This window comes from Anopheles moucheti, chromosome 3 (genome assembly GCF_943734755.1).
Source record: "Anopheles moucheti chromosome 3, idAnoMoucSN_F20_07, whole genome shotgun sequence".
Classification (NCBI taxonomy): Eukaryota; Metazoa; Arthropoda; class Insecta; order Diptera; family Culicidae; genus Anopheles; species Anopheles moucheti.
The window spans coordinates 90,205,577-90,319,441 of record NC_069141.1 but is presented as its reverse complement, the minus strand read 5'-3'; the positions used below and the strand labels follow the sequence as shown (position 1 = coordinate 90,319,441).

Sequence of the window (113,865 nt, the reverse complement as noted above, 5' to 3'; positions counted from 1 at the left end):
TGGTGACACTGATTGGAGGTACCGGTACGGACCGAAAATGGACGGACGGACAACCGATGGAGTCGTCACCGAACCGATTTTGGCTATCGGAATGACACCTAACCCTACCTGCGCGTTACCGGTGGTTCCCTTGGCACCAACCAACCACCGGGCAATGGGGGTCACTCACTTTCAATTGTGTTCAATCAAAATTCCACCAGAACTCATGGACCGAATGGGAAGCAAACAAAACCGCCCGAGATTCGGTTGTGATTGCGGTAGTGATCTCGGTCTAAAATGCTAACCAAACCTCGGCCCGATCGAGAGATGAGACCCAGGGGAAACGAAGTCGCCGCTTCAATCGCGTAACCCCACCCAAGGGTGGCTGTGGATTACGGGAATGCGTGCGCGTTTGGAACATTGATCGGACAGCAGAAAAAAACAGGCAGACGTGCTCGCTAATGTAACTAACAACAAGCAGCGCAGTAATTTGAGCGTTGGGTAGTTATTGTCCTAAATTCCAACAAGCGCGTTGATGCGGTTGTAAACAAAATGAAGATTTTTGGAGTTTTATTTCGCCTAGCTACAACCTCAAATTCAAGCCTGCACAAACCTCAACCCTATGGGGGAGTGGGGCGGAATAAATAGAATGGCATTAAACAGTGGTGAACAGTGAAAATCAACTCAACCACCCCTTCGTCGGGTTTCATTTCTCAGCTTACGACTCTGTGCTACAAACATTCACAATTATTCAGGGTCATCCGAACAGGGCAGGCCGTAGTAAACGTTAGAAGCAAACAGAACACAAACACAAAGCCACGCGAGAATCGAATGGAACTTGCCAATACATAGTGTGACATAGTATCCATTCCATCCAGTGTCTAGAATGTCTCACGTAGTAATCGTCCACCGGGAAACCTCATCAACCGTAAACGAACGACGAAGACGTTTCCGAGCTTGAGGTTGCTGGTTTGTTTGGACTTTGCATCCAACGTCGTCCACCGCAAGTCCATACTAATAGGGCAGCAACGCTAACGCTACGGAACGGAGTCCACGAGATCTGCAGCACGCGTACCTCGCAAGGCCAACTGCTGGTTCTAATCGCGTCCACCGAAGCAGTTGTATGTCTTCCGAAAGGATGCCATCGCCTTTGTATGCCACGTGTCGTAAAGTGGTAGGTGATATTTTGACTAACTTCTGGACGAGAAGCAGTTGCGGCCAAAAATAGTTCACCAAACAAGGCCACGGTCAATCAACCGTAAGGTTTCCCGATTGACGTCTAGAGGAATTCAACAACAGTTTATCATTTTACTCAGAAACAGTGTCCGTTCGGCCGTTCGCTGTTTCGTAGATCAACTTTATCTTCGAAAATCCTTGATTGAAGTTACTTCTACGAATCAGATCATCCAGCAAATGTCGGGGGCTTGTTACATGGAACTCTTCTTAGAACATCGACAACTTCAAGTAAACTTTACGCTAAGTTTTGTCCAATCAGAAAAGATTAGATAAAATAAGAGCCCGCTAGCTCTTAGTGGCACTAGAGTACATTAGCAAAAATAAAGTTAAACTATTTTTTTTAAATGAAAATCCTCCAAATTCATGCAAGAGAAGACTGCAGTGAAATGGACATAAAACATCCCGAATGGAAAAATGCTACACTTGCTGCCTAATGCTGCCCAACACCATGCAAATGTCCACTGCACTGCTCCACGAGTGGCCGTGAGGTTAAAAATCGATAAATGTCGCCGTCTCGACCGCAACCGGTAGCAATCGCACCTTCCTCCGAGACGAGACCTTCGCGTTGCAAGTTGAAATGTACCCACCCCATTTGCCTCCGTAGAGTTCCCTCCAATGCGGTAAGGTTTTGCCAAACTGCTCTACTTGTACGCCCAAAGCTCACTTACTCTATGCACAGCCTTGCCCGGGGACAGCTCCACGACCCAGGTCGGTGGTTGACTCGAACTCGACAGTAATTGCAACGGCAGGCCGCTGGTACTCCATGCCATTAGTGCATTGGGCGCTTACATGTTGAGCGTGTATGCATGTCAGTTTGTGACCTGCCCCAAACAATTCAACTGCAGTATCGCTGTGTCTGTCGTGTGGCCAGTGTGGCTAGTCGCGAATTTTTACACCCAATTCCACAGAGATTAATGAAGCTGAATTAAGGGACCTAAAGCACCACCTCGAAAAGCTACCTTTTAAATCAATCGCAAACACTTGGTCCGTAAACAGCGCCAATATTCGACGGTAAGTTTTAGCGCCTCGTCTAAGCTAAGCTGCTACGCTGCTAGCTGCCTCCATGGTGGGCTAATCCCTACACTCGCGTGGAAACCCTCTCAACGTTTAATCCCACTTAAGCCTCCCGCGTACTTCGAGCATGATTTCAAACCAGATTAGGGATCAAGCTTCGCAACCACATTCCGTGGCGTTTATCCAATGAAGGATGTATTGCAAAACAGTAGTGTTATACGAGGTAAGACTCAAAACTTGCAGCTGGCCACAACGATACAATCCATACGGACACACCGCATCGGTTGGGCCACAATTGCAGGGCTATTGGAAGATCAAGTTACGGTTTGTTAAGAAACGACGCGTAGTGGGGATCGAGGATCGCGATCGCAATAAAAATAATACTAAATAATAATTTGAACAACGAAGCGCCTAGAACCTTCACAAAATTCCTACCAAGCTGATCACGAAACCAAAATGGCTTGTCCGAAACTGTAAACAATTTTTCACAATCTTTTGTAACGGCTGCCACGGTTCGATGGTCATGCTGACATATCGCTCTGTAGCTCTTTCGATAAGACATTGAGGAATTGTCACAAGAAAAGGGTCGCTCTGGCGTTTACGATGCCAGCAATCAGTCAGACATCTAATAAACGATTCCGGAAAAAGCGTTGCTTTTCAAAACATAAATCACAACTCAAACCTTGACTCTTGGTCTATTCTCGATAGAATAACGCGTCTATCGCCGAATGCGGCTTATCAGCACCCGACTGACCGAGAGGCCAAGAACGGAATCCGACCCATAACATGAAATCCACCCTCCCGAGGAACTATTCTGCTCGGACAGCTAGCTAGATCAATGACCGCTTGGTACCGCGCACACCACAGCGAATTCCGATTGCATCGTAAGCGCTTTGGAAAAGTGGGTAAATAAATAAATTACCCAGCGACACAACGCTTAAGCGTGCGCTTCAAAGTGACCCATTTTGTGTTGCTGCACCCTTAGGCTGGCCATAAAATAGAGTACATGGCATACATGGTTCGGTTTTGTTGGAACCGTGACAAGTACGCCCCGAGAGCGTCACTAACTGGGCCAGCCCTTGGGGACTTTATCAGGGGGTAAATAAAAGCGGCACTTCTTCTCATCCGTTTGTTGTTCGAGGGTGTCCAGCGGTGACGGTTTGGGGATGGAGGCGAAAATTCCACAGTCACACAACACAAGCAAATCACACCTGCAATGCAAATCTGGTGTGATAAGAACCATAATCAAATGCGTTCGCGAATTAACGTGCTAAAGTTGTGTCGTTAAGCAAACGTAAGCTCGGAACGCCCTCGAAATGACTTTAGCTTCCTTTCCTGTGCAGACCCTCGGACAACGAGTTTTCCAAAAACCCTGGAACAAGGGAAAGAGAGAGCCCCTTTTAATTTTCTTCGAGTTTATTTATTGAAGGTTATCACCGCTAGAGTCGAGACCGAGACCGAGCACTCCACGGCGCTGGAAGCTGAAACCGGAGGCTGTAAAAGTTGTTTTCCTTTTGCCAAACATAATCAATAATTCAACACCATCATCGAGAGAGGATTTTTTGCTGAAGGGGAATTTTATCCGAGATGGATGAGGGACTCGAATGGATTTAAACGGCTAAACGGTAGCTATTACTTAGCGCAAGCTCGATTCCATTACTCACATCGCTTTTGGGGAGAAACTTAACTGAAAATGCTGCATGTAAATCGCAAAAAACACACGCGTTACACGGATATAGCGTATGAGCGGTCTTCGCTCTTCCTTCTGCCAAATAAAAACGCGTTCCACGAGGAAAACCTACTGAATTTTCCCTTCCAACACGCGACAAACAGCCGTGTGTACTTTACGCGGTACACGGACCACAATCTACCTACATCTGGCACCACACTTAAATTGGTCCACAAATGGCCTACCCAACCCACCATCAGCCCCCAGTTCGCAATTTAAACGAACAAAGCGAAAATCATTGGGTGTGCGTGGATGAAAATTTCGAAAATACTACATTCCCACTACACACTGGTATGGCGAGAGATGGTTGGAAAATAAGGGTGAAGCGATAAGTACGGAAAATACCTTTTATATTCCTTGGGACAGGCATGAATGGTTTTCTAGGCTGATTTTTGAATGGTTTTTCGATCATTAGGATGATGATGATAGTGGTGTTGTGGCAACTTGAACAAGGCAGATGCAACTTTATCTGGAACATATTTGGAGATGCTTTTTCTGATAAGTTCCATCAAATTAGCTAAAAGTGATAAGTTTTGCAATAATAAAAACAATTAGGCTCGTCGTTTTAGTATGGCTAGACACCCCAAGTCCTTCGAAAGTGATTGATTAGCCTTCCGGGATATTAACAGGCCAAATTCGCACTACTAGAACACGTACCGAGCAAATACAAATCCACCAAAGTTTCCCATTTCCCATGAAAATCTCAGATAAAAGCTCCTATTGAAGGGACTAATTTCGCGTAAAAGTTTGAGACGTGTAACAAAATCCACCCCTAACTGAACTTTCCAAAAATTTCAGTAAACCACACCACAGAATTGGAACTTTGTTTTGGGCTTAATATCGTGTTGGAAGATGGATCCAACACACTCACCCAAGCACGTGCATGCAACACGTGAATGGAAATCATGGACGGCTTCTTTTTCCCTGTCAGAAGCCGGATGAAAGGATTACCTTTCGGTACACCCAGGCTGATGATAGTCAGCCATGCCATTCCCGCAAATAACTTCCAAAACAAGGCTCTCGGGGAAGTTACTACTCAGCAGAAAGCGCACAAAAGATCTTCCAAAACAATCACTCAAATCCAGACACGTGCGTTAAATGATTGATTCTACTCCTTCTTTCGCGTAGTCAGAGATAAAACTTCCATGTTAGTCGCTTATCAAAACTTGTTCGAGTAAAGTACAGAGCCCTGGAAGGAAGAGGGGCATCCGGAAAATGTGTTTCGTTTAAAAGAAATCCTGTATAACTGGATAACGATATGTTCTCCCCACTAGCGCTACTCAACTAGGTTCCTTTTAAGAAAACAAGGATTTCCTCGCTTATTCTACACTCTTTTCCGTTTCGCCATGGCAGACACGACAGTCGCTTATTCATAGTGGAGAAATCGATTGTCGTAGGCTTACTTCATGCAAGCGAAGGCGACATGAGTGACAGCTAGTTCCGTCACATTTTTCCGCTTTTCCCGCCTGGTGACGCAAGGTGACGTGTTTTCTGCTACTGCTACTCGTTGTCCTTCGACTTGTCCGCATTTCTCCCAAGTACGAAGTCAAGCCGAAGTACGACAAAAAAGGAAGCAAAAACAGTCAGACGGACTAGGAAAACGGAAGACAACTTTCTACAACTCCGTGGTGGAACAGCCGCAGAAAAATGCCGAGACCGGGTCGATTCATTCATTGCGCGAGGACAAACTGTTATTCACTCGGTTGGAAGCAAAAGCAGACCTACGCTTGTGTTGGTGAAAACGGTTTATCCAACCGAGCCGCACCATAACCTACGTTTGACTCTGCTGCTGCTGCAAAAAAAAAGATGGAATAATTATATCATCCACCAGTTTACATTCAATAAGCTTTGCTGCGTTGGATCCACCGTTTTTGCCTCCGATATGGATGGTATGGTTCCGTCTGGTCGCGCCCTTCTGCTGAGGGTGGCCTACAAACACCACCATCATCAAAGCTCCCCATGAACGGAGGGACAAATACACATTTAATCAGCGTCAATAAGCAGCTCCAACAGGACGAAGGACGACGTACGAGTCCATTCCAACAGCGAAATGCTGGAGTCGCCCAGTCTGAGGTGTTTATTCTCGCTCGGTGGCTCGACACTCGGAGTGTGAATGTGTGTGAGCAAACCTTCTCCTCGCTCTAGACCCCCCCCCCAAAACATAAACACACACACAAACACGAAGGTCATACCGAGAGGTGGAGGGAGGGAGGTAAAAACCCGAATGACTCCGAACGAAAAGCTCGTCCTGCGTCCAAGGCAAAAGGATACGATTTTTGTTCCGTTTCTATCATCAACGTCATTTAAGTCTCTCTTTCTCGCTCTTTATCTCTCTCGCTTTATGCTCTAGTACATTCCAGCAAGGATGTGGAACAACACCCACGCGCTTCGGGCGTAGAAAAGCCGTGCACAGAGCACCACTACATGTAGCATTCAAAATGCCGTAGTCTGCATTCAGGCGCTTCATACAGAAGCTGCGGCACACGTCTGGCACAATTTCGATCTCAAGGATCTCATCGCCATCGCTTCGATCCTTAGTAGGCGAGCGATGTGAAAAGTACACACCGCGATTTTGCACACAGTTGATGAAGCACAGTATGCACAGTGAAGGCTGTTGAGCTTGAAGAAGTTGTGTGAGAAATTCGCTTCCAAATATCGGCACGCGTGCATGAATCCGGTGCAATTAACACGTTAGGAAAATAGAGATTCCCACCGACGATGTCGAATATTCGGAGAAGATTCGCTTCAGAGGGTTTACTTTTTCAAGATGCAACCAAACCATAATTGTTTTGTTAAAGTGGCAAATAAAACTCGCATCGCAACCAAACAAACGGAAAGAAAATTGATTTACGACCAGCGAAAACGAACGTAAATATGGTTTGTTGAGAAAAAAAAGCCACAAAATTTACGTCCAAACCAAAATGCGCTTGGGATATATCGTTTTCCCCCGCTTTGCCTGTTTTTATGGCTAGAAGGGCGAGAAAGGACGGAAAAAAGGGGCAGAATCCAATTGTCGGAAATTGGAAAATATGATATTTGTTTCCAACCATTCATTTCCAAAGGCGTACTCGCGGAGGGTTTTGCGTTTAGGGATTTTGCGTAACGAAAATGCTCGTGGTCGGGCGAAGACTTAACCGGGAGGGTTATGTATGTTACGCCCTTTGTCCACTTCTCCCCGCTCTTTCTTGGCTTTTGCCACCCAAAATGAGTGTTGCAATCCGCAATAAAATACCACCGAGAAGGTACGACGGAACGCGGAATCTTTATTTCCCTGTTCCCATATGGTGCCAAGCCGTGTCGGCACTTCCCATTGGAGCTATTTTTGGGATGGAAGAATTGATCACGGAAGTGCTATGAGTAAGAATTTCACATTGAAAGTTGGACACCAGGAGACAGATTTCTCTAAGCAATTGTTATTGTTTATGCAGATTAGAATTCAGCCACTAAAGTGATAACGTTAGCTCAAATGCCTGGGTTAAAAACTCGACAGAACGATGCGGATTTTTAAGTCAAGCATAACTTATAATAATAGTTTCAGATCCTAGTGTCTGCTTCTTTGGGCGTAATACATAAAAATAAATTTGGGAAAGCCAAGATAAAAATGTCTTTATTGCAATAACTTACCTTTATATTCCATTTAATCCAGCATATATCCTTTTTTGTAGCTTGTTTCACACAATCTCAATGGCTCAATGCTGATCACTCCCTTAGAAAATTGCACTCTCTAACGATTTTTGTCTAACAACTGCATCTAATCTCTACGCAGCCGAAAGGAAAAATGACACTACTGAGCACCAACCAAGCACTGAACCGAAATTCTTTTCACTTCGTGTGAACAGACGGAAACGACATGTACCGTAACTACATGGGAAAACAATTACACGCACTCACGCACTATCAATCGGCAACAGCAAATTTCCGGCGGCAACAATCTTCACTGCAAAAGATCAACCATTATGAAATGCACACTAAAACTGCTGGATGAAAACAAGAAAGCAACCGATAGCAAAGTAGGCATTTGTTTATCACTCGAATACCACCCCGAACGGAGGAACGCAGCAATGTACAGCGACACCAACACACGCACACAAGCATGCGCAAGCACCCACACTCTTGCACTAACACACAAGGCAACCAGGAGAATATGTTTAGGGCGTTGTTTTGGTTTGATTTAATGCTTACTTTTTTACTTTGCTTCTGTGCACATCCCATCAAACTTTCTACCCAGTTGTTGTAATCATGACACAAAATTATTGATTTCACTGTTTTGTTTTAAAACACAGTTTCACAGTGTATAGAGACAAACAACTTAGGCCCAGTTGACACGATTGCAATGAGGTGCCACGCAAACACACCAAAAAGAAGCGTGACACAAGAAGTTTGCGCGAGAGAGAGAGAGAGCAATGCACACAAAACACTGACCGTCGAAACGGAAACATAAAATGTTTTTTTTTTTTTCGAATTGACCTCGCAGAGTGACGAAATTAAAGGCATTCACTTCCGACGTTGGCACAGAGGACAAAAGCACCACCTTATTCACATACTTATTCAGCTTCTTGTGGTCCGTTGTTCGCACACACTGACACTCTCCCTTTCGTATCGTACGCACATTTTATGCACCATACTGTTTGAAGTGGTTTATTTGTCTTATATTCTAAATTAACAACATTAGCAACGAACAAATTCTCGTACAGCTCACACATTTTCACACTCAAGCAAACATTTTAGAAATCCACACACAACAGCCCGACGCGATATGGACAGGAGCTGCTGCTGCAATTTCACACATACTTGTTTGCATTCGACCCGTCGCATGCTTCTGACGCATTGGCTCTGCGTGTGTATTGCTGGCAACAAGCATCCCAAGGCAACCGGGCATTCGCACGTACCAATCCGCACACTATCGCATCGTTTCCGTCCCACAGGAACTGCTCGTTTCTAGATGGTTCAAATCCATAACCAGAAGCACAAACTGTACACACGAAAACCTCCATGCAGGAGTGGTAGTGAACCCTGCTGAACGGGATTTACATGCGGCTACGGCTAGCTTCACTTCAGCAGGCGGTAAATTCATTGCTTTCTTCAAAGTACTAACCTACACTGATTTGTTGCTACACCTTCACTGTTTCGTTCATTGGTTGCAATTTGTCCATGCAAACAACTTTGCGTAAAGTACAATTTTTAACACAAAACACTCGGAACGCGGACGCGACAGACGCGCATCCGTACGCTTTGACTTACAGAGTGAGAAAAAAAATGGCTGACACAACAAACACCGACACCAAATCCGGACTTTCCATCGAGCGAGAGGCAAACTGCAGTTGCACATGTGCAGATGGAAAGAGATGCCGCGAGCACCGTTTACCGCAAGTGGCCCGAACTCTGCCGAAGCGATCGAGCCCATAGTGCGTACTAGTGTTTTGTCCACCAGTGCCCAAGTTACAAAATATGCCAACGGGAATAAGAAAAGGGAATTACCATTTTAAACTATGTTTTTTTCCAATGGCCTGTGGGCCTTTTCCACGATTCCATGTTCGGAGTGAACACAACAATATCAGAAATAAGCATTTGCCTCTAATTTCTTAGCAGTTCTTTTACACCAATACAAACTACTCGAAACTGCAACATTTGCCCATGGTCCTGTGGAAACAGAAGTCCAATGTGCGACCAAAGGGTCTCTTTCGCCCTTTGGCTCACCATTTGTCTTTCGCTCTCTCGCGATGGGTGAAGGAGACAGGACCTTAAAGAGCGAGCAAAGTAGATGTATCAATGAATGTGCGTGAATAGAATTCGCTGGCAGATAATTTTTTTCAAGCAAATGATTATAAATTTTAAAATTAAAATAAATATCAACGTTGCTGGCACCAACTCAATGTGTTTTGTGTGCATTCATGACGGTGTATTAAATAAGCTGCGCGCGATTCAATTGAGGATCTATCAGGAAAACTTGTACTTTACTTTACTTTTGTAAATTTATTCTCGCCGCTCATCTGTTGTCAGCATAAATCAAAGTCCAATTAAGAGAACCTCCAGACTGCCCTTGTCGAGAAATGTTATTCCTTACCAATTATCATCCTTCGAACAATTTAAACATATTGTGTCGGCTTCTTTTACGATGCCACTATCTTTAGAACCTAGAAGACCACAGGGAAACAGCTGCTACCAGTAGTAATGGCAACATTTTCTTTCCGAAATCGAATCAGTTTGATTATTCGATTGGTGCGCAACAATGGATACAACTTTTATTTACGACCATAAGGGCCAAGCAACGCTTTCGATTGGTAATGATTGAATTAGTCACTTCATACCCATGATTCCACCAACCTTCCATCACAGAACTAGGTGCATTCCCCTTCGCGTTATTATTTTGAAACACCCGTATGCTGTTAGTCGCATGCTACCGTAATAGAATTCCGCTGAAAACTGATCCCCTTCAAACGTTTTGAATCTGCCCTGTTCGCTAATGGATGTTATTTCTTATTGGCACCCTATTTTTTCCCGCAGGGTACAATCATCCTGCATGGCGCGTGGCGGTTTTGTCTCACATCAGTTCACAGTGAGTGGCCGCCTTTTAAAACTATACAAATGGTACGAAAAATGGGAAGATTGAACAGAGGGTCGCACAAAAAGTCCTTCGACCCGTGTATGAATCGACGACACATAATGGTAACACCTAAAAAGAACTGGATTTGATCCAGACGTCTGACAAAGGTCTTGGACGCCGAAATGGTGATTATAATGCGGTTTGGTCTGATTCAAGGCTAACACGCAATAAAGTTCCAGTGCAAGGATTACAAGGAGTGGTCGATGAACGTTTGGCCTTGATCCTTATACTTCTATTTCCTTTGTGGAACATCGGGACTGGTTGATGGGAAACGATACGGTAGTTCAAATCTAGGCCAAGTCAAACTAGGTATACTTTTGTTAGAAAAAGAGCGAACAGTGAAGGCAATTAACACACCAATTCGGGTCCTGGAGACAACAAGAACTTATGTTCATTTTTCGTTCTGCTTATCAAAAAATGCAGATTGAGAAGGAAACGAATTGGACAATTAACCGAAAATGACTATTCCTCCATGTCCCCATGACTCCTTCTTTTGTGCTTCTACCAGATAATGAAGACATCGAAATAAACTTCCGCTGTTGTCTTCCGTTAAAACTCGAAACATTCATTTCATTCCCCACAAACAACGATACCAAATTTAGGATATCGAAGACGGATGAGTCCCCGTATTGAAAAAGAGGAAAGTAATAAAAAAACCCAAAACGATAACCCGCGATAACGGTTGTCGTGTGGCCGTAAACGTTTCCTTCCGGTCTGTTGCGGATATCACACTGTTCGTCGAACCCTCGTCTCATTTAGCTGATCCAGCCGTGCCCTTTTCATTTGGTCCTTTTTTATTTTGTTTACAATTCCCGTGGCTAATGTTTTACGCAGACGAAAGATTGGGATATTGGGCCAGGTATGGTCTCCGCTACCTTTTGTTCGGAATATGACGAACGCAGGAAATGTTTGAAACATTTGCTTTGCTACGAATTGTTTGTGTGTGTCGAATTATATGGAAATGAATTCGATAACATAATTTAGCATAAGAAAAGCTATTAACTTTCTAACCTATGATGCAATAGACACTCACAATGCTGACGAAAGGTTAATACCCTTATCAAGGCTTTATTTTAATGTGGCCTTTTCAATATTTCGAAAATCTTTCAAAATGGACAAACTCGACTGCATTGAAATTGAAACTGTTGTACGTTTTAGCTAAGTTTATAGAATTTTTCTCACCTTCTTGATTCTGCAGTAAATCAGTAGATAGTCTTGCTCTATCATATGGATGTTTACTAACATGTTTTAGTAACATACCCATTGCTTCATATATTCTTACAAGCGTTCAGCATTCAAAGGACCCGACAATTACTTACCCTTGGCACTTTTCCGTTTTGCCAACGCGCGCTTTTTACGTTGAATGTTTTTCAATCGTGCGGCCTTCTCCTTAGCCATCTTCGTTTCCTTCTCCATCCGTTTCTTCACAATCTGCTCGGGCGTTTTCAGATCCAGATCGCGCAACTTACGCAGATCGGCCTTCGCATTGTGTCGCCCCCAGTGCGTAGTCGGGTAGTGGCGCTGTACGATCGGTACTGCCGAAGCCGCACCGGCCCCATCACCTGCATCATCGTCCGATTGTTGTGCCTGTTCGGCCAGTAACTTTTCATCCAATTTCGTTCGCTCCTTCCACTTGTCGTAGCGGCCCGTCTTGTACGAAGCCGCAATCCAAACACCATGCTCGGTGCGAATCTTTCCAGCCTTGGGGTTTTCTACATTTACCATCTTCTTCTTTTTACGGTCCCACTTTTGCAGCTGACGGTGCATCCGCTGTCCCTCGGCCGTGTCGCCCACGACACTCAGTTCGGCCGAGTTAGCTTGGCGAGTGAAATTGTCGATCGCATAACCATCCTCCTCGACAGCATCCTTCGCTTGGTAGGCGATGAAATGCTCCTCATCGCGGGTTGGTCCTTTGCGACGTTTGGAAACCTCGTCTTTTTCTGATACCGATTTAATATTCTGTTTCTCTTGCTCTTCCGCTTCCAGTTCGGCCAACTTACGCTTATTCTTCTCGATCTTTGCCTCATCCGATTTACGCTTCTGGGTCATCGCCATCAACTCTCGGGCGTTTGCTTTCGGGTTCAGCTCAAAAATTGTCGCTTGTGGACGATAGTTTTTCATGCGTGCAAGAAAATCGTTCCTAAATGCGTCCGGATCGACTCCCGAGTCGGCGGAACCCGATTTCACCTCTAGCTTTTGGGTGTCTTCTTTAGCATGTTTCTTGTCTTTCTTCAGCACGATCGACTTTCCTTTCTTCCATTTTCTTCCCTTTGTTGAACCGTCCGGTTCGGCGTTTTCGCGTTGAAAGTCTTCAAGCACACCCAGTTCACCGATTTTAAATTGTTTTGCTCGCTTGTTCGATGCCGCCGATGCCGCTGGTCGGGTTACGATGTACTGTTTGTACGCATTATTGCTCACTCGATATGCCGTCGCCAGGTCAATGTGGCGAACGTACTCCTGCACTAGCAGATGTTCTGTTTCCTGTGTATCCGGTGGAACGATTCCAATTGTGTTTCTATCGGCCAGATCGAGCGTTCGATTTAGAAACATGTGTAGATCGATCACATGCGCGATATCATCGTTTGAAAAGATCGAGTAAGCTGTTCCACTTCGTCCAGCACGGGCGCATCGTCCCACACGGTGGATGAACAGTTTCGGTTTGCCTGGGAAGTGTAGATTTATAGCGTAATCCAGCGTTGGAATATCGAGACCGCGTGCGGCGATGTCTGTCACGACGAGTACGTTCACTTTGTGATGCGTAAACTTGGCCGTATTAATCTTACGCGCAGACGCATCAAGTCCAGAGTAAACATGGCTGTTGGGGATTCCAGCTTTGGTCAACATCTGCAATAAAGGAGACCGCACATTAATAGGAAAGAAAGGCAACAAAACATGCAAGTCCATACATACCAATGAAATCAATTCCACGTGATGCTGTGTACCGGCGAAAATGACCGTCTGTGCTGTGCTAGGGATCACATCGCGCAAAAGCACCAAGAGCGTCGCGTAACGTTCCGCTGGCCGACAGTAAATGTACTTCAAATCGAGCGTATCAGGTATCTTTGATTCTACGTCCAATCGTATCAGTACCGGTTGGCACAAACCGGCCGATGCAAAGTCAACCATCAGTTTCGGCAAGGTCGCACTAAACAGAACCATTTGGCGGGATTCGGGCAGCCGCTTGATCGTTTCGGTCAGCTGCTCACCAAAACCCATCTCAAACAATCGATCGGCTTCATCAAATACGCAGTACTGTACTGAGCTTAGTTTCAGATCCATCTCCACGCAGAGATGCAAGAAACGACCCGGTGTGGCCACGATCACATCCGGTAGCGTGTGCACTGCGGCGAATTGTGAATCCATCGAATCTCCACCGAGTACCAGAATCGTTTTCAGATCCATGAATCGGCCCAACTGTTTGATGAACTTAAACGTCTGTATGGCCAGTTCACGGGTCGGCGAAAGAATCAGTGCTCGAGCGCCTCCACCTGCCTTCGCTTCACGTTGCTTCAGCTTCTCAAACATCGGGATCAAAAAGCAACCCGTCTTACCAGATCCGGTCTTTGCCATCGCCACAACATCCCGCCCGTCCAGGATAAGGGGAATAGTTTTCCGTTGAATCGGTGTCGGTATTTTGTAGCCCATCTTAAGGATTCCCTTCAGTATCGGTGCACCGAGACCCATCGCCTGGAATCCTCCGGATTTCTTCTTGCCCTTCTTGCCTCCGTCCTCTTCATCGTCGTAATCTACTTCGGCCTTGTGAAGCGTAAAGCCTGGAACCTCATCCAGTGCTTTCACACTCATTGCGTACTCCGGAAAGTATGGCCAGTTTCACTTTCAAAAACGGGAAATTTGTTGAGCCGGTGCAGCGCCGAATGGAACACGAGGTTTTGTGCCTTTGTTTACATCCACGAACCATTTGAAGTTTGGCATCATGGACAAATTGTACTAAAAACGCGGATGACGTTCGCTTGACATTTTTTTTGACAGCTTCTCAAACCAAAACGCCCAGCAAATAGCCCAACCGGGAGGAGTTTTGTTTGCCCATTGCAGCAGAGCACAATCTTGGCACGGTGAAATGGAAACGGAAATGTTAAAGGCGGTTTTATAGAAGAATAAACATAATCTGTCCAAAAGACCAAGTGATAGCTTTAGAACCGTCCGCAAAGCCGATCGAGCAACCGTCAACAACGCCTGGCAATTCACTTTTTGGTAAGGTTTCCATCAACGATTCAGATCGGTAAACAATTGTAGCGGAATAGCTGCTAGCCAGTGTAGTAAATCAACAGAACCGTAACATTTTCACTCGCTTTTTTGTCGATTTTCTAGATATAACCGCAAATGAATGCAATGGAAAGTGTTACTGATGTTGTAGATCAAACAAACGGAGGTATTGAGAAAGCAGAGAAATCTCCCAATCCTGAAGAAAACAACACGCACAAAACGGAGCTAACACAACCCGAAACCAACACAGATGGCCCAGAAGAGGGACAAAGCTCCACGGTACACGAAACTACTTCTAATAAAAATCCGGACGAGGAGGATGAAGCAAATCTGCAGGAAAAACTCCAAACTCTGAAGGGCGATCGAATTGGTGAGACAATGTACTCGGAACGCTTCGTCCTGTCGACCATCCTGAAGCTTTCGAAACAAGGCAACCGGTTGCTCGAGGACGACGAAGAATTCGAACATGATCTTTGCAATCTGTGGGACATGACGATTGAACCGGACGTGGTACGATTTCTGCTGGAGCAGGATGTAATCGAGCTGTTTCTTGCTTTAGCTGCCGATTCTGAGGATTATCGTCTAATCGAGATCCTGTTTGGCATTATCGGTAACATGTGCTGTGTGGAAGAAATGCACGACCTGTTCTATCGGCAGAGTAATCTGCTGGTGGCATTGTGTGACTTCCTTTCCATCACTGATGCACCGGTCTTGGTTCAACTGATGCGCACACTGACGACCCTTTTCGATCGATCGGATGATGAACGATACCATTGGTTTGGTATAATTAAGAGGGTTGACAATCTGGCGGAGAAACTAGCACTACTCCTTGCTACCAGCACTAACAGAGCACTTTTAGAGCACACGACCGAGACAGTAAATGCAATGATCAATCGCTTTACCGAGGCAGAAGTAGATTATGCCCAACTAAACGAGTTCTATCGCCTGTTTGCAAAGAGCTGTCTGCTCGAAGGGCTTTTTGAGGCGTTTAAACAATTGTATCCATTCCCGGCACGTGACGCAGCTAGCGATGGTTTCGACGAGGAAACACTCACACAAAAGGACATTAAAACGATGCGCCGTTTTCTGGAGATCCATGAGCACTTTATCGTGAACGCGAACGAGCTGTACGAGGCGTACGTGAGCGAGGTAGACCAATGCGTTCATCGTGTGCTTGCTTCATTTGTTAACGAAAGCATACTGTTTCCGGTGTCTAAAAACCATGTGTGCATCTTCGTATTGATCAGCAATATTTACAGCGGTATTCTGTATCATTTCCGGGCGGAATCATTTGTGTATATGGTAAAGATTTATGATCAATTAGCAGAAGCTCTGAAAAATCCACTACCGGAAGCGCTCTCGAGGACAACCGAGGATGGGTCGGCGATGGAGGAAGGAGACGCAGCAGACGACGGTGGAGAGTTTGATGTGGAGACAGCCTGTGCGGAGGTGCGAGAAGCCATTTTTTTCCTCGTTGGACCGATTGATGAACAAATAATCAGAGCGGCCATTCGGATGGGACAGCTGAAGGAGTCCACCTTTGAGCAGATGTGTCGCGAGTTGCGAGAGACGATGGATGGGGAACCATTGCTGTATCAAACCTGTGCCAAGCTGATGAATGCTGTCAAGCCGAACGGTGAAGAAATCGACGTTCCAATGGCTAACCATGTAGCATAGTAGAAAGGACACGGTTACAGTATTTTTAACGTATATCATGAAATACTCATATGTCTCATTTGCTTACTACTTAAAGCAGTTTAGACGTTTTGCTATATCTTATCCGAAATTGCTTGCCGATAGAAAATTGATAGCCTTCCAAGTATTTTCCTTTCGGTGCTGAGTTTTTAAGGTTTCGTCCACTTTAACTGAAGAAGTTCTTTTACTTTAAGTCTGGAGCTAGTTTGAATTGTTATGCCATCACAGGAATAGGAATTTTCGAGAGACTACGGTACGAATATCCAATCGTGTTCGAATATCCTGCCTAAACCGATTACTACCGGGTTCGAACTCAATATGATAATGATGATAGTACCATTGTTCTCATACATGAACGTTAAGGTCATTGCAAATTTCCTCTTTTTATAAATTATATATCAAAATCTGTATTCGTTACGCATAACCTCCGCCGCTCAACAAACATCGGAATCTGTGAAACATTTAAGAAGCAGGTCCCAGGATGAGGCAGGTATCGACTCACCTTCACCTTTGCTGATCTTACGCAATTCCAGCAACACACGATGCGACTCGAGCAGTGATGCGCTCTTTTCCGGCAGTATGCGACTTATCACACGTACCCAGTTCCCTCGAACGGCATCATAAAGTGGCAGCAGAACGCTTGCCATCAGCACTACATCTTCTTTCACTGCAAAGCGCAACAGATGCGCTAGCGATAAACACAATTGCTCCTGTAGCGAATCCCTTCGCTTGTACTCGTTGTAGTCAACCAAATTATCCGACTGTTCGAGAGCTTGCAGAAGAGCGAGCCAAATCTGCTGGTAAAACTCGCCATAGTGCTCCCGCCTGCCAAGGATCGACAAAGCCTGGGCCGCATTAATGCGTACCTTAAAGTTGGGCGAATTAACAACAGTTTCGCATAGGGCAGGAAAGACTCGACGCTCCCAGGTTCCAGCCACCGCACCAGATACGAAGAATGTTTCATTTTTCATCATATTCCCCAGCGCGTAACATGCGTTCCATTTCACCTTCACGTTGACAGTGCTCGAAGCGGTAACGTTCTGTATTAGCCGTTCAATGGCGTCTTGGTAAAGAGGGCTCCACGCAGGATGCTCAAGTTGTGCCGGGCGTAGAAGGTGCAGGACATTACCGATCGTACGTACCGCATTGCTGCGCACCTTATCATTGTCCTTAGCCGAATCGAGCGCCACCAGAAGGGTGCGTCGTAGCAGTTCGTCACTTATCATCAAATATCCCTGCTCAAGCGCTGATTCCTGTTGTGGTGGCGGTTGGTGATTCAGCTGCAGATGATGCTGTTGATTTAGGATGAGCGCATCGGTAGCATTACCAAGCGACCAGCTAGTTTTAATTCGAGCCGTAAGATTGGGATCTAACATTATCCTTAAAATCGATTCGATCGTATTTTCCACGTAGCATACGTCATCGCGCAATGACGGAAATAGGATGTACACCGAAAGGGTTCGAGCTGCCGCCGATGAAACAGCACTATCGTCATCGAAGGTACAGCCAGTTAGCAGAGAAATCAGTGCCAGCTGACGATCTCTCTAAATGTTAACATCATTATATCATTGTTAAAAACTAGTGCGGACTTTCAAAAAACTTACCGGGAACTTTTCGTACACGTGCACACCAATATTGCCCAGGGCATCGCAGCACACAGAGCGTAATGTAGCAACCAAACGCACATCTTGTATCTGCTCCGTGACAGTTGGGATGATGCTGCTCCAGAAGTGAAGTGCCACGTTAAGCTGCTCAGGATCAATTTTATCTATTTAAAGAAACTCATATGAGCTCGGAGAACGACGCGCTACAATTGAACGATTGCTTACCTTGTAAGAGCAGCTGCGTGTGTATGGCATGTCCGAGCAGATCCAACAAACGGCCGGCATACAGCTTTATCTCTGACAGTGTATCACCGAAAGCGTTAATCAAAGCCTGCGCTACCAGCGGGAGATGGTCGGCAAGCAGCGAATAGTGGCACGTCATAGCACACAATACCTGCAGACATTCCATACGAACCGGCATTACCGTGCTAGCAACGCCGTTTACTCCTAGATTTTCTAACGTAACCTGAACTAACCAAGACATGCTGTTTTCTCCGGCATTATCGTAATCATTAGACGAATCGAGCGATATGCCGTCCTGTCTATTTTCACGTTTGGAGTTCCCATCTTCTTCCGGTTCCGAATCTACCGCTTCCTCTTCCTCATTTTCCTCCTGGTTTAGTTCAAGATCAAATCTAGAGGCGAACAAAATTTCATTATCAAACTGCGTTTTATCAACAGAATAGAAAAAGAGAAGACTTACGCCTTTGAAACTGGTTTGCTGCGTACTACATTACCGGTAGGCGTCTGTGCTAGCTTCTTTATCCCGACCAGCCCGGCTATTTCTTCCGTCAGGTCTGGCACGGAAATTAAAAAGCCCAGCACCATCAACGCTGCCACCTTTATAGTTGCGTCCCGGTGCCGTACTAAAGGACGCACGATTCTTACGAATCGGCTCGCAATTCCTGCCCGAAGTCGATGAAACGCTGTAGCCTGTATGAACACCGTTAATCCTTTAAGCAACTGCGTCAACACAGTAAGGTCACTTTCGAGAGTGAGAGCTTGCGTGAGCATGGCGTACATTTCGATGACCATGTTGCCCAGCGTGACAGAAAACGGCGTGAACGATACGAGCGTTTTCTTGCTACTTTCGGCCTGTATAAGGAATGGTTTAGATTTGTAGAGCAGAAACGATGTGGCCTGGATGGCTGCTATGCGACATTTAGGAGAAGGATCGCGAAGCACACAGTTCAACAAGGATATCGTGGCTGGGGTGCGAGTTTCATCGGGAAAGAGAGCATGCCAGTAGCCAAACATGATGCGTTTCTCGACGTGCTGTGCTAGCGTTCCTATCAGCACCAACGCGGTTTGCCGTAGTTTGGCCGTGCGGTGCCGTTCGATTTGTGCTCGGGACGAGGACGCTTCACTTTCAGAATAATCCGAATCGCTCGTTTGATAACAACCGGCCATTGGTGGTTGACTCTTGGAGGACCCTGTAGCAAAAGAAGGAAATTTTCTCATCATATCAGCTCCCGCATCGATCTGCACAATTTTACTCACATTCCAAAACAATGCTTGCCTCTGAGTACGGCTGACGGTTAATATCTCCATCACTAGCTTTTTTCTGCTCTCGATTTCCAATTCCACTGTTTCTCGACGTCCCTTTCTTGCTTTTAGGATGGGTCCGGGTTTTACGCGTTTTTGCTGTCTTCCCACCTTTGCTAATGGGTATGTGCTGAGGTTCCGGTATACCCTGCTGTGAGACGGGAACACGCTGCGGTAGTATTTTGCCCACGTCCGGAATGCCGTACATAATAAAAGCCTTGGCCGTACCTACTAGACGACCAAGCTGACTGTGCGTCCACTCGTTTGGCTCCTCTATCGTGACAATAATCCGAAGACAATTTATTGCGGATGTTGCCAGGCTGTAGTAGGCAAGCTCGGTGAATGTTTCGGGGCGCGTTTTGAACATTAAATCTAGCACTGCATTGCCCACTGTTGTTAGGTACGGCTCGAGTACTTCTACACCAAGCGGTTCGCAGCAAACCAAGATCGACTCGAGGCACAGTACGGCTGCTAAGTAAAGCTCACTAGAACTACATTGATCAAGGAGAGCAGAGGAAACGGCTCTTGATTCCACTCTCCGATAGTCCGGATCAGCAAGCACATTGATTAGAATTCCATTGGTTGATATGAAAACATCAAGAAGCTGAAATCGATATACAACTTTACTATGGAATTGTATTATTTTTTTTGCGAAACTGCTTACCGGTGTAATGTCGCTGCACCGACAAAAGAGGAGTTGCAATGTGCCCAGCACATCACAGGCCAACTGATAGAACCGTCGTTCAAGGCACTTTCTGAGCCACACAATCAATGCGAGAGATACCGGTTCCGGTAGTACAATCTTCTGCCGACCGACGAGTGATTTTATGAGATAGCATGCCTTCACTACTAGCGTGTCCTCGTGTGCTGGAATATTGACGAACGATTCAATCAGCCGAATCGGGGATCGTACGTCACTAATCCTTGCGCCGCGATAATTTAACCCGTTCAGTTCGTTTAGCAATGTGTTGATTTCATTCCGATAATCTGCAATCTGACTGCCACAGTTCAAGAAAAGGAACTTGGTCGAAAGCTGAAGAAATTCCTGTTCCAGATCCATATGGTGAAAGTGTTTGGTGGCAGCGCTTTTTGTGATTTGTTTTGATGTGCGCTTTCTTGGCCTACGATGATTCATTAACCCTTGTGTTTGGGGGCTGAAGATCACAGTTTAGTACAGCATGTGTGTTTTAGTACTTTTTTATTACAAGAAGGACAAGATGGCAAATTCAAACCCGTTGTTATACCAAACAATACAATTTTATTATTGTTAATCTACAAAAAACTGCTACCTCTTTAATCGATTCATCTTCTCTTCGATGGACCACCCATTTCATCTAATTGCTGCTTGAGTTCCTTCAGGTCCCGATCTGGAACGTACCGTGATTCCTCCTGCTCCCCCGTATGCTCTGATACCTTCAACGTGACACCTTCCGGAAGGGCAGCCTGCAGTGTGCGCAACAGCAGTGGATATAATGGAGCCTGGACATTTTCCACCTGCACCGTACGCTCGTACATGGTCAGTTTGTACTCGCTGTCAATAACGCTAGAGTTGGGTTTAAACTTTTGCACGTTCAGCTTTTGTGGAGGCTGTGCGTAACCGTCGGCTATCTCCAGATCCATCGAATCAGCCACATTGTGGATGAATTTTTGGTAGCTTTCGAGCAAAGGATAATCGTAGCCTTTGATGGACAGGTTCAGCGTCTCGTAAAGTGGATATTTCGGTTTGAGCAACTGAAAGAAATCGAATGGATATTAATTCATTTGGTTGCTGTACTAAACGGTACTTTAGAACAAGGATTTGTTTGACGTTTCTTGATGTGTCATCCATGTTCCGCGTAGCGTTGCGTCCAATGAGTTTGAATGCAAACAAAATAAACTGTCGAAAACCCGAATCCGTGCCAAGGCTTGGCGTTTGTGTTTCGTCTGAAATCTGTAGGATTCCACAGCAATGACGCGCCGCAAAGGAGTACCGAAGGCACTGTCAACCACACATAGTAAAAACGAAACCAGAAATACACGCAGTCGATCCGGGATAGAACAACTAGACTCAGAACCGTCGTCCTCTTCAGATCGAAGCCGTCGCAGCAGAAGTACGGAGTCCACGGACGGAAGTGCTCGTGGATCATACCGTAGATCGCTATCGGCTGAAACACCGCGTTCAGCCACTCAAACCGGCACAAGAACGACAAGAGGTCCACGCATAGCCCCGTATCTTAAAGAAATGCTTTATCTGCAACAAACGTACAACTTGCTCATCCCAAAGGCAGCTTTCGGTAGAGTGGTAAGGGAAGTGTTTAACAACAAGTATCGGATCTCACTATTGGCTCTTACCGCATTGCACGAAGCAACCGAAATGTACCTAGTAGCACTGTTTACTGATGCCTACTTGTGCTGTATGCATCGAAATAAGGTCACTTTAAAAAAAGAAGACATGCAGCTGGTTCTCTCTATAAGGAAAGGATTAAACTGATTACCTCAAGATAGTCGGGCTCATATATGCGGTTCATGCTTCCTGCAGAATGGGTAAATGGACGTCCGAAGCGGAAAGCTACCATTCCTCGGGTGAAGATCTCGGGCTAAAAGTGGACAAACGAATGAAATAAATAGAAACCCACATTTTGTCGAACTACACTACACTTACCAGTCGGCTAGCCATGGCAATCGATTGAAGTAAGAAATATATTATTGAACTTTTAATAAAGGGTTGTTTTTAAAGAGTTTTTTCTGCTCTTGAACAAGAACAAGCAATGTTTTCTGTATGATTCTCTGTTGTTATTTTACGAACTGTCAAACGATTGCTTGCAACATGCGCCGTTATGTAATAAATAAACCAAAACAAACGAGTTATCCAAAGAACATGCAAAACAACAGCTTCGAGTGTACGTACAAAATAGGTGAATAAAAGCGGCCGCGAACATGCGATCCACTCTGCATCGGTGCCGTTCGTGCCTTTCAGGGTTAGGCTTAATGCACAACCGTTACTATGCATCCAATAGTAGACAAAGTGTTCTTCGGCAGGATGTGTCCCGTTTGCCGGTTCACCAGTTTCCTGTAGCTAAAGCGAATGACAACCGTGTCTATGTGTGGGGTTTCGCTGCAACGGGCGCTCTTGGGATGCAGACCTCCGTGAAGAAACAGGCACAAGTATTCACCGACTTCGTGCAGCATCCAAGCAGGCTAAGCTTCGCCGAAGGACATACAGTGTCGGACGTTGCGACTGGGTACGGATTCACGGTGTATGTGGTCAATACGATAAAGGCAACGGAACTGTGGGGTACTGGTATAAACACCGATGGACAGTTAGGGTTTCAGAAAGCACCCGGCCCGCATAAGAAACCACTGGAGTTACTCATCTATCCGGCACCAATTGATTTAAGCACAGCGCAAATCCAACAAGGCCAGCGGATAATACAGGTGGCCGCTGGACGAGCACACGTGCTTGGTCTTACTGAGGATGGTGCAGTTTTTGCATTTGGGAATAACGCTTACGGGCAGTGTGGTCGAAAAATCGTTCCCGACGAGGATTACTTTCGCAATCCTGTGGTTACTACTATTCAGCTCGAAGAACCAGTGCGAGCAATCGAATGTGGACAAGATCACAGTTTACTGCTCACGGAATCGGGTCGTGTGTTTTCTTGCGGTTGGAGCGATGATGGACAGGCTGGACAGGGCCGCTATGGATTGATCGATACACTCGGTCCCGCGGAAGGAGACGTGAAAGGAGAACAGATTGTGAAGGTTTCCAGCAGCTGTGATACGATACTGGCCATCAATGGTAAGCATATCGACCTCGAACTGCAGGGCAGTCAACGCATCATGGTTTCACTCATTGTCCTACAGAGAAAGGAGAGTTATTCGGGTGGGGCAACTCAGAATACGGCCAACTTGGGGATGTAGCTCAGGATAATCCACAAATCAACATTCCACGACAACTCTCCTTCACAAAAGAATATGGCAAGATTATTGACATCGCAGCTGGTGGCTCATATTGCCTTATTTTAAATGGTAATTACATAACAAAAGCTTTCAGGCCAGGCCACACCGGTAACAACATTGTGCTTTTTGCTTTCAGAACACGGAGATGTATTTTCGTGGGGGTACGGTATTCTTGGCTTCGGTCCGGAAGTGCAGCATCGACCAACTCCTACCCGAATTCCACCAGCACTGTTTGGCAGGAACGAATTCAACCCCAATGCAAAGGTGATTTCGATCGCGTCTGGCATAACACACTGTGCGGCAATCAATGATCTGCATGATCTGTATATGTGGGGCCACAATCGATACGCCTGCCTAGGTCTAGGGCATAAGAACGATCAATTCTTCCCACTGAAGGTAGCACTTAATGCGCGCGTACAGAAAGTGACTTGTGGTGTGGATCATACCGTAACACTTTGTAAGGCGTTTGTTTGAACAAATAGCTAACTAATTTCGAATTATTGTTTCTGTCAATATATATACGAGACTTATAAATGTGAACAGCTCGGTTTTATTACATTTTTAGCTTTAAAGTGCCACCAAATGTTAGTCTATGAATGGTCTAAGTCTGTTGAGCGACCTATTATTAGTATTTGGGCTTCTTTCCAAACTTCTTGCCATGTGTCAAACGCATCACTAGATCGAGTGCCCATTTCGGCCGATCCTTCGGTACCATGTGACCCGCGTTTCGTACCAACACTTCCACCAGATTGCCCGCTTCCTTCGCGTACCCGGCAATCTCACCATCCACACGCCAGATGTGTCGTGGCGCCTTCTTGTAATCATCTGATCCGGGAAAGCTAAGCTTAGTCACGTAGTTCATCGTCAGCGGGTACGCCACAATAATGTCGAGCTGACCATTGTAAATGACCACACGGTACGCGTGCAGCAGCTCGTTCAGGTACGGCACAACCGACTGCATTACATCGAGCATCAGATGATCCTCGACCTTGTTCTCACCGTCCAGGTCGTGGAACGAGTTGTTACCCACATGTATGGCGCGACGTGTTTCCGGCAGTTGCAAAAACTTTCCCATATACTCATCCGCAGGGTCTGGTACCGTTTGCAGGTAGTTGAAGTACGTGGTGAAGCCGGACGCATTTTTGAACAGTGATCCGCTCGGATACTGATCCCCATTGATCAACTCATCGAAAACGTCAAAGGCGCACTTGAAGTCCTTCTTTGTGATGCAATCACGGCCCTTTGCTTCGTACTGGTGGAATTGATCACGCGTAGTGCCATCAATCAACCCCAGCTGGTAAAGGTAGTCCCCGTAGACGAGCTGATGGTACGGATCGCACAATCCATTTCCGATTGCGATTCCCTGCAGGTTAAGCTTTACCTTTGCAGCGCCATTGTTCCGGTGGATTGTGTGCGCCACGGCCGGGACGTACTTTCCGCCGTAAGACTCACCGGTCACAAAGAAGGGCTGTTCTTGCAAGTCGGGAAACAGGGTGAAAAACTGCTGCAGGGCGTTGTACAGATTTGCACCGACGTGTGTCTCGTTCGTCGAGTAGCCTTCTTCCTTATCGGTAAAGCTGAACCCCGTTCCGACAGGGTTATCGATGTAGATGAGATGGTGGTTCAGGTGCCAGCTGTATTTGCGCGGTGCCAGCTTCAAGTCGTTGCGCACAGCGAATGGTCCATTTTCTGTGAACAATCCATAAAGGGACGATGCACCAGGACCGCCCTGAAGCCACAGAACCACCGGTGATTCGTGGCTTAGCTTGGCCGCAAAGTACCAGAAGAAGAGATTCGAGTTGGTTGTTTCATCCACCGTGAAATATCCCGAGTAGCTTTCGATGTCTGCTGGAATGGCGGAATGATTGACACGAGCCGCGTTCCGGCCTGCTTCGATCGATTTGTTCGCAATGAACGGCGTTAAGAAGAGCGGTTCTCCTACATCGTCGTTCGGTGCGAGTGGCACAGCCTGGAATCTTGGGTATGGATTGATGAACGATCGCTTCGCTTCGATCAAAGTAGTGTCCCATAACCCCAGCAGCAACAGGGCACACGAAACAAACAACATGGCGCTGGCTGTAATGAACGCGTCGTAACAATTTAATTCGTCGACAAATAGCAAGCCACTGCTGCTACTCCTTCAACGCACAAAGAACACTGATCCGCACTGACCAATATGCTTACACCGCAACCAAGCAATCAATCTATGGCGGCTGCTATGGAACTACGTATATAACGAGGAAGAAGAGAATTGATGATGATGATGATGATGATGATGATTGAGGGTTGTTGAAGTACAATGCATGCGTACGATGTGTCAATGATCGTAGAAAGAGAACAGTGATGACAATGCTTGTTGTAAAGCGTGAAAGGGAATTGCAATAAACGATATTATTATTTATTACAGGGAATCCGTCTAAAAACATACTATTATACCACCTTTAAGTACGTACCTTTGCCTAACTAACGTTACTCTGAATATGAGTAATATTAAAAAACTATAACTAAAATTGTATGAGCTGTTGCTGAATATTTTTAAATAATGAGCAGTTTCCTCCATGTACATAACCCCTTGTAAATACCTATTCGAAGTTCCGTGTGACTATTTGTTCAATATGCACATGAAAGCAAAAATAGCCGGCGAGCAAGCAGTACAATTCAACGGCGATATCTTGCGGTTGTAAACAAAACGTGCTGCAAAATAAAGCCATCCGGCAACACCACTACTCACACACACACCACGTGGAGAGATGGGTGTAATAAACCCCCTCCTCCCACTATCGACCCTACATAACTCAACCAAATACTTATTTGCAAAAAAACGTATGTGTGTGTGTTTTTGTTCTATTACATCTCATACGTGTGTGTCAGTGTACGTGAAGAGTAGGGGATGATGTCTAATAAACTCACCCCAAACAAACTCAACAAAAAACATGCGCGCGCCCGCGAAACAGCAGAAAGGGCGTGAGTGTGTGTGTCGAGGGTAGTACATTTTTTGACAGTGTAATCCACCACTTCGCAACCTGACGAAATGATTCACCCGGTGTTAGATCCATCTATCCAGTTCGATATTTCGAACGGGGCACATCGTTCAGTGTGGAAGAGAAGTGTTGCTGCCGTACCGTCGATTGACGCAATCATGGAACGGTGGTGGTAGCGTGTGATTCTGCCGTTTCCTTTCCCACCCAACATCGTGCGTTAAGGGTGGATTCTTTTACTGCGGTGGACCGGTTTGTGTACTTCAGAGACAATTGTGTACTTGCGCCCCATAATTAGCTGCGAGTAGCGAGAGTGAGAGAAAGAACAAAAAATGCTTCCGAAGTAACGCAAACGGAAGGAATTTCCCCGCAGTAACAGAGCATTACAGCAATCCATCATTAGTGTGCCTTAAATCAAACCAACGCTTACTATAGTCAATCAGTGTACATACCTGAATCGAACACAGTTGGAGTTTTGGAGCGGGGAATCGACCGGAGTTGGAAGTTCTGGAACGGTTCTTCACACGTTAGTCACATCCGGGCTTCAACATGACTACCTCAAGCTGGGACAAGTTTGTGCTGCTGCTATGGAAGAATTGGATCATACAGAAGCGCCACTATGCGCAGACGGTTTTCGAAGTGACCATTCCGGTGTTAGCCTGTTCGCTGCTCATACTCGTCCGGGGTCTCGTAACGCCAACCGTGTATACCGAACCGACGACCTTCGGCAGCTTAAATGTTCAAAGTTTGGCCATGATACGGTACGCGAAAAAACAGTGAGAGTCTCAGGTCGTTTGATTTTGATGTTCTCTTTTTCTTTTTCTAGCGAGATGGTAACGAACCACCCGATCAATTTGAAAATTGCTTACTCACCTCGCAATGATGTGCTCGAACGCATCGTTGGCCGAGCGGCAAGAATGCTCGGCACCGATGTCCTTCATCAGGGCTACAACGATAGCGAAAGCATGTACAAGGATCTCGTCACGCATAACTACTTAGCGGGATTAGAATTTCCCGAGGAGTTCAAGGTAACGATCGTGGGCCTAGTTCCGGACGAGGTGTGCCTCTGGCGTGTAGTAACCAAAACTCTCCCATGTTCCAGAACGTTACAATCATTCCGGACAGAGTTGATGTAGCCGTTCGGTTTCCGAGCGAGATGCGCACGACAACCCTGCCTGGGGCACAGTTTTGGGCGAACTGGCGCACGTTCCTGATATTTCCACAGTTTCAAGTGTACGGTGCGCGGAACATCAACGTCAGCGATGGTGGCTATCCAGCGAATTACTACGCGGAAGGATTTGCCTCCGTCCAAAATGCGATCAGCCGTGCGGTGCTGGAGATGCGTAGCGATCGTAACAATTCACTGCCCCATGTGCTCCTTAGGGTATTGATCGTTTATCCCCACACGATTGTCTTGGCAGAATGCACTGAATTTCTTCTCTCTCGTCTCACCCACAGCGTTTCCCTTATCCGGCCTTTTATGATGATCCGCTGCTGCGTGGTTTAGAAAACCTGTTCCCCTCCATCATCATGGTTGCCTTCTTCTACTCTTGCATCAACACGGTGAAGTTCATCACGCTGGAGAAGGAAAAACAGTTGAAGGAATCGATGAAAGTGATGGGACTGGATGGATGGATACACTGGGTGGCCTGGTTTGTGCGTACCCTGACGCTGCTAACCGTGTCCATCACGCTCGTCACCGTGTTGCTGAGCTGTAGTCTTACCACCAACACGAAGGTGGCTATATTCCAGTTCTCCAATCGCTTCCTGATCTGGCTGTTTCTGTTCGTCTACAGCATCACGACAATCATGCTGTGCTTTATGATCAGCACCTTCTTCTCCAAAGGTGAGTCCCAGGTCCGGCCAGACATCGGAAAACTTTGCACAATTAAAGTTCTGTTATTTTCATCCATAGCGAACATTGCCTCCGGTATTGCTGGAATTGTGTGGTTCTATTCACTCACGCCGTTTCAGCTAACGTTTGGTAACTACGATCGGATGACTCTCGGGGCCAAGCTTGGGTCGAGTTTGTGGAGCAACACGGCTATGGGATATGGTGTGATGCTTTTCATGAAACACGAAGGCACATCGATCGGTTTGCAATGGGACAACCTCTTGACGCCCGTGACCGTTGATGACAGCCTCACGATGGCACATATATTCGCCATGCTGTTAGTTGACGCCGCACTCTATCTCGCCGTAGCATTGTACGTAGAACAGATCGCTCCAGGACAGTTTGGTGTGCCTCGAAGGTGGAATTTTATCCTCACCACCAGCTTCTGGATGCAAGAAGTATTTCCACGAAAGCATACTCGCGACAGTTCAGGTACGACATCTGTGGAAAACGGTTTAGAAAGCGAAAGATTAAAATCAACCGGCAGATATCAAGCGAATGCAGAGGAAGAACCGACCGATAAACAGATCGGCATAAGTATGGTAGGATTGACGAAGATATACGATGGGAAATCAACTTCCCGTGCCGCTGTTAGTGGACTTACGGTAAACTTTTATCGCGATCAAATCACCGTTCTGCTGGGTCACAACGGTGCAGGCAAAACGACCACCATGGGTATGCTGACGGGGATGTACCCTCCAACATCGGGATACGCTACGATCGAGGGACACAGGATCGGCGGTACCGCTGTGAATCGATTCCGCAACACGCTCGGTTTCTGTCCACAGCACAACGTGCTTTTCAACGAGCTTACCGTCGCAGAACACATTCGATTCTTCGCCAGACTCAAAGGCATCCGGCAGGAGGAATACATCGAGACGGAAATCGATAAATATGTACGAGCGCTAGGGCTCGAATCCAAGCGTAACGAGCAATCCCACACCCTTTCCGGTGGTATGAAGCGGAAACTGTCGCTCGCTGTCGCACTGTGCGGTGGTTCGCGTGTTGTATTCTGTGACGAACCAACGTCCGGAATGGATCCGGGCGCGCGCCGCACGGTGTGGGACTTACTGCAGCAGGAGAAGCGCGATCGTACGATCGTCCTGTCGACACACTTCATGGACGAAGCGGATGTGCTCGGGGACCGGATCGCTGTGATGTGCGATGGAGAACTTCGAGCGGTTGGCACACCGTTTTTCTTGAAGAAACGCTTCGGTGCCGGATATCGATTGGTTTGTGTAAAGCGCGCCGACTGTCAGCCAGAAGTGCTTACGAAGCTACTGCGTCGGTACGTACCGGATGCGGCGATAGAGTCTGATATAGGGACGGAGTTGAGCTTACGACTTCACGAACAGTATCGTGCGATGTTTCAACCCGCGCTGGAAGAACTGGAACAAAACACCGAACGATGCGGCATCTCCAGCTACGGCATTGCGTTGTCCACACTGGAGGAAGTTTTCATGAGGTTGGGCAGTGATGAAGGTAACACTGGTGACCTTCAGCACACCGGTAATGGAACGGATAAGAATTATCTAACAAACGGCGGCACTCATCATCCTGTGCCACCGCCAATAACCATCACGGAAACTTTCGAGCTACAAACAGCCACAGAGCTTCTTTGCAGTCAGATCCGTGCCATGTTCTGCAAGAAGTATCTCAGCTTTATCCGCTCGTGGAAGATATCCTCACTTCAGATACTACTGCCAATGATGTTTGTCCTGCTAGTTATTGCAATTGTTCGATTCTTTCCCAACAATGTTGTTCTGCCACCGTTGGAAATTACACTCGCGAGCTACGATCGTACGAGCACCGTCCTGTCGACAAGCGATCGAAATGTCTCGATCGTAACCGCGTATGCCGAAACGATCAAGCAGTCTTCGGGTACTGGACTGAGACATTCACTCACTGTGACGGAGCAGAATTTCACTGAATTTATACTGCAAAAGTCAAGGGAAAACATACGAGCGGTGGATAATATGTACATGATAGGAGCGTCCCTAGATGTGGTACACCGTAACTTCACTGCCTGGTTCAACAACAAAGCGTACCATACGGCACCACTTTCGCTTAGCGTACTCTACAATGCACTTGCACGGACCATCTGCACCAACTGTAGCATCACCGTGACGAACAAACCGCTCCCGTACAGCAGTCACGTTCGGTTCCTGCGTACACAGTCCGGAAGTAATCTAGGCTTCCAGCTTGCCTTCAACACCGGCTTCGCAATGGCCTTCGTTGGTGCCCTCTACATCCTGTACTATGTCCGTGAACGATCGTCCGGTTCGAAACTTTTGCAGTTCGTGAGCGGAGTGAACGCGATCACGTTTTGGGGAGTTTCCTTTCTCTGGGATTTTGCCGTGTACTGTGTAGCGATGGCTTTGTACATCGGCACATTAGCTGTCTTCGGCGAGGAAGGTTGGTCCACACCGGAGGAACTTGGCCGCGTGGTGATTGTGTTCATTTGTTTCGGACTGGCGGTCATTCCGTTCACGTATCTTGGTGCATACTGTTTCGATGTACCATCGACCGGATTTATTAAGATGCTGATCTTCAACATCTTCACCGGGACGGTCATGTTTACGGCGGTTTTCCTGCTCAAGGTGAAGGACTTTGATCTGCGCCACGTGGCAGAAACGATGGAGTGGATTTACATGGTGTTCCCACTGTTTGCGCTCAGCCACAGCTTGAACAATATCAACGTGATGGAAACGACGAGACAAATCTGCGATGCTTACTGCGATGCGATGCCTTTTTGCACCGCCCAGTTGGCCTGCAAATTTAACGAGCTGTGCTGCGGTAAGTGGAGAAGTCAACGCATCAGTTGGATGTTATCAGTTTTAACTTGATTGCGATCTGTTTTTTGCCATCCCGTTACAGATGTGGAAATATTTTCATTCAATCCACGAGGAATCAATCGAAATCTGACTTACCTGATTGGTGTTTCAGTACTTTCGTTTGTGGTTCTGCTACTTAAAGAGTATCGCGTTCTCGCCGAGCTGCATATCAGCGCATGTATACCGGATCGGTTGCGTTCCAACAGATATCGTCAGGCGGCGGTCAAAACCGAAGAAATGGAATCCATTGCGATCAGTGAGGATACGGACGTTGCTGACGAACGCACCAGAGTCGATCGATTCTACGAAGAGCGGGAACATCAATCACTTACGGGGCAGGCGTTGTTAATGTTGCGCGATCTAACCAAACGTTACGGCAGCGTTCAACCACCGGCAGTCGATCGAATTACATTTGCTGCCGGAGGACGTGAATGTTTCGGGCTGCTGGGCGTTAACGGTGCCGGTAAAACGTCCACCTTCCGGATGCTAACCGGCGATCGACGCATTACCGCCGGTGACGCATGGGTCGTTGGATACAGTCTACGCACGCAACTTCCTGCCGTTTATCGGAAGATCGGATACTGTCCCCAGTTTGATGCTCTGCTCGAAGATCTGACCGGTCGGGAAACGTTGCGTATCTTTGCCCGATTGCGTGGCATTCCGGATCCATCGATCGATTCGATCGCAGAAAGGCTGGCAGTGGAACTACACTTTGCTGCTCATCTGGACAAACGCGTCGAAGCGTACAGTGGTGGAACGCGAAGGAAACTAAGCACCGCTCTGGCTCTGCTCGGCGATCCGGTTGTGGCGTATCTGGACGAACCAACCACGGGCATGGATCCGGGTGCGAAGCGTCACTTCTGGAACGTGATGTGTCGGATACGGTCAGAGGGCAGAACCGCGCTAGTGCTCACATCGCACAGTATGGAGGAGTGCGAAGCACTCTGCACCCGCCTTGCCATCATGGTGAATGGAGAATTCCGGTGTATAGGGTCGGCTCAGCATCTGAAAAATAAATTCTCCCACGGCTACTTTCTTACCATGAAGCTGAAACGCACCGGAGATGGATCGCGCACGGAAGCCGAACGACACAAGCAAGCGATCAAGTCGTTTATGCAGCAAACCTTTTCAGTCAGCACTACTACTGGTGGTGGTGGTACTGGAGCCATCCTCAAGGAAGAGTATCACAATTACCTCACCTACCATATCCGGGACACTGGACATCGTTGGTCGGAGATGTTTGGTTTACTGGAAGCGGCACGTGAACAGCTGCAACTCGAAGATTACGCCCTTGGGCAAACATCCCTCGAGCAAGTGTTCCTCTCACTTACCGCTACTCAGCGCACCTGCAACGAAGCATAGTTCAATTTCCACAACACCCCTAGTCCTTTGCTGCTTTCTCAATTACTTCTATTACTCTGACAAAGCTCCGGGTGTGGCAAATAGATTAGTATACGTAGCGGAATCTCTACCAAATGACAATATGTAGCAACGGAACGAATTAGAATGCCTTCTCAACACCACGCTAGTCTAATTTTCTTTTCTTTCCGCAACCCCCGCACGTGATTGAGCTCGAATCGATAGATTTGTAAGGTGGGTGGTAGACCGAATGTGATCACGACTTAATTACCGAGTAGTATTTTCGCTTCAGGAAGCAGATACAAATAAAGTTGGTTGTTTGATGAAAAATTAAACTGCTGTGTTCATATTCTTGTATTTAATGATGCTGTTCGAGTGCTGTCCACTGGTGGGCATCGTGTACGGCATCTTTCTAGGATTCACAATACTCTGTACATGTCTCATTGCACACCTTATGACGAGTAATAATTAAATTCCCTTTTCGAGAAGTAGTGTTTAAGCAAAAATACAACTTACAGCATAGCGCGCAGCTTACGATGAACTCACCCTATTCAAGTGAGTGCATTGTCTCACAAATTAGCAGTTCGCTACAGTAAACCGCCGATCGACGCGCTGTTGCTATGGATGGTAAAGATCTGTTTAGAATTCTAAAGGTAGTGCAATGCATAATATCGCATAATGCACTGTTGGGTGTGCTGTATCACTTAAGAACGTTACTCTAAAATTGGCCTTCCATTATACAAACACGGAAATGAGCGTTTAAAATACTATCAGCTGATTCAACCGTGTTTTATACCCTTTTCAAGAAATCACTGTTACTTCACTATGTATAGCTTAAGTTTTTAAATTCACACTCTCACGTCTTAATAGCATTACAAGTCAACAACTCGGTAAGGATATAGCCAATCGGATAAGTATAAAAAAATCATTCACTAATTCAATGCACAGTATAGAAAAATCCTATCAACACTAAAACAACAAATAAAAGTAAAATCGTGTAAGAAAATTGCTTCTAAAATAAATCTAAAATAAAATTTTACCAGCGTGTAGAAACCCCGGCTATCGAAACTTTCTAAAGGTTCATGTGCACATTTGAGACATGGACCATAGCGCATTGTACATTCTCTCCAGAAGCACAATCCATTCTCCCTTCTTACTGCTAATAATTGTGCTGCTGTTCTGCTGTGAAAGTCGGAACAAACGGGTTAATGCAAACGAAGGGAGAAATTAAAACAAATAAAAAAAGAAAACAAAAACGAAAGAAACTATCAGCACCGTCTGCTTATTAGTTGTTGCCGGCGCTGGCACTGTTCAGTTTGGCTTGCTTCTTGTTTTCTCGCTCTCGGCGGCGTAGCTTCTTGCGTCTCCGATCGATACTCGCCAACTCGGCCTTGATCGCGTTGTACGTTTTGCGCAACTCTTGTATCTTTTTCCTTATAATCCCTATCCGGTGGTTACTGTTTAGGGATGGATCTGCGGAAAAGAACGTGAAATAGACGAGAATTGTAATCGCATACTCAAGATGAGAACATCCGTCTGCAGTTGTACCTAAATTGACCAGGAAATTGTACTGACAGGGACGGCCGGTTTTACTTCCAACAAAGATTAACGAGGACGATCGGTGGAATGCCGCTAAATTATCTGAGTTGTCCTCACTGTCTGTTGCTGTTGACGAAAGAGGAGAAAAATATGATAAAGAACAGTTTTCTTTTACAATCGCTGCGTTCGACATACCATTGCTTGTATTAAGACCTCGTTGATTACGGCCATAGCTAGTATTAGAACCATTATTTCCAAAGCCATAGCCACCCAGGCTGGTATTACCCGTGCGGCGACGTTTGAGCGTTGGCTCTTCGCTCGGCTTACGTTGACGACGCTTTTTCATCGGCGATAACGATTCTTGATCATGTGCTAAAGAAAAAAGACGTTTGTCAGTACAATCAAGCGAGTTTAATTGTGGCAAAAACAAAGACTTACTTTCGTCCTGACTAACCGAATCCCTTGGAGAGCTATTCGGAGTATCGGCGGTGGATTCTCCTCCACCGGAAGTTACTTTGCTTCTTAATGACTGCTGCTGCTGTTGAAGATTAGAAGCGTACGATCCCACTCCACCGGTCTGTCCACTTTGACTGGTACTACTGATCGTCGTATTACCACCGATCGTTATCGTTACCACCGGCGGTTCTAGATCCATCGGTACGGGTTTCAGATCGGTCGCGGTTTGAATGTTTTGTGGTGGTAGGAAAGAAGAAGATGACGATGATGAAGGCGGCGCCAGCGGTGTCTCAGCATACACCTTACGTCCGACTGTGGATGGCTGCAGTCGATCCTGATCTTTCGGTGCTGGAGACCCTGGAATCGTTTCCTCGCAGAGCAGTAACGACAGGGATTCATTGTTCGGCGCCTGAGCTTGTGGTGCCTGTGATTGAAGATAGTGCAGGGATTGTGAAGGCGAATCCTCTGCGTTGAGCGATACCGTGGAAGATCCTAACGATTCGTTCGACCCCGTCGAAGTTATGACGGATGCTGTCGCAGTAACAACACTAGTGTCATATTGTTTCTGCGCTGGGAAGGACACGTCTTTACGACCTTCACCATCAACGCTGACGCGTTGTTGTAGCGGTGGCTGTTGTTCATGGACCTTGTGCATCAAATACTCTTCAGAACTCATACCGCGGCTGGCCGTGTTCATCTGTATGATTGCCTCGAGAAGACTTTGCTTTGCGCCACCTATTGGTTTCTTTTCCGACGATGCTGGTGATGCGCCGGAGAATGATTTCGTAGTATCTTCTTTCACATGCGACGAAGCTAGCGTATTGTCCGTTGGTCCAGTCTGGTCCTGCTTTAGGATGAGTTTTTCTTTGCCTGCTACCGCTGCAACAGCTGCGGCCGACGCAGCTGAAGCCATCTCGAGCGTAATGGAAGATGTAGCAGATCGTGGTTTTTCTTCAAACAGCTCTTTCTTGGCCGAGATCACTGAAGCGACCGGTTTGCTCTCATAATGGACGATCACTGCAGCCGTACTACTGGGCACTGCAGAGGAGCTCGTTAAAACCGTTTGCGAATGTACCATCGCATTACCTGTGACAGGTTCACCACTGCCTTGCGATTCCGCATCCTCAATGATCAGACGATGTTCCGAATCGTTACTGTCCGTAGATTCGTCGTCGTGAATAAACCGTGGATCGGGATCCAGCTTTCGTAGCGATTCTGTTAGATCGTTACTTCGGGACGTGGGAATTTGCTCAAAGGCCTGAATCTTCTGAGCCCCACCAGTGTTGGAAGATGATAACCCCTGCGATTGATTGGTCGCAGCTTTCGATTCACTACTGATCGGAGATGGCTTTGTCGCGGAGTTGTGAGAATCTTCCGGTTCCATCTTCATGCCTTCGTGCGCCTTTCCTGACTGTGGTGTTTCATTTCCACCCAATGATCCCGGTTTTGGTAGATGATTTACAGCCATCATGGGTGATGCGTAGGACGAAACCACGGTTGCGACAGTATTACCACCGCTGCTAATGGATTCCGATTTTATCGTTGGATGCACTGTGGAACCGAATGACATTGGTGTACCACTTTCCATTGCCGGTGAGGATAACAAACCACTGTTTATAATCGATTTCGGCGTGTTAGGTAGCGAGTGGTGATGCATCGAACTTGGCATGTACTTTGGGAAGTCCGGTTTTTCTGTTTTTATCGTTTGCAGTTGTTGCTGTTGCTGCTGCTGCTGCTGTTCACTTAAAGCCTTCAGCACCTTGTCCGCAATCGACGGTGGTTTTTTCACAGTCGGAGCGTCAAATTCAAAGTTCATATCGTTAAAATATTTTTTGCAATTCTCCAACGTTGGTTCCTCTTTCTGGCACTCGTCACCTGCCTTTGCTAGCAGCACGGAAGTAGATGGGCCTTTACCGTGTGGATAAAGCACCGAAGAGATTGATCGTTCGCTTACACCACCACTGCCAATCGAGGAAGCTGAAATAACAGGCGTGAATATTCCAGGTGTTGTCGTTGCTGGCAATGGTGGAGGAGTAGGTTTTGTTTCGATATCTTCCTGTGATTTAAACATTTCTTCCTTACTGCCCAGGGGACCAGGAGTAACCAAATTGAAGCTCGGAGATTTCCGTAGCACATCAAACGTTGAGTCACTCTTTTCAGGTGTTTGTACAAAAGCGGTCGTTAATGCTACTTGAGAAGAGGTAGTAACTACAGCTGATGTCGTCTTAGGGATAGACTTTTCTTTTGGGGCATCCGCAGAAGAAACTGTCGAGCGAAGTGTCTCCGTAGCCACTGTTCCCGATTCAGTCTCCGTCTGCTGCTTTTGTTCCTTCTCTTCTTTCTCTTTAGGCTCACGGCGTAAAATACCCGATCCTTTTGGAGATTTATTTTCCACTACCATCGGTTCAGCTTTAACCGGCGAGGGCTTTTTCGCGCGCTTCAAAGCCCCACTATAGTTGCCCGTTCCGAAATTGGAAGTGTCCAAAGGATCCACTGGAACGGCCGTTGACTTCCGTTGTAATGGCTTTTTCCTTTTCTCATCCCCAAACTGACCTCCCAAAGAGGATGATCCTGTGGAGGAGGTGAGCGAAAGTGAGCTAACTACCTCGGCAGGTGGAACATCGGATACGAGCTTACGAGGACCTGTTCCGCTTCCGGTTGTACCACTAGCAGCGCCCATTGCTCCCAATGGTCCAGCCCCTGTATCTGCCGGGTCGTCATACTCATCCTCAAATTCGTACACGTCCGAAATCTTTTCTTCCATCCGGTTAGCGGTCGATTCAAACAGTGACTTTATGGACAGGGCTTCCTTGCTGAGAAGCTTATTTTGTGCCGGTGTTAGCGTCGACGAGGAGAAGTGTTTTTTCTCCCCTAGCAAACCGGAATTGCCATGTTTTAAAGAAGTTGCCGGAGTTGCTGCGGAAAGAGCGGATTGAGCTGATAAAGAGCTTGCCGGCGATGAAAATGCGGAGGTTCCTTCTCGTCCAAGGGTAAACTTCCTTTCCATTACGCTCGCTCCCGTTCCCGGTCCCAAATGTTGTACAGTCGATTGCTTTTTTTCCGCACGTAGCGAATTGAAACCACCTCCATGTGGAGAGGAGCTGGTCGTTTGGGACAGATTGTTCGCTGGACCGACGGGAGAGATCGTCGATGGATTTCCCTTACCATCATCCGGCGAGGCTGTGCCAGATGATGTTATCGACTGTATTGCGGAAGGCGAAGATTTCGGGGATTTTATTGCTCGAGCATTAGATCCGGCAGCGATGATTACTCCCAGTGATGGCGCAGGGGAGTCTTCTTTAGAATTTCCAGCTGTAGCCGATGGAGACGACCCAAAGCTAGCTTTTACAGGTGTCGTTAAAGAACTGGTATTTGTGCGGCCACTAGTTGCAGATGGCGACGTCATGCTAGAAGCAACAATAGTGGATTTATCCTCCGTTACTCCTGTTTTCGAGCGTGCCGAAAGCGAAGGAGATACTACTGCTGCCTGAGCCGCAATCGGGGGATTATTTTTCGAAGGCAATTCCAGCACAGAATCTTTCGATGCTGGTACAGCAAGTTGCGGTTTCAACTCGTTTTCTGTGCTCGCATCACGTACCGTACAGAAAGCCATCTTTTCCGAGTTGGCAATGATAGTTGCTGCCGTACCGTATGTTTTAATCGGAGGTTTTCCTGTCGATGCTGGTGCTGTGGCTGTCTTCTCAACACCTGACCCTCCATCGATCACGTCTTTCTTAATGCTTGCCGCTGTACCCTTTTCAAGGGATGCCTTTGCATCTGCTGCTTTGTTAGCTACCGTTATTAAAGGTTCGGTGGATGATGAATCCTCGCACTCCACACTCGGTGGAGGCGAGGCCAAAATCTTGGGACTCATAACTAATCCCGCTGCCAGTGGTGTTTCGGCCGTGTCTGAATCGACCATCGTTGTAATGGGTGAGCTGGAGAATGCCTTATTGGAGGACTGCGACGAATCTTCTTCGCTAAGGGTTTCCGATTCAGATGACTTTTCCGGTTCGTCGTCCTCCTCGGTCACGGTAGATTCTTCCTCTTTCACTGCCGCCGAGGCAGTCAGCTCCTTCTTGATCGTGGCCAGTGGTGTGTTGGAACTCGAAAGTGATTCCTTCACCTCGGTGGAACTACTTCTTGTGTGCACATTTGGTTCTTGCTTCGGTATAAGATGTTTCGGCACATCCGTCGCAGAGGACGCGGATGCGGGTCCTTCTCCTGCACCGGCAGTCGTGGTTGTAGTCGTTGTTGTGTCCGATGCTGGCGATCCAGATGATTTCAGTTCCTTGAAGCCCTTCAATTCGGAACGTATCTAAAATGAATGATCGACAGGGTGGATGTGGAGGATCATATGGAACGATTAATAAACGGGTTGAACATATAAGAAAAGAAGTTGAAAACGAAAGCAGTACCCAAAATGTGATGATGATGCGACGTGAAGCGCAAACCCGAACCCGAAAACGACATAAAAGAGAGGGAATAGGATATAGAAAAAAGAAAGAGAAAGAGAGGATTGACCCCCGGTTAGTAAAGATCTGGATCGAGCTGTTAAATGCAGCGCAGTATGGTAGGAAATTACTTGATTGAGATCATAGTCACGACCACCACCAACACCACCACCACCCTTGGATGCTCCGTTGGAAAACTCGTCCGATATGGCCGCAGCGTCGGACGACGAACCGGCCTCGGCTGTTGTACTTACTTTCGTGCTCGTTGATGAGATGGAAATCGACGAGTTGGAAGAGGTGGTCGACGAGGTGCTGTTGGTGGTGCACTTTTTCAGCATCGGTTCATCCGAATCGGTGTCGCTGGTATTATCTGGATCGGTCGGCACAGACAGTGAAGACGAAATGTCCGTATTGTTGGACGTTCGTCTACCAGCCGCGGCGGCCGAAGCCGAAAGGGATGATCCCGTAGCCGCAGACGATCCACCGCGGGTGAGCGGTCTCCGGTTGGATGGAGTGGCCGGTGATTTATTCCGCCCAACGTTGGGAGTCGTCGAACGAGGTGTAGAATTTCCTCCCGGACCGCTGCTCTGTTCACCTTTAGAATTACCACGGTTGCGTTTAGCAACTTTTGGCGTTTTATCTCCCGCTGTGACGGTAGATCCGGCAGGGCCCTTACTTGTCGATCCTCCACTCCCCGTGGGGGTGTTAGAGGAAGATTTTCCCTTCTTGGTTTTACTGTTGGTTAAATTCTCCGCAATACGTTCCTTGCGAACCCATTCATCGTACCTGGGAATGAAAAATGTTTGTATTACAACGGCCGATTCTGCAGTCCGAATATGATTGTCCTACCTCGTGTTCCAACCGGTATAATGTACCAGATAGATGGGATTTCCTTCCTGTTTTGCTATCTCGATCACCTTCGCTTCATATGTCACCTTCTGCTCGTCATAGTACACTTTGAGCTTATCACCCACCTCGATTGGGAAGTCGGGAACGGTAGATCCAACTGAAACTGCACTTGCCGGGCTAATGGTTCTTCCACTGCCACCATGACCACCTGCTGTTCCCGGTCCAGACCCATTTCCTCCAGCACCCCCACCTCCACTTCCCGGTGGACCACCACCACCACCACCACCACCACCTCCACCACCACCACCACCACCACCAGCGCCACCGCCACCGCCACTGCCTTCTTCCTTTCTACTGATGGTGGATTGTTTCTCCTGCTTAATGCTTCGCTCTGTTCCACTCGCACTGCTAACACCGCTTCCGGTTGTGTTTTCACGGTCATCCTTTTTCGAGTCTACCGAATCGGCATCCTTCCTCTTACGTCCCCGCTTCTCGACCACTGGTTCAACGGATTTTGCTTTCGCAGCGAGCTTTTCTTTCTTCACTGCTGAGGCCGGTCCACTATCTTCCTTTTTGCCACCACCCGACGATCCGCTGCTTTCACCGCCACCCTTTCCAGCTATTTTCTCCTTCTCCCGTTCTTTCTCCTTTTCCTCGAACTTATCTACCAACGCCTTCACCTTCCCCCCACCAACTTTCCGCTTGGTACTGCTCGGTCTCAATACGGCACTTTCCGCAGCGCTCGATTCGCTCGTATTGCCCGATTCTTCTACTGCTGAGTTAGACGCTTCCGTGATTGTAGCCGTGGAACTATTTGCCTTTGCTGACGCGTCTGCTGCAGCGACCGATGCTGCCTTCTCTTTTGCCGTTAGGAGCTTTTCCTTTTCGGCCAACTTGGGCGACTGAACCGAGCTGGCACGTACAAGACTCCGACCCTTTGAACGACTCGTCTTCGGATGCGGTACCATCGTACATCCGAGTTTGCGGTTGAACTCTTCAAACGAGAACAGAAACTTTTTGTACGCCTGCTTCACCAGGTTGGTGATACTGGCTGTAGCAGGGGAGAAGCCCAACCGTAGCGCGATCTGCTTCCACTGGTTCTGGGTCGTAACTCGATTGTAACCATGTAGCTTTTGAACGGCGCGAAACAAACGGTACAGGTCCACGTCCCGATTCGTGATCGATGGCGCTTTGTTCAGTGGTGTTCCTCGATCGTCCATAAACTTGTACAGCTGCGCCACAAAATGATCTTTTTCCTCGGTAGGTTCATCGTCGGAACTATCCGTCTCGAGCTCCTGGTCCGAATCGCTGCAGCTACCTGACGTGCCGAACAGTGCTTCCCTGTCCCAGTGCGGTGGAAGTACATCATTATCCATGTACTCGATTGCTGCCGAAACGGCGGCTGCTTCGGACCTGTTCACACTGTCACGCGTAAACTCGGTCGCTTCCTTTTTCGGCACGGTGTAGTACCGACCGTCCTTGAACGAGCGCACCAAGTACTCGTCCTTCACACGGATGCGCACCGTGTCCTGAGCGGTCGGAGCAACCACAAGCCCAGGGAACCAGTTTTCTTTCGGATTTTTCTTCTTATTATCGCTCGTTTCCACGCAGACCACTTTGCCGATGTTTTCCTCCTTATCGCTGGCGTTCGAACGGGAATGTGTGGTCGGTTCGTCTTCCTCGTCGGAGCTTTCATCCGGCAAGAGGTGCCGTGATCTAGAGAGAAAAAAAGAAACGCATTATTGCTTGGTTATTTAAATAAAAACCTACTGTCTACCACAAACCTCAATGCCCAAACCATATTTTATACTAGAGAACAGAGACACTCTATAACTGAATCCTAGTGATAACTCGACAACGGTGTACAGAAGACTGAAGCCAAGATATGTGATCGACACGATCGTGATGAAAGAAAATAGTGCGTAAGCAAAAATGGGCACAACGGCATTTTGTTCCGGAAGACGGTTTCATATACCAAAAGCAGAAAAAACAATCACTTCCACTCCAACCCACCGAGACAGACATACACATCCGAGAGGGTTATCGGAGATTTGTGTTCATTTCTCTACCAATCGTACACCACTCCCTCTAGTTTATGCAAGGCGCTATTCGTAAACGTAAACACAGCTTTTGTGCACGATAGCTTCTTTTCTGGCCCGATTCTCAATTAAGCGTTTTTTAACGATAGTGCTTACCTGCGACCCCTGCGTCCTCCTATAACAGGATTCCCAAAGTGCTCCGGATGTGTCAGCGGAAGCTGATCAAGTGTTTCGCTCTCGTTGAAGTGCCGACCACTCTTCAGGCACAGCGCGCTACGTCGAAGCGTCGTTATGTCGCCGTCATCGAACACCACCGTGTACTGTGAACAGTCCTGGATTTTGGTGAGCGTCGCCTCGACGTACTCCTTGCGCTCCGGATGCTTGACCTCGACCGTCGCACCCACCCGAAGTGCCCCCTTGATCTGATCATCGGAGACGACACCAGACCCGAGGCCCTGCTGTTTGTACGCGACCTTGCATTTGATGTTGCGCACGACCTTGCGTACCTTGGCCTCGCAGAATGCCCCCTTGTATTTGGCGCTAACCTCCGTTCCTACAGTCAAATAAGGGGGATCGTCTACTTGCTGTGTTTGGAGAACAAACAAACGAAAACAATGTATGCCCGAACGGATGCAAATAGCTTTCCATTCCTTCCACTTTCCACCCAGCTCCCTTACCTGCATTTTCTGGAGGAAATAGCGCTCAAAACTCAAATTATCGCTGACAATCGCCACTTTTACGCGTTCACTGATAAGCTGGGTAGGTGCATATTATTGTTCCTCTCCTCTTCCTGTGCTATTGATTCCTTAAGAACCACAGCAATAATGATGTTGTCGAGCTGTTGGCGTGCCCTTTTCCCCGGACAGTGTCTACCTTGTAGGTAGTGTTGTGGACGCGCAATTTGTTTTCCTTTTGCCGAATTCTTTTGCGAGGTTTTGGGAGTTTTATCACTTACACCCTCCTACCGATCTCTCTCATTTTGCTTACCATGATGAATGGTATGCGGCTGGGTACGCGCGTAAATGGGTTTCGGATTGACCACAACACCTCACCGCGGTTGCGTAGCATCAAAACAGGATCAACTTTCCCAGCAATTTCTGCCTCGCAAAGATGGACGGTCTTGACACTAGCTTCGTTAAAAAAGTTGCTACTTTGACATGGAGGGTTTACGTTGATTCCCAGCGGTCAAAATCTTCGTTAAGCGGGCTTCACAGAGGCTTCACTCGTTCAAAGTGAAGCCTCTGTGAAGCCCGTTTAACGAAGAGTTTTTTTGTGCATGTATTGGTGTGCAGCGCGGTAACCGCTTAGGTATGGGTGCGTTATTTGCTTGCATATTGGGATTATGTCATCATTTCATAGGACAAAAAGTATTTTTTTAATAATTTATTATTGCTTTTATTAACATATTTTTCACTTGCACTTTTCTTGGTTATAGATATGGTGTTATGCGTAGGTCTGGAAATGGAACAAAGTTTCAATTAATGAATAAATCATTATATTTTGTATAAAACACACCAAAGTGCACACTTACCATGCTTCATTTTCTGTCCTTTTCGCTTCATTCTTCGTGAGCAGTGTTCATGGTCTTGTCCTTCGTGCCAACCACTTTTCAATAACAAAAAATTAACCTACACCGATAAAAGGAAGATGTAAATTAGAGGAATTATACAAAATTTATTGAATTCAGTTACTTACCAAAATCCCGCAGTAGCCTTCATGTGTTTTCAGCGTCAACTTGTCTCGACGATGCGTTGGTCAACTTTCCACCACTTTTCTCTATGTTGCCTTTCCGATTTCAGTGGCCTAACTTTCCAGTCACTTGGAGGTAGTTGGCTCTTTCGATTGGATGCCATTTTTAATCGTTTTTAATGGTTTTATACACCATTTTTCTTCTATTCTGACAAGACACCTTTCCACGTCGAAGCAAAACAAACTATGGCTACTACGGAAAGTCGGTCCTGTCAAAATGATTTTTACACACACATGGATAATTCCATAAGCTCAACGTGTACATACACATCGCGGACGGTGCGAAACTTTCGTAAAGTTCGGAAAGAGCGAGAGAAGAACATGCTTGACGAACAAAAAAACGGAGATAGCATGTGTCGATGCGTAAAAGTATAGGCCAACGAGGGTTGGAAGTGGGTGAAACGCAGAGAAACGAGTAAAAGCTTGACCGCTGGGTTGGTGCTGCTTTTTGGTATGTTACTGTACGTTGTTTTGGTTTTTGAAAATAATTTTTCTTACTGTAGAGAAGAATTCTTGCTGAATTCATACATTTTATGATATTTTTCTCAAGTTAAAAGTTTTCCAACAAATAGAGTAAAATCGCATTGGTTGTGAGCGTAAACAAGCTGGCACAATGTTGAGCGTAGGTTGTCCCACTGTGCGACGCTGCGAAATGTGTCAAATTTAAAAAGCCAGAACCAAACCGCCATCGTATAGATGGGTACACGGTCGCCATAGGACAGGTTGAGGCTGCATCTCTTGTCGTACTGTTGTGGACTGTTTGTATAATCAGCACAATTGCGGATTGTAGTGGAAAGTGTAAGTGTAGTGTACGACTCACTCATTTATTGTTTATAACATTGTGTCAACAATATCAACGTCTCGACAATGGACGCCAGTAATGGGCAAAGTGATCGTAATCAATCCAACAACAAGCCATCAAAATCGAACCAAAATGTGCAGGTTTACGTCCGCGTTCGGTAAGTGCTTGTTGGGAGCCATGTTCCACAAGGGCTAAAGCAGTACTTCCTACATTTGTATCCTATTGTAGACCGACCAATAGCCGAGAGAAGCTGATACGGTCACAGGAGGTTGTGGACGTGGTATCAAACCGGGAGCTGCAGTTAAAGTCGAAAAAGTTCACCTTCGATCGGACATTTTCACCGAATTGCAAGCAACATGAAGTCTACCAGGCAGTGGTGGCACCGTACATCGAGGAGGTGCTGTCTGGGTACAATTGTACGGTTTTTGCTTACGGCCAGACCGGAACAGGCAAAACATTCACTATGGTTGGGGAGGAAGAGCCGGAACTGAGTGCGGCCTGGGAAGATGACACGCAGACCGGAATAATCCCGCGGGCAGTGAGCCATTTGTTCGACGAGCTACGAATGACGGAGCTAGAGTTCTCCATGCGTATATCGTACCTTGAGCTATACAACGAAGAACTTTGCGACCTTCTGTCGACGGATGATTCGGTGAAGATTCGAATCTTTGACGATGTACAAAAGAAAGGATCGGTGATTGTGCAGGGCCTGGAAGAAATACCGGTACACAGCAAAGATGATGTTTATAAGCTGCTAGCGAAGGGTCAGGAACGGCGTAAGACAGCCTCAACGCTGATGAACGCCCAATCGTCCCGATCGCATACAATCTTTTCGATCATAGTCCACATCAAGGAGAATGGCAACGACGGCGAAGAGATGTTAAAAATAGGGAAGCTAAACCTTGTCGACCTGGCTGGAAGTGAAAACATCTCGAAAGCAGGTAATGAAAAGGGTATAAGGACCCGCGAAGCGGTTAACATTAACCAATCCTTGCTGACGCTCGGTCGGGTAATTACGGCACTGGTAGAGAAAACGCCACATATTCCGTACCGCGAATCGAAGCTAACGCGCTTACTGCAGGAATCGCTCGGAGGGCGTACGAAAACGTCCATCATTGCGACCGTATCGCCCGGAAACAAAGATTTCGAAGAAACGCTCAGCACGCTAGAGTATGCACACCGCGCGAAAAACATTCAAAACAGACCGGAAGCGAACCAGAAGCTGTCGAAGAAAACTGTTATCAAGGAGTACACAGAGGAGATCGATCGCTTAAAGCGCGATTTAATGGCAGCACGCGACAAGAATGGCATCTACCTGGCGGAAGAAACGTATAACGAAATGGTGTATAAATCGGAGGCGGCCACTAAGGAGCTAAACGATAAATCGGCTCTTATTAAAGCGCTAAAGGAGGATCTAGTGAAGAAGGAGTCTATCTTCAATGAGGTGGCTTGCAGTTTGGCTGAACGGGAAGAGGAACTGCGACGTACGGCGGATGATTTGGGGCAAACGCGTGTAGAGCTTTCGAATACTAAGCGCAACCTTTCGCAAACCAAGCGAAGATACGTAGAGAAGAAGGTTATACTCAAGCATCATTTGCAAACGGAGCAAATGCTCACGGGACAGGCGAATGAGTTAATCAACGTGGTGGAAACTGTGACGGAAGATGCGAATGGTTTGCATGTAAGTGTATGCTTTAATAATTATGATTACAACAAGTACACATAACTATCTGTAATTATGTTATGGCCGATAGGATACGGTTGATCGTCGCAAAGAACTGGATGACAGAAACAAGACTGCCTCGGAGCAGTTTGTCGATCGTGTACGCCATCGTATACGTACGATTCAGGACGATGTGGGAAAAATGGCGGAAGAATGTAATCGGCTTACTGTGGACATGAACGTGGGATGGGGTAAGCATTACTTCATTTCACGCTTATCAACAACTCTACAAAAAGTACTGCATATCATGTATTCGAACGTTTTTTCTACTTCACAGACAGTTATAACCACCAACAAGAACAAATGCAGAATGAAACCAAGAAACATCTTTCGACCCTAGAAACCGTGAGCCATAGCCTACTACAGCAGAACGCGACAATCGTGAAAGCTTTCAAAGAGATGATGGAAGGAAGGATGGATGAACGGCGTGATGAAATGGTTTGCTTTTTGGCTCAAGTGGAACAATCTCGCGAAACGTTGATGCAATCAGTCACCGGTACAATGGAAAAATTAAAGAACGGTATCCAAAGCACGATGGACACCCAGTTCGAGCAGACGCGAAAACAATACGAGCGAATGATAGAGCATGGCCGAACGCATGATACAAAATGTGCAGAGTTTTGTCAAACATTCACGGCCCAGTTGGGCGATCTCGACGCAATAACTTCGACCTTTGAACAACATCACGACCAGCTGCAAGACTACGTTCGACAGTCCAACCAGGAGCAACAGAGAGAACTGGAAGCAGCAAAGGAATTCGAACAAAACTTAAAGTCGTTGTTGGAGCTGCAAGTGAACAGCTTCATGGAACGAATGAAAGCTTCGAAACAGCAGCAAATGCAGCTTTCGCAGATCGTTACGGGAGTTTCCGATAAGATTGCCAGTCAGGGTAAAAAAGCTTCCGAGCAGTTGCACACCATTCGTCAAAAGATTGTCGATAAGACGAAAACGGTACAGGAGTGTTCCACGGAACGAGACCGCAACGTAAAGGAGTGTGGTGCGCTGGTACAGCAGCATCAATCCGAAATAAAAGAAACATTGGCAGGTGTGGATCTGTCGATCGCTGGAACTATTAGTCAGGAAATTAAAGAAACTATCGAGCAACAGCGTGATCGATTATCCACCAGCCAGGAACAAACTCGTGCACAGTTGTCAGAATTTACACACAGCTTTGAAGCACAGAATGGGCAGTTTGGAAAGGCGCATGGAGAAGGTATTGGACGTGTGGTTGGTAGTTTGCAAGCGCAACAAACCTCCAGACAACAGTTTGGCAGTGCGCACTGTGGCCATACGCAGCGTATCGGACAAGCTATCGAAACCTACGAGCACAAAGCGAAAGATAAACAGCTAGTCGAGTTGCAGAACGATTTCGAACGGTTCCACGAGAAGGATCTAACCTTCTATCAATCGACCGGAAAAACGCCAATTCGTAAGAAGGTTCAGTATCCCCGGGATATTGCACAGACTTCACCAGATGAGCGTATAATTAGGCGATTTTGGCGCGATCGCGGTATGGCCGAAGTGGACCTTTCTGCAACGATTTGTGAAGTGAGGAATATAATGTGTTGCCAATGAGTGTGTACATTTCAAAGAAAATATTTGCCATTTTAGGACATGGAAGAGACGAATCCAATATCCGTGCCGGAAATACGAAATTCGACACCATTAATGCAGCGATCCAGTATGCTGAACCTGGATGAGGAACGGCAACACTTCAAAGAGCTTCAAATTTCCAACATTGGTTCAAAGGTAATACCATGTTTCCATTGTTGCTATGACTTGTTCTTACCCGTTCACCTGATTTCCCCCTGATTCTAGATCCATTCCGTGCAAATGCTCGAAGAAAGTGTGGAGGAAAACAAAGAAAACATCTAACTTACAACTGTAAGCAAAGTGAACAGCTATCACTAAATGGTAGTGGAACCGAATAGCATCGTCGTTATGTCGTTATCCTCGTTTGCAATTGTCTTGACGATCAGAGGCATCACTTCTCAGAACCTTAAGCAACGTTAACTTGTACACAATAATATTTACAGTCAAAAGCAGGTAATAGCATAATTTGATTTTAACTAACGGTCGCCTTTTCACACAGTTTTTACACCGTACAATCCAAATTTTAACCATTTATATGCAAACAAGGTTTAATGCTGGTTATGTAAGTGTGTATAACAGATACTTTTTATATAAATAGCCCCTCTAGGAACTAGTGTTTCCCTTACGCACAGCAGTGGATATTTAACTGTTACGGAGATTTTAAATAAAATTATAACTTGAAACATTTTTTTTGTACAGATATTGTTAACATCAAGACACATGTTTCCGCTTTTCGCTTTTTAGCATTTCTCCTTTTATTCTCTTGTTTGTGTTCTCCTGTTTTTCTCTCGCCAGTCACATTTATGTATGGTACGGTATTTGTATTGAACTTATATACCTTTCTTCTTTGCTGAGGGTTATCTCATTTGACACTACGGAAGAGATGCAATGTGATTGTTTGCCGTTGATACGATGATTTAAAATGATTAGTTTGCCGTCTCGTGTATAGTACACCCCTTAGGAGCTCAAGAAAATCGCTACCAGGTGTTTCTAATCCGTTAGCTATCGTAATTATACTGCTCATTATCAGCTAAACATATGGCGCTCAACTAGGGAGTTATCGAACCGCACTAAGCGCACTTGGTAGCACTTTATTTGAGCTCGAAAGTCAGTGTAAGTTACCGTATTGCAAACCGATTACTGGTGTCTTAAAACATATGTTTCGTTTCCTCGTTATAACTACGTGTAGGTGCATTTGTTTATCTTACTGGTAGTGAATGGTATAGATTGAGGTGAAGACTCTCTAAAAGATCTTCCCCACAAGTTCAGTTCCTTATGCTCAACTAGACGCGTGTTGTATGAATAATTGATGTGCCGTGTGCCCTTGCCATGTGACAATTTTCACTTTATATAACTTTAGCAGTGTGCACGGCAGCGTGTTTTGTTTAGAAAATTCCCTCCTGTGAGCATTCGGGGATTCGAATCGTTTCGAGTAAGAAATTCATAACACAAAAGTTCCATTATAGTATTAAAAAGATGTTTTATCAATCCATATACACATACACAAAAGGATAAACCCTTTTTTCTTAAGTCGATACTGGCACTCATCCTCCTGCTTGAACATAAACAGGTTGATCATACCTTGGTTTATTAATCGATAAAGTAACAAAAAACATCCGCAAATTGGAGTAAATCATAAAACTGTGTGTAGAGAATTGTTTCTTTGTTTTTTTTTATTGTGATCACATTTGAAAAGAAAAGCAGAGACAGTACCGCATTTTCGTTTTACCCTCCACAACCGTCTTCTTCACTATTCTCAACAGTTCGTCTACATGCGGCAGAACAGAACAGAGGCTGACCGTGAATCCTCACCCGATTAAATGAAACGTAACTGAAACGCGATAATAATGGTAATTTCGTTTTCTAACCCATCTTGAGGAACGTACGATCGAGTAGTTTGCCCTAAAGAAAAATGTTCTACCCTCCTTCTGGTGAAAGGATGTCAAGAGTAAGTAGTTCGGAGTTACATTATCCCTTCGAGTGCATTTGTCGCGTTTAATGGTTCGTTGTTGTTTTGTGTGTTTGTCCTGCGGTTTGTTTTCCGAAAGGGAAACCCCGTCCAATCGGCAGCTTATGATCGTAATGTACGTGCGATTGTGTTCTTAACTCCAGAATGAAACCATACCGTACGTTTCCATAACCTCTTCCGTCTACTATTTCGTACCGCTTGTGTTGGTTTGTTCGGAGGACTAAAAGCGCATTACGATGCGCTGTTGTTGATTGCAAAAATTCCTTACACGATACATTCCATTTTGTTCTATCTTCCCGGGTGCATTTGCGTGTCTCTGTGTACTTTGGGTACCGGTTTAGTTGCATTGCTGGTTGCATGAAGAATTTGTCCATTTCTCTCTTTCTCTCTCTCTCTCTCTCCTTCATACGGTCCATAGGGAACTGAGATCAGTAGCCGGACAGGATACACGGTAGCCACCCTATTCCTGTTTTAGTCCATTGGCAGTGGGCTGTGTGGCAGCTGCTAGGGCCGCTTCCCGTCTGCTTGCCTGTGTTTGCGTGAAGCGAGAGTATTAGTTAAGTTAAGTTCAGATATGCTACGTAGCTTCTTATGTACCTGATACCATATCACTAGCCGACCGATCAGCATGAAGGTGAAGACGAGCGCTGGTCCGGACCGTTCGAACGGATCGCTCACCATGTAGTGCGAGTAGACAGCCAGGAACATCAGCAGCAGGAGCGTTATGTTAGCCGCATTTTTTATTTTATCTTATCGTTGCGATGAAAGACGAAATAGAAAATAGTAAGTAACTTCGATAAGGAGGACTCTATTTTTAATTCAAGACTAGAACATTTCGAGCGATCTTGAATCATTAAACTCTGGTTGGATGCTTTTGAGTAATATTTTATTCTTGTTTTATGACTCAAGCACATCACACAAGAGCCATATGGTCAAAAACACGAACAAAAACTTGGATTAGGATTTGAATGAAAAAAAAACAACTCCAATCTGTGTCTTTTCCACTGGTAGTCCATGAATTTTCCACCCCAGGGCATCATGCTTGCTCTGTTTCGATATCTTCAGCAAACAACCATCGGCCGCAGTTTTGATACTTACGGCTAGGAATGAGCACCATGGCCAACCCGCACAGGACCTCCAGTCCGCCGACCGATCGTCGGTACCATTTCGAGGGTATTTTGAACTCCAGCAGTGTCGAGAGGGGAAACACTTTCGCATACTTGACGTAGTTCTTGCGCTGTAACGAAAATCATAAATATTGGTTAGTGTGGGGTAGAATACGGGAAACCGGAGAGACCGGGGTGTTCCACAGACAATTGAAAGTTATTTTGGGTAGTTTTATTCGTGTCGATGGAATTACAATTTCAATTCATATTGTGGGGGCAATTGGGGCAGCTCTTGTAAAAACACATGTGGAGGGAAATGAAGTGGCTTTAGCAAAAATAAATTTGAGGTTAAGTTGGATTCTATTAGTGATTAGACTCAGCAGAGATCAATATTAATTCAACTCGGAAGCTACATTTAACCGTAGAGTTGTCAACCAAATTTACACACGTAAGTTGGCAACCGGCACACCCGGGTATTCCGTACGTTCTGACCATTGAGCTAAACAATGCTTTCTATCTATTTATATTCTTGCAAATCTTTGTGAATCGGAATGTTAAATGAATATAGAACTATAATGCAACATTATATACTCTGAGTTAGATGAGTGAAAATGGAATTTAATGTACTCTTCACATGGTTTTGAGGAATGTTGGACGGTCATACAATCATACAATCATACAAGAGGTCATACAATCTGAAACTTGCAATGTTCATAGGTCACAAACGGTTTACAGTACCTCACAATGAGCGATCAATTACCAGACGTTTATTCACTGTACTAAAAAGCGCCAGGCGTCCATAAACACGTGGTCGTGGTCGCTAATTGGTACTAACAACCCACCTTAACGTACAGTCATAACTCTTCATCTCCCATCCGTCCCCCTCGCGTAAGGTCTTCACCTGCTTTAAAAGGGCGCTTCTAATTTTGCTCTCCTAGAGTCTAGCGGTCTCTCTTCCATTTTCCCAAAGCGATCGTAAATGTGTCTTGTAAATGGTGGTTTGAAGTTAGTAATGTTTACACTCGTTGCCTCCAACCTCCCACTTCGAGAGAAGGGGAGCTTACCCATCACCTACGGCCGGCCGGTTTGGTTAGCCGACCTTGTGCATCCTGCTTCGAGTTCGCATTGCTCAGACATGGAGAAATGCACCGTCGATGAGGTAATTTCAACGAACGACATGTCCCAGTAGGAAGTGCAACCTCGACGATGGTGTGTTGATGGGTTTATAAAAAGACATTTTTCGAACTTGGAATAGGCGGGTGATGGTGGTACTCCGTGATCTACCTTAAGGTCGTTCCCTTTCGGTCCCCGGTGGGTAATGGTGAGTGTGGAAGGTCATCAACGGAAAAGACGCCACCGTTTGTCGTGTTGCTGTATAAATAGTGGTAGCGTTTCGGGACCGACAGTCATAGTTACCTCGAACTTAGTCGTGAGACCGCTCGCAGGGAGTATTTTAATGAGTGTTTTTGGGGTTAGTTAAATGTTTCTTTACGCAACGACTTCCTCCACCACATGGTGATTGGCTGACGAATGGGATTGAACCACCGTCATAGATAGTAGAGCAATCATCAACATATCACTCACTAAGCTAAAGAAAAATCATTCTCTGTTAAACTTCCTTCGGGCAGTGAGATAAAACCATCAAGCCTAGGAGCGATACAGGCGAGTGTAAATAATATCGAGATGATTTAAAGCCGCTGTAAAGCTGCCACGTTTGACGTGTGTATGTAAATAAATATCGGCACATCCCTTACATAAAACGCACGTGCGCATCGTAATGGAGACGCCCGGTGTTTGATGAGTGTTTCCCACAGAAACAGCGAGCGGTTGTCAAGGAAACGGAAGGAAACGGTTCGGAGTGATCTGTTCTATCTCATAGCGATCGGCAACGTTATGGTAACCGACGGATGGTGATCTATATCCATCTTCATGCTTCTGCGTGGAACAATTGACGCAAGTATGTGCTGCTTAAGACATCAGACGCGTCAAGCTTATTGGAAGGTCGGTTAAAACATTCCAACAACGGCGAGGAGCGGTTTGAACAATCCCGCATACATTATCGGCTTTTTGCATCCACTTTCGTGAGTGCCGTTCTCTGACGTAGATCCCAACAACTTGACAATGACTGAGGCACTTTCCACATTGCTACACCGTCGCGCGTAAGATAGAAAAGCATCGTGCCCCGAGTAATGCGTCACCTGACACATCTTAATCCATCTGAATGGGATTAAATTTAGTACTTTTAAATGGTGCTAAAAATTCGCACCTGTAGAATAATAATACACATCTAAACGCTGCTCCACCCAAGCTCATGCAGCCGGCTTCCTTCATTATAAACGGAAGATATAAATATCATGAAATGTATAATGGGAAGGTGCAACATAATTGCGCCGTTGCGTGACAAACAGCCAAGTCATGTTAGTACCGCTAATCAGACGGCATTCATTAACGTTTGATGCCGTGTTTATGTTCTGAAGGTACATACAGTACCTTCAGGCCTCCCCGCGGTCCCGACCATCGCCGAACGGTGGGTGACAACCATTGACCTAACAGCAACACCAATACACGAAGCTGCACGAAAAATCCAGGGAAACTGTCGCGTTTATTTTTAATAGAATATTGCTCCTTTCCTACCATCCGCTATTTACTACTACCGGGCGGTTTCCTTTCCGTTTGGCCACGGTGAAACCAACGCGCATCATCGCGCCACGTTTCTCGCTTTGCCGGTCATAGGTTGGGTTTCGCTCGGGGTAGCTTTCTTGTTCAAACTCTCGCACCCTGTCCCTCTCTTGCCTTTACACTCGCAGTCAGATCGGGTGTCTGCATTCGATTTGAGTGTTTGAGTAGATTGAGGAGTAGATGAGGAAGGATTGCACTTACACTTATAGATGGCGTGCGAATCAATGTATTAGGATGGTCGGTCATCGTGTAAGGAATTTGTACATCATAGCGGAATGCAATCTGGTCAGGGTCAATGGGGTTATGTGAAAGAGATTTAGAGTAAATCTCATTTTCGATAAGGATCACTTAAGCGAATACTTACTGGCATCTGTCAACTGTCAAACACTATCGAGATCAATTTTTGGTTGTACAATAATCTTTTTAGTACAAACTCGAGTGTAGTGTTGTAAAACAACTTCATTTTTTTACGTAAAGCGGTTTGGTTCCCCCCAAAACTCGAATAAAATCCTCCCATGAGCTGATATCAATCAATGCATTGGAAAACTGATGGGATATCACAGACAACAGGCGCATCCGTAAAAAAAGGGGAAAGAAAAACGAAATCACCGAAAAAGAGACGTACAAAACAGAATCAACAACCACACACTCTGTCGTACCTATTTATACATCGACCCAGGATCGACCCGCCGATGGTGGTTCTTCAAGTTCAAGCGATTCTCTCTCTCTCTCTATCTCTCATGGCCACACGCCATTACGGTTTGGCAATGGCCGCACGTCGCCGTCTTTGAGCTGCCGGGGCTCTCTCGTGCTCCCGCAATCACTGCTCAGTGTTTACTTTGATTGATCGATGGATATATCCCGCCGATAACTCACCGGATCGGCGCTTGATGCGATCGTGTGTACGAATCGCAAACCCCTTCGAAGATCCTCATTACTACTGCCACTCTTTTCCTCTTGCTCCCCCCCCTTGCTCCCCCCCCCTCCCCTCAGGCAGCTTCTCGGAATTGTTTATCCTACCGGTCGATTTATGATGGTGGTACCGATCGATGCGGTAATGAACTTTTGTTTATAGATATCAGGTACTTGTAGATCTTGTGGGAGATTATCTCCCACATTCATTATCTTACCAAAAACAGCTCAACTTTCTATCGGGATAGATCGAGATGTGACACAGTTTTGCTGTGCGAAGGTTGAGTTATTCGTTGCATAATATCCTGTAGTGCCGTAAGTGCAACGCGAGACTGGTGTATTACCTGCAGGACAAGTGTACCAAACATGCGGACCACAAGTGCACGGTTGATCGAAATAAATGTTGGTGAAGTCAATCACGATGAGTGCGTCAATTTGAATTTGCAATGAGACCGTTCCAAGCGTGGCACGATCACGTTTCGAAAGCAGCAAACGTCATTGCCCTTCAGAATATTGATTTCACCCAAAAGGAAAACCAAAATCTCGAATATCGGAACGAAAAACAATAATGATCACAGTGCAAGAGAAAGCGATTGCAATGGTAATAAATCATCATCTGGGTGCATGCATCGTGGGCTGTGGGGCACGATGTAAGTCTGTAAAGGAACGGCAAACCGTGTGGCATCGTGTGTTTTGGCTTTGGTTCATGTTTCCTTTCCATTTTTCCTCATGGATACCCGCTCGATTAAGGTGGCAATATTTATACACCAAATTTATCGGCTATTGGATCGATTTTGGCAGCGGCGAAATACCCCAACCCCCAGGTTTTGTCGTTGTTTCCCTGGTTGGTTAAAGGCGGAACGTAATATGAGGTGTAATCGTTGATGTGCGCTCTACGAGCAGCTGCATAATTGAGCGGCGGCCTAATGAATAATCGAATGATGCAAGCACCGGTTAGGGTAGCTAGCAGAGAAGAAATGGTTGTTTATGCCCTTACACGTGTCCTTAATGTGTTTTCCATCTAACGAGCCATTGATTAGGGTGGAGATAATTTTCCGCGGGAAAATGACATTTTAATTGCACCGTCGTAGGTACCTGCTGCTAGAATTTAGTACAGTTGTACTAAAATTGAGCTACGTTTCATTGAAATCCTTTAATGATAAAGCGTTATAGTGTTAGCATTTAGTATTTAGTACGCGCCATTACACTGCTACAACATTGAAGACAGATCGTACCGTGATGTACGCAACCCACTTCCTTTTCATCATGGCCACGAGCATGTTCAAAAAGTGATGCAAAATAGGTAACGGTGTGGAAATAGCCCATCGGCACAAACAAACATCTAAAAACGACAAGTTCATAGTGCACGGTGCCAACAAATAGGTAACGGTTACGAAATGGTAATGTGCACCGTTTTACCGCTTTAATAACTTGTTAAAGTCCGCTTACACAGATGAAAGGTGGAGGGGACACCGTTTTTGTTCCTAAATTCCCCAAATGTTTATGTTTGAAAGTTTGAAAATACCACCACCGAATGGAGAGATCACTGACACGCACATCACGCCGCGGTGATGGCATGGGCCAACGGCCAACGCGGGAAAACCAAAACAAAATAACACAAAATTAAAGCAAAATCCCGTTTTTGTCATTCAAAATAACAAAAATCATGGATTGAAACGGGAGGGCGTCGGCAAAAGAGTAGTGTGTCATGTGGGCATCTACCTCTAGCTCGCCTCTTTGCGCCGCTTCCCTCCCTCGGAGGAGTAGTAGATGTTCTACTTTCCGAATGGGTTTCGCTACCTTGCTTCGCTCGTCGCTTTCGATTGATAGTCTACCGCTTCTGCCGCGCGCCATCTTTGAGCGTTGGTTCAGATGCCACCATCGAGGCATGGTGAAGGATCACGGTGAACGGCAGCACAACAAAATGTAGCAAAATTTGCTCCGATTGCTATTTTAATAAGTGTTCCACCCCGACAAGCAATGGGACACGTACAGTGAGTGTCAAGGGATGTGGGACCCGAGCGACGAGTGTAGCGTTATTATTTGTCTGTGAGCATCGTTCTAATCAGTAACGAGATAATTTATACTTTAATGAATAGAGGTATGTTTGATGCTGTTTATTCTCAAAATGAATTATGGAAATATATTTGCGATCGTTCTGAAGGATTGTAGAAGACCGCCCTCGTAAGAAGAAACAAACAATCCTTTCACTGTGGGACGTACTGTGTTAAGCGGGTTGAATAAAAGCGTCCTCAATGTGCAACCGCACACGCTTGAGACCCGAGTGTCGCCTCTCTACACTTCGTGCAAATGCATATCATTAATTTCGAGGGCAACAATACACTTGCGAAGCGTGTCGGTCTATTCTAGGGGTGTTTTGTTGTTGTTGTAGTTGTTGGAAAAACTCGCCTCCACTCGTGTCTTTTTATCTCGAAAAAACATTGAATGAACGCGAGAGGAAAGTGTGTGAGGAAAATGACCCAAGTGTCTGTTATGGAGGCGATCAACGGGGATCTCGATTTGGCAGATACAAATGAAGGTAGCAAGTGACTAAAATTACACCGATAAATGGTGGATTTATGCATGTTCGTGTCTTTGATGAAGACTTTAAGCTGAGACATTGCGAATAAAGGATTTTATCCAAGATTCTTGTCGGGTACTGTACAGAGAGTTCGTGATGAATGTACTAACACAAGATCAACTCCCTTTACAACCCCACTGCAGAAGAATGCATTATTAATTCTGGACAACTCTACTGATAATCCACCACCTAACACACACATCGACAGGTCAACCTACCAAATCTCGATGCAGGTCCTTGCTGAGGTGTGGCGAAATCTTCATGATGCCGATAAATATGAAGAACAGCCCGAGCAGTATCGAGAGGCTCCTCAACACCAGCGAGGACATTTTCTGCGTGTTCTGCGTAATTTTGACGCCTTTTCTGGGTTCGCGGGTGTCACGGGGGAAACTGCTATAGAGACGAACACACGCTGTCACGCGGTTTGTCGGATGTTGGCTGGTGGTTTCTACTGAAGACTCGGGATCAGAATTCTACGTTTTTTCGTTCGCACTCGTTGCGTATTGCAACTTCACTTATTCAATGCTCTTTTTCCTGATTTTCGTATTGCCAAATTTTCACACCAATTTTCACTTCCACACCACACTTGGGATTGCTTTTTAGAGATATGCCAAGAAATGCCTTCGTTAAACACTATACACTCACACTCGACATACACCGGAGCACAGAACAGTGCTTGTTTCGGGGGAAAAGATGCTGCAGGTGTGCAGTAAGCGTTACCTGTGTTATCTCGAAGCACTTTTCGATTACTACCTCTTTGCGTTGACAGCAAAAAAGATATGGCCAACGGAGAAAAAGAACGCCGACGGGATTCTTTAACACCTCAGGCAAACGAGAAGCCTTGCTCACGGACACTAATCAATAACCGACGACGAGAAAAAGCGCGATGGCCGATGATGCTGGCTGGCTGGTTTGTTGGCCGCTAGATGTTGACGGCCCTTATTGAGAGGGGGTTGAAAAATTCTACCAGGTCAGAGCGAGATAGTGCGAGCGGGTGTCGACGGGGTGCGCACGCGTTCAAAATGTGTGTCCGCTGACCTCACGGGAAGCGTGAGCACCGGGTGAGGGGTGGTGGTGGTGAGGTGTGCGTGTGTAAGGAGCGTGCGAGAAAGGACTCCACTGCCCGAGGACGAACCAACTGTCATCGACCGATGGCACTGCGTATGCCACACATACACACACACGCGAACCCAGTCCAATGCCAACTGTCAAATTAAAATGACAGTTAGTACAAATTTCAAACCCGTGTGTGTAAATCACGTTCGCGGGGCTACTACTTGGATCGGCTTGGAGTGCTTTCTCACTGTTCCGTTTCAGGCACCTGTTGATGTGTGCGAGGCGCGTTTCGCTTTCATTCGAATGCTAATCGATGCGAAAAGGGTTCTATTCTGGTAAATTAATTTCCCCCCTTTATTGCTTCATTGTTGTTTGTCCTGCACAACTGTATCGAACGTACGCACGCGCCACACACATACACACACGCACACACTTACACGCACGCACGCCCCGCACACATTGATTCGCAATCGCGCTATTTTCTGCTCGCTTTTCGACTTTTGTCGTCGTCGTCGGTTTATTTCTTTGATGCGGCCACGCGGGCTGATGCTTTTCGTCTGGGAGCTCCGACTTTCTGCGCTCGGTGGCTAACCCACCGTGTTGCTGTTATTTGATTGCGATTTGCCGGACATTTTCCCAATGCCAAACTCTCGCTCTCTTTCGCTTCTCCGAAGCCGAGGGGTTGTGATGTGCTGCTTCTCTCATTTGCATTTATTTTTGAACAACCAAACGAATGTTTCTCGCGATGCGCTTCTTTGGCACGTCGTTTGTTACTGTTTTGCATGAGATTCAATGTACTAACGGCGTCATGGTGTTGGCGGAAAGCTTGGCGAGAAGTATACACAAGGCACAGGAACAGGAAATACAAGCATTCTGTAAAGACATTGCCTAAAAGGAACCCAAAATTAATATTTTTAGAACAAAAATTAGTGCGGCTAAAAATGTCATACAAATTTTCCAACTTTGGGCGTTTGTGTGGATATAAACTACAACTGCTCAACTAAAAAAGGCATGAATAAAATGAAGAAACGGCTCGTTTTTCAGTGGGATTTGTTGCAACCGGTAATCTGAATGCTCATTGTACAGAAAGCGACATCTTGTGTTCGCGCTCCAAACCATGGTAGGAAACGTTTCAAAGGTTTGTGTCTTCGCTTTACGATAGAAAACAATAGAACGCTTCTAACGGCAACAACATTTACATTCTTTCTTCATCCAACAACACATTCTTCAGACAGTTATTTTATTATTACAATCTAACTTAAAACGCTTTTATTTGTTTCCTTCGTTTATCGTTTGCTTTCCGCGCATTACATTCATTGCATTGCATTTTTTCACGCTGGCGCGATCTCTTTTCGCTCCCTTCAACTATTCTGGATGGGATCTACCACACGTGCTTCTGCCCGCTAACCGCGAAGATATACCTTCGAAGATACTACAAAAGGAAAACACAAAATCATACTAAAAATGCCGCTACGAAATACTTCATTAGAACACGCGGAACAAGCGGAACTAAATCGATTGCTTAAGCGTTTGTCTTTTAGCGCTTTGCGCACTCTTTTACGCGCAATGTTTCAGGGGTCTGTCCCTCCCGCTACTCGATGCTTCTGATTGCTGCTTACTTACGAAAACCACGCTAGAAAAATGTATGGTATAGCACGATCGTTTTTTAGCTAATAAAGGAAGAAGCAGCCCACACTGTATTTGTTTGCTGTGTTTGCAGTAGAAAAAATGGTTTCGATGGAAATTTCAAGATGTACACGAGATTAAAAGCTATGTCCCTCTATCTCTCTCTCTTCCTTGTTTGCCTCTTTTCGAATTGTTGAATGCATCCGGATGCATTCGCGTTAAAACGATTCACTTTCGCCGCTTGGAGCTCAGATTATCCCGATTTCGAATAAAACAAAACTTCGCCTCCCTCTTACCACTAAACTCGGAACAAACTCATTCGTTTGATGCCTTTTCGTTTATCGCACAAAGTATCCCGGGAAAAGCTGATCAATTCCCTTCCTACCTACAAGAGCTATCATATTCACAGATACCTTCTGGAGGGAATCAATTATGATGTGTGTTATATTACTGTATATATATATTTAGTTTTCTCGCTGCGAATTAGTACATGCTCGAAAGCACAAACACTGCTCCATTCATCGGCAAATGCAAACGTGTGTTTGCCAACTAAAGCTTGCCATTAAACAAGAACCCATCAGGATTTCATCCTGTTTTCCCAAAGAAAATCAGGACACGGGGGAGAAAAGAAGCTTATCATACTCCTGCTATTCATTCTTCTGTATATGTTCCGGCCGATATGTGTGTGGTTCCGAAAGTGGTTTTATGTTTGTTTGTTACGCTTGTATGAGAGGAGCTGTCCCAGAATTACAAAGATTGTTCAAAAATGATTACAATTAGGCACTATTTTAGGTAGCAGTTGGTGTTCATTGTAAAAAATCCTAAAATTCACTTTTCTCCAAGCCACCTATCTATTGTTCTCACTTTTATCCAGCGCTTCGGGTTGGTTTGTTGCTGTATTGTGTTGTGTATGTTGTGTACTTATTAATGATTGTGCCCGTTTTCTCTGCTAATGTAACACCCACGGAGTTGACAGTTTGTCTGGATTTGGTTCCAACCGATCAGTCTCGAAAGTGATCGTCCTGAGTCCTATCTATCAAATGTTGCAATCGAAGACATATTCCTGATTGTGATGTAGGTTCGCGGTCACGGCCGTCTCCGACTGTGTCTCGGTTTGGTTCAACTTCGGCGTTCCGGAATGTGTGTGTGTGTATGTGGCCTGTGTCCTTACGCACGCTTCGCGTACTGTGCAATCGCCACCATCGTCAGTATGGTGGCCACCGCCATCAGCACGCTCGAGACGGAAATCACACTGGAACCTCCACCATAGTGCGCCTGCCCGCATGCCGGCGGACACACGGGAATAACGGACTCGGTAAACTCAACGCGACCCTCCGCCTCGCCCAGCTTATTCGTCGCCTGACAGATGTACTCGCCGTACTGACGCTTCTCGGCGGTAATAACACGCAGCGTCGAATCGGTAAACTCGTCCGCGGTCGCAAACTGAGACAGCTGGTAGTGCTGATTGCTGGACAACTGCACACTATCCTTCAACCAACGGATGGCCGGCGGTGGGTACGCTTCGATGTGACACTCCAGATCCATATCGTACTGGAGGGCTTGCTCCACGCGCGGTCTCGGCACGGTAACTACCGGTGCAAACTCTACCTCCAGATTGACGTTACGTCGATCGCCCCGACTGACACCATTGTCGGCTACACAGTAGTACGTGCCACGATCTCCCTTATGTACCGCGTGGATGTTCAGCACGTTGCCCGAATAGGTAGCACCACCTGTGAGGGAGAGCGAAACCAAACACACAATTTATAATTATACAGGCTCGAATTTCGGGGGACAAATAAAAAACATTAATAGTTTAATTAGTTTACTGCAACAGTTTAATACTGCCACCAATGAGGGCGCTCACTCCAGTTCATACCCTAGGGTCTAAGGGACTTTGGCTCGCGAAGAAAAATGGCTTCCGGTTGATGATGGTGGAAGATGCAAGCACCGGCGCGCGTATTGTTAGCACGATCACACACGTCCCAAACAATCTGTTGTGCGTTTATCCCTTCGCGCTTTACTGATCACCCTCCTACTACTACTGACCAGCGGGAAACCTGTATACAACCTCTATCCTCCGCTCTGAAGTCAATCGTGCTGTCGAGATGTTTGTCGCGAGCCAGTGAACACGCAACCACACATGGGTACAACTCCGATAATTTGCTGCTGTCCACATGTCCACAATACCTTCCGGACGCGCTTATGAATAGAAAATTAGTGTAAAGCAAATGATATCTACCCGGTTGGGTTGGGGGTCGCATTTCGTATGACCCACGGTAACGCAACAGAAACTTTCCTAGCTGAGGGAAATGCGTTCTTGCTACTTCCTTCGCTCGGTACCAATCCCACCCAACTCAAGGTACGTTTTTATTCTACGGGTTCACCGCTAATGCATTAACGGTTCTGCAATTCCACACCCCAAAAACAAAAAAAAGAGGTGGGATACATATTAACATTATTTGTCACTGTCACCTTGGCTCCACTGCATGGTATCGAATATCCCCGCCAGGACCTTCATTTCCTGTTTGCTTTTACTTCTTCTTGTGGATCGTTGTTTACGCGCCAGTGAAGATGTCACCCAGAACTTAACAGGCCGAAACGAATGCCGAATGTTGCCGGGAAAAACGGGAAAGACATTTTGTGTACTGTGAGATGTGCTACGATTAGATTTCAATACCAAATAACCACAATAATACTTTCATGCATATGCATAAAATACTTCATATTATGTTGCAGTTCATGAGTTCACGAGTGTGACCCATGTACAGCCACAATCCAACGTCACGGTACTTGATGCATAAATCCCGCTTTTGCCGGTTCAAAAATGCTCTTGTCTCTCCTGCAAGCTGATGCAACAAATCGTATGGAGTTATGGTGTCTCGTCTTGATAATTAAACTATGTTAACCGGGCTTTTAATTAGTGCCCGGCATTTCGGGGCATTTCTTTCCACGCGATATAAAATATCCATAATTAGTTATGCACAAGTATCAAGTGGAGCGACGCACTTGAACTGCCCAACTTGTTGGTGAGATATTAAACAGAACTCTCTATCAGCAATGTCTTGTTTTGTTTGCTTGTGGAACAAATTCATGGTTCCATCAAGAATGATTAGAACTGTGTGTAGATATGAACTAAAATGTGGAAATTGTTAGGTAAATGTTTGCCCAGCGATTGATGGCATGTGGGCAATACATGCAAACCACTCTCCCTCTTTTCACCAGATGAAGCGGATGGAATTCAAACGAAAAACCAATAGAAGAAATTAGCATTTCTTGCTCGTTATTCAGGGTTTTCAGTTGGGTATTGATTTTTGACGTGCGACATAAAATGTGCCTGCTATGATCTAATGAAACTCCATCATTCGTATGTCCTCCGTCCCGATCTTCGTTTCGTTCGTACATGGGCGGTTTTATGTTTTGTCACAGCGCCATTCTGGAACAACAGCTGACAAACGCGGCGTTTGTTTGTCCATGCGTGCCACTCTGAGGAATAGCCAACCGTTAGGTTCATGTTCTGTGATCAAGTATGCGTACGGAGCAATCGAACTGATGGCCCCCGATCTGCTCAACGATAGAGGAAGGCTAAACCCGGAGCTTCAAGAACACTTCACCGGAGACAGTTCCTGCATTTCAATGAGCTGTTCAGGGCACTATATTGCACAAAAGCTGGGACGCGTCGGATTAGGCGCGGAAACAGGACCCAGGAGAAAGGCACGTTCCTGACACCCGAGGTACCATCATATTACGCAGAGAAATTAATCCTCGTTCGGTGCGTTTTCAAGTGCTGCGTTTGCCTTTGTTCTTGTCACCTTCTCTTGGTTTCGTCGAGTGTTTTCCGAATGTTACAATTAGGTGTTCTGGTTGGGTATTTGAAGTTGTCACCCATAAAACCGAACGGCATAACACCCCTGGGGGTGAAACGTCCGTTCGCTCTGTGTGTGTCTGTATATAAAGAGAAGGTACATTTTATTATCCCGCTTCATCAAAATCGTTGAACACGACGCCCTTCATACTTATCTGCCAATGCAGTAGCCTGCAGTACACGGGTGCTTTTTTGTTTTACTACTGCACCGTGATTATGATGTGTCCGAAGGGCAGAAAAACGATAAACTTCAATGACCGATCCGACACCGAACACCTTTGATGCGAAGAAGCGCATCGTTTGCCAATACAATGCGGTTCAAACCTACAGCGCTGCCACACAATACAAATGGTTCTCCGAATGCCCAGCTTATGTCCCCTTGTTCGATACCGGAAATGCACTTTCCTGGGAAAAGCGAAACTCGGAGAGAATTGCTAGGGAACGCGAACTACAACTGCCCGGGTGATATAATCCACTTATCTCAAGGACTAACAAACTCCGGGTGTTTCATCTCGTATTAATCACTCATGGTTGGGAAACTGAAATCGAAATTAAATCGCCTAGTAGGCGATCATTTCTTCCTCACAATTCAACTGTCATTTGCATGACACATTTACCGCGAACGAAACGGACACACTTTAACCTTATTTTATTGAGTATCGTGCATGAAAGGTCCGTAATTAGACGCGTGTTAAGAAGACAAACAAATCAAATCACCAGATTGGAGTAAAGCGTCGTCTGCAGTTCAACAATCGACTCTTCGACTCAATCTTCAATCGACATCGCTGAAGTCCTATCGCTCAGTCCACTCAATAAAGAAGATTTTAAACCAGAAGGATGGAGTGAAAGTATAGAAGATATTTGTTGAAATTGCGAAGCATTCCAGAAACCGATAAAAGCCATAGAAGGAATGAAACCAAAAGTTTTAGGAAGCCTTCTGGCAGGTAAGAAACATTCTATCTTTAATAATATCGCCATAACCTCATTATTATCTCCGAAAATGCAAGATCACAGCCGGTGCGTAGGATTCGGAGTTGAGGCGGACCTATCTTGCCTCTACCATAGACACGCCAAGTGTAGCAATAGCGTAACCGTCGTCCAAATCCGATGCATTGTGTTTGATATCCGATGCGGAAGTTGTGTGACAGCTGGAACTCGGTGATGCGTTGCTTTTCCCCATTGTTTTGCCAACATCCGCAAACGGTTCGTGTGAGAGTAAGAGAGCGTAATGGACGGTAAGCGGATTGTGCGAACTACCGCCGTGCACTAATACGGTTCGTGACGGATGAGCATCAACACCGGTTGCAGTGCGATGTGAATTGTCTAATGCAAAAGGATGCGATCCTTTTTTGCCCCGTTCGGGTCGTCGTATCGGGCTCAGTTGCCAGAAACAAGCTTTGGTTCCATCTACGGATAGTGTCTAGGATTTAATCCACTTATAACGCTATCATTTTGCCACCAAACCGACACACACATAGTCGAATAGTTTTTGTTGGTGAGCGATGCACAAGTACAGCAGGACGTGTGACTATCATGAAGTAAGTTTTCCATTTCCTATCCTTTCTATTTCATTCTTTGTTCCCTTTTTTTAGGGTCCAAAGGAGGTATTCCGACTCGGGTCAAATTCTTGTGATTATACACACTGCAATGGCAGGGACGGTACTAGAAAAGTCCAAACACCCGGACCCTGGAGAGTTTTTTGCCAACTCTTATTAGGGAGGAGTTCTTGCATTCATCCTGTTTTTGCGTCACACGGTCGATCCGCTCGGGGTATTACATGTGGGCTGTCATAATATGCGCCAACCATACAGCACAGGCAGAGTGGCCGTAATGATAGGTTTCGATGTTGAAATTAACGAACTCGATTAGAGAATTGGCAACAGCAGAAGTAGCAGCCAGCTGCAGGCGTTTTATTCTATGTTTCGCTTTCGCGCAGAAAATAATAGTTAATTGATGGCCGATGGTGGGTGTGCCAGCGCTAACGGAGTGTGTTGAGCTTGTTTTCAATTTTGATATTTAGTAAAACTTCCACAGTCGCCCATATGGCCGACTGGAAGTTAGTTAAAGAGGTTCAATTCCGCACTCAAATCCGACAGCAATCTCGTTAAACCTAAATAGAGCCCAGGGCTCAATTTGTCCCTTCATTGTCTGCTGTCAGCTGGTGTGGAGTGTCGCTCGACCGTGGACTGAGGTGGCCAAATGCATTTCTCATTAGCAGCAATTGTGCGTGAAGTCCAAATGCCACTGCTAGGATGGTTCCACGGCCGGAAAAAAGCGTCAGCTAATTATTTAAAGATTACTTTGTCACCAACTGTTTCCATTCAACGGTGAAGTGCATTTCGGATGCGCATGGATGCACACGCAATGCTTCACTCTCCGCCAGCAGTCGGAGGAAGTGGAAACCTAGATACGGTTTCGTCTACAAAGCACCGCTCTATCTGGTGTACGATTTTTAGTTCACCGACAAAGCTCGACCGTGTCGAAGCGGAAAAGGGCTCGCATATAGTACTAACGGCGACAACGAATGGAAAGTTTCGCAAGTATAATGAAAAACTGATTTTGCCATTTGCATACAAAAAGAGGTGGGGTTAGTTGCGAACCAGTTTTCAACTGCATTCCGTGCGGTACAGCTACAACTGTAACAGTGCATATTCATATGCATGCGCGAGAGGGTTCGGCTGTTTTTTCGCGCACAAGTCCTCAAAGCTGACGAAACGAAACCCCTTTACAGTAAAAATCCTATCACCTAACACATATCCGGCAGAAGTGAAAGGACACCGGTTCCATTTCCAAAAAACCTTTGAAAAATCGACAAGCGCTTGCCCTTTCCTGATTGATAAGCTAATGGCAACATGCACGCCGGAAGCCACACCCTTTTCATCCACATCCACAAGCGGCGGATCGGATGCCCTAATCGGAAGGGCGGAGAAAAGGACACATTACCTCCGAAAGGTAGTAACACACGTTTAGACCCTCTCGTCCCTTTATTCCCTTTCCCTTTCAGCGCAAAGGATTGCCCTCGAATTGACTCTCGAATCCATCTGCAACCCTCACACATGCATGTCCTTGCACCGGATATTCGACGATCGTGTCACTTTTCCTTTTTCGAAAGGTTCGATGTTTGTCCCACACGATGGAACATAACCTCAACCGGCCACATAAGACTATACAAGCACAAGGACAATGATAAACACAGCAGCAGTTTGACACTTTTAACGACTTTTAACCGTCCAGGCCTGTGTAACAACACATCGGGCGACAAGGATAAAGCATAAACTGCGCTTCGTGTCATTGAAATCTCATTTCTATGCCGTGCGGAGTCTCTCGATATCCTCGTAACTCTTGATTTTAAGCGTGTGTACGGTCATAAATTAACTTTACTGACAAGCAACTCTGTGTTGCCACTGTTGGCAGTAGTAGGAAGACACATCTACCCCCTGGAGATCGCTTTTCCCGGACACTTTCACAGCACTCCATCCGGATGATGCTAACAGATTTGTTTCTACTTCCCTCGGTAGGTTCATGTTTACCTTCCGAAGCGACACAAACACGCCAGACACGCTCAGGCGGGAGTTTTTCGCGCCCTCCGCCATTGATACCAACGGTTTTTGGATGGTTTAAATACGAAAAAAAGGTAAAAGCCCCCATACAAAACCACCAGCATATGTTGCAAAAGGTTACCGAACGCGAACAATCCAGAGCTACCCGAAGAAAAATGGATGGAAAATGTACAGTGTCAACATTGTCACTTAGAATCGAATGGTGGACCATAGCCGGTTCGGTTTATACAACATACCGAGTTACCTTCCACCTTCTGGTTGAATACGGGTCGGGGACGCGTAGAAATAGAACGTTTTGATGAAAATCCGACTGGAAACAAATGATTATATGTGTGTTCGATGTGTTTAATGTGGCCACACAAACAGTTATAACGATTCGATTAAATTTCCATTCCAATGCCTACTGCGGTAATGGGATTTTAGTTCAATACTGGTTTATTTAAAATGTCCTGTAGGGTATTTTACAATACGATAGAAACGTTTTCAAAACTGTTAATACGATTTATTGGAACCTTAATTTTGATTCCATTTATTTAATATTGTTTCCAATATGCACCGCTCATGGGATCCTTTTGAATGGTAAATATATTAATGTATGGATGCAGTTCTCCGACCATGTGTGATATAAAAATAAAAATGACTACCAATCGTTTGAATATTTATGGTTCATTTCTTCTTTCCCAGTTTTTATATTGCCAGCGTAATGATAATAATGGAGCTGCATTCGCGTGTAGCGAAATCATGCACCGGAAATGAAATCAAGAACGGATACCTCCAAAACACCGAAGGGATTCAGTGAATGAAGACAAAAAAGGGACAATACACAATGCGGCTCGTGAATTACTCGCTGCAAACGAGAGGGTTTTTTTTGTTGCTGGGTAGCATAAAAAGCAAGGAACACAAATAAAAGGACACTGCTACGCTGGCGACGATATCAGCGCTTTGTATTTGCAGTAACAGTAGCAGGTGCAGTTTTGTCATGTTATAGCCCCCGGCCAACCGCTCCACCACTGCCATGGTTTTGGCGGGCCAAACATAATGGGGGAAGGTAAACATATTTCCATCCCACCGTTACGTGCTTCATTCACCAGCTGGCGCCGTTTCTGCGGGTGGGATTATGTTTGCCGGCGCATAATGTTCTGTGTCCGCCCCATACCTAAATCTTCCCGCATCTAACCCCACCACGCGCGTTTGGGGGAGCAACGGCAGTTGTTGTTGCAAGTGCAATTTTCAAACTGACCCCATCACAACGTTGACCTGCCCAGTGCTTCTTCTCCTGCGGTGCCTTGTGCCTTCCTTTCCTCGGTCTCGGTCGGTCTTTTGAAGCGGAGCAATGAAATTTTAATTAATTACAATTATCATAGATGGAAGGGAGCGACGTGACCGCCGGCGATGGAGTGGCCAATTCTGCACTTTATCATTCTGGCCGGAATTCAATTAAAGAATGACGGCGAGCGAAGAAATGTGAAATGTCCAACACGCATCCCGCTATGATGTAACAAAGACAAAAAATATGTCTCATTACACCCAAGCGGGTTTTATTCCTTTTAGGCTGGTAAATATTGATTTTTCTTTACACACTTCCATGCAACGGTTATGCGAAGATGACGCCACAATGACGCTTCCAAAAACTGTGTTCTCTTCCGGTCGAGAAGGAAGTGTTCTGCTCCTCCCATTCGGGAAAACTGGAAAAGCGCATAAGCGGCGTTGGGGAAATTGAGACATTCCGGATCACACTTTAATGTCCCGCGGTTCACGCGAGCACGGAACATTGCAGACGTTCGATACCGAACTGTTAATTACAATGATAGTGCAGAATACAAAACAACCCACTATTCCTGGAACTCCGACAGCAAAACAAAAAAACACTGCTGAACCGCTGGCGTTTGGCCATTATCCACAAGGATAATGCATAAAATATTCATCGGAGTCTTCTCGAGAGTTTTTACCGTAATAACTACCTTGAAGTCCTCCCTCACCCTTACGGACGAATGATTTATTCATTTTCATGTAATGTCCCCTCACGGGCAAATGATTCATAACTTCTTTTTTTGCAACCTTTCCAGGAAAAGATTTAATCGATAGTGTAGAACACGAACGCGTGTTTGCGTCATGGACAAGGTTTTAGTACACCCAGAAGACACCACCCGATCGTGGTCATCATTTTTATGCGATTTTTTTGTCACAAAATTATCACCCAGCAAAAGGGACAGCAGGACATGAAAGTCAAAGTTGCACAACTAGATTGTCTACAATAATTCAGTTTTGTCATAATTCGTGTTTTACTAATCCCGGTAGAGTTCGGTTTGTGCCAAACGTTTCTACTATTTGGCACGTGTTTGCATTAGCAAAATGAATCAAAGCGATGTCACTAATTCACTTATCGTTTTTACGACCGATTAGCCAACGAAAGTGAATCTCGCCCGACAACGAAGAAGGGCCTCACCGTGGCCGGAAATTTTCTTCATTTCCCCCGGGGAGTGGCCGGGAGAATAAATCGTTCGCCACTTTTCATGGTCATGGTGCGGCCCTTAGGGTACGTCCAAAAATAACTCCTCGCTGTGCATCCGGAGCAAAAGACAATGTGTCACTGGTCTGTTAATTGATTTATTTCGTTGCGTTTTGTTCTGCTGGAAAATGGGAAAATGAAGCACGATCTCAAGTGTGGGTAATGTTTTGTGTCTGAAAGTTTTGTTTGTTCATTAACTAATAAGGCGAAGGATATGCCTTTCGTCCTATTTAATCAAACTGAGCCTCATCATAATGCAGCAGGGGGGCATGTTTTCATTCCATACTGGCCTCACCTGGCTACGATCATGCATCAAACCTCCGCTCGTTATCAATTCTAAGCAACACTTTCCAGGACGAAACAACATTACACGCTTCGTTCACCGCTAATTAGAAAGTATCTAAATTGTTTTCGGTCCTGCAGGAAATAGGGTTTTGACACCAACGGTACATTAAAGTCACGTTTCAACCACCGGCTGTGTTTACTTCGGGAGGGTATGTTCCTAAACAAAAAAAAATACCGAACAGGGTGTGTAGGCTCTGCAGAACAGGTTGGCTAAACTTTTGATAGTGAAGCTCCCTCCGATTCCTTTAACCCCTGCTGGAAGGATTCATCCCCAAACGTCAAATTTGTCGATGGAAATTATCATTTGCCCCGGCAACGCAGCGGTGATAAGCTTGAGAGGGGGTCCGAAAGGGCAGAACAATGTTGCGTGTCTAGCGCTCACTTGAGCATGAAATGTTTTCTTCCACGCGTCAAATTCTCTCCCGGAGCCCATCCGTCATGGCCGTTCCTTACCCGTGGCTGTTTGGTGGATGTTAATTTGAGGTCGGGGATAAAAACCAACCAACAAACCCTAAAGTAACTAACAAACCGCACATGGTTACGCGTCTGCGTGTAAATCGTTAAGTAAAAGCGTGTCTAGTCCGGATGTCGCCATTCCTTTCGCCGGCTTACCGACCTTCGTACGGTGACGACGATGATGTGTGCCCCGTCAGTCATTTGCCATCATTATTTCTTTCTCGAGAAATGGACAGGTAGTTCTTGGTCCATCGTCCAGCAACAGAGTTGGTACGGACAGTATGGTCTTTCAATCAAGTTTTTGTTTGCTTATCCTTATGCCCCAATATGTCTGGCCAAAAAAAAACCCCAACTTTACACACTCCATGCAAATTCGGTCTGGATATTTGTGGCAAGAGTTCTCGAGTCCTTATATTTAAGAACCTTCTGTCACCGTGACCGTGTGGTTGTCATAAAACGGCAAAATGCGCCCAAAAAATGATAATAAACGTATGGAACTCCCTCCACTAAGGGCCAGAAGGAAACCAAAATTTATGCACACACTTTCATCCTTCCAGCAAGCGTCCAAAAAACGCTCATAAACTTTCGTACTCGACAACGGTCACGGTCACCGATTGTTATTACAAGCAGCAGGGAAGGCGAGAGGTTGGAGATCCTTTATTTTTTATTCTCCCGCTGTCTGTCAGTGACCATAAAACGATTACACACAACATAAAGCAAGCGCATTTAAATGGGTGTATTTGATTGGTTCTATATGTATTTCTGCTTTCTGCAGCGAGGGATATTTTTTCGAATGTCCTTTGCAACATTTTATGCAGTAAAACACAGCCACACAAACAACGAGTAAATGCAGGGATTTTGATCGAAATATGTTTTCCGATACAAGCACACACACAGACAGACACACGCATTTCGTTGTTTTTGACCCTCAAATTTTGCCCAAGGGCCTTGACGATGTTTATGACAGCAATATTGACGCAGCGCAGTGACGCCAGGACGACGACTGCGGTTTTGCATCGCTTAATTCACCTGGGTTCCGGGGCGTGAGAGTGAGTGTGAGTGCAAGTGAAGGCAGAACCGTTAAAGTGGGATGAAAAATGGATGTTAATTTATCGGTCGTCGGCTTGTGGGGTGCATGACGAGTCCTCCAAAGTGTAACTTCCAATTAACTATCTATTGTGCGTGGCGGTTTCTGATCCTTGCCATTTCCTGTGACGCCGTCGATCTGATGCATCTTTTTCGACTAGTTCCGTTTGAATTCTCTTTCTGTTTTCTTTTTTCAACTCTACAAGTCACGATACCTTGGCATGTGACGCTTTTGAACTAATGATCCTTTTCTACATGGTGCTTGAAACACACATTTTTGGACGTTTTGAAAAATTGGGTATTTGAACATTTTTTTTCCGAGGGTAAACGTCCGGGGCCTAACGTCAATAACGCAAGAAAGAACGTAAAAACCGAACCGTTGCGAGCAAAATAAACATTCCGCAATCGGGGAATAATAATTCGTACGTACGCAGGGGGCAACAGCAGAAAAAACCGACCGAACCTTCAATCCGGAAAACGGAAAGGACGCAAGATAGATAACGGACATTGAAAAAACACACCACGAGCAAATAAAAATAACGTTCTGCATTTTATTTTCTCCCAAACGGAATGGAACAGTATTTCAATACCGAATGGAATGGGTTGTTGAAAAAGCGGCAGTTCTTTTTTTAAAAAATCTCCCAACAAATCGATCCTCCCAATCGCAACTCGACCCTCGACGAAACGTGTCCCGGGTTAGCGATGGGTATCGATCCTAAAATAATATTTATACAATTCTCAACAAAAAGCGAAAACATAAAGGCCCGATCGAACCTTGTCGGGTTTTAAAGATCAGTCAGGGAAGCTTTGATGGAAATCCTAGGAACATCGTCACTCGTCGGGCGTGTCCAATTCGTGAAAGGAAACTTTCTCTTCACTATCGCATCTGTTCATCGATAGCATCAGGATTTGATCTGTTTCGCAATATGCTTGTTGAAGTTGTCGCCATATTTGCATCATTAATGGTAAAATTTATTAACCCACTATGCAAAACACAAACACCCAGCGCAATCAGGCAAGGGTTTGCTGAGAAGAAAGGAACGCCATGCGAGCTGAATAGCTGAGCGGCAGTTGCACCGACAAACGACGATAGTGAGTGCGGCATATTACAATAAAAAAAGGATACCAAGCTGCCAGGGGTGAAAGGCTCGGGAATCGTTTTAGATTGTGATCCCTTTCGGTGTGGCACCCCTTGCCATTTCAATGCGCAATCGGGGCTTATTGCACGAACAATCAAAGCCGAAAGTCCTCACTTCGTCTAGAGTGATCGCTTAGCCCATCCAGTAGCTTTAACAAATCATTTCCCAATTTTTTCTCCTAGCTATGCAAGCCAGAAGGGCCAGTCCCGATGTGATCTAGACTCTAACTTGTTATTAATTGTTATGAATAGCTAATTTTCCGCTCGGCCGGAAACAGTACGGGTAACGGATTGGATGCGACACAAACGGTCGCGCGTAACAGCGTGAGTGAGTGTGCGTTCCTCGTTGGACGTCTGATAGAAATAGAATTCTTGGTTTTTTACGATCGAATTTCTCTTGTAGCTGAAAGAGGGGACTGCTGATCTGGAGTGTTGTAAAATCTAGCTCTTGCGTTGGTTGGTTATGTTTTGTATGAATTGTACCCCTGTTTTTTTTTCTTTACGAGCACAATGTCCGAGGCAGTTTATAGACCGTGGGTAGTAAAACTATTTGGATAACCTAATAAAGTTTTTATTGTGACCACCGTTACAGATAGCTGCTACCTTCATACCCTGCATCGATGTGTTCCATTCACTTCCGGTACCAACCCAGGACCAACTCGAGTCACTGTGTGAAGGGATTAAAGGTCTAACTGGAGCCAGGAGATGGAATGGCACGAGAGAGAGCGAGAGACGTCGACGAAGGGATATAAAGCAGAGTAACCCTCAGTTTCCACATCTTCTAAGACTTCCCTCAACCAGCAATGCTGGATTCCTGTTCACACTTGGCCCGTCCTCTGCGAAACCAACCACGAAGAGTCGAAGGGGAGGATCCATATTGCAGCGGGTACTTGATCCTCAGTATATTAGTTACACGGTAATTGGCATTGAATGCACCAGATTGAAAGGGACTTAACGTTCACACATGCGGAGCCGACGTTATCGTGGCTAAATAGGGATAGAAACCAGGTCCCTCCATTCAGTTCTCGTCGTATTCCGACTCCACATGAAGAGTGATCCGGTAGGTTCGTTTTTCGTTTTCAGTTGGTTGGTGCACACGCTCCGGCGCAACATCGCGACTGACTGTTTGAGGTTAGGAAAACCCTCGTGACCGTTCTGGACGCAATTATCTTCACATTCAATGTCAATCATACGTAACGGATCACGGCAGGGTATGCACTCGACATGTGAGCCCGATCGGGAAGAATGAAAAGGGGACGGGGTTTTGAATGCAAAAAAATGGCGGCCAATCATATGAAAGACCGAATGGTGACAAATTGTAGACCATTTGCAGGACTTTGCTTTGGGTTGAGCAGTGGATTTGCATATCCAGGTGAAAGATAAAATGGTTGAGAGCTTGGATTGGTCGTAATGGCATGAGGTTCCTTTTTGCAGATTAGTACACTCAAATACTAACGATTTAGACATTGGTTTAAACGGGTTAAAATGCAATAAATTTCCCCACTTCACCAATTTAACGTTCAGCAATGTGATAAAATAAATCAGACCAAATTATTCTTGATCCAAACGCGCCGTACTCCACCATTGTGTGAACAATATCGTAGCACTTTCTATGGAAATTATGCACTCAGTTTGGACAGCTACCTTCCCCAAACGATTAGCATAAATGGCACTAAACACAACGACGTCTCACACGAATTTTCCCCGGCCCGAGTGTTCTTTGGCCTGCAGCAGCAGTATTTTCTCTTTTTGCTGGGCGAAAAATTCACGCAAACGAATATCGCTCGTTGCACATGCAGTAGAGCACCGACGGCTGTAGAAAGTGGTGGAATACATTAGTTGTCAGTTTGCAATGAAAAAAGCTAAACCTTTTCCCCTGCGCTTGCACAAACGAAATGAAAAAAGAGAACAAAAAGAAAACTCGGCGCCCCAATGCTTTGTCTCCCGTAGCCCAATTTCTTGCCAGAGCTAGTGCTGGGTATGATACGGAATCGGCGGCAGTCGGTTAATCTCGTTTCTCAAAAGGCAAACTATAATCTGCTCCGATTACGAACATCATCAGCTTGGATGTTCTATTTAATTTGAGAGCAAGCAAGACTGACCCCGAACCGACGGCATTATGTCGCATTTTCAATTCATCATCACGAGGAAAGGCAGAGGCTTGCGGCTCGGTGGTTTGCGCTAATTACTTGCACGAATCGAGTTCGTCTACCAAAGCGGTGGTGGGTAGCAATAACGAACAAGTCAGTCAAAAATTGGACACGCGGCAAGGTAAAGAGAACCTTAATTCTAACTCAACTAATACCCAGCGAAAGTAGTGACACATTTAATAGTCGAAAACTGTGCGCGATTGATCCTATTAAATGATTTCTTCCGGGACGAAACACGGCATCCCATCGCAAATTGATTGTTGATCTTGTGCCGCCATTAGACAGTGATCATCATCATCGTCATCAACAGTGCTTCTTCATTGACCATCGCCGTATCAGGGGGTATTTATTTTTCTCGATCTATTAATGTCACTCCGATTAATGTCATCAACTCCAGTGGGTTAGTGTTTTTGAGCGTGGACATCATCTGTGGCCATAATGGTTGACTAAATAATGCTTGGCCTCTGCTGCGACCTGTGGGCAAACGATTCTGCTTCGCCGGGAAGGGGACAGAGTTTGCTGATGTGTCATTTGGCGTGTAGCTCCGATATCATCTTGCCATTCATTGGGGGCAGTAGAAGCCGTACGCGTCTTTTACTTTACGGCAACAGAAACACATCACACAATGCGACCTAACCTAACGTCCGTCCAAGCCGAGCGCGTCACCACCAGCGTTGTGTTGCTCGGGTAGAATCTTTTCCAGATAGTGTTGATCGCCGTCGCTATTCGTGCTCCAACAAAAGGGCGAACGGAACGCCGCGAAGAAGGGCACTTAATTGGTGCAATTATGCTGAGAAAGCCAACGCTACAAGAACTCACGATCTGTCCGCGTCGGGGCCGATTCGTGAGCTCGTTCTGTCGTTCTCATATCGTTCGTTTGTTTTTGCCCCTGCGTTGCTTCCCTCGAACAGACAAAAAGGGTGGCATCGGTTTGCCTGGAATGACTCAAACACTATCGTTACGCATCGTAAGCTAGAATGGCATCATTTCTGAAACTTGGTCCATTCTTGCCATTCGAATCGATCGATGATCACAACCACCATGGTAGCGTCTGTTTGTTTAACAATCGTTCAACGCTATTTCGGTTACAACCTGCAGTAGCCAAGCCACTTTTATGCTACTTACAACACCGCTTACACGATCATCACCGCTCATGACACTTCGAGTACGACACGTTGCTCGTTAGGCGACGTTCTATAGTGTCGCCGGTTTCCGGGCGTGACAGGACACATCATGGGCACATTATAGGCAATAAAGTTAAATTTAAAAGATTTCTTCCCCAATTTCAGGGCACGGGGAATAGAACCGGTACGAGACCCCGACAAACTGGAACCGGTGATAAATTTGAACTTCAACGTTTGTTCTGAAATTGGGATCAAAGTTGATTGACGAATCGATCCAACTCTGGAGCTGGTTCGCGCAGGGGACATGGTTTGTAGCTGCGTTGCGTTTGAATTTATGGGCCCATCTCGCGCAATAATTGGCACCAGTTTACCAGAAGATCTTGAAGAAGACGCCACACGAGAAACGCAAGTGGCTAGGATAGAAGAAGAAAAACAGGGCTTGGCGTCGCACGGCTAGAATTCGCCTAGGTACACTGAACACAATAAGCCCTTCTTCCGTGCATCCCTTCACATCGCATACACAACGTGCATCATCGTCTCGCTCGTTCTCACTCTTCCTAGTTCTCGCTCCAAAACAATGAGAAAAACGGGGGTTTTCACCACCAACAACATCCAGCAACTCCAACATGAGCGGACCTTGCGATCGAAGGTGTTGGCGGCGAAGTGGAGCCAGAAATCGAAGCCGTACCCGTAACGACGACCCATCGGTTAGAAGTCATCGACCTGACACGGTGTGTCAGCCAGCCGAGAGAATGATGCAGTCAACATGATAGGCGGTTGTTGTTGTCGTACGCCCGGTTGGGAGGGAACTGGAAGCGAACCTCGCCACGTTCAACGGTGATTTGATTGCATCCGATCCACAACCGTTCCACAGTCCGGCAGTCGACGTAATCTATTGAACCGCAGACTACGGAGGCTGGCGGTTGGGATAAACTGAATATCAACGCGAGCGTTTTCCGATCGAAGCAGTAGAAAGGGAGCCAAATACCGTTGCCCACAACCGTGGAACCGCAAAAACCGGGAGGCTAATCGATTGAATTATAATCCACACTTCGATGCGAGCGATTGTGGAGCTGGTGGAACAATTTCCCTTTCCCTGCTATGCTTCATATGGACAAAGAACGGTTGATGGTTGATCGCTATCATCATCCTGATGGTAGTATGAAGGGCCTTGGGTGTAGAGTGTGGATGTGCCCTTCCTTTGCTCCAACTTATCACTGTGTAGACTCTCTTCAGTAGGTTTTCTTCGTCGATCTACTAATTTGCATCTTGTGCAGCGTAATTATTGCAGAAAGACGACGATGATGATGTTGCGATCGAGAATAGGGAACCATTCAACCGTTAGCTGCGAGAGTTCTTAGCAGTTGCAGCTTGTTGCGTCACGCAAAGGTGAAGACTTTGAAGACACTCTAACGGAAACCTTGCAACACATTAGAATTCTTTGCGGTGTAAAAACAACCGGGAGAAGCTTCAACTTTCTCTTAAAGCTTCATCAAATTCTGACGGTCGATCAGAGTTTATGTACGCATCATGACACTTCGTTCGGAGATCATTTGTCCACAGATGGAAATGGGCCCATTTTACGCTGAAAGTAGCTCAGTACGTTCGGAGCGAAATGGCGCGAACTGTTTGCGCGTTTGGTACAGTGTTGCGGTTCGGTTGTACTGCGTCCTCATGGCTCAACTGCGCTGTACTTTAGAACTCCATTATCAGATTCGAATTCGATCTGTGTGCGCGCGCGCGTTTTTCCTTAAACCTGAATGAAGCAAACCGGTTCTGCATTGTGGTGCAACTTCTGCTGCCGCTGCTGAGGGTCAAGCGCAGGAAGTTTGTGCGAGTAGGCACAAACACAAACGATCCGGTAGACGGGATCACCAACACGAGCGCGCGTGTGCTGCTTTGGCGGAAGCTGAGGAGCACGCAACGGGGATGAAAATGAGAAAAATCAAGCACAGAAACCTCGCTCCCCCCACTGGAGCAGAGGTAGAAGTGGCTTGATTTGTTACACCACCATCGAAGGTAGGACGAGGACAACGGGACTAGTCCAGGAAAGCAAAGCAACCAGTTCCACCCATCGGGGTGTGTACTCCACAGTTTGGAGGTGGAGAAATAAAAGGTGAAAGTTAGAATATTTATATACGCACTATAAAAAACTTGTAACCAACTCCACTGGAACTCCGCGCTCCTGCAGCTGCAGCACTTGGAAGGGCCTCTAAGGCTCATTCCCATCCGCATACATGCCAGAGGCGGTAGCATATTGATGCAGGCGTGTCGTGTTTGACCCTGTACCCGTTGTCGTCGTCTGGGGCGTATTGCTACACATTTGTCTATCCCAGGGTTTGTCGGTAATAAATAATATCGCCGGCACTTCCCCAACCGCCCCCAACGAGAACGAGCAGAACGAGCACCGAATCTTGGAAGCTGGATTGTGCACCGGTGCAGCCATAAGGTGGTGGTTTACTTTTACGACGGATTAGTCCGTTTCGGGACTCCGTTCGATTGGAGTGTTTTATTTTGGAGTTCTCTGCTGGATCATCAGTGTGTCATAATGTAGCTACAACCAAGCTGGAAGGTAGCGTTATGCATCATAACAAACCGTACCCAAAAAACGTTAAATGCCAACGGGAGGGAAGTGTTAATTTTGTGCCCTCCACTCTAACACACACCTGGGGGTGTAAATTGATTAGAACGAACAGAATCGAACATAAATTCCAATCCAATTGAGAATGACACGTGCAGAGAGAGAGAGAGAGGGGGCGAAATCTGAGATTGGATTCCAATAACTGTAATATTTCCAGCTATTTTACATTCCATTATTAACTTACTTTTCAATTTGTTCCTGCGGAATGATGGAATAAAGTCTATAATTAAGATAAAGTATCGTAACGCATGGTAAGAGAAGGAATTGCTAAAAAAACCTTTCCCTTTATAACATCGACGAAGGGTTCCACAATTTTCTCGATTTAATTTTCACCAAATATGAACAACATTTTCCCCCTGGGTGATACTTTGCATAATTTGTAGCATCATATTTTTTGCCCAGTTAGCGCATACACGTGGCATGAGAACCGCTACACCGGTTTCGCCATTTTGTGAACCGTTTCCCTTATCTTTCGGCTGTTGCGGAAATTAGAAACATATTTACTTTCGCCTTTGTGCTCCGAAAGCACCAAAGCATTATGCAGTCTATCTCCACCATTGCACGGTTGCAAACGTGTCTGCATAATTGCAATGAAAACATCGATCCAGCGGAACGAATTTATTCCAACCCCAAACGAACAGCCCTTGCGGGTCCGAGAGAGAAGTGGAGTTTCCTATTGTCGACCGGCATCTGCGAAGAATGCGAAATGTTGCCCCAATACTGCACTTAGATTTGGTTTCGTGGGTATGAGCTCGAAAGTGGCTGGATTATTGCTGCAGATTTATGTGGGGTTATATTGTAACTGCAAACCCCGCCCGACTGGGTGCTCCCTACTTGCCAACTAGCAACCACCCGGGAAGTTACAATGCGTGACACCAACTGGAACGAATTCAATTAGAATTCCTACCGGGACTCGGGACACGGAATGTCGGACTAGAAATACTTTTCTCGCCTCCGTTTGGCTCTTGGCTCGTGCATCGTCGCTGTGTCATATCTTGGGCCACATCTTTAACTTTGCCGCCCGCACGCCGCAAGATTCGCTAAGAATCCAATAAACGTCTAGGCCGCTCAATTCTGGTGCGGTTTTGTTGGTGCCATCGTTCGTCATGCTTGGCGTGGTGCATTATGAGGGAAGCGTGGTATCATCATCAATCCAATAAGATTCAATTCATCATGATGCGATTGCTCACCGACTCTTTCCAAGTCTGCGCATCACGATCAAGTGGTGTGCCGAAGCGACTGATCAGATGACCTAAGCAGTAGACGCAATGATCGTGGGCTGTATGAATGGGCAGGAATGTTATTTAAAAAAAACGCCACATTAGCATGGCGAAAGTGTGCAGTTCTAGGCGACCTTTTCAACATCCGGACATTGGCATGTTTGATGCTCTTCATGTTCCATCATCAACTGCGAATTTAAAGGACGGCAAAGAACGTGCTGAACCAGGTTGTTTATCAACAAGCGGGATACAACAACTCGTCCAACATGAAACATAAAAAGTTTGTAAATAGTGACATTAAGATTGGCCTCCTTCCTTGCTGATTCATGTGTCTTTATTTTCTTTACAACACGGCAACAACACTTTCTCGCCCACACGCAATGAGTGTTACCTGACAGGGAAAGGGCAGTTCACACTTTGACGGTGTGTGTTGCTATTGTTCAAGGTTCTACGACAAACAACTCTCGCTCGCTGCATAGGGTCTGTGTTTAGGGACACAGGAAATGCAGGTGTTTTCCCTTTCTTTTCTCCAGAAATTAATTCTTTGAAAGAAAATGGGGTATCAATTCATCAGGTTTAGGTTCACGGCTTCTTCCACAAAACAAAGCAACAACTTCACATCCAGAGGCGCTAGGGAACATTGCAATCCGTAAAGAAAGACGTAACATTTGCGCTACCATTTGACCGTGGCAGGCCGTGGGATCAATAATTTCGATTGCTCGCTGCAGTGAAGCTTTAAACCCCAACCAAAAACTTACTAGATTCGTTCTTCCCTTATCCGCAAGGTCTTCTTTTAACGAGAAGTTTGCTTCCTGCTGCTTCGTGCAATTCTCAATTTGAGAAGGTTAAGCAAGGCAAACACGCACAGCGTAGAAGGTCCAGCAAAACAACTTCCATGCGTCTTGTTGTTTTCGCGCAACGGATTCATTACCGAAAAGAGAACCAACGCAAGGAACAGAGAGACTAACACAATTCGTCAATTGTGTATAATAGCTCCCGGCGGCTGCCAAGTGGAACTTCTGGCTGGGGGAAGCATGCTACACGGCGAAACAACAAAATATGGGTAGAGAAATGAACAGACAAGCAGCTCACAGGGTCGGGTTTGTGTTCTTTTGGCCGTGCCATGCATCAGTTGATTTCGGTGAGAACCAGCCGAAATCGATCTAATGTCCCAACCAGCCATTCTTATGCGATGTAAACCGATGGCACAACATAACCTCGACCTCTGGCAAGGAAAAAAAGAGGCAAAAACCACCTGTGTGCATTCGGAGCCTTGTTCAGTTACTACGGACGCAAGATCGGGAAGATAAGTACAACAGGAGTCCAGAGTGCAAATTGAACTTCCGCTGCAGTGTAGTCCAAAAGAAGAGTAACCTTCGCTTTCAGAACAAAGAAGGTCAAACACGCTGCCGGGCAGTCATGGGAGAGTACCTTGGCAGTGTGTAGTAGCTTTTGCTTTATGAGCAACTAAAATGTATTTCTAACTACCTTAGTTGCAATGCTTAGCTACCGTAAGACAGGTAGCTCGTGAGAATGTTCATACCTTCTGTATGCCCATTTCGCTAATTACCATACATTAGAAATTAATTTACTGATGAACTGTGTTGCCGATGAGTCATCGTTGTTTGTGAAACATTCGCGGGAACGTACATTATTTTTTAGTCTGTTCGGTATCGAACAACCGTATATTCGACGGGGAAGGTTCCGTTATCAAATTCAGACGTTCAATATTATTTAACAAACTGTTTCTAAGTAATACAAGCTGCAGTGTGTTCAATGGAGATCTTCTGTAGATCAACTTCCGCGGTGCATGGACTAACTACTTCTACGAACTACAGATCATAGCGTCATAGCGTCAAACAAACCAGTGAGGCATTGCATTATCGCTACTCATTGCTTACTCATCAATCACAACATTGCAGTGGTCGCGAGATAATTGTGATCGCTCGCGCGCTATTAGTTTGTTAGATGCTGCGATAAAGCATGATGATGTAAGTCATCTCGAACATCGCACACACAAACACCCGCAATCACTCGCGACATGCCCTAGAGTATCGATCACGATCACGTTGCAGAGATCGCTTCGTTGTTCGTTATATGTCATATGATTCACCCTATAGAAGTTTTTCTTTCCCGCGATTAACTTACCTGTCGGCAGGATGGCGTTATTCTCGCGGCGCCAGGTAATCTGCGGTACCGGATATCCAGAAGCGTAGCACTCCATCTGGGCAGCTTGACCTTCGGACACAACCAACGACTGGGTAGAGTTGTCCGAGATGATCGGTGGTCGACGGACGTTCAGTTCGACCTCGGCCGAGATTTTGTTCGTCACCGACAGCACCACCTGACACTGGTAGATACCGGCGTCCGTTTCCTGGATGTCCTTGATCTGAAGCGTGTAGGACGTGGAGGACAGATCGTATCGCAGGGAGAAGCGCGAATCCTTCAGCACAAGCGAACTGCCCGTGGAGAGAAAGACCACATCCGATCGGTCGCTGCTGGTCTTCACCCAGTGAACCGAGTAGTCGCTAGCGTACAGGACCGAACATTCCAGCTCGACCGTGCCACCAATGTCCTTGATCTGCTCCTGCGTGATGTAGGAGATGGTTGGCGTGCGCTGGCCACGAACGGGACCCACTAGCCCTCCGATCGCAAACAACAGCACAACGCCCATCCCAAGCATCGACGACAGGTTGTTGGTGGGCATCATATTGCTTCTTGGCTTTCGCATACTGTTTGAGACTGTACGCGTTAAGTAATGATGGATGGCCTGCTGTAACACACCCCAAAGCACACGCGAAATGGGGGCAAGATGGACGGACGGATGATCGTACGGGAAAAGCCAAGCACGAACGATCGAGGAAGGCAGGAACCACGAATATTGAACACGTCACCTGGAAGATGTTCTTTCAAATTATTGGATACACTGTTTTCAATCAATTTGCACAATTGCACGCTTGTCACTAGCAGTAAAGATTTGGCCTGAAGGCGTTATGAAAGCTTCGACCTAACCGGAACGCTTTGTAAAGTAAAGTTAAACTTAAAACGCGTACCACACCCCAAACCGAAGACGGCGGAACGCAACGAAACGAGCGTGCTTACACAGTAACGGCGAACACAGGTATGCATGCACTCTCTGCTTCTTCTCACACACAGATCCCAGGCGCAGGTCTCTTTCGCTACACGCGTTGAACTCTCTCGCTCTGGTGATCGAAGCCGCGAATCCAGCACAAACACTTCTCTACTGGAGTACACCGCACACACAACCGCACGGGACAACTGGAACGCGTTGAATGAAACTCCGCGGCTTTGCGCTTGTGAGATCCATTTTTGAATTCTGTACGCACTGCCGATACGTCGTTATGTGCGCAAGCGAGAGGGAATATGTAGGGCGGCTAGTAAGAATAAGAAGGAATGAGCGCGTGTGGGAGATGAGAGCAAATGAGAGAAAAGATGTGAGAAGGGCAGAAGCGAGCGCCGGTCGAAGGGAAAAAGAAGTGTTTGTGTTTGAATGTGTTCGGTTGCTAAGGTGATCGCGGGAGGTGTACATGTGTTCGGCCGCGCCTGCTTCAGGTGCATATCAAGCAATTTCTCATAGGTTAATGTTTTTCAATCAAATCATCAACGGAGGTTTACGCAAAATGTTTTGGCACGGGCTTAAACCAATCAAATATAGTGATAATTTGCAATAAAAGAAACGTTGACAAACTAGACACCCGAAATGTATAGTTAAACAGGTTTATTTTTAAACAGGGTATTCACAAAAGAGCACAGTGTAGCCACTATCGAACATCGTCTCTCTGGGATCGTCAATCTCGTTTGACGTTTCAAATGTAAACAAACACAATTGTTGCTCAGCGCAATACGTAGAATGGTCGCGGTTCTGCCCAAATGTTAAAGTTTTGTTTTTCTGTACTGCTTATCTTGCGTCTTGTTGCCAGAAGAGCCTCGATAAAAATCCTCTGTTAAATCGAAACGCAGTCGAAGTGTGTATTCCTAGAAACGTTAAGCTAGAAGTACGGATGCAGGGGAGCATTCGCGGTACCGATCTAATTGTCAACGCCTTCTACGATTCTTTGTTGTGTTGTTGCGAGCCGTGACGACTTTCTTTCTGTTGCCGTCTTCTGATAGCATGAGAATGTTTGTGGAGCCCGTAGAACATGTAGGGTAGAATTAGTCATCAGTGTTTCGACATAGGCTGGAAAGTTTGCGGTTATATACAGCATCCAACGATTACCAAAACGTGTATCGAACTGTAACAACACTTTATTAGTTTAACATGCCGAGAGAAAAGCGTTTAATAGACATCGATAGCAGTGATGATGACAATATCGAGGCGGCCAGTGTTCGCAATCGGCGTCGTTCGCAGAATGTAAGAAAAGCCAAATGTGAAAAATTATGCGATGTGATGATAATAACCACTCGTGTTCTTTGTTGCAGGAACCAACAGACTACAATATTCCCGTCACGTCTGAAGCAGATGCCGATCCTGCGTTTAACTTAAATAGGAGGTCCAAGGAAACGTCCCAGTATGAGGTATGGAATATCGTGTCAGAACTGCTGTTGACTGACATAGTTGCATTGACAAATAATTGCATTGTATATACATCGTGCGATATCTGCACTGCAATTAGCCACCGCACACTACTCAGAACGTGTGTGAGTTATCAATATTAGTTAGAATTAAAGACTCTGGATGCACTGAACTGTTACACAGTCGTCTCTCTATGCAACGGGAACCGGATCACTGAGAAAAAGGAGTGGTATTTATTGGGAAACGTTAGCGATAAACATTTCCTTTGCTTGCACGCATCCAGGCGATAGACACTGACGTACAACAGTAGTGAGATAACGAGACTAGTGGAAATGTTGCAATTTAGAACGCAGATCACTGAGCTCGTATCACGGTGGGAGATGTGTTAAGGTGGCACAATGAAGCAGCAAACTTGCGACGAATCGACTGAGGTTGCTTTGGGTTAACGGCAGCTAGGAAGCAATTTAATCTCAGGTTTTCAAATTCTGTTCTTTCTAGAGCCTGGACTACGATGTGTGTGAGAATGTTCTGTGGCGTCGGGAACAGACGAAGATCAAGCCTAAGTTCACAGTACGGAAGGATTTCTCCCGTTGGGTAATATCGCTGCAGATCGGTGTCTGCACTGCGCTCGTTGCGTGCTGCATCAACATCGTGATCGAGGAGGTATCGCGGCTTAAGTACGGTTTCCTGAAGCACCAAGTGGATGAAAATGTGCTACGAGGTGATCTGAGCATTCCCTATCTGTACTGGTCGCTGCTAAATCTCATACCGGTCATCATCGGAGCCACGTTGGTCGCTTACGTTGAGCCAGTTGCTGCTGGCAGTGGCATACCGCAAGTGAAATGCTACTTGAACGGCGTGAAAGTACCACGAATCGTGCGCATCAAGACGTTAGCTGTGAAGGCGGTTGGTGTGGCCACATCCGTGATCGGTGGACTGGCCGGTGGAAAGGAAGGACCGATGATTCACAGCGGTGCGGTCATAGCGGCCGGAATTTCACAGGGTAAAAGTACTACCTTTCGGCGCGATTTGAAGATTCTGCAGCACTTCCGTGATGATCACGAAAAGCGTGACTTTGTGGTCGGAGGTGCCGCAGCTGGTGTAGCGGCTGCTTTCGGCGCACCGATTGGTGGGATCCTGTTCTCACTCGAGGAGGCGGCCAGCTTCTGGAACCAGAGTCTTATCTGGCGTACGTTTTTCGCATCGATCATCAGCTCGTTCACGTTAAACCTTATCCTGTCGGCATATCACGGAGTGAGCAGCTTCCATTACCGGGGCTTGTTTAATTTGGGCGAATTTGCACCGCTCCCGTTCGAGTACTTCGAGCTGCCAATCTTCATGCTGATGGGCGTAATGGGAGGTTGCTCGGGAGCACTGTGGAATGCAGTAAATAGCCGAATAAATATGTTTCGGGCGCACGCTCTACAGCAACGTTGGGCAAAGGTGTTGGAAGCTGCCTTTGTTGCCGTTCTGGGTGCAACGTTTGCCTGTATAATGATTTACACGATCAATGACTGTCGTCCGCTGGGAAATGATCCGACCGAGCATCCGGTGCAGCTGTTCTGTCAGGATAATGAGTATAATGCGGCTGCTGCACTGTGGTTCCAAACGCCCGAGGCAACGGTGAAGGCACTATTCCACGATCCACCCGGATCACACAAGATCCTTACGCTGGCAGCGTTTGTGCTCATCTATTATCCACTGTCGTGTGTAACGTACGGACTAAGCGTTTCTCTGGGCATTTTCATTCCAACTTTGCTAATTGGCGCCGCCTGGGGACGTTTGATGGCGTCCTTTACAGTGCTCGCATTTCCTGCATCGAGTGTAAGTATGAGCTGGTTTTTGTTGGGATAGAAGTGGTGTGATTTAGAGTGAATCCTTATGCTTTTAATCATTTGCAGGCGTTTGTTTCTCCTGGAAAATATGCTCTGATTGGGGCAGCCGCCCAGCTTGGAGGCGTAGTTCGCATGACGTTGAGTTTGAGCGTTATTTTGCTGGAAACGACGGGAAATATTGGATTTATTTTACCCATCATGCTAACGCTGATGACGGCCAAATGGAGCGGAGATTATTTCAATGAGGGCATCTACGATATCCAGATTCGCACATCCCGCGTGCCTATGCTACCGTGGCACGTCGAGCCGGAGTATCAGAATCTTTCGGCCCGTCACGTCATGGCTCGACCGGTGGTGTGCGTACGGATGGAGGAGAAGGTTCAATACCTGATGGACATACTAAAAAACACTTCCCACAATGGTTTTCCCGTGATTGAAGACGGTGATGATGTAAGTTTTATTTGTAATAATACCGGTTTTGAGGCATCTCATTGAATATTGGTGTAAATTGCAGGGTTCACGCGTCAACGGACGACTTATAGGATTGATTCTGCGTTCCCAGCTGGTGGTGATATTGAAGCACAGCTATTACCAGGAAGCGAGCAGCTTCTGGGAATCAACCGTCAGCATTGAAACGTTCCGCGATGCATACCCGCGTTATCCAGCCGTGGAGGTAAAAGTCTTCTTCAGACAAGGTCACTCCGAGTTTGTGTAGATGTGTTTCATTTCTTGCAATCAATCTCGTCTACAGGATCTGCACGTCAATGAGCATAAGAGGAGCGGAAAGTTCTCGGTAAACATGGAAATGTTCATGAACCCTTCGCCGTACAGCGTGGAGGAGGGTACATCAGTGCCACGCATCTTCCAGCTATTCCGGGCCCTTGGTCTGCGCCATCTTGTCGTGGTGTCATCGGAAAACCGCGTGCGTGGCATTATTACGCGCAAGGATTTTTTGAAGCATCACTAACTTCTCTCTACATATGTTTTTATATGCCAAAAGTGAATGCGATGTTGTGTTTTGTTTTACTGAGTAAGTGCCCATGAAGAGGGTGTAGTTTTACTTTAAGGACTAATAGTAGCGTAGGATTAGTTGCAGGCGTATACATTCGGTTGAAGAAGCGTTTCTCAATACTGCGTATGAAGCTGAATATTTGATAGGTATGTGTGCCTTCATCTTGAATGAACTGGAACTGTATAGAGAGAATGCTGTGAGCAGCTTTTTTGAAAGGCGTTTAGATTGTTGTCGTTTACATGATATTCCCTGATTCTTCAAGATTGATAAAGAATAATTTTACCAGCAATCACCCGACTGTGTAATGTTCATCCTACTGTTGAAAGTACTCATGCGTTGGTAGCAGACGGGTACGTAGACGAACCCAGAGCTGTTCGGTAATAAGCATCGTTATTGTGAGAAAGTAACCCCAACCCAGCGTTATCAGAGCAGGCCAAACGTCCACAATCGACACGGGTATGAAGCTACTGCCACCAACACAACGCGGCTTCTTCGTGTAGAGCAGTGTATTTTCGCGGCCCTGTATTCCGAATTCGCGCAGCTTAAAAAGATTGATACGCACCGGTTCACGGAACGAACTGTTTTTCTGCACCGCATAGTAAGGTTCGATAACTTTCAAATATTCCACCTCTTGCAGGCCACATTTTTCCTCTTCCTGGAACGTTTCACTGATCAACTTATAGCAGACACCCCTTTCGACGTGAAATGCATAGTGGCCTTGTCGAATAAGCTCAACACCTTGCGCCAGTGGTAGAAAGTTTTCCGTGCCATCTTTGTTCCTCATCTTGCGTTCGTATAGAGCCTTCCGGGTGGGTTCTGTTTCGTGCTGTGTAGGAAGCAGCAATCAGATCAACATCATTACAACGCATCAAGATAGCAAGATCCTCCAGAAACACATACCCGAAAGTAGTATTGATTGTAGACTGTATCCTCCGCACCGGTCTTCAACCTCGACGCTAGCAGGTCCTCAAGCGTTTGTATCTTCGTAGAGGGTGACTGAATGAGTGCGACAATGTTGGCCGAGTAGCTGGCGTACAGGAACATCAACACCACCAAACAGAGGAGTATAAGGCATCGTGAAGGTGCCGTTTTTGGCTCTATGAACGATCCCTGCTGGCAAGTTGTACCGAACACGTTCAACAGCGTATCGGAGAACCCGGTAACGGTGGTCGTATTGTTACGCTCCGTACCAGTGCTGCTTACATTATATCGTTGCTCGGTTCGCAACACCACCAACAACAAAAGTCCAGACAACAGGATGAAACTAACCGTGCAGCACCAGACGTACTGATCGAACGGAAGCACAAACACGTTATCGGTAAAGGACAGTTTGGGGGCTCGAAAGACAAAGCTAGCCCGTGTTGAAGCGGTCATCGAAAGGAAATCAACGGCTTTAATGCGATCCTGCACGAAAAACATTGACGTACCACCGAGATCGGCAAGGTCGCTTTGCAGCTCGCCGATCATACCATTGTAGCGATCTGTTTCCTTATCTCGATATCCCCACGTATCCACGATACTGAACCTGACCGTCGCGTTCAGCGCGTGTGCAACCGATTTCGTGAGCAGGTAATTCACACGTGAGATCGTATCAATATGTTTATCGCTGGAAAAAAAGTAAACGATCAGTAAGTGCGCACCTCCATTCTAGTGCTACTTACTGAAGATCATCCAGATGGTTCAGAGTTTCGTTGTGAAGAATGACCAGAGAAGCACGCAGTTGAAATTGGTGGAAGTTTCGCCTTCTAACCGATGTAACCGGAGCACGCACTGTAGAAGATTCCAAACGAACACCTCTGTTTGGCTCCCAGACGCCAAATGTTTCGTAAATCGGAGTTAAAGAGCTTGCAGTAGACAGACGATACTGCTGTCGCACCAGATGGTGTCCGGTTGTGATGTTGGTGCAGAAATAGTACAACTCATTGCTGATCAGCAGCGGAAGTCGATCGAGCAGTGGATTTTCAGTACAATTGTCCCAACCTTTGATAGTTTCTCCTTCGTACACACTCTTTAGCGCGATCCAACGGACACGGTAGTAAAGCAATTGATGGGCATTGGTGAGAAGATTGTCTGTTCCGGCACAGGATAGATCGACCACGATTACGATTAGATGTTGATTATGTTCGTGCCAGGGAAGCTGACTAGTGTCAACCGGTCCGAATCGAACGGACATAGTGCTACGGTGGCTGCTCGTATCTTCGCGAATAGTTTGCCACAGCTCATATCGAACCGGGGGCGACCAACAGGTCAACACGAGCAGCTGTCGGGAACGGTCCAGATGTACTAGAAGATCTCGTACTGCCGCGACACGCCGATCAAGCTCAGCAGGCGAACCATTTCCACCGTGTGCTACGGCCAGGAAAATTACCAACAATGAAAGCGATTGAAGAATCCGGCCCATGACTGTTAGGACCCTCGAAGGAGCACTATGCACTATTGGAGTAACCCGCCACGTTGTGAACTGGTTTTGTTGGGACTTTATCAATATTTCTCTATTTATGTCTTGGGCAGGAAGACATGTGATATGTAATTTGGTTGATTGCTTGGTAGGACATCTCAAACATTAAAGAGGATAGAGTGCCCGGTTCGCCGATTGGCGTGAGAATGGGTCCACATGATGAGGTTTGTTTGATTAAGCATGTTTACAGGTTTGTATATTTGATAATAAGCATCTACCAAATCGAGAACGATCTCTTATTTATGGCAGAACGTTCCGGCCCACAAAGTGGCGTAGCAATAGTACACGCGCCTATCCAACAAGTTCCCGAAACTTGCTTGGACTTTGCTTGGAGCTCGTCAAGTACGGTGGACCGTTTGAAACTCTGTTCTACGTTGTGCATGAACTATCATCCATCATCCGTAACCGATGACCTAAAGAGACAGCAGCAAGAGAGAGAGAAAAACCTTCATTAGAGGTTTTCCCACTGACTTGACTCATTGCGCAAACATGCAATCATGTGGCGAGGTTTCAGTGCTAATCATACAGTAGCATGACAACCTTATCTTGCAACTCTAGGCACACACCCAAAGTCGGGAATATTGCTGCTCCTATATTTCGGAACTCTTCCTTGGTCTTTGGCAAACGATATCCTCAAGGTGTAATACTTTTTTTTTGTCCAAAACAACAACTTTCCCCTTTTTGTTTGGAGGTTGTTTAAGTTCTGAGAGTAGCAAGATTCTACACTAATTGAAGCCTTTCCCAACGAGTACGCTGGTTACTGTCCGGCCTACGCAATGCTTTTTTGCATCACACATGGCGCATGGTGGGGTTTGATTGTTCTCGGCAATCTGTCTATATGCCCGATAATTACCCGTGAGCATTTCCATTTGCTCCCGCGCGGAACGACCTTTCGGGCTTTGGAACGTTGCCAGCACTACTGATGCACCTTCGTCGAGGCTTCTCCCATCACAGCGATGCGTTCTAATCACAATAAATCTTACCTCCAACGGTTCGGGACTGTTTAGTTGTGAACAAGTAGCGACTGTGAGTGTATCTTCCGGAGGAGTTGTTGCGAACACACGTTTATCGCGCGCAAGCAAACCATCCTACCGAACCATGCTGTGGTCGGCGACAGTGAGAATGTTGGCGATTGGCGTTGCATTTTGTGGACTGTACCTGGTCGCGGGTCAAGCCACGATCGTTGGACGACTTACGGACGATGTGGAGTTTATCGATCCGACGGTTGGGCTTGGACCAGGAGGGACTGCCAGTGGCATTCCGCTTGGACCGCGAGGATTCCGTGGATTTGAAATACTGCCCAGAGTAAGTTTGGATATGTGATCCTCTCTATACATTCGTAAAATAGTGTCCAGTGACGATAAATTCATTACCTCCGGAGTAGCATCTGTAGCAAGTGGATCACATTTCAGTTACTTTGCTTAGAAAAGAATTAAACTGAATTCTCCGGAAGAAAGCGAAGTTTTTAATCACTATTTGTCGAGTCTCAATCATGTTCCGAGCCAAAAGACTAAAGAAATTCGAATTTTTTTAACCACCAAACTTGTTGCTAGTATACATTCTATCCTACTAGCAATTACGTTAGCTGGTTAAAACCTCCAAAAAGAAACGCCTACTTCGTGTAACTTAAACTCCACACATCTCCGTCATCTGAGCAGCAAATTTAGGGTGGCGTGTTTTTCTTCACTCTCGGTTAAAGTAATTACTTCATTCCGGTGCTTAAAACAGCCTACAAACAAGCCATATCATCGTGTGTAAATCAACGCCCAGATTGATTATGCCTAGTGCGTAGCTACGCACATGTTGCGTGAGAACTTTCGTATGAAGATGACGGCCACCGAATGCAAATATGGCCGTTCGCCCTTTACTGCATAGTGCGATTCACGTTCTACTGTTTATTCTTGATGCAAGGGCCCGCGCCGAAACATTCTCCATTTGCCAGTTTCCCCTTTTCCCATTGTTTCCGTTTGTTTCGTTTCCCCACGCTTAGCCGGAACCCTCGTGGAAGGCGGGCGTAACACTGGTTGCGGACAATCCGGAGCAGCAGATCATGGGAACGATTTCCTTCCGCCAGTGGGCTCCGGGTTACGTCCAAACGGCCATCAATGCCACCGGACTGCCGGTGGGGAAGCACGCGGTCCACGTGCACGCGTTCGGTGATATGCGCGAGGGATGCAAATCGACAGGGCCACACTTTCGCAGCAGTATTGTAAGTTGCTCAAGGAAATGTGTGGAAGTGCAAATTGATTGAATGAAATGACCTTTCGCAGATTGGTAACATCGAAGTAAAGGAGGACGGTAACGCGATGATCGACTTTCACAGCCCGTATATTAATCTGTTCGGGTTTGCTGGTATCGTTGGCCGCTCGATCGTGATACACGAGAAACCGTCCGAGGTCTACCGGTTTCCGGACCTATCAATCAACAACCCGATCTCATTCCAGGGTGAGGAGGATACGGTCGGGGCACGGATTGCTTGCGGTCTCATAACGATTCTTGATAATGTCGCACCTTAGAGAAGCTTAAAATAACACAAAGTATTGTTAATAAAAGTTGTTACTTAAATGTATTATCATAGTGATCTTTCTAGCAGGTTCTCAAGAACTCAACTCAAGAAGTTTGTTTTTCATCATTTGTTTATTTCCACAGTATTACGATTTTAGTTCTCCCACTGTACGTTATGCTTGCAGTTGTTTTACACTCGAACGTTCGTGACACGCAAAAAGCAAATTACATTACAAAATATATATGTTATGTTTCTTATGTGTTTTCGCATCTTGGAGCGATCGCGACATTTAGCCGATCAATATATTTTCTTCTTTCTTGTATCGTTTTTTTCTAAGTATCGGAGTTGTTTCGGGTTTTCTTTTGGTAATTTCCTTAACTTTTCGCTACAATTGCTACACGTTATGCACCTTCCTTCGCGTACATACACACAGGAGACGCTCATATAATCATCTGTTAATGTTGTTAGTCGTACAAAGTTGAATGAATTTAACGTTTTCTTTCGGGAAGAAAATGCTTAAGGTACTTTCTGAACATCGGAGATAAACTATACGTTGTTTAGCGATCTCTTTATGCACTTGTATATAAACAAAAAAAAAATGCTCGATAGAGAAATGTGTGTTTACGAATCTGTGTAGTTTTACGTACAAAATGCATTTATTGCACAATTGCAAATAAGCCTATCTTTTGCTAGAATATAGATTTTACCGATTTTCACATCTAGGCCAAGTCAATGGATGGACAATGGTTCAGCATTTTTTTATTTGTTTCTGTTTAATGTTTTGCGCTCTTTAATTCAATGCGAGAACGTTAATAGCGGCTGAGAGATTTTCTTGTTTCGAGTTCTAAATATTTCAATTTCATTCGCTCTGGGGTATAGCTACTGGTGGTGTTTTCGAATTTTGCTTTAAAAAACTATTCATTATGATCATCAAGCTAACGTGCAATGGTTGTAAGGCTTCTCCTGACCAGGACATTGAAATATTCTCAATGGTTCCCGAATCTTCCATTAGACAAGTTTTTTTATGATGAAAAAATATGGCATGACAAAGTACCAACTGCTACGGTCGGTTCGAAACGTTGTGACTGTTGTTGTGCAAAATATTTAGTTTGTGGCGGCAGTGACTAGATAAAGTGATACTGAAAAGTGGGTAAACAATGTACTCGACCACGTGCGCCCGCACTACTGGGTACCGGTAAATCTGCACCTGTTTCTTCGCGTGGAATCTAAACATTAAATCTACACTCTGGTTGTTGGCATTTGTTGGAGGATTGTGTGAATATATCATCGAACGAGTCGCAATCGCGCTTTGCCCTGTAGAAAAAAATGTAACAATGCTTACATTACCCTTTACCTTGGAAAATTATAGTAATACAAACAACTTAAACTTGTAAAACGGTATAACATATAACATACGGCTTTGCGCGCACGCCACTGGAGCTAACCAAAACGGAAGTACTGTTTTGCAATCACACTGTATCAATTGGTTTGTTCGTTTGTTAAAGTGGGATTTTCAAGCGTATTGAAAACATAAACTAAATGTAATGCCATACATCTGGATTTGAGTATATTGTATAACGTGTCGTGTACCCCACACAGCAGAACATCGATTTTTTTGTTTAAATATGAGAAAACGATTAAATACAGAGAATACAAACATTAACATCGTTCCCGAACTCCCTTCTCTTAATGGCTGCTTAATCGTTCTTGGGGTTCGTCGCAGACGTTCGCATCGCCGGGTGTTCTCTCTTCCTTCGCTTTCACGCACGTGTCCTTCTCAACGTTATTCAAAACAGTGTGAAAGTGGAACAGTGATGCTAGCGCATTCTTGTTCTTCTTTAATCGTAACCTTTCACCACTCACTTAACCAGCGTGTACGGACTAGAAAAATAAGAGGGGTCGTCATTAGGGGAGTTTACAACATAAGCACAAAAAACAGTAATGATAACATAAAAGAGTTGTATAAAAAGCGGTTTTAACATAGCACGAGCGCATTGCGATTTTATGTGTGTATGGCGAAAAGGATTATGTGTGAGAGTGAGGGCGTGTCAGTATGTTAATGTAGGATATGCGAAAAGGATGAGATTAAATGAGCCCTTTCACATTTGGAGCAGAAGAAATTAACTCTTGCAAAGCAACAAACCACTAGTTGCTTTAACAACTTGTAAACAAAATCACGTTGAACGTACTATATCAACACAAAGATATAATTAACTTCTAATGGTAATAAACTGCAACTAATTTACACTGGAAAAGATTGACAAGCAAATGCCATTAACGAAACACTACAAAGATCTACTTTTCAGAGGGACTCACGCGTTTCAAACATTTCCTCGTACAGATGATACGACAGAGTTTAGAGGACCACAAGCAATATTTAAAATGTGTTCCGTTCGTTTTGTTTGGTTTGTACTGTGTTATCATATCGGTGTTGGTGGAATTCGTAGGTAGAATAGGTGTCGGATTGCTGTATTGGGTTTTTGTGTTAGGTTTTTGAGTTCGAACATTTGTTGATCGAATTTATGCGAGACCAATGGGAAGAACATAAACTAACTGAAACCAATTATCCTAGCATAAATTAACACATAATCTACTATTTGGAAAGTAACAAAAGCTTAAACTATCACTTCTGGGTGTAATTCCATCATCACTTCCGTAGATGGGAGATCAAATACGGCCTGCAACAACAACAATAATAAATAAGAAACAATGGCAAGAGGAATCAAAATGGAGAATGAAAAAATGGGGAAACTACCAGCAAACCTAGGATTTAGGTCATTGTTTTGGTTAGGACCGTATGGCGACTCCGACTAGAATGGATTTTAAACCTTATTCGTTCTACAAGCAGTCAGTTAAATCAGCGCAAATGTTATGCTGCAGTTGGTACCGTAAAGAGCATCATTCTACTATTCTGCATACTACTGCTCTAGCAGCTATTTCGGGTGTAGCTACGACTTTGACTATCTTTTCGAAGCTGCGTGTTTCATTTTTGTTCGACATAATTTCTAACTAGCTAATCATCCAATGAAAGAGCATTTGGAGTTTAGTATCGTGTGTAAGGAAAGGGTGTGGTGGTGGTTCCAATTGTTCCAATGAGCTTACTGTAGCGCCACTAGTATGCTAGTGCGATGTTGGTAATGGTGATGATAGGTGAGTGAATTGTTTTAGATGTGTTCGATGTGAGATGTAGAGATGTATAGGTTAAAGGTGTGAGCTTTTGTGTGCCGTTTTTGCATGTTTTAGATGTACTTATGGTTTTGATTTACCCGCGAAATATCAACCCCGGTAATCGACTTGACCAGATCCGGGATCTTGTTCACGATTTGTAACACTTCACCGGTCAGCTTCACAGCACCGACCTCACCGTTGCCACTAGACACCATAGTGATCTTCTTTGCCTGTGACAGTGGTGCCGCAACTTCGGCAGCAACCTGAAAAAAGCGAATTGCATTTAGTGTTCGCACCGTACTAAAGGACACCGGTTTTACAAGCAGCTGATTGCCTCCCTTACCTTAGGCAGTGTTTCGAGCAGCATGTCCACCATTGCTGCCTCGCGGTACTCTCTCCAGGCCTCTGCCTTTTTAGCCATCTGTTCTGCTTCGGCCTTCGATTTGGCCGCAATAGCGAAAGCTTCGGCTTCGCCACGTACCTTTATCTACAATTATAAAAGCATTGTGAGTTCAAGCTGATAGAAAGGAAAAGTCACAGCACACTACTGACCGCTTCTGCTTCGGCTTCGGCTTCAAGAATGACGCGCGTTTTGTTAGCCTCAGCCAACTTTTCCAGCTTGTACTTCTCTGCTTCGGCCGGCCGACGAATGGTGGCTTCCAGTTCACGCTCGCGACGCTGCATTTCCTGCTCCTGTACGGCGATCTCCTGCGTACGTTCGACCACCTTAATCTGCATCTGTTCCTCCTTGATGCGCTGCTTCGTCTTAGCTGCCTGCAGCTCGTACGCCATCTCCGCTTCGGCCTTTTTCGTCTGCACCTCCACATCGTACACCGCCTTCTTCAGCTCGAAATCACGCTGAGCCTTCGCGATCTCGGTATCGTTCAGGAAGCGGGCCGCCATTCGTTGTTCCTCAGCGATCGCTTCCTTGATTGTCGCATCGCAACGTGCCTCCGCTTCGCCGATACGCGCGTCACGCTTCACTTCCGCCGTACGGGCCATACCGAGGCTTTTCAGATATCCCTATTGCGGCAGAAGTTGTTGTAAAGGAGACGGGAAAAGAATGAAAAAACACAACCGGCTTAATGTCATTTCTTCAAAGCGTTATAAGCGCCATGGTGATGGCAATGTGAGGAAAAGGCTAAAAGAAATATATTGCGCACTAGAATATTCTTCTAAACGGAAACAAAAATCACAAAACAAAACAGTGATACAAAACCAAATGTACACACGCACACACACACACAAACACATACATACAGATTAAATCACACTGTACCAGTGTTCGCCCTTAACACTAAAAACACAGCAGAAAACCCGAGGCTAGGAAAACCGTGTTTCTATTCGAAACGACTATGAAGTATGCGCGTAAGCGATTCGAGTAGTAGAATATTAGTAGTACGTAGATAGTAAGCTCGGGGAAATGGACTATCAAACACGAAAGCATTTAGACGGAACAATCGAATCAACGGCCATAATCGTTTGCGGGAACCAACGCCATGCGTATATTTATTAATAAGCCATACATGTATGACTCGCCGATTGATTTTGTCTTGTATGTACACGCCGGGAAGTATGGAAGATACTGTTTATCTCGAGATACACGATAAGTGGTATTGATCAGAACCACGACCGATTATACATTAAGTAACTCGCTTGGTTTAATTTGTATGTATAACGTTTTCATACGAGATAAGCTAAAGTCTTAATAGTGATTGTGTACTTTCAGACGTTACATCCTCAAGACATCTTGGGCAGTAATACATTAATATCCTAAAAATAAAAATTAGTATATCTTAATATACGACCGAAACCATTTCCGAGAAAGCACAAAGCAAAAGCATAAAATATATCTGCACATATAATTCTTACGCAACTCTGGGTTTTATAGAAAGCGGCAGGCACATGTCGAAAATAGAAACTTTTATGTCCACACTTAATTCTGCGCTCAGCTCTGTATAGCATTCAAATATTGAGTGTTTTTATGCATTTTTGCAAGGAAGGTTCCCTTGCACCTGTCGCAGGAGATTGATTGGGAGCAATGTGAGGGTACTTCGTTTCAATTGGTAAACTAACTCATATGTACAACAATAAAAAAGGAGCACAGAAAAAGAAACGGAAAAGAAATCATTAGCAACACAATTGCCCAACTGCTACTGGCACGGAGGAGGATTTTTTAAAAAAACCGAGCATTGAATGAAGTAGTTCTTGTTCAGCTGTTAAAGGTCTACAATGCGCAACGGTTCTTCCTCAACATACAACGGTGTGTGTGTGTACAAAAGTAATATGGTACAGATGAGGGCTAAACACATTTAAACACGGGTGGTTGTAAAACTATAGTGTGCATTTTTCACACAGGCGATACCGTAGAGGCGGTTTTTGGGGTTTCCTCTCGGTACCGCGATGGGGGTGGTTGATGTGTTCGAGAGTGTACGCTTTGTGTTAGATAGCTACTAGCAGCTAGTGTATGACCGATATGTGAGCAATAAAAGGAAATTAAAAAAAAACATGGTGAATGTCTGAATGCCGAATGTAACTCATTAATACAGGTGGAAAGAATATATGATTTCTTGCCCTGGAAAAACAAATGCAGTCGAGAGTTGAATTAACACATACCTTAGCACCCTTACATTATCAAAACACATTGTTATTTTATTCGTTAGCGGGTTAAAGAGGTACACGAAAAAAGACAAAAGAAGAAAAGAAAAAGAGAGAACCAATGAAAAGGAGGATACGACAAGAGTCCAAACACGGCTAGCGGTGGAAGCGCTAGCGCAGCGAGCAGAACAAGAGCTAGAACTAGAAGGATTCGTACTGTAAGGACGATATGTGCACGTCTTTTGCCGGGTTCTATTGATCTTTTCTTATCTCTTCCAGAACGAGGATATAGGGAATGGTGTTACTCACAGATTAAATGCGCAAGATGGTGATAAAGTAGTGAATGTAAGTTATGATAAGAGAACTAAAAACATTGAGAAATTGAAGATATGTAAGCGCAAAGCATAAACTTATCAATTTAACCCTTTTTTAGCTTAACAAATGCAATCTAACTTGGGGATTGTTAACACAAAGAAGAGCAAAAAGCTCAAAATAGCGGGAAAACTTTAATAGTCTGTTAGTTCATCACGCGATGCGCACATTACATCTTTAAAGGTTTTTTAATATTAATCCAATATCCAAATGGTTAACTTTATACGTCCAATAGCATTTCTGACGATGACAGTACAATTAGTAAAGGAAGGTAATATTACAGTTTAAGTAATGTAGTTAGTATTGCATCCGACAACAACTTTCAGTATTCGTACAGGTTATACCCAACGATGCTATTACACCTTTACACCCTACAATAAATTTTGAAATACGACCAAAGTAGTGAATTTCTTACCCTATTGTTCGCATCAAACTTGAAACGTACACGAGAAATGAAACAAAAAAACATATAATCAATTAATATGGATTAAAACAAAACAACAGGCGCACCGCGTGGAACAGTCAGGTCTATTAGTAGAACCTATTCGAATTGAATATTAATTGAGCTTTAAAATTTGTACGCTTCTACAAACTACGGAGAGTGATAATAAGATCCTAGATACAGAGCTGATATGTAGTAGAGTAAAGTAGATAGAAAAGTAGAAGAATGTGAATAAGTGTGAGAGCAAGTAGTGAGAACGTGGATAGAGAAAATGAAAGAAAGTATAGGACAGATTTAAGGATACAGCTCTCAGTTCGTAGGTCAGCGTTAACGAGTGTGTGTCTAGATAGAGAAGAAATGGAAAATAAGAACGCCGCTCTGCGAATAGGAACTTAATGTTGGGACACGTTTCGTTTAAAGATGACTGGAGTTATAGCTAAACCCTCGCATTAGGACGAAACAGCGACGGTAGAGTGATAGAGAGACGAACTTCTTTGGTTTGCGGTTGACCAATGGGGCCCATAGGCCGGATCTGTATCGTAGAGAACGCGTACGCTTTCGATTTGCTTACCTCCTCGTCGCGAATATCCTTGAGCGTGTAGGATACTACGGTAATACCCATGTTTACCAGATCAGACGAAGCGACTTCGAACACCTGCTTGGAGAATTTCTTGCGATCCTTGTAGATCTCCTCGACCGTCATCGAACCCATAATAGCACGTTGATGTCCCTCGAGTGTCACAAGCGCAATGTGCTGAATTTCGGCTTCCGGTTTGCCTAGAAACTGCTCGCACGCAGTCAGCAGCATGTCCTCGTTCTGGCCTTGGATCTTCACTTGCGCAATCCCGGTTACAGAGATCGGTACACCCTGGCTAGTGTATACGGTCGGGCTTTCCACCTGCAGTGTCATGGTGTTGAGTGAGATTCTACAAAACAAATTCCAGTTGTTAATAAGCGATTGTGTTACATGCCGAAACGTTACTACAGATAAGATATCAGACTGACTAACTATTATTATCAGTACAGCGCCACCATAGCGCCACTCTATGTTTTCAAATGTTTCTTTAGTAAGGTTTCGTTTGCAAGTGATGTTTAATTACCTCTGCACGCGTTGAATCGATGGCCAAACGAACGCCCGCCCACCGGGAACCAACAGAGGCTTCATGTGGCAGCATCCTGCGGATGGAAAGATGGACCGGAAAATATTAATTAACCTAGTAACCATAACCGACAGCTAGTTATGTTCGTTGAAAGCAGGAAGAGGGACTGGACACTGAAAGACTAGTACATAACGCCTTTTCTACATGCTCCGCTACCCATAGGATACCTTCGTTATTCTAAAAATAAATAATTATGGTTTTAAGTTAACGTTTGTTTTAGCTTATGCTTTGTTTTATGTTACTACCAATATGACCCAAATGGGTTAATCTAATTTCCATTTGTTTAAAACTATCTACCATATTTAATTACTGCGCCAAATTTTTGCTCCATTTATCTTTGTAGCTTTATGGTTCACGTCTACCGCTGCTAAACATGCAACTTTCTAAACAAACTGTTGGCCTAGGTTCCACAACGTTGACGCACCGGCTTGTCCAAGCGTGCAAAGGAATTGTCCTAAATTATTATTCCATGCAAAGAATATCACCGGGCAAAAGTGGGTATATAAAAGAGTTTAAGACCATTGAACGAAGACGTCGACGACGTAGGAAAATGGAAAAGGATGAGGCAAAAATCGATATCCTCGTGACACTTTTAGGACACCAATAGATAATAGACAGCACAAAACATACAGCCACACTCATATAGCGGCGGTTTTCCAACATTTCCCACTCTACCAGGGGCAAACCTTTTCCTCCACGGAAGCGTGCGCGCGGCCAACATATTGGGGGGAAATGTATTTTTATATTTCATCTCTCACTTTATGTGTGTGAGTGTGTCTGTTTTGTTTTATATGAAGTGTTTTGCTGTGATGTTTATTTCATGCTTCAACTATATGTGCTAATGAAAAAAAGGCAACGGAATACAGCGCGACGGCAGCAACGGAGCACACAGAGCGATGTGAAGGTAGGCCTACTGTTCCTTTTTTCGTATCGATTTTCAAGTACAGTACAACTGGTTTCATCTGCGCTCGCTGCAATAGCCTACGGCCAAATGTTAATATTAAAAATGTCTTTGCTAGTGAACTGTTTTTTGAAGTCCGCTGGGAGGCCATAAAAGTGTTAAAAATGGTACAGATATGCCCTTCGGTGCTGTAAAGAAGACAACTTTGAATAAACCATTGTTGTTTTGGTTTTTTTCTGCAGCAGCTAATTGTAAATAGATTTAGATGATACTTTTTTCCCAAGCCAAACCGCTGTAATACGAAATTAATTTAAGTGCCGCGGTATTTACCACCCCTATAGCACGGGGGCCGGTTTACATTAGAATGATGTCACTCCGCTGAGACGCATGCACCAACAACACACCAAGCATCCACTCCTGCCGCTCCTCAGCACACTATCTAATGGGATGGGGTTGGCCGTCTATCTGACGCCACATGTGATTCGTTATTGGGGATGGGTGGGTTTGCGATGAAATACAGAATGAAGCGTCCGTACCTGATACTACCAAGGCCTCGTTCGGGCCGCAAGTAACAAACCCCCAAACCATTGCTGCTGTTTAACTCTCTTATCACACCAAGTACCACCAACAAACTTTGGGTTCAATTTAAACAAGTTCTCAGCACGCCTTACTCGTTGACAAACTACTGAGCCGTAGAACTTTCTTTTCGAAAAATGATTTTTGCACAGGATTCGTTTGCAAACCGCACTAATTTGGATCGTTTTTTCAAGCGCGTCGACAAGCACAACACAAATCAATTGATGCGGACCGAAATTCTTTCGCCGTATTATCGTGGCGCCGCGTAGCGGTCTTTCGCGAAAGGACTGCAGACTGCGCGCTGTAAATTTACCCATTCGAGCAGTTTGCTTCGAGCAGGCTGTGGCATTCGCTCGTGTGTTGCGGAGACAGCGTGATGACGTCCCAGAATGCCTCAAATAAAACAGTGTTTTATGCTATTCATGCGTTTAAAATAGTTTCTAAACGTTTCATAACGTTGACTCTACCCGCGGTGCATACTCAGTGAAAGATTTTCCCTTAACCTTCAAGTAGGCAACCGGATACCCGTTTTTTTAACTTTAAACTGCAATTACTTTTGATTCATTGCTCCTGAAAATTTCAGTAGCCTCCTAACTTTTTATTTCCAATTTGCTTGGTGTATATATTTTAATTTTCAACAAGCAGTAAGTATTTTATTTTGATTTATTTTAAACTTTACCACTTAAGTTGGCAACCAGTATTCCCGGGTATTCCATACATTTTGTATGTAGCATGACGTTTCTCTTCTGCTTCTTTTCTTACTGTGTTTATTTTCGAGTCAAATTCAATGGATTTAAAATGTAAAATGAATCGTTAGTTTTACCATAACATAAAAAACATAATGAATGAATCAAATAGATTTTAGATATGCAGAGCATATTTTAGGAGAGCATGTTTTTAAAGAGGTGACATCGGCAGCGTGGAATATATTTGCCCATCACTATTGCATTACATACTATCAAACCCGTGAGAGCGATCGCTAGTGTAAGGAAGATCGATGAAACGGAAAGCATCCTTCATCTCGCTCAATCTTCCCGTCGGCTGGTACGAAATTCCATACAAAACCAGCTGTTTTCAGATTTCCGATACCAGGAGAGCATGTTTTTCAAGAGGTGACACCTAGAACCAGCCGAGCAAGCACAAATCACGCGCTTCCCGGTAGATGGCAATGCAATAGTGATGGGCAAATTTAACCACGCGGTATGCAATAAAAAGTCTAGAAATATAAATAAATTATAAACAAATATGCCTCAAAGACCCAGGCGAAAGACCGCTACGCAGCGCCACGGTAATACGACGAAAGAATTTCGGAAACATGTCAAAACTGCTAGAAAGGGCAAGTTAGGGACTGTTATTTTTCCCTTAAATTACCCTGTAAATCAGGGGAGATTCAATGGTAATTTAACGAAATTTTTCCTACTGATTGGTTTTGTCGACTGTGTAATGTTGGGCAAAATTATATGCCCTTTTTTATTCAGCTACGATTGTGTGGGAAACGCTTGTGATTGAAAACGTTTTCCACACTTTCTTTCACGGTCCCAAAACTAACGGAAATGATTACAGTAAAAGCCAAACAATGTATTGAATGATAGAAAATCAACATTTTAATCACCTTGTAGAACCTTTTAAGGTAAGAAATACGTCCTATGTTACTTATTTGCTTAGCACCATTTGAAACATTTTTGAACGTACCCGTGTTTGTCCTGAAATTCCCAGCACCTGGAACCCGTTAAAGTGAACTAATCCCTTTTAGTCGCTCCTACAGAACGTAGGGTACGAGAGCTTTCCTTTGCTTCGGATAGTTGGGGAAGTTTTCCACGTACCACTGGTGTGTGAGCCACGAGTTCATTAGCTGATTCGAAAGCACCCATAGCAGCACGTAAACCATAGAGCTGTTCCGATGTAACACCGCGAACAATACGACGTACATGACGATTTCGAAGAACATGTGCGGTGAGGAAACGACTTCGAAGAAGTCTCCGGTCGGAAGACTGTGCTTATGGTTGATCACCTTTCCAACTTTATCTTTGCGCAAATTAGCTAGGATTACGTTCGAGCGGTACTGGTGGAACCAGGCATAGTAAAACACTCCGATTGCTAAACCTAGCGATAAGCTGGGCTCAAACCGATATCCATTGGTAGGTAGCGAAACAGGACCCATGCGGGTGAATCCTTCCGCCTGCGACAGGATTGCCACGACCGTACCGAAGTAATGAATGTATCCGACGAGGTACGCGGAGAGATTGATTTTCAACTTGCTGGAAAACACCTGCACGAACCAGGTTTCGTAGAACCGCCGTAAGCATTGTAGCGTGATCAGCGTCATGGCAATCATTGTTTCAGTCGGTGTCGTACGCACCATGCGCCTATTTGTAGCCATCGTATCGAGGAATGATATCACGTACTCAGGAGCTGGTTTACCAGAAATGTACGTTCCCATCATCACAGCAAACCCAGCAAGCGCCCAGACAGCAGCAAAAACGTAGAAGTGCTTGAACCAAGCCTTGGGAACCTCCAGCAAAGACACCAAACGATCCGGCGTATCTTTGAGTGCATGTTTACCGTAGCGAAACGTCTGTCGAATGGCTGTTGGTAGGTGCTTCTCGATAGTTGCCAATAATCCACCCAGAACCACAACGGTGACGATCAGGTTGACGAACAGAAAGTTGATCAGATTGATCGACCGAATATCGAACCACGGGACCATTGTACTGTGTATTGTTTTTCTTCCTTCGGTTGGTTGTTGTACGTGGACTAGTCACAGCAGTTTTCCAACGGCGTATTACCTAGCTGCCATCGCCCCGTTGCAAGCGATTGATCGTGAAGAAGTAGGACACGCCACATGAGTCGTTAGCACCTTTTTGCTCATCCCAATCCCGTTGTCTGCAGACGATCTGGAAATTGTTTGTTTACGCTAAACATGACCAAGGTGATGAGGGAATAAAGGAAATTAATTAAGGCTATTAAAAATAAATAATGATCAAGGATGGAGCAAAGGCATGCGTTTTTTGCATAACATACCCTCCAAAGATTCTTCCCATGATAATAGTGTGCATTTTATTGGAAATTTATTCTTTTAAAATTCACCCAAGATGTACAGATAGTCAGCAGAATTTGTGTCAGCAGAACGCTGAATGGAAGACCGCCACGACGTGATGACGTTTTGCGTAGCGTCAAATTTGACAGTACACGACACAACATACATTGGAAATACGAAATTTACGAACAATTGGCCAAGAAAACAGAACTACCGAGCGATAAAACGTGTCCTGCCGGAACTGTATCGTATTTACAAGGATACTCGTTCCCTCATCCTAAAGCACTAGGGATAGTAGTAACGCATTCGCGACAGAAAAATGGTGTTCGTAAAGTCGTGGGAAGATTTTGAGATTGCGGCGGAAAACATGTACATGGCGAATCCGTGCCAGTGTCGGTTTACGATGAAGTATACGCATCAACGAGGTGCTGTTTTGTTGAAGCTTACCGACAATGCCAAGTGCATACAGTACAAAACAGAGGTCCTGTCGGAACTGCGACGAATCGAAAAGTTCTCCGGCAATCTGATACATATGATGGCATCGAAGGAATAAGAACGGAGTTAATAGAGGCCGAATACGACACATGAGCAAAAGGTGAAAGATGCTAGGCGAGGGAGTTTAAATAAAAAATCAACCGTATTGTTAAGTTAAACTTTGAATACATGTGAGAGACTCCTCAGTTATCCGAAACATGGAAGGAACCAGAGGTAGGTATGACTACGTCTAACGTCGTGGAATAACATGTTTCGTTTTCTTTCAGGATGGAATCAAAAAATGTTTGCATTTTATGAGGATATATTTATCTATGATAACTGTAACTTCACCCGTGACGGGAGACGAGCACGTCAGAATAAAAAGTGGAGCGTAAAGGGTCTGTTAGCTCCTTTTGAACTAGATGGCTTTTAGGCGGTTCAGCTGCGTCCATTATACACCCTTCTTTTCCAGGCGTTTGGCAAGGATAAAATAGAATTCGTGAAATCATCATCAGTACTAGTCCTCGAAGTCCGAGGATCTGTGGAATAGTTTAACCATAACACCCTCTTCCAAGTCAGAGCATTTTGCATGAGTAGCTTCGGAATGTTGTGCAGAAAAGGGGATTGATGTCTTGGGTTTCCTTTCTAGCTAATTTTTACACCTTACCCAGGATATCGTGTGGGTACATCTTCTTCCGATAGCCTCGTTTCACAACCATCTTGATGGCAATCACAATCATCACGATGCAGGTTACGTACAACAGCGCACTGAAGCGGATGTCGATGTCACTGAGCACATTACCGTACGAGTGGTAGCTTGTTTGGGCACCAGATGCGGCAGCGCCACTCCATTCTGATCGACCTTCCGAACCCTGCGGTGCGAGGCTGCTATCATGCAGACCGAACAAATGGCGTCGATCGTACGCGTACATGTGCTTAAGGTAGAGCAGCACCTCCGTCAGGTTCCACTCGTTACCGTCTTCCATAGTGTACTGCTGGTGGTTGTGGTGGTTGGTTAAGATCTTGCGTCTACACTGCGTACAATCACTAGTGGTTGGGAATTGTACTTTTGGATGTTCCGGATCCTGGGTCGCATCGCCCGCAAGACGCTTATTCACTTCATTGTGACTTGACCAAAGCCACAGTACGGCATCATCCTTCGTACCCACCTGCCAGATACGATTTCGATCGGCCATCTGCTGGAAGTGCTGCGAGCACTCAGAGCACCCGAAATAGTGCTTAATGTAACCATGCATCGCATCCAACACTTCCAGTGGGTTGTTGGACTGATCACTCTCGGCGGCCTGTACCGTTAGATAGTGAAACAGTGTCCACAAACCGCACGGATAGCGTCGCAACCCTTCTTTCGAGCCGGAACAACCAATCCAATGATTGGAGGAAAACACCGGCTTTCGCTCGGTTTCGAGCGATTTTACACGCGCCACAAATGCTTCCCCATCGAGTCGTTCCTCGCCGTTGTTTAGTACGTACTGGCGTAGTTCCGTAAGGAACCGTCGGCCATTATCGTTGAAAGGAAAGTAGCGCACGAGCACGTTTAGGAAGTTTTGCAACGCCACCAACCGCTCACCCTCGATCGTTCGGAACCGTCCAATCTCATGGAAGAGCGCAAACCGTATCGCCTCTTCCAAATCTGCCTGATAAACAACGGCCGCACCAAGTTCCTTTACCTTAGCTCGTATTGCAGCTTCCTGCTTTTGTTCCATCAGAGCCGATATGTTCTGTTCGGTCGTACCAGCTGCACCCTCTCCGGCTTTTTTTGTCGACTTTGTCGACACGTCCGTCACGATGATGTTATGCTGGCGCAGGTGTGATCGTATCGCTTCGCGAACTTTCTCCCGGGAAAATTCGTCAATCGGTAGGTTGATGACACTCAGTGAGGAACCATCCACCACCGAGAGACCGTTCGTGGTTAGGGTTGGATCGTGCACCCGGTAAACAACGACGTCTGGTGTATCGTGGAAATCGAGGATCACCTGCAAACCGGTCGTCGCGATCGAGTCCTTCTCGGTAATCAGATAAACGTACTTTGGTCTACTAGCACCGAGGGAGGTGACTTCAAACAGGGTCGCTTTATCGTCCGTACGATTGATGGCCGTAAAGTTGGGCCAGTTGTTCGGTTTGTTCTCGACGTGCAGCATGTATTCGACCAACCGATCGATAATGCGTTGTCCATCGTGCTCTTTCACTGGTTGTCCTTTATGTGGGGTGAAAGAAAAAAAATTAAAATATTTTCAGTACAGATATCTCCGGACTTGCATTAGAAGGTCCGCTATCGTAGCAATCTTCTTACTTTCAATGTTATCGCCCACACTGAATTCAATTTATCATCATTTGCGAAATTGCGGATAATTGAGTCGCTTCAAGTGTGGGATTCCAAAAGGCTTAATTCAAGATCACCTAAACGACCGTACGGCAGCAGAGAGGTGCATAAAAAAATTCACCTCCCGGTGGGGAGATAAAGCGCTGCAGAGGGCGTCAGAAAGGGCAGTAAGGCTATTCTGTCCTATTAGGGAAAATTCTGAGCTCGTAATTGAATCTATTGGAGAGCGTAAAGCTGATCAACCAACGTACAAGAATGCACACGATGGCGATTTTGTGCTACAGACGACAAAGAATATACGACGCGTGTAACAAATATATGAATTGCAGTTTGTTGCAGTTTTGCAATTCCAAAGCAGGGAAAGAAGCATACAAAAACAACGTGGTTGTGATTTGCAACGGCAAACGGAACTAGGCATGAAATGTATACTTGCTCCCGGGCGATGGCACGTTTGTTTTCCCTTGTCAAATCGGAAAGGGAAGAAAAAGTATGTAATGGTTTTTGATAACGAAAGCCACAACGGCAGACTTCGGTGTCATTCGTTAACAGGTGTGTGGGTGCATTACCACATCATCATTTCAAATGGAAGAACGCAGCATGAAGGAGAAAACGGACCTTCGGAACTGATAGCATTTTTTATGTGTCTTAGGTGAAATTCATGTTTCGTTGTGTAAAATACGTGGTACTTTAATCTATTTCAACGTAACATAGGATGCCTCGAATGTTTGGTAATATGATGACCAAATTTTTACTTAGAGATTTGAATATTGTCTTGTACTAATAGTATTATTATAACTGACTACAACAAACCATATCCAACTCTAAAGATTGTCAACTAACAGCTAAAACGAAAGTCAATCAGTAAGCCGAGGTGCCTTCGCCTTCAAATGACCGTGAGGTTTATTGAATGAAGGTAAATTTTTACCAAAAAAACAAACTCTTTGACTAGAGAAAACTGTTGATGTGTACACAATTCATGCTGAATCAACAACATGGCAGTTCGATACAAAGGAAAACACTGTTCACGGTTTTACGATACGTCGGGACCGTAACTCTGGTGCACACAGGTGGCAAGCATTAAAAATGAATTGGCTTCAAATCTCGCATCCAAAATCTAAGCTTCTACATTAAATTTATAACGCGTTTGATTAAGTTTTGCTAATCGACAAACTATGTTTTCCGGAACTCCTAAAAATAGTGGAAACAAACAACCAATCTGGTGATCTCCGAGGTCAACATAACAAGCTGATAATGATAGTGGTGCTGCGAATTTCGTACAACACTCTGCGCTCACCTATATTCTGTTCGCCATCCGCATAGTAAGGTGAAAAGAATCGAATCGTCGGATACGCCATTACTTCGAACTCCCGGCAGACGGCATTGTTTTCATCCCGGGAGCAGTCCAGCGCCGTCACGCGAACCAGCTTCTGCCAGCCGAGAATGTCCGTGGCCAGCTGCTTCCAGATCGGTGCGAACCGGCGGCAAAAACCACAGTAGGAGTTGTAAAACTCGACCAGCGAGGCATGGGGCTGGTTAAACACCTGCTGTTTCAGGTTGGCCGCAGTCAGCGAAATGACGGAATCGGTCGCATCGTACAGGCCACTGTTTTCACTTTCTTCGATCTGCCGTTTGTACAGCCGCTGCTCGTAGACACTCAGTTTTTCCCGCAATCCGACCGCACCGCCGTCCACCTGACCGAGCCAAGGCCCGGTACCGAGGTCGACGGTGGCCACCACCAGCAGTAGTAGAAGCCACGCAGTGGACGATCTGGTGGGTGGCAGATGGAACCGGGCCGAAATCAAAATACGCATCACCATTACACGGTTGCGTTAGGTTTGCGCTCACACTACGGAATGAGGACAGGAACCGGAACGTATGCTGCCGCAAGTACACGATTACTTCCTCACTGGCACTGTACCATTGCGCTCGTTGGAAAGCTGATTCGGACTAGTTGCGGACGACCGTACGGCCCGTGGAACAGTTTTTACCCCTCAACTACCAGTCACTGCGTTCCACACCAGCTGACTTCACAAACTGAACGGCTCTCGATAAGGTCCCAGTCAGACAGCGCGCTCTTAATTTGCCCATTCGAGCAGTTTGCTTCGGCAGGCAGGATTCACTCGTTTGTTGTGGAGGCAGTGTGATGGCGACGCAGAATGCATCAAATTAAAGAGTGTTTTATGCTATTCTTGCTTTTAACATGGTTTTAAAACGTTTCGAAATGTTTACTCTACACGTGGTGCATGCTCAGTGAAAGATTTTCCCTTAATTCACCGTTTAATTAATTGGTAAATAAATGGAAAATCAGCACGCCTCGAAGACTCAATGCAAAACATGTCAACACTGCTCGAAAGAGTAAATTAGGGGTTGTTGATTTTCCCTCAATTACCCCTTAAATTTTCCGGTAAATTACGAGTAATTTAAAATTCACATTTAGAAGCATTCGGTAACGGTAAAATGCTTATAAAACATCTTTATCTGTAAAAATATTATTTATTATAAAAAAGTTGGAGTTGAAGGAAAATTTTAACCTTTGGGAAACGTTGTTCATTAAAATTCAGCCTAGATGCATATAAATGTATTTTATGCAATTCGAAAATTAATTTTTGTTCGCAAAGTTACAAGTGCAGTTACTGAGTGCAGTTAATCGAGCGGAGTCAATCGAGCGATCTAACTTGAAAATGTTTAAGGCGTACGAAATTTGTAAAATGTGAGAAAAAAAGTCCCTTAGTGAAGCTTATAGGATGAGAAATTTGTGTTGCATATGAACATGATTTATTTTGAAGAATATTGTATATGAGCTAAAAAATTCAACAGTGTAGGCCGTGTACGTGTACCTTTAGCTCACACAGTTCTCTTGCCGTTTTCCACTCTCCCGTTTTTTAACAGGGGTGTTAGAAGAAAAGTCGTAGACGATGCATTACATTAAAACTCATTTACCGAATTATTTCGTTTTCTAACTGAATAATGTATGTTAATACTCCTTAATGCTAGTACGTTATGATAAAACCTCCAATATACATTCCTAATTTAGTTATTTGCTCATGAGAATGATCCTGAAAAGCCGCGCGACGAACCCTGCTTGCTCTCAGAGAACGCATTTCACGCATAACAGGATGCTCGAGCATCGCCAGCCGCAGCATAGCCGAGACAAAACCAATCTCAACCGCCGAACCGTGCGAACGTGATTTTCGTAGCTCCTGCCGGGTTTTTCGATCTCACTTTGCTACTGGCGTGCATAAAAGTGATCGTGATCTCACCCATGGTCGTCTGCTAAAAAATCGGTTAGTGATCATTACGATGAAGTTACATTTTTGGTAAAGAACTGCATTTAAGGCAGACTGCACTCGTTGCATCGTTGCATAACTTAAATCGTCTCGGACATCAAGCGGGATCCAATTATCGTGTAAATAATAAACAGTGCATTCGGGATGTGTAGTGCGTGACAAGAGCGATATTTAGTGGACTTACAGATCGGATTCATTCAATATCAGACGCGATCGGTAGCAGGTATCGTTAAATGAGTGATTCCGCCACGTACGAAACATAAAAGGACTCCAATAAGTTATTTATTAGCTTTAAGTGGTCGGTAAGTCACACGGCATTGGAGAGGCTTTCATTAGAAGTAGGATGAGTGAAGAAGGCGTCTATCAACGGTAACATTCTTTAAGCTTCTGACTAGCTTTTTAGGACACATGCCAGTATGGTCAAGCATCAATTACCTTCGATTAAATTGATCGATTGATTGACTGATCTTCCGCTCTGGAGTGATTTGAGTTGAGTGCTAGTTCTTGCTTGACGAATGCGTCAAATTCTAAGGGTTTCATTTAATTAAATTATTTTTTGCCCACAAGGAGGCAAGTGTGAAACTTTATTTGGAAGGACCCTCGCTATCTCGTTATCCTCCATAGGCAGAGCCGAAGCAAAACAAAAAAAAAGCAACTGTAAAAGCGAGTACGAAACGTGAACGAAACGTGTGCGGGCATTAACATTTTTGCCACAATTTGGCGTTGCGGTTTTTTTGATGCATACTTCTGCTTCACCGGGAAGAAACTCTGTCGTGTGTTCTTGTGTGAGTGTTTTTTTTCTTTCACTGTTGCTTTCATGCTCTCCCTACGGATTATTTATCACCATCAAGCGTCAAGCGTGCGAAGCGAACTGGCGAGGAAAAGTTCGCCAGAACAAGATTTCGGAATGTTCACCGCACACTTTCCCCAATGCCGCCAGTCTGCTGCGGAATGGCTGCGGTCGCAAAAATTAAAAACCTTTTTATTCCTGAGCTTTTTTCTATACTTGCTCCTCAGCATCCACCGCCGATCGGATAGGAACTTTCGACGTGGTCAAAAAGGGGTAGCGAGAAGGGCGGAAAGTGTGGCAAAGGTAGGGTGTCGTTTTTTGCTCCGTTTATTCCGTTCTGCGTTTTGAGGGTTTTTTTCTTTTAAATCTTTTGCACACTGGAAATGTGTTTTTGCCTTGCCTTGTGTGACTCCCAGTGCAGCAACACTACCTTCTCTATCGGCTATGTAGATACCAACCCCTTCTTTTCTTCGTCTTAAACCGCCTGCGGAAATCCTACATCTTTTCCTCCTAAGCTTTCATCAGTCCTTTCGCACCTCAACCCGCTTTATGCCGGCAAAATTCACGCCTCGAAAAAATGACCTCAAACGTTCAGAGGAAACAGCGCTTCGAGAAACTTTGGTTAGAGGGTCTTTCCTGCTTCCAGCACTGCCAAGGAATGCGGGTTTGGAGGCCGCTAGCCGTATCACTTCTCGGTTCGTGAGTTATTTTTGGAGAAGGATTTGTATTCCGGTGATTTAACTTCGAACAGCAAAGATCGCTGATCATACCGCAACGATTTTGGGGTTGCGGATCGTAGAAAAAGCACACTTTCAGTGCTAATTGGTCGTTAACAAGCTGAAAATTAAGCCATCATAAATTAGGCCTCATTATCTCATGGGACCTCGATCGTGGATGAGATTTTAAGATTGTGCAGCATGTTTTGTTGTTAGGCTTCAACATTTTTTACCCAAAGCAGTGATTTTATGGTTCACTTGTTGAGCAAAATAACAGTGATCGCTGTTTAGGAGTGTTACCACGAACCATCGTGGCCGTGATGAAGAACTAATAAATATTCCAAACACGGGATTTTTCCAGAGAATGCCATGATAACGCACGATCATAGCAAGTCCGATCAGAATGACTTCATCTCTTGTTCACAGGGCTTTAGATCTCAAGTGTGTAGGCCTGAAGATGCCGGCAGTACCTATGCAGTAAGTGTCTTAATTCGTTGCTTCCTTATAATAGCTTCTTCCTTTAACGTGACCTCACTTAAGCGGCACTGTAGGTGGAAGCGAGCTGCATGTCCTATCAGTTGGAGTACGTAAAACATTGAAGACGAGTTTAAAGATGGACTCAAAGATGTTTAATATAAGTTTTCTCGAATGAAGTGAAAGTGGCAAGGATAACTTCGATGCGGGACTTCTGATCATGGCAGTAAATCTCCAAAAATGCTTAACTCAATAATGGGAACAGCATTCATCCACCCATCTAGAAGGTGTTGGACAGCCGCCACTGACTTGCTCGAAGGTGACAGAGATGTCATCAGCAAAATGGCTTGAACTTTACATGAACTTTGTGCCGACGTAAAACGACTCCAAACTGGTTCGAACGATGCGGGCTACAATAACTCGCACGCTCGGCAAGATTTTTTTGCATAATGAGCTTCGTCGTTTCGAGAGCAACATCTCTTTGCCCGAAAACACTTGTGATGACGTGACGCTTTCAGATGAAGTGTTTCACACACAAACTCTGGGGTGAAAAAAAGACGGACGACCGCTTGACGGTGTTGCGCGATCGCTCGGTGACGCTATGGAGCGCGAGTATTCTAACCGTGCGAGATTGTCCATCTGCCAATTCCATGCAATTCCATTTCCCAATCGACGAGTGACGTTCACTGCTGCGGTCGTTGCAGTTTACTTTGGACACATGTTTCAAGGGTCAACTTGAAGTGACCGATGCGTATCGCGATCGATGACATCACCGTTCTTGTGATGGTGAAGATAAATGGTTGCACCTAATTGGTTTACTGTTGGAAGGTTTAAAGTTTTCGGCAGGCAGCTCTTGTCACGTTGCGATTAAAGATCGTCTAGAGACTTGCCGCGTACCGAAAGCCCTCCAACAGTAGCTTCACCATTCAGAAACGAATCCACCAACGATGTTAAGGTTTGAGGTTTAACTTTTATTTATTTACTCATTTGCTGCAAACGATGCTCTGCTCTGGAACGGCCGCACTCCAGTATACACATATGTGGTGATAATTGAAGCAATTGAAATGGTCGTTCTCATCGTACGCGTGTGCTCACCATCGTGGTGGGATGAACGGAATTATCAGATACCGGATCCTACCCGACCAATGCTGATTCCAATGCAATGCAGGAGGGCACACGCCATATAGTCCGTACCGGTCCGGAATGTGCAGTTTGATTTCATACCCTTGTACATACCGTCGACTAACGAGTGGCGATCGTTTTGATGTGGTTGCACAAGGGTTGATGCAAATCTGACCAAAATGGGTACCAGCTGGCTGAGGTTAA

General features: G+C 45.4%; 18 protein-coding genes and 1 long non-coding RNA gene across 26 annotated transcripts; 7 read left to right on the top strand and 12 right to left on the bottom strand.

The window, feature by feature from the left end:
- Positions 1-10,223: 10,223 nt before the first annotated feature.
- On the bottom strand, positions 10,224-14,749 carry LOC128305968 (ATP-dependent RNA helicase DDX54). The gene is made up of 2 exons (XM_053043620.1): positions 13,473-14,749; positions 10,224-13,406 (listed from the first exon to the last, which is right to left on the bottom strand). The coding sequence occupies exons 1-2, from the start codon at positions 14,364-14,366 to the stop codon at positions 11,874-11,876; spliced, it is 2,427 nt and encodes an 808-aa protein (XP_052899580.1). The 5' UTR covers positions 14,367-14,749; the 3' UTR covers positions 10,224-11,873.
- LOC128305969 (uncharacterized) lies at positions 14,582-16,568 on the top strand. Its single transcript, XM_053043621.1, has 2 exons — positions 14,582-14,774; positions 14,892-16,568. Exon 2 carries the CDS (start codon positions 14,904-14,906, stop codon positions 16,461-16,463), a length of 1,560 nt encoding a protein of 519 aa, XP_052899581.1. The 5' UTR covers positions 14,582-14,774; positions 14,892-14,903; the 3' UTR covers positions 16,464-16,568.
- A 60-nt stretch (positions 16,569-16,628) lies between these two features.
- On the bottom strand, positions 16,629-20,765 carry LOC128305967 (HEAT repeat-containing protein 6). The gene is made up of 6 exons (XM_053043619.1): positions 20,295-20,765; positions 19,586-20,234; positions 18,789-19,518; positions 18,311-18,720; positions 18,086-18,249; positions 16,629-18,025 (listed from the first exon to the last, which is right to left on the bottom strand). Exons 1-6 carry the CDS (start codon positions 20,763-20,765, stop codon positions 16,916-16,918), a joined length of 3,534 nt encoding a protein of 1,177 aa, XP_052899579.1. The 3' UTR covers positions 16,629-16,915.
- Positions 20,766-20,865: 100 nt separating this feature from the next.
- On the bottom strand, positions 20,866-22,623 carry LOC128303882 (probable 28S ribosomal protein S10, mitochondrial). Its single transcript, XM_053040965.1, has 3 exons — positions 22,272-22,623; positions 22,105-22,206; positions 20,866-21,361 (listed from the first exon to the last, which is right to left on the bottom strand). Exons 1-3 carry the CDS (start codon positions 22,284-22,286, stop codon positions 20,933-20,935), a joined length of 546 nt encoding a protein of 181 aa, XP_052896925.1. The 5' UTR covers positions 22,287-22,623; the 3' UTR covers positions 20,866-20,932.
- On the top strand, positions 22,109-24,106 carry LOC128303881 (RCC1-like G exchanging factor-like protein). Of its 3 annotated transcripts, none has more exons than XM_053040963.1 (4): positions 22,109-22,509; positions 22,627-23,405; positions 23,471-23,635; positions 23,703-24,106. In XM_053040963.1, the coding sequence occupies exons 2-4, from the start codon at positions 22,745-22,747 to the stop codon at positions 24,038-24,040; spliced, it is 1,164 nt and encodes a 387-aa protein (XP_052896923.1). In that variant the 5' UTR covers positions 22,109-22,509; positions 22,627-22,744; the 3' UTR covers positions 24,041-24,106. The 3 variants fall into 3 exon arrangements, with proteins under 3 accessions (XP_052896923.1, XP_052896922.1, XP_052896924.1); XM_053040964.1 differs by having other exon boundaries at positions 22,501-22,587; positions 22,649-23,405; XM_053040962.1 differs by having other exon boundaries at positions 22,109-23,405.
- On the bottom strand, positions 23,955-26,013 carry LOC128303880 (venom serine carboxypeptidase). The gene has a single exon (XM_053040961.1). It carries the CDS (start codon positions 25,632-25,634, stop codon positions 24,192-24,194), a length of 1,443 nt encoding a protein of 480 aa, XP_052896921.1. The 5' UTR covers positions 25,635-26,013; the 3' UTR covers positions 23,955-24,191.
- Positions 26,014-27,093: 1,080 nt separating this feature from the next.
- On the top strand, positions 27,094-32,955 carry LOC128303879 (phospholipid-transporting ATPase ABCA3-like). Its single transcript, XM_053040960.1, has 6 exons — positions 27,094-27,305; positions 27,371-27,572; positions 27,647-27,928; positions 28,003-28,390; positions 28,460-31,234; positions 31,316-32,955. The coding sequence occupies exons 1-6, from the start codon at positions 27,094-27,096 to the stop codon at positions 32,632-32,634; spliced, it is 5,178 nt and encodes a 1,725-aa protein (XP_052896920.1). The 3' UTR covers positions 32,635-32,955.
- Positions 32,956-33,812: 857 nt separating this feature from the next.
- LOC128303878 (mucin-19) lies at positions 33,813-42,754 on the bottom strand. Its single transcript, XM_053040959.1, has 8 exons — positions 42,646-42,754; positions 42,125-42,552; positions 39,930-41,645; positions 39,212-39,866; positions 34,609-38,944; positions 34,366-34,542; positions 34,180-34,296; positions 33,813-34,104 (listed from the first exon to the last, which is right to left on the bottom strand). Exons 1-8 carry the CDS (start codon positions 42,649-42,651, stop codon positions 33,917-33,919), a joined length of 7,623 nt encoding a protein of 2,540 aa, XP_052896919.1. The 5' UTR covers positions 42,652-42,754; the 3' UTR covers positions 33,813-33,916.
- Positions 42,755-43,345: 591 nt separating this feature from the next.
- LOC128305231 (uncharacterized) lies at positions 43,346-43,801 on the bottom strand. Its single transcript, XR_008287452.1, has 3 exons — positions 43,664-43,801; positions 43,500-43,596; positions 43,346-43,423 (listed from the first exon to the last, which is right to left on the bottom strand). It is a non-coding gene; the product is annotated as an uncharacterized LOC128305231 (long non-coding RNA).
- Positions 43,802-44,511: 710 nt separating this feature from the next.
- LOC128302216 (kinesin-like protein Klp61F) lies at positions 44,512-48,487 on the top strand. Its single transcript, XM_053038983.1, has 6 exons — positions 44,512-44,676; positions 44,748-46,200; positions 46,274-46,433; positions 46,520-47,790; positions 47,854-47,991; positions 48,061-48,487. Exons 1-6 carry the CDS (start codon positions 44,585-44,587, stop codon positions 48,115-48,117), a joined length of 3,171 nt encoding a protein of 1,056 aa, XP_052894943.1. The 5' UTR covers positions 44,512-44,584; the 3' UTR covers positions 48,118-48,487.
- Positions 48,488-48,568: 81 nt separating this feature from the next.
- Positions 48,569-58,661, bottom strand: LOC128301137 (novel acetylcholine receptor chaperone). Of its 3 annotated transcripts, none has more exons than XM_053037466.1 (5): positions 57,803-58,661; positions 57,301-57,677; positions 50,903-51,041; positions 50,402-50,553; positions 48,569-50,333 (listed from the first exon to the last, which is right to left on the bottom strand). In XM_053037466.1, the coding sequence occupies exons 2-5, from the start codon at positions 57,409-57,411 to the stop codon at positions 50,265-50,267; spliced, it is 471 nt and encodes a 156-aa protein (XP_052893426.1). In that variant the 5' UTR covers positions 57,412-57,677; positions 57,803-58,661; the 3' UTR covers positions 48,569-50,264. The 3 variants fall into 3 exon arrangements, with proteins under 3 accessions (XP_052893426.1, XP_052893429.1, XP_052893428.1); XM_053037469.1 differs by having other exon boundaries at positions 57,836-58,661; XM_053037468.1 differs by having other exon boundaries at positions 57,301-58,287; positions 58,576-58,647.
- A 1,846-nt stretch (positions 58,662-60,507) lies between these two features.
- Positions 60,508-82,929, bottom strand: LOC128301075 (lachesin). The gene is made up of 2 exons (XM_053037390.1): positions 82,007-82,929; positions 60,508-61,497 (listed from the first exon to the last, which is right to left on the bottom strand). The coding sequence occupies exons 1-2, from the start codon at positions 82,587-82,589 to the stop codon at positions 60,932-60,934; spliced, it is 1,149 nt and encodes a 382-aa protein (XP_052893350.1). The 5' UTR covers positions 82,590-82,929; the 3' UTR covers positions 60,508-60,931.
- A 769-nt stretch (positions 82,930-83,698) lies between these two features.
- Positions 83,699-87,521, top strand: LOC128302135 (H(+)/Cl(-) exchange transporter 7). 2 transcript variants are annotated; one of them, XM_053038875.1, is made up of 6 exons: positions 83,699-84,230; positions 84,299-84,394; positions 84,891-86,216; positions 86,294-86,677; positions 86,742-86,900; positions 86,979-87,521. In XM_053038875.1, exons 1-6 carry the CDS (start codon positions 84,138-84,140, stop codon positions 87,192-87,194), a joined length of 2,274 nt encoding a protein of 757 aa, XP_052894835.1. In that variant the 5' UTR covers positions 83,699-84,137; the 3' UTR covers positions 87,195-87,521. The 2 variants fall into 2 exon arrangements, with proteins under 2 accessions (XP_052894835.1, XP_052894837.1); XM_053038877.1 differs by lacking the exons at positions 83,699-84,230; positions 84,299-84,394 and adding an exon at positions 84,683-84,823.
- Positions 87,522-87,552: 31 nt separating this feature from the next.
- Positions 87,553-89,640, bottom strand: LOC128303119 (uncharacterized). The gene is made up of 3 exons (XM_053039977.1): positions 88,901-89,640; positions 88,140-88,845; positions 87,553-88,065 (listed from the first exon to the last, which is right to left on the bottom strand). Exons 1-3 carry the CDS (start codon positions 89,638-89,640, stop codon positions 87,553-87,555), a joined length of 1,959 nt encoding a protein of 652 aa, XP_052895937.1.
- Positions 89,641-90,795: 1,155 nt separating this feature from the next.
- On the top strand, positions 90,796-92,225 carry LOC128304537 (superoxide dismutase [Cu-Zn]). Its single transcript, XM_053041731.1, has 3 exons — positions 90,796-91,002; positions 91,688-91,906; positions 91,968-92,225. Exons 1-3 carry the CDS (start codon positions 90,796-90,798, stop codon positions 92,211-92,213), a joined length of 672 nt encoding a protein of 223 aa, XP_052897691.1. The 3' UTR covers positions 92,214-92,225.
- Positions 92,226-92,324: 99 nt separating this feature from the next.
- On the bottom strand, positions 92,325-101,648 carry LOC128302202 (flotillin-1). 3 transcript variants are annotated; one of them, XM_053038961.1, is made up of 8 exons: positions 101,381-101,648; positions 99,884-99,959; positions 99,355-99,709; positions 98,757-98,774; positions 95,924-96,394; positions 95,715-95,858; positions 95,470-95,634; positions 92,325-94,084 (listed from the first exon to the last, which is right to left on the bottom strand). In XM_053038961.1, the coding sequence occupies exons 1-8, from the start codon at positions 101,430-101,432 to the stop codon at positions 94,067-94,069; spliced, it is 1,299 nt and encodes a 432-aa protein (XP_052894921.1). In that variant the 5' UTR covers positions 101,433-101,648; the 3' UTR covers positions 92,325-94,066. The 3 variants fall into 3 exon arrangements, with proteins under 3 accessions (XP_052894921.1, XP_052894923.1, XP_052894922.1); XM_053038963.1 differs by lacking the exon at positions 98,757-98,774 and having other exon boundaries at positions 99,340-99,709; XM_053038962.1 differs by lacking the exon at positions 98,757-98,774.
- A 1,366-nt stretch (positions 101,649-103,014) lies between these two features.
- On the bottom strand, positions 103,015-104,267 carry LOC128303631 (polyprenol reductase). The gene has a single exon (XM_053040640.1). It carries the CDS (start codon positions 104,125-104,127, stop codon positions 103,180-103,182), a length of 948 nt encoding a protein of 315 aa, XP_052896600.1. The 5' UTR covers positions 104,128-104,267; the 3' UTR covers positions 103,015-103,179.
- Positions 104,268-104,612: 345 nt separating this feature from the next.
- Positions 104,613-105,102, top strand: LOC128304308 (signal recognition particle 9 kDa protein). Its single transcript, XM_053041480.1, has one exon. The coding sequence runs from the start codon at positions 104,777-104,779 to the stop codon at positions 105,008-105,010; it is 234 nt and encodes a 77-aa protein (XP_052897440.1). The 5' UTR covers positions 104,613-104,776; the 3' UTR covers positions 105,011-105,102.
- Positions 105,103-105,241: 139 nt separating this feature from the next.
- On the bottom strand, positions 105,242-109,391 carry LOC128300628 (sulfhydryl oxidase 1). Its single transcript, XM_053036754.1, has 2 exons — positions 108,567-109,391; positions 105,242-107,146 (listed from the first exon to the last, which is right to left on the bottom strand). Exons 1-2 carry the CDS (start codon positions 109,087-109,089, stop codon positions 105,588-105,590), a joined length of 2,082 nt encoding a protein of 693 aa, XP_052892714.1. The 5' UTR covers positions 109,090-109,391; the 3' UTR covers positions 105,242-105,587.
- Between the last annotated feature and the right edge of the window lie 4,474 nt (positions 109,392-113,865).

What these genes read in the sequence shown, in the direction of transcription:
- LOC128302135 (XM_053038875.1), top strand. Translation starts at nt 84,138, where the DNA reads ATGCCGAGAGAAAAGCGTTTAATAGACATCGATAGCAGTGATGATGAC. An exon ending in TCGCATTTCCTGCATCGAGT is followed by an intron (nt 86,217 to 86,293) that starts GTAAGTATGAGC and finishes AATCATTTGCAG; the next exon opens with GCGTTTGTTTCTCCTGGAAA. An exon ending in TGATTGAAGACGGTGATGAT is followed by an intron (nt 86,678 to 86,741) that starts GTAAGTTTTATT and finishes TGTAAATTGCAG; the next exon opens with GGTTCACGCGTCAACGGACG.
- LOC128302202 (XM_053038961.1), bottom strand. Translation starts at nt 101,432, where the DNA reads ATGGTTTGGGGGTTTGTTACTTGCGGCCCGAACGAGGCCTTGGTAGTA. An exon ending in CGAGGCCTTGGTAGTATCAG is followed by an intron (nt 99,960 to 101,380) that starts GTACGGACGCTT and finishes TTCCATCCGCAG; the next exon opens with GATGCTGCCACATGAAGCCT. An exon ending in TGCTCGAAACACTGCCTAAG is followed by an intron (nt 95,635 to 95,714) that starts GTAAGGGAGGCA and finishes CGCTTTTTTCAG; the next exon opens with GTTGCTGCCGAAGTTGCGGC.
- LOC128305967 (XM_053043619.1), bottom strand. Translation starts at nt 20,765, where the DNA reads ATGAATCATCGTAGGCCAAGAAAGCGCACATCAAAACAAATCACAAAA. An exon ending in GGTGCAGCGACATTACACCG is followed by an intron (nt 20,235 to 20,294) that starts GTAAGCAGTTTC and finishes TATCGATTTCAG; the next exon opens with CTTCTTGATGTTTTCATATC. An exon ending in AGCAAACCAGTTTCAAAGGC is followed by an intron (nt 18,721 to 18,788) that starts GTAAGTCTTCTC and finishes GTTCGCCTCTAG; the next exon opens with ATTTGATCTTGAACTAAACC.
- LOC128302216 (XM_053038983.1), top strand. Translation starts at nt 44,585, where the DNA reads ATGGACGCCAGTAATGGGCAAAGTGATCGTAATCAATCCAACAACAAG. An exon ending in AAGATGCGAATGGTTTGCAT is followed by an intron (nt 46,201 to 46,273) that starts GTAAGTGTATGC and finishes TATGGCCGATAG; the next exon opens with GATACGGTTGATCGTCGCAA. An exon ending in GGACATGAACGTGGGATGGG is followed by an intron (nt 46,434 to 46,519) that starts GTAAGCATTACT and finishes TCTACTTCACAG; the next exon opens with ACAGTTATAACCACCAACAA.
- LOC128303880 (XM_053040961.1), bottom strand. Translation starts at nt 25,634, where the DNA reads ATGTTGTTTGTTTCGTGTGCCCTGTTGCTGCTGGGGTTATGGGACACT.
- LOC128303631 (XM_053040640.1), bottom strand. Translation starts at nt 104,127, where the DNA reads ATGGTCCCGTGGTTCGATATTCGGTCGATCAATCTGATCAACTTTCTG.
- LOC128301137 (XM_053037466.1), bottom strand. Translation starts at nt 57,411, where the DNA reads ATGTCCTCGCTGGTGTTGAGGAGCCTCTCGATACTGCTCGGGCTGTTC. An exon ending in CATGGTGCTCATTCCTAGCC is followed by an intron (nt 50,554 to 50,902) that starts GTAAGTATCAAA and finishes CGCAACGATAAG; the next exon opens with ATAAAATAAAAAATGCGGCT. An exon ending in GGCTAGTGATATGGTATCAG is followed by an intron (nt 50,334 to 50,401) that starts GTACATAAGAAG and finishes ACGCAAACACAG; the next exon opens with GCAAGCAGACGGGAAGCGGC.
- LOC128304537 (XM_053041731.1), top strand. Translation starts at nt 90,796, where the DNA reads ATGCTGTGGTCGGCGACAGTGAGAATGTTGGCGATTGGCGTTGCATTT. An exon ending in GATTTGAAATACTGCCCAGA is followed by an intron (nt 91,003 to 91,687) that starts GTAAGTTTGGAT and finishes CCCCACGCTTAG; the next exon opens with CCGGAACCCTCGTGGAAGGC. An exon ending in CACACTTTCGCAGCAGTATT is followed by an intron (nt 91,907 to 91,967) that starts GTAAGTTGCTCA and finishes GACCTTTCGCAG; the next exon opens with ATTGGTAACATCGAAGTAAA.
- LOC128300628 (XM_053036754.1), bottom strand. Translation starts at nt 109,089, where the DNA reads ATGGTGATGCGTATTTTGATTTCGGCCCGGTTCCATCTGCCACCCACC. An exon ending in GGATGGCGAACAGAATATAG is followed by an intron (nt 107,147 to 108,566) that starts GTGAGCGCAGAG and finishes CCCCACATAAAG; the next exon opens with GACAACCAGTGAAAGAGCAC.
- LOC128303882 (XM_053040965.1), bottom strand. An exon ending in ATGAGCCCGACTATCTTGAG is followed by an intron (nt 21,362 to 22,104) that starts GTAATCAGTTTA and finishes GATTTCTTTCAG; the next exon opens with TTGCTCAAACCGAAATATCC.
- LOC128303878 (XM_053040959.1), bottom strand. An exon ending in GGAGGACGCAGGGGTCGCAG is followed by an intron (nt 41,646 to 42,124) that starts GTAAGCACTATC and finishes TTTTCTCTCTAG; the next exon opens with ATCACGGCACCTCTTGCCGG. An exon ending in AGGTCTTAATACAAGCAATG is followed by an intron (nt 34,297 to 34,365) that starts GTATGTCGAACG and finishes TTTCGTCAACAG; the next exon opens with CAACAGACAGTGAGGACAAC.
- LOC128303119 (XM_053039977.1), bottom strand. Translation starts at nt 89,640, where the DNA reads ATGGGCCGGATTCTTCAATCGCTTTCATTGTTGGTAATTTTCCTGGCC. An exon ending in AACCATCTGGATGATCTTCA is followed by an intron (nt 88,846 to 88,900) that starts GTAAGTAGCACT and finishes CTTTTTTTCCAG; the next exon opens with CGATAAACATATTGATACGA. An exon ending in ACAATCAATACTACTTTCGG is followed by an intron (nt 88,066 to 88,139) that starts GTATGTGTTTCT and finishes CTTCCTACACAG; the next exon opens with CACGAAACAGAACCCACCCG.
- LOC128304308 (XM_053041480.1), top strand. Translation starts at nt 104,777, where the DNA reads ATGGTGTTCGTAAAGTCGTGGGAAGATTTTGAGATTGCGGCGGAAAAC.
- LOC128301075 (XM_053037390.1), bottom strand. Translation starts at nt 82,589, where the DNA reads ATGCGAAAGCCAAGAAGCAATATGATGCCCACCAACAACCTGTCGTCG. An exon ending in TAACGCCATCCTGCCGACAG is followed by an intron (nt 61,498 to 82,006) that starts GTAAGTTAATCG and finishes TCTCCCTCACAG; the next exon opens with GTGGTGCTACCTATTCGGGC.
- LOC128303881 (XM_053040962.1), top strand. Translation starts at nt 22,547, where the DNA reads ATGCGATCCACTCTGCATCGGTGCCGTTCGTGCCTTTCAGGGTTAGGC. An exon ending in TACGATACTGGCCATCAATG is followed by an intron (nt 23,406 to 23,470) that starts GTAAGCATATCG and finishes ATTGTCCTACAG; the next exon opens with AGAAAGGAGAGTTATTCGGG. An exon ending in ATATTGCCTTATTTTAAATG is followed by an intron (nt 23,636 to 23,702) that starts GTAATTACATAA and finishes TTTTGCTTTCAG; the next exon opens with AACACGGAGATGTATTTTCG.
- LOC128305968 (XM_053043620.1), bottom strand. Translation starts at nt 14,366, where the DNA reads ATGAGTGTGAAAGCACTGGATGAGGTTCCAGGCTTTACGCTTCACAAG. An exon ending in ACGTGGAATTGATTTCATTG is followed by an intron (nt 13,407 to 13,472) that starts GTATGTATGGAC and finishes CCTTTATTGCAG; the next exon opens with ATGTTGACCAAAGCTGGAAT.
- LOC128305969 (XM_053043621.1), top strand. Translation starts at nt 14,904, where the DNA reads ATGAATGCAATGGAAAGTGTTACTGATGTTGTAGATCAAACAAACGGA.
- LOC128303879 (XM_053040960.1), top strand. Translation starts at nt 27,094, where the DNA reads ATGACTACCTCAAGCTGGGACAAGTTTGTGCTGCTGCTATGGAAGAAT. An exon ending in AATTTCCCGAGGAGTTCAAG is followed by an intron (nt 27,573 to 27,646) that starts GTAACGATCGTG and finishes CCCATGTTCCAG; the next exon opens with AACGTTACAATCATTCCGGA. An exon ending in TGCCCCATGTGCTCCTTAGG is followed by an intron (nt 27,929 to 28,002) that starts GTATTGATCGTT and finishes TCTCACCCACAG; the next exon opens with CGTTTCCCTTATCCGGCCTT.